The 144,179-nt window shown below is 40.1% G+C and overlaps 2 pseudogenes and 12 gene segments (V, D, J or C); all 14 read left to right on the forward strand.

The window, feature by feature from the left end:
- Nucleotides 1–22,423: 22,423 nt before the first annotated feature.
- Nucleotides 22,424–23,003, forward strand: LOC119807393. The segment is given in 2 exon segments: nucleotides 22,424–22,515; nucleotides 22,618–23,003. Coding segments are annotated over 2 exon segments (465 nt in total).
- A 1,218-nt stretch (nucleotides 23,004–24,221) lies between these two features.
- Nucleotides 24,222–26,393, forward strand: LOC119807392 (annotated as a pseudogene).
- A 14,049-nt stretch (nucleotides 26,394–40,442) lies between these two features.
- Nucleotides 40,443–41,030, forward strand: LOC119807390. The segment is given in 2 exon segments: nucleotides 40,443–40,521; nucleotides 40,624–41,030. Coding segments are annotated over 2 exon segments (486 nt in total).
- A 3,067-nt stretch (nucleotides 41,031–44,097) lies between these two features.
- Nucleotides 44,098–45,356, forward strand: LOC119807389 (annotated as a pseudogene).
- A 3,698-nt stretch (nucleotides 45,357–49,054) lies between these two features.
- LOC119807388 lies at nucleotides 49,055–50,695 on the forward strand. The segment is given in 3 exon segments: nucleotides 49,055–49,146; nucleotides 49,249–49,555; nucleotides 50,508–50,695. Coding segments are annotated over 3 exon segments (574 nt in total).
- A 7,237-nt stretch (nucleotides 50,696–57,932) lies between these two features.
- Nucleotides 57,933–65,469, forward strand: LOC119807387. The segment is given in 2 exon segments: nucleotides 57,933–58,026; nucleotides 65,135–65,469. Coding segments are annotated over 2 exon segments (429 nt in total).
- Nucleotides 65,470–67,234: 1,765 nt separating this feature from the next.
- Nucleotides 67,235–69,148, forward strand: LOC119807386. The segment is given in 3 exon segments: nucleotides 67,235–67,313; nucleotides 67,416–67,720; nucleotides 69,023–69,148. Coding segments are annotated over 3 exon segments (510 nt in total).
- A 522-nt stretch (nucleotides 69,149–69,670) lies between these two features.
- LOC119807385 lies at nucleotides 69,671–70,149 on the forward strand. The segment is given in 2 exon segments: nucleotides 69,671–69,716; nucleotides 69,815–70,149. Coding segments are annotated over 2 exon segments (381 nt in total).
- A 5,222-nt stretch (nucleotides 70,150–75,371) lies between these two features.
- On the forward strand, nucleotides 75,372–75,942 carry LOC119807383. The segment is given in 2 exon segments: nucleotides 75,372–75,463; nucleotides 75,566–75,942. Coding segments are annotated over 2 exon segments (456 nt in total).
- A 541-nt stretch (nucleotides 75,943–76,483) lies between these two features.
- Nucleotides 76,484–88,539, forward strand: LOC119807382. The segment is given in 5 exon segments: nucleotides 76,484–76,507; nucleotides 78,788–78,826; nucleotides 81,148–81,234; nucleotides 81,333–81,663; nucleotides 88,353–88,539. Coding segments are annotated over 4 exon segments (633 nt in total).
- Nucleotides 88,540–88,768: 229 nt separating this feature from the next.
- On the forward strand, nucleotides 88,769–89,380 carry LOC119807381. The segment is given in 2 exon segments: nucleotides 88,769–88,847; nucleotides 88,950–89,380. Coding segments are annotated over 2 exon segments (510 nt in total).
- A 2,130-nt stretch (nucleotides 89,381–91,510) lies between these two features.
- Nucleotides 91,511–92,014, forward strand: LOC119807380. The segment is given in 2 exon segments: nucleotides 91,511–91,581; nucleotides 91,680–92,014. Coding segments are annotated over 2 exon segments (381 nt in total).
- Nucleotides 92,015–114,137: 22,123 nt separating this feature from the next.
- LOC119807379 lies at nucleotides 114,138–114,793 on the forward strand. The segment is given in 2 exon segments: nucleotides 114,138–114,225; nucleotides 114,333–114,793. Coding segments are annotated over 2 exon segments (510 nt in total).
- A 6,829-nt stretch (nucleotides 114,794–121,622) lies between these two features.
- LOC119807378 lies at nucleotides 121,623–126,153 on the forward strand. The segment is given in 3 exon segments: nucleotides 121,623–121,815; nucleotides 121,942–122,212; nucleotides 125,985–126,153. Coding segments are annotated over 3 exon segments (633 nt in total).
- The last annotated feature ends 18,026 nt before the right edge of the window (nucleotides 126,154–144,179 follow it).

Raw genomic sequence — 144,179 nt, forward strand, 5'->3', positions numbered from 1 at the left:
TTTCTTTATGCTTATGTTTTCACAGACCTTGCTAGTGCTGGAGTTTCCCAGTCTCCCTTGTACAGAACTATAAAGAGGGGAAAAGATACAGCCCTTGAGTGTAATCCAGTTTCTGGCCACAGAGGTCTTTACTGGTACCGACAGAACCTGGGGCAAGGTCCAGTGTTCATGGTGTCTTTCCAGGATGAGCTTTTATCAGACAAATCTGGGGTGCCTAACGATCGGTTCTCTGCAGTGAGGCCTGAGGGCTCCGTCTCCACTCTGAAGATCCAGTCTACAGATGAAGAGGACTCAGGCATATACCTCTGTGCCAGCAGCTTAGCCACAGCATGGCACAGGCATTTCCTTCCTGCTCACAAACCTCTGACTTCGTTCTTCTCACAGCGTGTAGAGTTCTTAGGCAGATTCAAGCATCGCTTGTCCTTTATACAAAGTCATCACCAGGAAATTCACTAAACACTGGCTGCTAATATGGCTGAGAGAAATAATTGAGACCTGTTCCATTTTAGAAGTATCCAGAGGCAGCTGGGTGATACAGACCAACGTAGCCAGTCATCCACAGAATCTTGAGGTTGCTACTCATATACAAGCTTGTGTCACATATAGTGTCCATGACTCCTCTCCTGAAGTTGGTTGATTACCGTGGTATCTGAAACTCCTGCAGTCATGTCTTTCTCCAGTTGTATCTTCTTCTTTAGCCACATTAGACACTTTAGGCTATATAGTATGAAATTTGTCTTATGTTTTAATTAAAAATCTTTGCTACATTTAATGGCAGTTACTTGGCAAACACACACACACACACACACACACACACACAAATAGGAATAAGACTTCACTCTGAATATTTTTCAGAATATGTGAAGATGTGTCTCTGTCTTTCCTTACCTGCCTAAGGCACCTTCTGATTGGTTTGATAAAGAGCTGGACAGCCAGTAGCTAGGCAGGAGAGGATAGGTGGGACTTCTGGGCAGAGAGATGAATTCTGGGAAGAATCTGAGGCATGGAGATTTGCCAGTGAGATGTGGAGAAAATCAGACATACTGTATGGAGGAGCTAAGGAGCCATGGGGCTGAACATACATAAATATAAACGGGTTAATTTAAGTTCTAAGAGGTAGTTGGGGGACCAGTCTAAGCTAAGGACAAGCTTTTATTCTGAAAAGAAGTCTCCGTGTCATTATTTGTGAGCTGGCAGTCCAGTGAAAGTCCGACTCCCTCATGTTGTAAGCAATTTGGGTTTTTTTTTTCCCACTTTATTTCCATTTCCCATGACTCTTGCCACGACAGTTACACTATAGCACATTTTTCTCTCACATTTCAGTGCAGTCTTAATACATGAAAGCAATAGCTGGAAATGGAATTTTTTGATTCCTGCCTAAGACTTTCAACTTGAAATAATTTCCTTGAGGTTTCTAACTCCAGAAGGTGGAATTAGAAATTGGTGTCCTTATTTCTTTTGGTTTAGTTAGTATATGCTGCTATCTATTATTTGTTAAAAATACAACTATATTGTAATATGATTATCTGCCCATCTGTAATTGAAGCCAGTTTGAGTTTATGAGACCTAAATGTTAAATGAGAATTGATAATATATCTTGGGTTTCTGCTATTCCTCAGAGACAGTCCAGCACTCTAAGACTGGAACTACCTATTACAGAGCCAGTCACTATAGGGTGCTCTTGCAAGCTGGTTAGCTGGTTAGAAGTAGTCTAGTCCCCCTAAAACTTGTTTATCAGAAATTAGGGTGACTCTGTATGCCAAATGTCTTTCCTTAAGAATGATGATTTTGGCAAGGAATTGCCCATGTCTTACTTTAAAGATGTCACCCTCAAATAGTCCATATTTTGTTTTTCCTGTCTCCTGGGAGCAAACAAAGCTATAATTTGGATGGCAATTGCCTGTTTTGGGGGTAATTCAAGTAATTTTTCTCTTTAGTTTGTTTTGACTTTGCCTACTGAGTCTGGGTAGCAGGTTAATCTCTAATTTATGTTCTGGTTTATACAGAGCACATACCTTGGCTGGATAACATATTTCTACTGCAGACATTGCAGGACATGGGCTCTTTTCACATATTTAATAGAGTTTGCTGTTTTATATTTCATTTGATATTCTCACTGATTAGAAGAAGAATTTCTCAGGTTTGTGCTGCTTACAGCACCGGGGAAGGTTTTTGCACTTTAATTATACCCATACATCATTTCAACTCTTCAGCTCGGTAAGACCTATGACAGCAGAAGAATCAACAGTGAGCACCAGGCTATGTAGATGCTATTCACGTCAAATGATGAAGGCCCCTTTGTAGGTTTATTGTTAGCAACAAATTTTTAGTTGAAATGAAAGGACAAATAACTGAATATGGGACCAGGAACCAGTTCTTATCATGAGTTATGGGATTTGAAAAAGAGGAAGACTTCCATTGGATGCAGTCAGAAAAAAAAAAAAAAAGGAGCCAGGAGCTGGAACTGAGGAAGTCCAACCACTCAGAGCAATTCTAGCTTGGTGGAAGAAGACAGATAGGAACACATTCTGGATATAGAAATGATTCCTGGGGGCTGGCACACAGATAGCAAATAGTCAGCATCCAGCAAGCTCTTCTCACTGCCACTGTAGTACTAATTTGCACCCAAGCAACTTGTTCCCCGCCGTTCTGCTATCTCTTCTCTTCCTGCCCCTCAAATCAGTAGGTGTCCATCGTATAAGTTACCCACAAACCCTCAGATAATTATGCCGAGCCCCGATTCCCCACCACCACTTCACCCAAAGTCAGTTGACTTATAAGATATCCTATATTTTTTTTATATTCCCATTTCTATTTTTCATTTATATTTATTTGTTTGTTTATGTTTTTTTCAAGACAGGGCTTCCATATATAACAATCCTGGTTGTCCTGGAACTCACTTTGTAAACCAGGCTGGCCTTGAACTCACAGAGATCCGCCTGCCTCTGCCTCCCAAGTGCTGGGATTAAAGGTGTGCACCACCGTTGCCTGATCCCATTTTATTTTTTATTCACACATTTGACCTCATCTTGAAGATGATCTCACTTGTTGATGATCAGATTTGTGTGTGTGTGTGTGTGTGTGTGTATGTTGGTTGGGCAATTTTGTTTCTCTTTAACAAGAAACTTACTCTTATGCATCGAATTCTATGTCTTTATTCATAATATTTGTACTAAGCAGCAGTTCTCATGCCTATCCATCTTGTGAAAGACAATTTTAAGAAAATTGTAACAGTTGTGGACCCAATAGTAGAATGAAGGTGGGATAGATGTTAAACATGAACATTCCACGAATTCATGAGAACTACAATTAAAGTTCAGATTAAGGTTTAAAAAAAAAAACTGATGATAAAAAATGTCTTTTAATACCTCTGGAGTTTTGTCCTGCTGGCTGACTGCAGGAAAAAATTCCTGTATTGGCCACAAGATGGCACTGAGCTCCACAGATCTCTAGGGAGACTCAGGGCAAGCGGCCAAGGATGAAAGCTAAGATATTTTGGGTTTCTAGCTTGCACACAGCTATCCAAGTGGTGGGAGGATGTCTCTAAACTTTAAAGGGACTCACAGTTGGAGGTTTTGGGCAGGGCAGCCTTGTTACCAGGACAGGTGCTGACAACGGCCAAACTCGTCAGCGGAGAAAGGGAAACTGCGGGGTTGTGGTTTACCTTCATTTCTAGGTATCTCTGCCAAACTCACTTTTCCTGCTGGCTTTGCTGAGCAAGAGAGCCCTGTTGCAGTGGTGGCAAGAGGGAGGTGACACTGAAGGCCCAGCCATCATTCCCAAGCAGAGGAGGCTCAGAATTCTTGTCCTCAGTCCTAAGACCACAGCATTCAACTGGGGTAATCCCTTCTCACTGTAACCTGCCATGATCCCCACATTGTTTTGTGTGATGCTTTGCCTGCTAAGAGCTGGTGAGTTCTGTGTTTTGTTGGAGAAGTCTACCATCGCTTGCTTCAATTCTTTCTTTTCCCCCACACCACACATGTTATTTCTTATTTTGCCTTATGCTTCTTTCTCCAAACAGACCTAACAGATGTTGGAATCACTCAGATACCTAGATACTGGATCTCGCAGACAGGAAGAAAGATGACCCTGGATTGTTCTCAGACTATGAACCACTATTCGATGTTCTGGTATCGACAAGATGCGGGAGAGGGATTGAAGCTGATCTATTACTCAGGAAGTGTTGGCAGCACTACCGAAGGAGATGTCCCCGAAGGATACAGTGTCTCCAGAAACAAGATCGAGCATTTCCCCCTGACATTAGGCTCAGCCAGGCCCAGCCAGACCTCCACGTACTTCTGTGCCAGTAGCGAACACAGCATTGCACTTCCAGGTGCTGCCAGCACAAGAAGGATAACCACAAAGTTAAGATGGGCCCTCCTTCCTCAGCCCCTACCCCAATCAAAGGAAAGGTCCGATCTTCCTGAACCTCCTCCCAGCAATGGAATTTCAGCCAGAATGACCTTGTACTGCATGAATCTTAGCGAGAGCTGAGGACCGTTTTGTGTGTAAATGCAAATGCTATTGGATCTTACCTTATCTGATGAGGAGTCCTCTAGGAACTTAGTGGAAGGAATAGTAGTTTCCAATGTGACATTTGAATTTTGTTTTCTCTGCCAAAGAGAAAAACAATGAAGGAAGTTTCTGAGCACTCTGAACTTTCCAAACCATCTGGGATTCTCCAGGTTTAACACTAGTGCGTATTGCCACCTTGTCCTTGATTCCTCTGCAGAAAACAGTATTATGATAAGTAAAAAAATATACACATCTACAAACATTAATAGATGTGCCAAACAGCAGTCTTAGATGTGAAGGTGGTCAAGCAGGAAAATTACTGAAGAAAAAATAAACTAGGACCCGTGGAGGCAGGACAATGATTTTAGTCTTAATCCAGTAGATCCAGATAGGAAACTAATGCTTGATTTCCTTCTCTTGGATTAAAATATGTGAAGACTTCTGTTGGAAGAGGCTGCTTGTTGGTTTCCGGCCACCCGACTAGCTTAGACCCGAAATAATTACACAGAAACTGTATTAATTCAATCGCTGCTTGGTCCATTAGCTCTAGCTTCTTATTGGCTAACTCTTATATTAATTTAACCAATTTTTTATTAATATGTATATCGCTAGATATACAATATTAATATTAATAAAATAATACAGATCATTATTTACCAGGTACAATTCCCAGCATCTATCTCTGGAGACTCCATGGTTTCTCTCTGACTCCGCCCTTCTTCCTCCCAGCATTCAGCCTAGCTTTCCCAGCCTAGTTCTGTTCTGCCCTGCCATAGGCTCAAAACGGTTCTTTATTAATCCACGGTAATTATAGCCTGCGGAGGGAAACCCAACATCAGACTTCAATGTTTTTCTTTGTGACTTTTGAGTAAGCGCTCTTCTCCAAGCTTGCATCACTCCTTGGCACCTGCAGGCAGGAGTCAGTCCACACCTGGGGAGCAAGGTCTCTATTTGGAATCTATGTGTTTCAAAGCCATGAGGTCCATAGCTCAACTTTACAGGAAGTGCAAATCCGTGTGTCTGCCCTGTGCCCACATGTGGTGCTGCTCACCAAGGAGCCTGCAGATGAAGAGAGGCTTGGTCTGTTTGCCTGGCGAAACACTCAGTTTTACCACTGGCAGGGTACTGACGGAGGAGTGACGACTCACAGACTTACAGTTATGCCAGTCACAGCCATTTAGGAATAATTCCAGCAACCTGTGGATTGTGTTTACATTTTTGTTTTATTCAGCTTTCATCCAGCAATCAATCCTTAGCTCTTCCTAGCCAAACTTGTCAATCCAGTTGACTTTGATTTCAGGCCTGGTTGTCTTTATTTCAGTCACGAAAACATTTCTCATATTCTCGGAATTTTGTGTAAATATGTGTCCAGGGATTTACTTTTGCCTGATGGATTTGAAATTGCTCTATGCAGAATAAAAGCACATATTTGTATGGGATTCCTATCTTCTATGGAATTTTTAAATTCTCTCTTGAATAATACTTTATTTTATAAAGAATTGGAAATAAAATGTCCAAACTAATCCATGGCTAACTGGTAAAACTCACATACCAGTTTCATTACAACTAAAAAGAAAATGATGATTTGTTCATCCCTTTTCCAACTAAATTTACTTGGAGAGGTGAAGATAATTTGATTTTAATTATCACCACTATTTGATTTTTATCTATTTTTGAAACTCTTAGAAATGAAGTTATATCTATTTTTACTATCAGAACTAAGAGTATCATGTGAGGGAGACATTTAGCCAGACTTGTCTAGGAGGAGCTAAGGATTGATTGCTGGATAAAAGCTGAATACAAACAAAAATGTAAGTACAACTCAAAGATTGCTGAAATCGTTCACAAATTGCTATAAATGGCATGATTTGTAAATCTGTAAGTCATTACTTCTTACATTTCCTCAAAATTAACATTTTTACCTATATTCATTTTGTGTTCATATGTAGTTTATTTGGTCTGATTCTGCATAATACTCCAGTTTGTATTACGTCGTAATGTGTTTACCTTTTATGGAAATATATCCAGCATATCCCAGTTCTCATCTATTTGTGGCACTGCAGCTTCTTAGAACGCTAATGTACCATTCTTTGTGAATATACATCTATTTCACTTGAGTACAGATGTCTGAGTAGGATTATTGACTCATAAGTCATACGCATATTTAAACTGATTAAAAACATGTTAGAAATTTTCAAAGTGTTTTTCTGATTTTTAATTCTAAAATCTTGGCAGTCTCTAGTTCCACATTCTCATCAGTATTTAGTGCTCTGAGTCCTGTTAGCTACCCAGTATCCATGTAAAACCACACATGCCTGTAACCCCCACATTGTAGGGAGGAGAGGCAAGAAGATCATTACTGCTCCCAGCCTAGCCTTATCACACATGGATACTGGGGATTTGATCTCTCTTCTGTTCATAACTTCTTTCTTTATCCTTAGGGCCCAGCTTGGGGCACATCTCTAAAGGTGGGAGGCTGTCCATTTAAGAGGACACTTTTCTTCAGTGTCACGGTTTCCGTTTATAAGAATCAAACATGGTTTCCCCCAGACCTCCCTACTGGGAGAAGACCAGGAAGCATAGCATATTAATGAATCGCTTCGGAGTCTGTGGCCCCCAGCCATAGTGTTTATTTTCACATTGCAGAGTTCTTAGCATTTCATGGCTCACTTGGCAATGCTAATTGTGAACAGCTAGAACTTTGTTTACTGCTAATTGCAGAACAGTAGAAACCTTATTACTTCTAATTGCAGAATGTTAGAGCACTTTCCACTTTTTTCAAAGAGGGAAAAAAACTACATTCTCCAATGATAATCTCGCCCTTTTAGCTAGGGCTTTTAGTCAAGGCGTTGGCATAACTGAGAATGGAGAATGGAGAAGTCGTTTACAAATGCAGGGCAGGGTTACATGAAAATGTGAGGGCAAGGAAAAGCATCAGGACTAGATGGGCGGCTCAAAAGGCAGTGGGTTTCAGACCTCAGAGTATGGCACGTTGGGAGAAGGCTGTATATGATGTATTGTGTCTTCTAAGAGAGAAAAACAGCTACTAAGCAATGTATTCTCCAGGACAGGCTCTAGAAACTACAGGGAAAAACCCTGTCTCGAAAAACCAAAAAAAAAAAAAAAAAAAAAAAAAAAAAAAAAAAAAAAAAAAAGGCGCAAAGGACAGAACTTACAATCTAGGACCATTGGTTGTATTAGCACCCACAATCCCCTTCAGGTCACTGTTGGCCTCTGGAGGCAGGATAGTTCAAGAAGGATAAACTAAACTCATACAGAATGCTATAACTGCAGACTTCAGGGGATAAACCCTGTTTAGCCAGTTCTGAGCAATAAGTTTAGACTGATTTGGGAGAAATCTTACTCCTAGTAATTTATTTATTCATTTATTCATTCATTCATTCATTTGTTTTTTTTTTTTTTTCAAGACAAGGTTTATCAGTAGCTTTGGAGCCTGTCCTGGAACTAGCTCTTATAGACCAGGCTGGCCTTGACTCACAGAGATCTGCTTGCCTCTGCCTCCCGAATGCTGGGATTAAAGGCGTGTGCCACCACCACACGGCTCACTCCTAATAACTTATTACCAACTCAGGTTTCCTTTAGATTTGATCAGAGCAGCATGACTTGCCACGCAAGCCAAAGGTTAAGGACGCTGCTCCAGAAAGGTAAATATATAAAAGACAAAAATAGAGACAAACAAACAAGAACAACATGGTTTGAATCCCAGATCATAAAGCTAATATGTGGATGTCCAGATAGAGCTGGGAGAGTAGACTTCAATCACAACTTGTTTGTTCTTGTTTGTCATCAGCTGATGTGTATGTGTGCAAGCTTCAGCAAAGGACTCAGCACAGGATATGAAGAGAGAGATGGGGACTTGCGTATTCTGGGTGCGGGACCCCAGGAAGCATTCTAACAATGGTATTGTGCTGACATTACCTGATAAGCAGCGAATAAAGGAAAGGAATGCTGGCCAAGAACTCAACTCTTACCCCAGAGCACCAATTCTGTGCACAGAAGTAGCTACCAGTTATAGCTTGGCCATAAATTCTGATTCCATTCCTGTCTGATGTCTGATCTGGGAATAGGTTGGTCACATATGCAAAAAGGGAAACGGCTAAACTTGCTGACGAGATCTCAGGTCAGTCGCTTTGTCCTGGCAATGTACCTTCAGCCTGTTTTCTTTAGCCATCTACTTTTCCCACAGGCCCAAGAGGATGTGGAGCCGTCCAACTCTAAGACAGCTTATCAAAACAAGAGGATGGCATGTGTTGCTGTGATGTTCCCCTATTTCAGGATATTCCTATGTGTCTTGATATTAATAAGCCCCAAGTCAAGTCCTTCCATTCTCCTTTGAGTTTTATAGAAATGTGTGAAGAGGAAAAGGAAATTTCTCTGAGTGACTTGCAGCTCAACTGTTTTCTGACTATAGCTCTGAACTGAATATGAACACTTTGGTACTCAAGGCCTCAGCCCTTTGTCTCTGTGCCAGCATCTTGACACATCCTGAAAAGGCACCTACGTTCTGTGTACAAACCTGCTTTTGCACTTACAGAGAGAACATGGTGGTTTGATTCTTTCAAACGATACTATCAATTGCTTCAAAGACAATTCAATGTCCTGCTAAGCTCAGAGTGGTTCAAAACAACCAAGCAGGTTGTTTGGGAACACCAAGAAGTCCAAGGTCATGTGTGTGTACACCAAAGATTTCCACTACTCTACTAGTATCTTCTTGGAATTTGGTCAACCCTAGTTAACTTCATCTGAACAATGATCTCTCAAGGTGTGTTATGTTCTTAATATACATGTCCTAAAGCTTTGCAACAATCATATAAATCAAATGTTCTACGTCCTCTTTGTAGATAAGGTTCAAGGACAATAAACAAACCTTCAATGCCTCATAGTTTATGAGAACCACAGCTGGAGGAATGTTTCTCATCTAACACAGTCTTTTTTTATTTTCAAGTGTTCCACTACCATCCTCTGTGTCTTGGATGGAGCCTCAGCCTTGCCCTTTTATGTCAACTGGTCAGCAGAAGACAACCCAAGCATTGTCATCAGGCATTAGTGCTAGGTCTTCCTGAGAAATTTTGAGGCATGTATACAGCCACATGAATTCTTAATTATCTTTTTATAATACTTGTGTGTTTAAATACTCTGTAGTTTATGATGTGCAAGAGTTTAACACAACTGAGATTATATTTTCTTTTGTGTGTACATCAATTGACTAATCTCCCTCCTCAAATAAATGCCCAATATTTTATTAACTTATGCTAATAGGATTTAAATTATATGTTGGACAATTAAGAATAGATTTATCTAAAATATGTAAAATATAAAGAGATATGAGAATAGGAAAGAGTAGTACAGTATAGCTACAGCCTTTTTAAAAAGGTCTCTTGGGTTTGAAAATCTGACATGCCTGTACAGAGATAGGGCTTTGAAACCTCAAAGTCACCCCCAGTGACATATATCCTCTGGCGAGGCCACACCTCCTAAACTTATCCAAATAGCATCATCAACTAAAGACCAAGTATTCATATACTTGAGTCTATGGACCATATTCAATTCAAATTACATCAGTCTATGAGTCAAAGGAAAGAAATATGCCTTAGCAAATTTTCTAACTTCCAGGGCTTGGGTCCTTTGCATGCAAAACTGCTCTGTGCCAGGTTCTTCCCTAGCACTGTGATATCAATGAATGCAATCTTTGCTTCTATGCCTCTCTGTGCAGTTTTTTTGTTTGAGCTGTACCTCAACTACAACCTTATACAGCTGTCCAAAGAGCAGAAAGACTTTTTTGAAAATGCATAATACAGACATGAAATCCCTATCCTATTTTTCCATTGGTTCTTTATGATTCCAACATCCACACTTCATATTCATATCAGTCTCAACTTTGCTCAGTTGTGTCTGTGAATCTGTCCTCCCTCAACTCCTTGTACTCTCATTTCAGTTCAAACAGGGATGCTTCTGTTCAGTTCATCATTTTCTAAACTACTCCTTTCCCGCCAAAATCCTGTGCCTCTTCCAATCTGCATTCTCTCTGTCAACAAGTGCCCTCTTAAGGAAATGTTCCTTTAACCATTTGATTAGGCCATGTCCCCTTGTAAGGCAGACTCTCATTGTGACTTAGCACAGTCACTGTTTTACGTGGACTTGTTGACCAACAGAAGTTTTGTTTTGTTCTCTGGTCTGAAAAGTTTTGTAAGAACTGTGCCTTGCTCTATTTTTATTGCCAGTTCCAAGAGCTTTCTAGGTACTAGTGACCAATATTTGAACAAAGAATTATAAAGAAAACATGTTTAGATTCCTGTTTGGCCATTCCAGAAGTTCGGGCATATTACCTTGGAATTTCTATCTTTTTATCTCATGGAATGAGGAGACATCTCTATCGCGGATTATACCTGGATAATACTCCTTTCTGCAAGTCAGAGTTCCGTATCCCCTTTCTACCATTTTGGGCTTGTTTCCTCTTTCAGTCTCTGTTCCCCATGAGCTATCTAGATGTTGGAGTCTTCCAGAGATAGGATAGTAACTGTCTAGTAGGATGAATATTAACACTAGAATTAAAAAAAAAAAAACATTGGAGAAAACAGACAGATTCCCTAATATCACACTATTTTCTTGAGATGATTCCTCTGGATGTCTAAGAAGATGGGAGGCCTGATACTGTCCCTCATGGATGTGCATTTTTGGGTGTTTGGATGCCCAAGACAGGACTGTGTTTCATCTGCTTCCCCATCTCAACTCCTCCCGTGGTACAATGTACTGATCAGAGCTCTGGGCTCATTTCTTCTCCTTTGCAGTTAGGAAGGGCCAGTTATGACAGGAGAGAGTCTACTTATAGGATGGAAGTAGCACATACTCTTGTAAAACCATGAAAACCATTTGGGGTTAAGATGAGTACCTGGTGCAGATCAAGGGTAAATTAAACCACAAGCATTGTCTGAATGATTCATATTCAGTCTCTAAAGTCTCATATAATTGAATGTCCTGAGGCAGAGAAGACCAAAAATAGATGACTTATTTCAGAATCAAACCTTAAATGATTTCTTCCTTGGGGACAATATCTCTTCCCACCCACCTGCTGAAGCCACAGTTGAGAAAGTTGTGGCCTACTGATTAACTCTGGAATAATATTGTGGTTGACCTGACTTGAATTATAAACAAAACTGAATCTAGAACCTGAGCGATGTTTAAAAACAAAATTAATAAAAGATTATATAAAGAACTTGATTTAGATTTAAAACTGTAGGCACTAGGTGGTGCTCATGTACTTTCTCTTTTAAATTCAGAATTATTCAAATTCTTTGAGAATGAGGCATGGGAGCCTGACTTTCTTGTGCTAATCAGCCTTTCAGAGGTTAAAGCCAAATTAGCGATTATTATAATCAGCAAAAATAAACAAACTTATCCAGCATATCAAATTCTTTGCTGATCTGCCCCCAGTCAGAGGCCAACCATGTCAAGAGAAACTTGTGCCCTTTCAAGCATTACAATTAAACCTCAGTTCATTAACAAAATAAGCCTCTTTAGCTGTCCCACATCTAGAGACTTTCTGAGATTTTCTTATTTAGAAATTACAAATTATGCCACCTTATCAAAAATATGAATGTCATGCTTTTATGTTGCTAAAATAAATTTTAATATAAAATTCAATGTGCCACCTTATGAAAAATACAAATTTCATGCTTTTATGTGGCTAAAATAAATTTTAATATAAAATTCAATGATGCATAAATATAATGCTAATATCCTTGTACTTGTTGATCCAACCCTACCTTGTATTAATAAGCAATTTTACCACTTCAGTGTTTTGTAATTATCTCTTTTCTATATAAGCATGTATCTCTGTATACTAGCTACATATGTACATTTTTCCTTATCTATTTTGATATATATAGTCTAATGTATTTCTAATCTTATATATATTAGAAAGAGAGAAAGAAAGTGAGACAGATGGACACACACACATACACCAAGAGAGAGCATTTAATTTATTAACTGTCTCTTCTTCTATAATGGGAAGACATGTATAATTCTGTCATAATTATCTTAGCATCATTGCTAAATGAGTTTTTAAGTCCTGCCAGATTTTTCTTCAACTCTCTGAAGAACTTCTTTGTGCTCGAAGCTTTTCCTGTCTTGAGCATCTAGCTAATGAACTCAGTTCTTCTGTCATTCATAGTTCAAGTGTATCTAAGAGTCCCTATCACACCCTTCCCATCATACGCAGGAAGGGAGGAAAAGGCAGAGTAGCAGCCCTCTGAAACCCAACTTAGTGTCTCAGTTAATGCTCGCAGAGTGTCTTGAAGCTACCTTAGCTTCATGGGAGCTACCTCTGCTTTGTAAAAAGACTGATATCTGTATTCAGACTGAATAAATGATAGCTCCCAATGATCAGTGACAGCCTGGTTACTTCTTCATCTAATGGCACCATGGGAACCACATTGTCACTGGAGTGGAAGAAGGAGAAGCCTGAGAATATTTTGGGTTGTCAGTCTTCAGAACAGGAACTGTAAATAGAGGGCGCCATGTACCCCCTCCATGGGGAGGTAAGCTATCTTGATACTGGCAGTGGGTAGGAAGGGATTGCATGTGTTTTTTCCTCATCCTGCCTAGAGAGCTTATATTTGAAAAAAAAAAAACACTTCTGTTCTTAGATGTAGAAGAGATACAAAGGTGGCCAATCTAAGAAAGGAGCTCTGCTAGGAGTCCTCATTAAAATTAAAAGGGGGAAAGTGGGAATGGAAGCTTGGTAGCTTCTTTCCCCTTCTCTCTCTCTCTCTGTGTGTGTATGTATGTATGTATGTGTGTATGTATGTATGTATTATATATTTGTATAGCTATGTCTACACACATATACATATTTTCCTAGATTGCTTTCTATTTCTGTGATAAAGAACCATGACTAAAGTAATTAGGGGAAGAAAGAATTTATTTGGTTTACAGGTTATAGTCCTGCAAAGGAGAAGAAAAGGTCAGGGCAGGAAGTCAAAGCAGGAACCTAGGGGTAGGAAGCAGAGGCCATAGAAGAACACCGCTCACTGGCTTGTTACCCCTGCCTTTTGTTTCCTCTTCTGTACAATTCAAAGTTACTTGCCCAGGGATGGCACCACCCTCAGTAAGTTGGGCTCTCCAATATTAATCATAATCAAGAAACTGACGAAGAGGTTTGCTTACAGGCTAGTCTGATGGAAACATTTTCTCATTTGAGGTTCCCTCAATCTGGGTAACTTTTGTCAATTTCACAAAAAAACAAAATAAACCAAAACAAAAAAAGAAAGCTAACCAGCACACACACACACACACACACACACACACACACACACACACTCACTCACTCACACACACACATACATACACATACACACACTCACTCTCTCTCACACACACATACACACAAATATCTTCTTTGCATAGGTTGGGAAGGAAGCGCAGTTGAGAACTCAATAAAGAGATCTCAGGACTCCCAAGACCACTACCTAAGTTTGAAGTCTGTGACATAAGCGTCTCTTTTATCCAGCAGTTCAGTTTAATGGCTCAAGCATAGACACATACCTGGGAAAGGGCTTTTTGTGGAAATCCAGGGCAATTAGAACCAGTAAAAGCTAATTAGAAGCTTATTTTCCAAAATGCATCTGGAAATGGAAGTGATATTGTTCCTTAGAACTTTTCAAGTTAATATCTACAGTTTGACACCTTTATAGCAAGGCAGGAGGCTATGGCCTCGGCAGTGGTGGGTGTGAGGCAGAACGTGAAGATGGTTATTTATGCTCTACCATCCTGTTTGTGACATGGAGTTTTCTAAAAACTAGCTCCCACTTTCTTTTACCTTCTGTCATCGAAACACAACTTTTTCATCATTATAGAACTGTGAAGATGAGAATCAGGAGGACTCAAAACCCCCTTCTGCTTCCTCAGTACACAGAGGGACTCAGAGGAATCATCTTGATGATGGAAATAGGGCCCACTGACATCGAAGTGGTGGTGGTAAGCTCAGAAAATAAACACATAGAAAATCCTGGAGAAGACACACCAGTGGAACTTCAAGCTAGTCTCTTCCCAGAAGATGGTGGGAATGGTTCACCTTCAATTTTGATAGGGTGGTACTCTACAGCTAAAATCAATTTAATTCTTGCAAATAATAGTGTTCAGAATAACAGACATTGTGAGTGACCCCTCTAGAGAGTATAGAGTTATTTAACATTGGACTGGTAGGGAATCTCTTCCAGTGACGTTTAAGATTAAGGTTATTCTGTTCACTGAAGACGTAGGATATGTTCCTGAGTACAGAAAGGGAAAAGTCCTAAAGAACAAAATGATAGGAGGTAGGAGGAAACGGTAGGGCCAAGTGATGAATGTTTCAGATATGTTTGTGTCATGAAAGTTTGACGACATCAGAATGAAAGTCTTTTCACATCTAGATAAAATAGGATCCGGGGTGTTAGAAAGGGCGTAGACTCATGCCTGCCTGTCTGAGATAAGCACTTTTCAGAAAAACTTCTGAAGGCTTCAAAGAGAATTCTCTGTCTCCACCCACTCCGTGCTGTACACACCTCCCACATATGCACAGATTTCGATACCAAAGTTTATCTATAGCATTCTGTCAGATGGCAACAATTCAGGCACGATTCTGAACCGAACGCGTGCCCAGCAACGACCCTTACCACTCCGACATTGGGTTTCCAAGATCATTAATCTTTGTAGTAAGGTGGCTAATGTAATTTCCTTCCTTTATGCCTTTGAAAACTTTCCTTCATCTCAACCACCTTAAGTAATACTCGTAATTTATAACAGTTTTACAATCCTCTTTCAACACTCCCATTGGAAGATGAATATATAAACATTCTAACATTATCAGATAAGTGTTATTCTTTTGAGGACGTATTGCTGGCTGTTTAGATTGGCCACATGTTCAGGGTGAAACCACAGGTTAACCTTAGCACCTAGGGAGTGAAAACTGACCTAAAATCCAGGAGACACATGGTATAGAGCAATTGATCAAAGATGCAGAGTTTCCTGGGGGAAAGAGAGGTAACGTATGCCTGCTAGATTCATGCAGCCAGGACATGGTTTGCGACACTGTGTATCTGTGATGCATGTCAACAGTTAAGTCTAAGACTCTCACTACTGAAGGTGATTTGGATCTGTGGATATCTGGAGACAACACGATACCCGGAAGCAAAGGGTTTTGCCATTCACTGGCAATCTCCATCCTTACTCTCTCTCATGTCTACACCTAGAGGCACATACACAACAAAGCTTGGGAAACACTAGCAAAGCTGCATGACTCTCTGAAGTCAGCCTAACTTCACCTTTGACTCTGTTGCTGTGTAGAAAGCAGTGCACACGATGGACTGGGAAGAAGGTCACAAACTGAACCACCCTTAGGAAGACTTGGGAATGGTGTCATGAGCAGGAACAGCATCCCAGATACACATGGACCAGAATCTGAAGCTCAAAGCTCTCAGCTTTGCCCCTGCACCACTGAAACTCTGAGACACCCTCTACTTTTTCAAACCTTCCCCAAGAGCAAGTCTTCCTCTTGGGTATATCTTTGTCTCTTATGGTCATGTGGATATTGGAGGCACTTTTGTAATTTCTTCTCTGAGTGCCCCAAACCTTACAATAGGAGCCTTGTATATCAAAGTCTATGGTTTCTGGACTAAAAACAAGGCTTCTCTGTTTAACTACACTTTTTGTCTTGGGGAGAAATAACAGTAGAAACCCTTGGAAAAAAACCCTTGGAAAACATATAACTGCTGAACTTCCTTTTGTCTCCACGCATGAGTACTCTAGCCAGAATACTGCCACAGTACAGGCCCCTGACACCATTCTTGTTCAGACCTCTTGAAAACAGATGTTAAAGGACAACAGGAATAAACCTTCAAATGGCAGCATGTACGAGCAACAGCACAAACTGGGACCATGAAGGAAATTGACAAGTTAGTTGCAGGGAATGCCTGAAGCTGAAGGCATCTTCAATCTCTAAGATGATCAACCTCTGCAAGCTGATCCTGCTCTGTAAACAGGCCAAGTACTCCCTGATAAAGGGGTTCAGTAGGGTGCCCTTAGAACAGCAGCAGACTGTGCTAGGCTGTCTCTGCTCTTTAAACAGTTGCCAATGGTCCTTTATCATCTTTTCAAACCAAATCTAGCTTGTCTAGAGTGACCAGGGCTGTAATTATTATTCATCATATGAAGGGTTCTATCAATGAAGTTTCATGACATGAGTCAAACTAGCAATAGTAGCAAGCTATATATTATCTATAATTCAGATTGTGAAGAAAATCAACAACGATCCATTTTTATTGTCCTGTTAGAGTGTTAGGGCAGAAGGTTCCGATTCCTCTGTAATTAAGGTGTGTTTTCAGAGCTAATTGCAGGACAGCCAAGGCTACACAAAGAAACCCTTTCTTGGAAAAAAATGGAAAAAAGGTAAAGTGTGTTTTGAAAGCAAAGTTTTGGAGCATCTTTTAAAAACATTGCTGAAAACCAAAACTAAGAGGTACCATACGAAAGGGTTGAGGATCAAAAGTGTCATGGAAGCAAGGAGATTAATTGGTGAAATTTTTAACCCTCTAAAATTAACTGAAGATTGCAAGTTGAGTTGGTGTCTGTCAGGGGCAGAATTCTGTCTCTTGCTGTTCTGAATTAATTCAGTCTGTTTTTGGGATCAGGATTTAGCAATTTTTTTTCATCCAGTCTTGAACAACCAGTGCTCCATCCCAGGCTGAAATAGGGAAAGGTGAATTCAGGAACAAGGCCAAAAATAAGGCATCTCTGATGGAGGATGGAAGGCAGTACTCAGATCTCTGGTGTGAGGTACTGTTGAAATATCCAGGTGACAATAGCCAACTGACTCAGTGAAAAGAACAGAGTGAGCCAAGTAGGATTTGGGGTACTGAGGACAGCCAATTGTGTTCTTAGAATCAGTATGCGTTAAAAGTAAACTGAAAGTTTAGCATTTTTCTTGAAATCCTTACCATTTATTTTCATCTTATAGTGTTTCCTATGATAAATAACAGTACTTACCTTCTAGTCTCCAGGAGAGATTGACACATCTTAGCTTCCCTGGTACCCTATGTTTACTACTAAGTAGTCCTGAGGTTCAGTGATGCTACTGTGAGAACTGTCATGTGGGCACAAGGGATGCCCCTCCTACTCTCTGCTGTTCAGACAGTTGTCATTCTCTGCTGATCCTGCCATGGACTCCAGGCTCTTCTGCTGTCTGGCTCTTTGTGTCCTGGGGACAGGTGAGTCCCCAGCATGCCATGTAATTCCACTCTGTCTGCTTCTCTCTCACTCCGTGTGCGTATGCATGCACATACATCTGTGCTTGACAGAAAAATATATATTTTCTCCATTTCTGTCTCCACAGATCACACCAAAGCTGGAGTCTCCCAGTCTCCCGCTCACAGTATCATCAAAAAGGGACAGAATGTATCTTTCAGGTGTGATCCAATTTCAGGTCACATAGGCCTTTTCTGGTATCAGCAGAAATCGGGGCAAGGCCCGGAGTTTCTGATTTATTTCCAGAATGAAGTCGCACCAGACAAATCAGGGCTGCCTGGTGATCGCTTCTCTGCAGAGAGGCCTGACGGATCCTACTCTGTTCTGAAGATCCAGCCCGTAAAGCAGGAGGACTCGGCGGTGTACCTCTGCGCCAGCAGCTTAGCCACAGCAGAGCACAGTCACCTCCTTCCTGCTCACAAACCTCAGAGGACACTCCCTCTTCACTGCTGTCCTAAGCCCTGCTAAGCCTTGAAAATGACTTGACTCTTCGCTCAAAAAGAGCAAAAGAATGTGGAATTTCAGGGGTTCTTCTGGGGAGGGAGGTCAGGGAATGATCTTTGGGTTGTGAGAGGTGATGCTGAGTCCTGGTGAATTTGGGTTATCACTCCTTAATATTCTTGAGATACCGCAGACCAGTGACTGGGATACAACACCGGAGCCTAGTTTCAAGGAGAGTGACAAGTAGATACAAATAAACCCAAACACTAACTACAAAATTGCATTGTATTTACAAACAATTCCACCCTGAGTGCCACAAGCATAGACCTACACTATACCAAACAGTGGCCTGGCCAGAATAAAGCGGTGTCAAGGCAGTCTTAAAAAGGATTAGGACCTAAATAATTTCTATAAAAGTTAGTGATAAAAAGCAACAGTCTCCCAGAACAACATGAGTTAAACTATACCCATATACAACTTTTTATTTCTTTCAACAACCCAGCACTCATTCCACTTTATTGTTACTGCCAGCTAGCTGTTTCAAAAGTACATCCAATCCTACACGAGCCTGGTAGCCAACGATTCTATTAGTTTAAGATAACGTAATTAAATAGGAAGAGCTGGCTGCAAATAGCTAAAGACTCTTATCTTAGAGTAAGATGTTTTCATTAATTTGCCTCTCCTAAAAAAATACAGATTAACCTGATTGTATCTGTGTTTGCATTTCAAACAGAGATGAATGATGGGTGTTATTTGTGACAAATGTTTCCTACTATCATTAAATTAAGGTAAGAGCTCAATAAAGTCTTAATATCATTGTTTTCAAGGTGCTGTCTCGATCTTTTACCAGTTTGTGATCGACAAGTCATTGAATGCAGTAAGCCTCATTTTCTCATGTATATAAAGAGCAATTGTTATAGCTCATAGATTGCTGAGACATTTATTAGGATAATAATCATGACACCTTTGGAAATTGTAGTTATATGAATGAAGATAGTATCATTACCATCATTAATGAAAAGTAAGAATTCCAACCATTCTAAGAGATTGAGAAAGCTCTATTATGATCCCTTTATGTTTTTTCTCTTAAATCTTCCACGGGCATTTTAGTCTCCTCTTTCATTTCTCAGGATATATGGTGAAATTTTCAACATATGGTCTATGCAAAATGTTAATGGGTTTGATTAATTTAAAGGATCCTCCAGCCAAGCATGTTTGTAAAACTCTGAGTTATGTGTAAATAAATAGATTGCTTTAATGTAGAAAAACAAAGTCAAATTTAGCTTGATTTCATAAAACACAACCACACTTGGAAAGCTGTTAAAGACAACAAATTCAAGATGACCCAAACAGCAGTTGTGAAGTAGTTCCATCAGTCTCCAGGCTCCCCTGAGCCATGGGAGCTTTCATCAGACACTGGTGCTCTCTTTCTCCTTCCAGTTGTTCATCTTTTCGGTCTATGTGTTTGTGTGTGTGTGTATGTTCTTCCATGTTGGTCTGAATATGCATGTGTCTTTGTGTGTGTATGTATATGTTTGTGGTAACATGTGTATTGGTGTGTATGAGTGTGTGTGTGCTTGTGTGTGTGTCATTCTGTCTGTCTGTCTGTCTGTCTGTCTGTCTATGTATTTGTGGAAGCCAAAGGTCAGCCTTATTATTTCTTTGGTGGTATTTTTTTCTGAGACAAGTTCTCTTCAATGAGACTTGGATGTTCTAGTAGGCTAGGCTGGCCAGCCAGCCATAGATTTGTTTGACTTTGCCACCTGAGCACTTAGATTATAAGCCTGTCATTGAGATGATAAACTAAACTTCATTTTTAAACATTAGTATTTTAATTACATATATTTATGAAATACAGTGTACATATATGGTGTAACGATAAAATAAGTTAATATTTTCATCTCCTTAAGCATTTTAAAAATGACTTCTGGTGATGTATATATCCTGAGTTGATTAACATATTTATGCACAATACACATATCATACACACATATATATGTATGTATATATATATGACTTTCAAAACAGACTTCTTTATGCAGTTATGGCTGTTCTGTAACTCACTGTGTAGACCAGACTAACCTCAAACTCACATAGATTCATCTGCCTCTGCCTCCTGAGTGCTGGGATTAAAGGCATATGTCAACACTGCCCAGTTAACAGGGTATATTTTGACGAACAAAAGTTAATTCAAAGTTATTCAATTGTTCCTTTTTTGGTTTTTATTGTATATTTTTATCTGCTATACAAAGCAATCATTCTTTCATATATATCTTTTTATAAAATTTCACACTTTTACATTTTAATTTGCAATGCAGCTACAATTACTCTATATAAGAAAGGTCACTGTATAATTTTCTACATAGTTATGCAATTTATCCTGTGGTATTTGCTAAGGGATAACATTTACTTACTTCACTGGTGAAGAAAATCACATTTATCATAAGGCAATAGTTTCATATGCTTTAATAATTTTTCTGGGTCTGTATTCTGTTATATTGCTCTGTCGCCAGATCCTTCAAGTATACACTGTTTCATTTATTACAATATTATAATAGACCTTTTATCTGTTAGTCTACTTCCCCAAGCTTTTTTAAAATCATAGGTTACTAATCACTCTAGACAGAATTTTCATATATGTTATATTTGCAAAAATGTTTATATGTACATCACAAATATGACAATATTTTATATATATTCTTATACACATATCTCTGCAAGGAGCAATAACTATCTATTGGGAATTTCCTTGATATTTGTCTCTCAGTGATGTAAGAAATTGTATAATAAATCTATGAGTGTAATAAGAAGTAGCATCCTCAAACATCAAATATACAGTTTGGCATCTAATAAAAGGTTATAACTTTGCAAAGAGGGAATAAAATGGGACTAATCACTAGGAGAGAAACCATGCACTAGAAACCAAACTATTTCTGACAAATTGGATGACTTTGACATTAGACAGTACAACTGCAGCAATACCTTAACCAGTTTATAGAGACGAGGGAGGCGTGCAAAGACCGAAGTAAAAGTTGGCAGTGTCTGTGATAAGAAACAGCTGACTGTAATTACCAGGAGACTGAGTGTCCCAGAAAAAAGGATTGATAAATGTGAAGATAATATTCTTAAGAAACATAAAGAAAATAAGCGTAAGGTGTAAGTAAGCTGTAAGGTGTAAGAGTAGAACCTCAAATGGTGAAAGATGTAACTGGGAATTCCATTGTAAATGTTTAATATGTAAACTTCTTTAAAGACTAGCTAGACGTCTACAACAACAATTCCACCATTCTACCCTTCTCAGCTTTCTCTTCCTTGGATTGGTCTATTTTCCCAAGCGCTCACTAGGCTCCTCCACTGATAGTCTCCCCAGTCAGCCCTCTATAAAAATTCCTCTGAACTAAAGAGTATTTTGTCCAGGTCACTTCTTCCAAGGTCACCTGGCATCTAATGACTAGTGAACGTCTACAGTGTGATATGACTTAGAATTTATTCTTTTTTGAATGATTTCCCTCACCGGCTCAGATAAAACTTGGTGTTTCCCTGGGTAAATTAAAACTGCAACTACTCTTGAACTCGTGATGTTTTCTAGCCTAACCCTGAGGCCTGATTTTGGGAGCTCCCAGCGTCCCCTACAACCAGTAGAGGTACATCTCATTGACTGAGCACCAGGTCACTAGAGGGCACTGCAGAGCTCACCAAGTGAGCTGTGAACAGTGCTTCAGAGGGTGACGCCGAGGTGTAAGATGGAGCCCACAGTAGGGTGTTGGCTGTGGAACCAGAAACAGTGCAGGCTCAGTAGGTACAGGGTGAGGGTCAGGTAATCAATCATCTTTGCTCACTGGGAAACATCACAGGAAGCAATGCCCTCCAGTCTTCGCAATCCAGAACACCTGGAGCTAGGAAAAGAAAAGGAAACAACAGCCTCAGAGAAAGGAGGAAAGGGATTTTCCTACACCCAGACATTGTTTCCTCAGCACAGTCAACACCCCCATTCCACTATGCAGGCTGAGCCAAACGGGGGAAGAACTAAACCAGCAGATTATGCCCAAGGGCACAGAGAGCCTATGGGAGCCAACAAGATCTCTGACCTCAGAACCTGACATCACAGGCAATGAGCTGAAAGGAGGAGCTGACTCCTGCTCTCCCCAGGGAGAGCAAGCAGCATGCTGAGGAGAAGGATGTGGGGCACTGCCCTCCCTGGCTCTGCCTGGGGCCCCAGCCTGCTCTGCTGTGTCACTGTCTTTCTCCTGGGAACAAGTGAGTCCTGAGCTCTGGGGGGACTGCTCCTGAGCTCCTCTACTGCTGCTGCACCCTTGCTCTCTTCCTCTAGATGCTCACTCCTGTCTCCTGCCTCCCCAGGTTCAGCAGATCCTGGGGTCATCCAGTCTCCAAGACACATAATCAAAGCAAAGGGAGGAAGGTCCATTCTCAAATGTACTCCCATCTCTGGACATGCCAGTGTGGGCTGGTACCAGCAAACTCAGGTGAAGGAACTGAAGTTCCTCATTCAGCATTATGAAAAAATGGAGGGAGACAAAGGAAACATCCCCAACCGATTCTCAGTCCAGCAGTTCAGTGACTATCACTCTGAGATGAACATGAGCGCCTTGCAGCTGGAGGACTCAGCTGTGTACTTCTGTGCCAGCTCACCACAGCCTCACAGAGTCACAGGTTTTCTGTCCCTTAATCTTCCTGCTCTTGCTAGTTTCATACTAGAGAGGGGCAGAGATGATACAAAGCCTTAGCCAAGGCCCAGAAATGCTTCTAGATCTTTATTAAACCCCTCATTATTTACCTGATCCCATACAGAGTGGTCTTAAAACTGGGGTGGGTCCCAAGACTCCAGGTGTTTTCACATCTCTACAAGTCCCTTCCAGCTCCTAGACAGTGTTAGGAAACCCTACTCTGTGCTTGGGTGTGGTCATAACCAATATATTTTGAGACAAGTGTAGGCATTAATATATGCATTTTGTAGATGAAGAGTTCTATACATCAATAGGAATCAATAACATAAAATTCCCAATATTTCATGTTTGAGAATATCAACCCAAGGATTAAAATTTGCACCTCCTTGACTTCTAACTCAAAGTTCTTAATTTCCTTGGTGCTTCCCATTTTGGGTCAAAAATGTAACAGCTCACTGTCTCTTATGTTGTAAAACTAGCTGGAGTTAGTGTGTATGTCTGGGGAGATGCTGCAGGTTATACATGAGTAATATTGAGCCAGATAAAGTTTGTATTGTCATAGGGTCAAAATTTGATTTACATTTTTTAATAATCCTAACCCCAGCCCTGACTAAAATCAGAGAAAGAGCACATGCATCTAAAAAGAAAAAACAAGCAGCATATTCTTTCTGACTTCTGTAGTGGGGGGAGCTGCGGGCCGGCTTCTCGCCGCCCAGCTCCTGGCCACCCAGCTAGCTTTACCCAAAATAATTACACGGAAACTGTATTCTTTTAAACACTGCCTCGCCCTTAGTTTCAGCCTCTTCCTCACATCTTGACTAACCCATATCTAATAATCTGTGTAGCACCACAAAGTGGTGCCTTACCAGGTAGATTCTAGCGTGCGTCCATCTTGGGCTGGAGCTTCATCGCATCTGGCATCTCTCTCTGAGGAGAGGCACGGCAGTCTGTCTAACTTAGGAGAGGTGTAGCATCTGACTGATCCTTCTACCTCACTTCCTCTTCCTGTTCTGTCTACTCCACCCACCTTAGGGGCGGTCTATCAAATGGGCCAGGCAGTTTCTTTATTAGCCAATGAAATCAACTCAAACAGAAGACTCTCCCACAGACTTCTGTTAGTAATATTTGTATATCCATTATAAATATTGTTGCATAAAGTAATTAGGAGACTGTGCTTTAAAATCAACTTGTTACTGTAGGGAAGGGGTGTGGCATGTTAACTGTGCAGTTCAAGCATTTGTTGGAGACAGTGACATCACTAAGTCACTGAGAGTCACAGCTCTGGTTTCCAGAAACAGGGCTGGAAGACATCAGATCTTGCCTTGGTCCTGAGATGAACTTCAGGCTCCTCTGTGTGACCTTGAGTCTCCTGTGTGCAAGTGAGTGCTGGACAAGACACAGGTGTGCTGTCCTTAATGGAATTCCCCAGTCTTTTAACTAAGATGACATCATCAGGCTCTGTCTTCCTCTATTACAGAACACATGGAGGCTGCAGTCACCCAAAGCCCAAGAAGCAAGGTGACAGTAACAGGAGGAAAAGTGGAACTAAGCTGTAACCAGACGGATAACCACAATTATATGTACTGGTACCGGCAGGACCTGGGTCATGGACTGAGGCTGATCTATTACTCATTTCGTGATGGCAGCACAGAGAACGGAGATGTCCCTGATGGGTACAAGGTCATCAGATCAAGGACAGAGGACTTCTCTCTCATTCTGGAGAAGGCTTCCCTCTCTCAGACATCTGTGTACTTCTGTGCCAGCAGTGATACACATCAGTGTGTGGCTGCCTCCCCTCTGCACAGAAAGTAAACTAGGAAGTCAAGGTGCCTGTGTGCCCCAGGAAGTCTGTGCCTCTGTAGGAGTCCCTGGGCTCTGACAAACTAGGACATTTTTTCACCATGGATCTCAGCCTCACTGATGTCCACTCTACCAGCTTTTCACGGCTGCTTGTTTCATCCCCACCCCTTGTTCTCCTTTCAGAGAGGAAGCTCAATCTTTAATTGAAGTCACAGTGACTCTTTGATACTCTCACAGCCATTATTTTCTTCCCTGCGGCCTCAGTGAGCTCCTCAGTCACTTTACTATGCAACCCAGTCACTTATCTGCTTTCCAGGCTGTGTTTACTCTGCAGGTCAGTAGTCCCTTTGTTCTATAGGACAATAGCCCATAAGGTCTCATGCCATTTTCTTCTCTCTTATCTCTCATTTGTCTTTACCCAGCCATCCAGGTTCTTTCCTCTCTAGCTAAACTTGTCTACATTCCGTTACTTCTTCATTTATGCTGTGCTGTTTTCAACTCTGGGGATATTCATCCTAGGACATTTCTTCTGCACTAAAAACATGCCTTTGCCTCTTCAAGATGTCAGGAAAATGTACTGGATCATTTTTCATTTACCCTTTTAAGGTTTTAATTTAATTATATACTTTCTTCTCTTATTTCTTCTTCTAACTCCTCACACGATTCTCTCCTCTTTCATTGCCTCATATTTTTAATTAATATTATTTTGTTTGTTTTTTGTGTATATGATTCTTATAAAAATAAATTCAATAAAAATAAAAATAAAATTAAATTAAATAAAAATAAATTCAACCTGTTGAGTCTATTTATTGTTACTTACATTTACACTTTTAGGGATGCCTGCTTGTGATTGGCTAACAATGTAGGAGACTCATCCTTAAGAAGACTAAGTCCCCTCTCTCTGCAGTCCTTAATTGCAAGAAGGAAAAAGCTGGAGAATTATCATGCCAGATTTCAAGACCCATTACTCTTTTTTATATCTTGATAAATTTACAAATAAAAAGAAGAGATTAACTTGCCTCTGTGGGTGGTAATTGGGTCGACAATTGCAAAAAGTCACTCATGCAATAAAGCCAAGCTTGGATCAGCATTGAGTTTGGATATTCCTGTCATAGTCATTTTTCTGGTCTCATGACAGGTCTAAAATGCTGAAAGAAGAAGGTGTATTTTACCTCAATACTTCAGAGTTTTGTTCTATGATCAATTGGACCTGTGTTTTGCGGTCCTGTGTTGTGGCAGAACAAACTGTCAGGAAGAAAATAGCAGAGCTGTGTTGCCTATCTCTTGACAGCCAAGAAGGAAAATAAAGAAGAGAAGAAAAGAGAAGAGAGGAGAAGATAAGAAAAAAGAAAAGAAGAGAAGATGAGAAGCTAGAAGAGGAGAGGGAGAGGAAGAAGAGGAGGGGGAGGAGAGAGAGGGTGTCCGTGAGAGAGATCTTTTAACTGCATTCCTCTGATGACCTACTACTAGGTTCTGCTTTCCATCATAAATTTATCAATTGATTAGTCAATGTTGAAATAAAAGCCTTTACGTTCTAATTTTCCTCAAAGCTCTTCCTTTGAACACTGTGTAGACAAATAAGCCTTTAATACATTAATCTTTGGGGAATGTTTCTCACTTCAACCAAATAAGCACTATTTTGCTTTGTAATATTGCAAACCCTGTCTAATATAATTATTCAAAATAGAAAAAGTATATTTTATTTATTTGTTTATTTTAATTGAAAATAGATTCTTCTTTCGTATAGTACATTTCCACCACAGTTACCCCTCCCTCCACTCCTCCTAGCTCCCCCTCCCAGATCCACTCCCTCTCCATTTCAGAGCAGGCTTTCAAGAAAAACAGCCAAATAGCATAAAACAAAGAGAAGTGGAGGTAGGGGAAGCTGCAGTTGAAGGTACTGTATTAGAGAAGGAGAAGAGAGAAGAAGGGGAAGGAGGAGGAGGAGGAGGAGGAAGAGGAGGAGGAAGAGGAGGAGGAGGAGGGAGGGAGGAAAAGGAGGAGGAGAAGGAGGAAAAGGAGGAGGAAGAGGAAGAGGAGAAGGAGGAAGAGGAGGAGGAAGAGGAGGAGGAGGAGGGAGAGGAGGAAGAGGAGGAGGAGAAGGAGGAAAAGGAGGAGGAAGAGGAAGAGGAGAAGGAGGAAAAGGAGGAGGAAGAGGAAGAGGAGGAGGAGGGAGAGGAGGAAGAGGAGGAGGAGAAGGAGGAAAAGGAGGAGGAAGAGGAGGAGGGGAAGGATGAGGGGGAGGAGGAGGAGGGGAGACAAGGCAAAAGCCCTCATATTGAGGTTGGACAAAGCAATGCAATAGGAGGAAAAGAGTCTCAATAACAGACTAAGGAGAGTCAGAGTTATACCCACTCCCACTTTTAGGAGTACTACATACTAATACTCACAGGGTACCTAGTACAGACCCATGCAGGTCCTTTGCTTGCCATTTCAATCTCTGTGAGCCCGTATGAGTCCTGCTTAGTTGATTTGGTGGGATATGTTCTCCCGGTGTTGTCTGTCTCACTGACTTCTTCAGTTTGCCCCTCCCTTCTGAACAGATCCCAGATCTCAAATGGGAGGGACCCTATGGAGAACTCCAGTGTAGACTCTCCAAATAATGTCTGGCTGTGGGGTCTGCACCCACTCCCGTCTACTGCCTGAGGAAGCTTCTGTGAGATTACTGCACAAGGCTCCCGTCTATGAATATAGCAGAATCCCACTAGTAATCAGTTCATTGAGTTTTATTAATAAAGAAGACTACCAAATATATGTTCAGTAATATTCTGTATGTGTTATCAGGTCACAAAGGAATAAATAGGAATTACAAAAAACATTAACTTTTTTCATTGTCACTTGTCAAAAACCCATCAACAGCTGAAGTGATGAGTCTTGAACTCAAACTTACCAGGTAAGAAGCATTTTCTGAAGAATCACAAAATAGAATGTGTATGGAGGTGTGAACTACTAGGAACTGTAGTAATCTACAGAAGAAAATTACAGCCACATCAGAAAACTTTCCACGGGATGCTCGCTAACAAACACCATTTCATTAGTTACCAGTGCATTTGAGTTACTTGGCTTCTTTCCCTTCAGTACATCCGTATAGAATTCAGCTATTAATATGTACTTTTCTTTTCTTTGCCATGTTGAGGACAGTCCTTTGCAATTTTTATGATTGAAATGATATTCATAGTAACAACAAAGTTAACTTTGATGATTAAGTAAGGTATATTTGTTTACTCTCTGCATTGTGCCTAGGAAATAAATTCACTGATTAAGAAGCAAAAACACCTGCAAGTTAATTGCATGCCTAAGGATATGAAATGAGAGGACATGAATATTTAAATACCTATTGGCATCTAGAAACTTCTATTCCCTCTTCACTGGCTGATGTGTAGGTGATGCAGGAAGGTTGGGGAAGAATAAATATTTGGAGGAAAACCGACAATGTCCTTAGGAGAAGGGATGATAGACTCTGGGAAGTCTGTCTGGTGTGGTATGGGCTTCCAGTGTCTCCTCCTGTGATAACATAATCCTGCCCGGTTGGCTAAACTCCCAGAGACAGGCTCCCATGTTTCTTTCGGAGAATCTGTGTTTTGTCTACCAGGAGAAACTAAGAGAAAGATTTTTTTCATACTGTTTTCCCCAAGCACCTTTAGGTCAGAAGAAGCAGAAACCAAGGAAGCATACCGGACAGCCTTTTCCTGAACTGCATCTCTGTCTCATTATAGATAAGCTCATGGTATTTTACGCATACTTATTGTGATGTCAACTCGTCATTACTATTTCCCCCCAAATTTTCATCTCTACATCTGTTAAGCAGTGACTATTGTTCCTTTTGTGCCCTGATCTCGCCTATTTTAGGAAGTCTATGTTTAGAATTATATTTTTTCTCTTTGTGTCTGATTTCTTCCACTTTACATAATATGTGATACATTTTAATGTGTATAAGAACCTGACTTTTTTCACTTATTCATTGTATGAAATTTTTACATTTTACCACCTACCCATCAATTTATGGATTTTTGAGTTGTGTCCATCTCTATGTTTTTTAGATACCTTTGCCAGAGCCTAAAATGAACAATAATAATCTTCTTGGAATTTCCTTGGTTTTTGTTTATCAGGGACATAAGCACATTGCATAATAAAGCTGTGGTGTGAGAAAACCACGGTATCTAACACTGTCGAATGTAGGATGTACAGTTTGGCATCTAAGAGAAGAGTGCAGTTTCTCAAAGAAGGAAGAAAACAGGACTCATCACTACAGGAAAGATCAGTCACGAGAAACCAACTTATTTTTGACAAATTGACTAACAATGGCGTTAAACAATGTAGCTGCAGCACACGCCTTGATGGGTTGGCAGAAATGAGGGAGACATGCACAGCTCCCAGTCAAATTTCTAGAAACAAAATTGTGTGTCTGCTTTGAGAAATAGCTGGCTGTTAGTAGCAGAAGATTGGATGCTCCAGAAGGAAGGATTAATGAATTCGAAGGTGATATTCATAAGGAAACCCAGAGAAAATGAGAACAAGATATATGTGAGCTGAGGATACTCAAATGGTCAAATAAGGAACGTGGGGATTACAACATAAAATTTTAATATTTACATTTCTGCAAAGGCAAGCTAGCTGTCTGTAACAATAATTCTAACAATCTGCCTTTATTGGCCTTTTCTTCCTTAGACTGGTTCTCAGAAACTTCTCTACTGATGGCATCTGCAGTCAGGCCTTCTAGTAATTTCCTATGGCCAAAGACTGTTTTCCACAAGCCTTGCCCCTTCCAAGGGCAGCTGACATCTAATGATTGGTGTATGTCTTCCTGAAACACGGTGTTAAGTCTTAAATTTATTCTGTTGTGGCTTCCTTTGGTTTTGGGTTATTTGCTTTTCTGTTTCATTCTTTTTGAAAAATGAAGTTCCTTTAATGTATCTCTCATTACCACAGCCACAACTTGAGATTTTGGTAAGCAACGGGTACAGCGAAAAACTCTGATGTTTTCTAGTCCACCACAGGTGCCTGATTTTGAGAGCTCACAGCCTCAACAGCCAGAAATACAGCCCTGTGACTACACAGCTTGCCACTAGGGGGCGCTGCGGATCCATGGACTGAGCTGCTGGGATCTCTGGCAATAGACGCAGGCAGAGCTCAAGAATAAGCTAAGGAACGGAATCAGTGCAGTATCAGGAGCCAAAGGTTTGGGGACAGCTGGTCAGTTATCTTTGCACACGCACTGGGTATCAACAAAGGGAGCCATGAACTGTAGACTTTGCCATCCAAAATCCCTTGGAGATAATAAAAAGAAGAAAGCTAAGAAGAAATCATGAATAGGACTTCCTAACAGCCAGTCATGTTTATTCAGTACAGATATCACCCCTCCTCTTGAGCAGGCTAAGACTAAAGGTGGAAGGGCTGAGCTAGCAGATTATGCCCAAGGGTACAGAGAGCCTATGGGAGCCAAGAAGATCACTGACCTCAGAACCTGACATCACAGACAATGAGCTGAAAGGAGGAGCTGACTCCTGCTCTCACCAGGGAGAGCAGCATGCTGAGGAGAAGGATGTGGGGCACTGCCCTCCCTAGCTCTGCCTGGGGCCCCAGCCTGCTCTGCTGTGTCACTGTCTTTCTCCTGGGAACAAGTGAGTCCTGAGCTCTGGGGGGACTGCTCCTGAGCTCCTCTACTGCTGCTGCACCCATGCTCTCTTCCTCTAGATGCTCACTCCTGTCTCCTGCCTCCCCAGGTTCAGCAAATCCCAGGGTCATCCAGTCTCCAAGACACATAATCAAAGCAAAGGGAGGAAGGTCCATTCTCAAATGTACTCCCATCTCTGGACATGCCAGTGTGGGCTGGTACCAGCAAACTATGGGGCAGGAACTGACGTTCCTCATTCAGCATTATGAAAAAATGGAAAGAGAGAAAGGAAACATACCCAACCGATTTTCAGTCCAGCAGTTCAATGACTATCACTCTGAGATGAACATGAGCGCCTTGCAGCTGGAGGACTCTGCTTTGTACTTTTGTGCCAGCTCATCACAGCCTCGCAGAGTCACAGGCTTTCTGTCTCTTAACCTTCCTGTCCCTGTCAGTGATATACTAGTTAGGGATGGGGAGATGCCTCACAGCCTTTGTCAATGCCAAGAAATGCTTATAGCTCTTTATAAATTTCTCATTGTGCTCACACAGATAGTTCTAAACATAGGGGTAGGCTCCAAGATACCCAGTTGTTTTTCTGTCTCTGCTGGCACCTCTCAGCTCCTAGCCAGTGGTAGGAATCCTACTCTGTGCTGGATGCTAGGGAGTGGGCTTAAACTGCATGCTTTAAGACAGGGGTATACAGTAGTGTATCCATTTGTAGATGGAGATTTCTATACATAATAGGAATCATTAGTTTATGAAATTTCCCAACATTTCATGTTTAAGAATATCAGCATTAGAATTGAAACCTTTATCTCTTTGCATTCTAAGTTAAAGTTCTGAATTTTCTGTTTCCCATTTTTAACCAATAAATAAATAAATAAATAAATAAATAAATAAATAAATAAATGGAGTAGCTCACTGTCTCTTTTGTTATAAACAGCTGAGCTTTGTGGGAATGTATTGACTACTGCCATGTTATTGATGTATAATATTAAGCCAGATGATATTTGTATTGTCATAGTGTCAAGATGAACTTTACATTTTCAACAAAAGAGAATTTGTTACTCAATAATCAAGCAATCAATTTAAAAGACATATGAAGAGATATTTATGACAGAGGCTTCTTTCTCCAACAAAAGCAGAGTATTGTTGTTCAGCAGACTAACATTACTGGTAGATCAGATATTATTTCTGAAATGAGCCTCAGAGCTATGAAATTCCATGTTCCCCACTCCAAACATTCAAGAGTAAAGTAGAAAGTGCCTCTTTCTTGGACAGACACAGCCATGGGTAGTTGACTTTCTTCTTGTGGTTCTTAGTCTCTGGGGATCAGCCATGTTTTGAGCATTTCTTTTCTGGCATGGCCAGATTCTGTCCCCAGCTTCTTCATATTGTCTCTGCTTATGTTTCCGAGACCTGCTTCATCAGAGTAGGATTATACAAACTCTCCATCAAGATCCCACCAGGATATATGTTCAGAGAAGGAGGTTTTATACTTTGATATTATCTATGTTGTCATTAACTGAGCTCTGCTTTACTTAGGAAGGAACCTACAATGCCTTTGAATGAAGGTTAGTGTTTCATGTTAGGAAACTTAAGACATGAACTTTTGAATGAAGTACTTATATTTTCCTGGGAACTGAGACAAACCAGACCTGCACATTATGAGGCAAACAGCTCACCCACATTGCTGAAGTAGACTTCCTTTTGACAGGAATCACAGTGAGAAAAGCTTATGCCGACCCTCCAGAGCATCTCCTGAAACAAGAGGAAATTTATTTTGTCAAAGAGAGCACACTGTCTAGCTTAGAGTGTAGAGCTGGTGTCCCTGAAAGGGTATGAGATAGCTTGTAAGAATTACTCAAGTTGTAATGACCTCAACTTTGATGTTTTAAAAGCTTTCTTTTTTTTCATGTTCACATCTCTCTTTTTATTGAAAATATTACTTTTTGCTATTTGGTAAAATTTTCTTGAATAATTCTAAAAATTTATATACATGCACAAACACATTAAAATCCCAGAAAGACTTCTCTTTGATTTATTAGCCAGAACAGTCACACAACCAACTGAAGATTGAAATTGACATAATGAAAGATGGCTTTCTTGGTGTCAAGCAGTCTTTGTAGCCAAGATGGCACTGAAGGTTTATCTTCAAGTATTCAGGCAAATAAAGTATTAGTAGAAACCTCATAGAATATGGCATGTCATAACAATTCAACAGAGATTATAGAAGTAGTAAAAATCAAAACAATACAAAATACAGAATAGTGTCATAGTAGGAATAAAATAAGCCTAATATGTTAGGAAAGACCAAAGAAAGAGTACATGCATGTATAAATACAAAACAAATTCAATTTTTCCCATCTGTGCTGTTAATATGTGAGTATATATTGCAAATATTGTTGCATATTCCAACTATGTGATTATAAATGAAAGTTGACTTATTTCTGTAGGAGGGGGTGTGGCATGTTAACTCTGCAATTTAAGCATTTGTTGGAGACAGTGACATCACCAAGTCACTGAGAGCCCCAGCTCTAGTTTCCAAAAACAGGGCTGGAAGACATCAGATCTTGCCTTGGTCCTGAGATGAACTTCAGGCTTCTCTGTGTGACCTTGAGTGTCCTATGTACAAGTGAGTGCTGGACAGGACAGAGGTGTGCTGCTCTTAACTGAATTCCTAGGTCTTTTAGCTAAGATGACATCATCAGGATCTGTCTTCCTCTATTACAGAACACATGGAGGCTGCAGTCACCCAAAGCCCAAGAAGCAAGGTGACAGTAACAGGAGGAAAAGTAGAACTAAGCTGTAACCAGACGGATAACCATGGCAACATGTACTGGTACCGGCAGGACCTGGGTCATGGACTGAGGCTGATCCATTACTCATATGGTGCTGGCAGCACTGAGATAGGAGATGTCCCTGATGGGTACAAGGTCATCAGACCAAGGATAGAGGACTTCTCTCTCATTCTGGAGAAGGCTTCCCCCTCTCAGACATCTGTGTACTTCTGTGCCAGCAGTGATACACATCAGTGTGTGGCTGCCTCCCCTCTGCACAGAAAGTAAACTAGGAAGTCAAGGTGCCTGTGTGCCCCAGGAAGTCTGTGCCTCTGTAGGAGTCCCTGGGCTCTGACAAACTAGGACATTTCAGCTTGGATCTCAGCCTCACTGATGTCCATTCTACCAGCTTTTCACGGCTGCTTGTTTCATCCCCACCCTTTGTTCCCCTTTCTGAGAGGAAGGTAAATCTTTCTGTTTCGTTTTTTAGTGACAGTTTCTCTGTGTAATAGTCTTGGAACTCAAATTGTAAACCAGGCTGGCCAGAAATTTGCAGAGATCTGCCTGCCTCCTCCTCCCTAGTGCTAGGATTGAATGCTTGTGCTATCAATACTAGCCCAGCTGAAAACGAATCATTAAATGTAGTTCCTTATGACCCATTTGATAAGGTCACAGCCACCATCTCCCTCCCTGTACCTTCAGTGAACTTGTCAGCCGCTCTACCATCCAACTGAATCTCTTATATGATCTCTAACCAGGCTGTGTTTGCTCCATAGATCAGTAGCGAATAGCCCATAAGGTCTTACGTCATTTTCTTTACTCATCTCTATTATCAACTTTTACCTAGCTCCGTAGGTTCTTTCTCTCCAGTTGAACATGACTACATTCCATTATTTCCTCATGTGTACTATACTGTTTGCAACCCTAGAGATGTTCTTCTAGTACATTCCTCCTAGACTGAAGACACAGTTTTCCCTTTTATTCTGGATCTCTTCTTCCCATGAAAATATCTTTTAGGTTGGATTATTTTTCTTTCATTTTTTAAAGATTTTATTTTAATTATATTATTTCTCCTTTCTTTCTTCTTCTAGTTTCTCACATGATTCCCTCCTCTTTCAAATTCATAGCCTCATATTTTTTAATTATTATTTTTTGTTTGCCTTTTGTGTGGTATGCTTCAATAAATTAATTTGACCTGCTGAATCTATTTAGTGTCTCTAATATTTATACTTTTAGGAATGCCTGCCTGTGGTTGGTTAACCATGTAGGAGTCTGTGGTAGTCTGAGTGTAATTTCCCCTATAAGCTCATAGGAAGTTGTACTATTAGGAGTTGTCATCGTTGTTGATGTAGATGTGTCCTTAAGGGACTATCTCTCATTGTGGGGGTGGACTTTGAGGTGTTTACTGTTGAAGCTTCCCTCAGTGTGAGAGTCAATTCATTTCCTGTTGTCTTCAGACCAAGACGTAACCAGCACCATGTCTGACTGCATGCCACCATGCTGTACCACGGTTGTAATGGACTGAACCTCTGAAAATGTAGACCACCCCAATTAAGTGTTTTTTCTTTGTAAGAGTTGCCATGGTCATGTTGGCTCCTTACAACAACAGAAAACCTTACTAAGGCAGAAGGTGATACCAGCAGTAGAATATTGCTGATATGATGGTTCTGTTCAAAGGAATATGAGAAGCAGAATTATGGATTAGAAAGGTATTTTAATGCTTTAAGCAATGCTTAATGGGCCATACTAGTAGAAACATGGAAGACAGTGGTGGTAAAGTGTGATTTGAACTGTGGAGGTGCCGCCTCAAAAAGTTTCATAGCAAAAGAATTTTAGTATATTGCCAAGAGATCATTCTTGTGATATTTTGGTGAAGAATGTGACTGCTTTTTCCCCTTATCAAAAGATTCTAATTGAGGTCAAAGTGAAGATTTTGGATTAATTCCCTCAACCGAGGAAGTCTCAACACAGCTTAGTAGAGATTCTGTCCTGTGCTTATTAATGATAACTCTACTGAAGGTTTATAATGAAAAGGAGCAATCTGAGCAAAGAAAAAAAATACAAAATGTAATGTTTGAGGAGCAAAGAAGCATGAAAAAGTGGAATGGAGCTAAGTCCTGTGGTCAAAGACATAAACAGATTAAGAAATTGAATAAAGGGTATGGGACCTCAGGAAAGATATCATCCAGCCATGTTTCCAACTTGTGAAAAGCAATTAAAGAAGCTTAGAGCCTGGTTTGGTGGTGCATGTCTTTATTCCCAATACTCAGAACATAGAAGCTGTGGATCTCTAAGTTTGAGGACAACCTGGTCTACATAGCAAATTCCAGAATATCCCTGCTTAGGCAGTGAACGAAACCATGGAAAACAAGAAATTTGCGGAAGAGACAATTGAATGATCTCTGAGTTCAAGGTCAGCCTGGTCTATAAAGCAAGTTCCAGAACAGCCAAGCTAGGTAGTGAAGAAAATCACACAAAACAGAAAGCTGGTGAAGATGTAAGTAAATGAGGGGTACATGTTCCAGTCCTAGTAAACAGCAGCTTTGGCCACGTGGCTCTGGCATTAAAATAGAAAAAAGGGGTTATGAAATTTGCCTCAGTAATTAAGGAAAGCTGCTGAGGCCAGGCATGAGTCAAGGGTATCCCTGAATGGAGACCTAAAGAGGCCATTCCGTGAAACTGTTAAGTTGAAGCCTGAATGGTCTTGGAGACCCCAAGATGTTGGAGAAGCCAGAGCTGTGGGACACCTGTCAAAGAAACCTGCTAGCAGAAAGTGGAACCAGCCGACAAAAGAAGTATGCTGTAGTAAAAAAAAAAATATATGAAAAAAGTTAGAGTTCTAAAAAGTGCTTTGATATCAGATATGGAGAGGCAATGTTTGGACTTTGCTCAGCTGGTTTTCAGTCTTGCTCAAATCTACCACTTTCTTACTATGTTCCCTTCTTTTTGTCTTGCAGCAGCAATGTGTATCCTGTGTCATTTTGTTTTGAAAGTATGTTACCTGAGTTCTTTATTTTGATTTTAAGGGGACTAGAGTGAAGAGATTGCATGAATCTCAGGATATACTTTGAACTTTAGATTTTTGAACATTATTAAGACTGTGATAGACTATGAGGACTTTGGAAGTTGAACTACATGTATTTTGAATTATGACATTTTCACAGGCTTATGGGGACCAGGGTGTCAAATGTTGCAATTTGAATGTAATTTATCCCCCCCCAACACACACAATTTACCACATAAGGGAGTGGTATTAATGTTTGGAGGTGTGGCTTTGTTGGAGTAGCTGTGGGCTTACTGGAGGAAATGTATCACTGTGTGGGTGGGTTTTCAGGTCTCCTTTGTTCAACCTTTACTCAGTGTGGAACTCAATTCATTTCCTGTTGCCTTCATATCAAGATGTAGCCATCACCATGTCTGCTGGCATGCCACCATGTTGTACCATGATGATAATGGACTAAACCTCTGAAAATGTAAGCCAATCCAATTAAATGTTTTTCCTTTTTTAAGAGTTGCCGTGTTCATGGTGTCTCTTCACAGCAATAGAAACCCTAACTAATTTAGAACTCATCCTGGGGAAAACAAACTCTTCCTCTCTCAGGAGGATTAAATTGACAAAAATGTTGGAGGAATTATCATACCAGATTTCAGGATCTATTATTCTTTTTCCATATCTTGATGACTTTACAAATGAAAGTATCAGATTCTCCTGTTGCAATATGTCACTAACATGGAGCAGTGGGTAGAAAATAGTAGGAAGCTGCTCATGCCACACTGCACTTTACAGAATGGGCAGTAAAGCTGAGTCAGCATTGTGTTTGGAGATTCATGTCATAGTCACATTTATGACGTCATGACGTCTGAGAAAATAAAGGAAGGAGGTATAATTTGATTTTGGCTCAGTGTTTCAAAGGTTTTGGCCTGTGATTATTTGGATTTCCTGGTTTGGGGCCTGTATTGTAGAAGAACAGCATGGCATGAAGAATATGTCAGAACATATTCTGGTTTCATGACAGCCAAGAAGGAAGAGAAGAGAAGAGAAGGGAGGGGAGGGGAGAAGAGGAGAGGGGAGGGGAGGGGAGGGGAGAAGAGAAGAGAAGAGAAGAGAAGAGAGGGGAGGGGAGGGGAGGGGAGGGGAGGGGAGGGGAGAGGAGAGGAGAAGAGAAGAGAAGAGAAGAGAAGAGAAGAGAAGAGAAGAGAAGAGAAGAGAAGAGAAGAGAAGAGAAGAGAAGAGAAGAGAAGGAAGATCTTTTAATTGCATGTCACATGCCTGGTGAGCTATATCCTCCTGTGAGATGCTGCTTTCAAAAGTTGGTCTCCATCACTCAAAGTCCTTGCTAAAATAAACCAGTCCACGTATTAGCCATTAGTACATTCAAAATCTTCATCAGTTAATATATCTCAAAGTTCTTTCTCTGAACACAGTGTAGACAACTAAGTCCTTAGTATGTGAATCTTTGGAGAAATACTTCTCATCTAAACCAAATAAGCTCTATTTTGCTTTGCAATAGAGCCAAACTTGCCTAATGTAATTGCTACCCCCAAATAGAAAAGGAATATTTTGTAATAAAAAAGATAACCTAATAAATAAATACTCCATGTAAATTTTCAAATCACAGAAGACTAAATAGTAATTACCACATTAACATTTTTTTTTCACTTTTACTCAGAAATAAAGATTTAGCAGCTGAAGTGAGGAGACTTGAATTCAAACTTACCAGATAGGAATATTTCATAAAGAATTGAAAAACAGAATACACAGAGCTGTGGACTACTAGGAGCTGTGTTATACCACAGAAGAAAATTATAGCCACATAAGAAAACACTCCATGGGATGCTCTAACAAATCTAATTTATGTTAGTTACTAATATATGTGAATTATTTGGGTTCTTTTCCTTTGACTACCTCCATGGAGGACTGAGCTATTAATATGTACTTTAATTCAGTGTTGTCATTTTGAGAATGTTCTCTGATTTTTACTTCTTAAGGGTAAAATACTTGGCAACATAAAATTACACTTAGACAGCTGTACAGGGAGTTTATTTCTCTATTCTTTGCATTGTGTCTGTGAAACAAATTAAAAATGAGCAGGTGAAAAGCTATGCAAGCTCACTGCATTCCTAGGGACATGCGAGGAAAAGGAAAGAAATATCTAGCCACCTAATGGTGTCTAGAAACTTCTATTCCCTCTTCCCAGGGTGAGGAAGGAAGGTTGGGAAAGAACAGACTTTTTGGGAGATGATAAAAATGTTCTTTTTGGATGACAATAGACCTGTGAATTCTGTCTGCCCATGCTACGGGCCTCCAGTGACTCCTCCTGTGATAACTTAATTTTTCCTGGTTGGCTGAACTCCCAGGGAGAGGCTTTTGGAGAATCTGTGTTTTGTCTAGCAGGGGAAGCTGAGAGAGATTTTTTTTTTCTTTCTTGTTTTTGACTCAAGCCCCTACAGGTCAGAAGGAGAAGAAACCAAAGTAGCATAATGGATAGTTATTTTTTGAACTCCATCACTGTTTTCATATATGTAATTGACTTAGTTAGAATGTCTATTGATGTGAAGAGATACCATGACCATAGTAAGACTTATCAAGGAACAGCATTTAATTGGGGTAGCTTACATTTTAAGAGGTTTAATCCATTATTGTCATAGTGCTGACTACATAGTGACAGGCAGTCAGACATGGTGCTTGCTACACCTTGATTCCACGGTAACAGGAAGTGAACTGAGTGTCACACTGAGCAAAGCAGACCTCAAAACATATTCTCACAGTGTCATCCTTCCTCTAACAAGAGCAAACTTGCTCCAATAAAAGCCACATTTCCTATGAGCCTATGGGGCAGGGGGCAATTACGTTCAAATCACCACAATCACCCCCTGGTATTTTATACATATTCACTGTGTAGTAGAAGTGAATGTCCCAATGTGTTCTCCTATATTAACCCTTTAAGTACTAACTAGTCTTCCCTTAAACCCAAGATGTTACCTACTTTCAGAAGTCAAAATTTCGAGTTATATTTGTTCTCTCTGTATCATTTCTTTTACTTCACATAATATTTGATGCCTTTTCAATGTGTATATCAGGTATTCTTTCAATACTTCATTGCATTAAAATAGTACATTTTTTACATAGTCATCACTTTATGGATTTTTAAGTTGTGTCTGTCTGTTTTATATATTACCTTTGCCAAAGCTTACAAAGACCAAAGGTGCTGTGACAGGAATTTCCCTGATTCTTCTTTCTCAGTGACTTAAGCACACTGTAAAATAAAGCTTAGAGTGTACTTATCAGTAAGCCACAGTATCTGACACTGTCAAACATAAAACATACAGTTCGGCACCTAATAAAAGATTACAGCTTTGCAAAGAGGGAAGAAAATAGGATCACCACTAGGGGAAAAAAATCAATCACTAGAAAACAACTTATTTCTGACAAATTGGCTGACAATGACATTAAACAGTGTAGCTGCAGCACATGCCTTAACAGGTTCATAGAAATGAGGGAGATGTGCCAAGTTCCAAATCAAGATAATAGATCAAGATTAAGATTGAAATAAAATAAGATTAAGATTAGAATAAAAATTGTAATATCTGTTTTAAGAACTACCTGGCTGTTAGTAGCAGGAGATTGGATGCTCCAGAAGAAAGGATTAATGAATTTGAAGATGATAATCATCAGGAAACACAGAGAAAATGGGAACAAGGTATAAGCAAGCAGAGGATACTCAAATGGTCAAATAGCAAACAGGGATTATAATGCAAAATTTTAGTATTTAAAATTCTTCAAAGGTAAATTAGCTGTCTACAACAATAATTTAAAAATTCTACTCTTCTCAGCTTAGACTGCTTTGTTTTCCAACTGCTCAGAGGTTTTTCCACTCAGCATCTGCAGTTCAGCCTTGGAGGTATTCCTGATGACCAAAGACGGTTTTCCTCAAGTCTATCCCCTTCCCAAGACAGCTGATATCTAATGACTAGTCTGAAAATATTTAGAGTTTAGTCCTTTGTGGTTTTTTTCTGGGGGGGGGGTAGTTTGTTTGCTTGCTTGCTTTTTATTAAAGAAATTTCCTTTATGCTTCTCTTGCTACCACTGGCAATATTTATTCAGCATAACCATCTCCCTTTTCAGTAAGCAGACTGAGCCTAAAGGTGGAAGGGCTGAGCTAGCAGAGTATGCCTAAGGGTACAGAGAGCCTATGGGAGTCAGCGAGATCTCTGACCTCAGAACCTGACATCACAGCAATGAGCTGAAAGGAGGAGCTGACTCCTGCTCTCACCAGGGAGAGCAGCATGCTGAGGAGAAGGATGTGGGGCACTGCCCTCCCTGGCTCTGCCTGGGGCCCCAGCCTGCTCTGCTGTGTCACTGTCTTTCTCCTGGGAACAAGTGAGTCCTGAGCTCTGGGGGGACTGCTCCTGAGCTCCTCTACTGCTGCTGTACCCATGCTCTCTTCCTCTAGATGCTCACTCCTGTCTCCTGCCTCCCCAGGTTCAGCAAATTCCGGGGTCATCCAGTTTCCAAGACACATAATCAAAGCAAAGGGAGGAAGGTCCTTTGTGAAATGTACTCCCATCTCTGGACATGACACTGTGTTCTGGTACCAACAGACTCTAGGGCAGGAACTGAAGTTCCTCATTCAGCATTTTGAAAAAATGGAAAGAGCAAAAGGAAACATACCCAACCGATTCTCAGTCCAGCAGTTCAGTGACTATCACTCTGAGATGAACATGAGCGCCTTGCAGCTGGAGGACTCAGCTGTGTACTTCTGTGCCAGCTCACCACAGCCTCACAGAGTCACAGGCTTTCTGTCCCTTAATCTTCCTGCTCTTGTTGATGATGTACTAAAGAGGGTGGAGAAATACTACATAGCTTCCTTAGCCAAGGCACAAGAGTGAATTAGTTCTGTACTAACCCCCTCTGTCTAGATGAGCTCACACAGAATCCTAAACACATGGGTGGGCTCCAAGACTCCAAATGTCCTCACATATCTTCCAGTACTTTCCAGCTCCTAGTCAGTAGTTGGAACCTTACTCTGTGTTGGGTACTTGAGAGTTGGCATAAGCTAGATTTTTCATCACAAAGGGATACATTAGTGATCCATTTGCTGATGAAAAGTTCTATGTGATAACATGAAATTATCCAACACTTCTTGTTTAAGAATATCAGTTCTAGGATTGAAACCTACATCTCTTTGCCTTTGAAATCAATATATGACTTTCCATGGATTCTCTGCACTGGTCAAAAATCTAGCATCTCTTCTTGTATTTTAAGAACAGTTGAGCTTCCTTAATTAAGATATATACTTCCCTGCTCCCATATCCACTCCTCCTCCATACCAACTGTCCCATTCCCCCAAGTTCTCCCCATCCTCCCCTTCTCATTTCTCTCTCCCCATCTCCCCTTACCCCCATCCTACCCCACCCCCAAGCTCTCCATTTTTGCCTGGAAATCTTGTCTAATTCCAATATCCAGGAGGATACCTACATGTTTTTAGAGGGGTTCCCAGGTGTCCAAGAAGATGTCCCCAGCTTGTTCCTTGAGCAGCTGAGGAGAGGGCGCCTGAACTCGCCCTATACTATAGCCACTCTGATGAATGTCTTGTATACCACCATAGAACCTTCATCTGGCGATGGATGGAGATAGAGATAGAGACCCACATTGGAGCACTGGACTGAGCTCCCAAGGTCCAAATGAGGATCAGAAGGAGAAAGAACCTGAGCAAGGAAGTCAGGGCCGCGAGGGGTGCGCCCACCCACTGTGACAGTGGGGGCGATCTAATGGGAACTCACCAAGGCCAGCTGGACTGGGTCTGATGGAGCATGTGATCAAACCAGACTCTCTGAATGTGGCTTACATGGAGGGCTGACTGAGAAGCCAAGGACAATGGCACTGGGTTTTGATTCTACTCCATGTACTGGCTTTGTGGGAACCTAGTCTGTTTGGATCCTCACCTTCCTAGACCTGGATGGATGGGGGAGAACCTTGGACTTCCCACAGGGCAGGGAACCCTGACTGCTCTTTGGACTGGAGAGGGATGGAGAGGGGGAATGAGGGGAGGGGGAAGAAAATGGGAGGAGGTGAAAATTTATAATAATAATAATAATAATAATAATAATAATAAAAGAAAGAAAAAAGAAAAGTTGAGCTTATTGTGTTTATTTGGAGTGCTAATAGGTTATGATGTATAATATTAAGTCAGATCATGTATTCTTCTTATAGTTTCAAGATGTAACTTTCATTTTCAACAAAAGAAAATTTGTTACTCAATAATCAAGCAACCAATTTGCAAGAGATATTTATGGCAGACTTTTCTCCATCCAATGAAATCAGCACATTGTTCAGAACACTAACACTACTGGGAGATCAGACCTTAGTTTGGAAATAAAAGTTATGAGCCTAAGAGCTATGAATTTTTATGTTCCCCACTCCAAATATCCATGTCTTAAATAGAAAGTGACTCTTTCTTAGACAGACTCAACCATGAGCAATTGTCTCGTTTTTGGTGGCTGCTTGTCTCTGGGGACCAGGTGAACTCAGGGCATAGATGAGAATATAGTTTCTGGACTGTCCATACCCTGTACCCAGATTCTTCATATGGATGCTATGCTGATCCTCTTTGTCTCTACTTCACTTTTGAGTTCTTCCTCACCAGGGTAGGATTATAGAAAGTATCCATAGGGATCCCACCAGGGTGTGTGGTCACAAAAAGAAGATATTATCTGCAAAGGCACTAACTGAGATATCTTTTATTGTAAGGAAACTATGCTCTATTGGAGTATTGGTAGGTATTTTATGTTAGCAAACTAAGGACAAAGGCGATACAAGAACTTTTGAATGAATTTCATACTTCTCTCTGGGATCCTGTAGTAACCAGACTGGCACATTACTAGGCATCCACATTGCTCAATGAGGTTTCCTCTTGACAGGTAGCATAATAACAAACTCATCCACATTGCTCAATGAGGTTTCCTCTTGACAGGTAGCATAATAACAAAGAGTTAATCCTCCCCCAACAGCCTCAACTAAAACAAAGGCAGAATTCCTATCAATGAGGACTCACTCTGGACTGGGCCTAGAATGTAGAGCTTGTGTCCCTGAATTGGCATGAAATAACTTAAAAGAATTGTTCAAACTGTAATGTCCTTCATCTTTGTGTTTTTTTAAGACTTCTGGGTGTCAAGCAGTTTTTATAGCCATTGAAGGTTTTCTTCGAGTATTTAGGCAAAGTAAATAATAGAAAACTCATAGAATACATAATGCAGTGTAAAAAAAGGAATGGTATCATAGTAGGAATAATACAAGCCTGATAAATTGACTAAAATCAGAGAAAGAGTACATGCTTCTAGAAATAAAACCCAAACCAGCAAATTTATTTTCTGGTCAGAACTAGAAATCTGAGAATATACTCTTCAAATATTGTTGTGTAATCCAGTATGTGACTATAAAGCTGACTTGCTTTTGAAGAAAGGGTGTGATGTGGGATTCCCCTCCGTATGCTGTGATTACCATTGGTGAATAAAGAAACTGCCTTGGCCTGTTGATAGAGCGGAAATTAGATAGGTAGGGAAAACTAAACTGAATGCTGGGAAGAAGGTGGCATCAGAGAGGAAGAAGACATGCAGCCCCGCCTGACACAGACACCAGAATTTTAGCCAGTAAGCCACGATACACACATTAATGGAGATGGTTTAAATTAAGATGTAAGAGTTAGCCAATAAGAAACTAGAGCTAATAGGCCAAGCAGCCAAGCAGTGATTTAAATAATATGGTTTTTGTGTGATTATTTTGGGGCTGAGCAGCTGGGAACCAGCAAGCGTCCTCTCCTTTCAACAAGGATGTGGCCTCTTAACCGTTCAGCTCAAGCATTTGTTGGAGACAGTGGCATCACTCAGCCAACAAGAGCCACAGCTCTAGTTTCTGCAAACAGGGCTGGAAGATATCAGATCTTGCCTTGGTCTTGAGATGGATTTCAGGCTCTTCTGTGTGGCCTTGAGTCTCCTGTGTGCAAGTGAGTGCTGGACAGGACACAGGTGTGCTGTTCTTAACAGAATTCCCAAGTCTTTTATCAAGATGTTCTTCATTACAGAACACATGGAGGCTGAAATCACCCAAAGTCCAAGAAACAAGTAACAGGAGAAGTGACACTGAACTGTCACCAGACTGATAACCATGACCACATGTATTGGTATCAGCAGGACCTGGGTCATGGACTGAGGTTGACTCATTACTCATATGGTGTTGGCGACACAGAGAAAGATGTCCCTGATAGGTACAAAGCAATCAGACCAAGAAAAGAAAACTTCTCCTTCATTCTGGAGATGGTTTCCCCTTCTCAGACAGATGTGTACTTCTGTGCCAGCAATAATACACAGCAATGCATGGCTGCATTCTCTCTACACATAAAGTAAATTAGAAATCATTATGCCGGTGTGCCCCAGGAATCCCTGACTCTGTAACTATGATCTTTTTCCAAGCTGTTTACGCTATAGGTCAGTGGCCCCTTCGCTCATTAGGACAATAGTCTGTAAAGTCCTACATCATTTCTCTCTCATCAGTCTTTACTCAGCCTTCCCCTTTTCTTTCCTTGCCAGCTAAATATGTCTTCATTCAATTTCTTCTTCATATATGCTGTGTTGATTTAAACTATGGAGAGATTTTCTAAGGACATTTATTCTGCACTGAAAACATACCTTTTCCCTGCTTCTGTATCTCTCCTTCCCATCAAAATATATTTCAAGTAGGATTATTTTTCTTTTACTTTTTAAGATTTTAATTTAATTACTTAATTTTCTCCCTTTCTTTTCTCTGTAACTGTTCATATTTCCCCTGCTTTAAAATTCATGATCTCTCAATGTTTAATTATTATTTTTGTGATTATTTTTAGGGTGGTATGAATAAAAACATATAAATGCAGCCTGATGTCTATTTTGTGTTGCCTGTAAATATATATGTTTTGACAGGCCACACGTGCTTGGAAAATGTAAGACCAATTCCTCATTCTTCCAGAAAAAGAAATGATAGAGGGAGTAGCATTCCAGATATCAAGGTACATAGTTGTTTTCTAGGTCTTGATGAATTTAAAAATATAAATATCATATGCTCTTGTTACAATGTGCAGGCCACTTGGCTCAGTGGGTGGTAATTGCATGGACAATTGCAGGAAGCTGCTCATGCTGCACTTGCGTGTTGCAAAGTGGGCAATAAAGTTGAGTCAGCACTGAGTTTGGAGATTTGTGTTATAGTCACTTCTCTTCCATCATGTCAGTTCTAAGAAAATTAAGGAAGAAGGTCTATTTTGCCTCTGAATTTCAATGTTTTGGTCTATGATTAATTGGACTGTGGTTTGGGGGCCTGGAATGTGGCAGAACAACCTGGCAAGAAGAATATGGCAGAGTTGAGGTACCCATCTCATGACAGCCAAGAAGAAAGGAGAGAAAGAGATGAAGAGAGGGAGAGGTCTTTCTTTTTCTTTTTTTATTATGAACTTTTAAAATACAATCTTTTCTCATTTTGCATAACAATCTCTGCTTCACACTCCCTCCATTCTTCCTGCTTCCTTGACCTTCCTCCCACCCAACTACCCATCTACTCCTCAGAAAGGGTAAGGCTTCCAAAGTCTGACACTTCACTTCAAGGCAAGTGGGACCAGGATTTATCCCTAGTGTTTGAGCTAGTATCTAGGAGCACATTCTCTTTGGAGGGATACCTTGCTCAGATTAGATATAGGGGAAGGGCATTGGTCTTGCCTTGAAGAGAGATCTTTTAGTGCATGCCTCCAGTGTCTCCATGCTCCAACTGGTTGCTTCTTTCTGAAGTTGTCCCAATGACTCAATGCCCTTATTGTTATAAACCTATCCACAGATTAGCCATGTTGAACCCTAAGCCTCCCACATCAATCTAGTCTTCCTCAAATCTCTTTCTTTGAACACTGGGTAGAACAGTAAGCTATTAATAACTGAATCCTTGAGGAACAGTTAACATCTAAACCAAACAAACTCTATTTTACTTTGTAATATAGCACAACTTGCCTATAGAACTCTTACCCCCTAAAGATAAAGAATACTATTATTAATAAAGAGATAACCCAGGAAATACAGAATGTTCCGCCTAAATTGTCAAGTCAGGAAAGAGGAAATAGAATTAACATAAAACATTAAGTTCTTTTGTTCTCACTTATCAACCACCCATCAGCAGCTGAAGCGATGAATCTTGATTTCAAACTTAACAGGTAGAAACATCGTGTGTGGAGCCATGAACTACCAGGAGCTATGCTATACCACAAAAGACAGTTACAGCCACATCAGAAAACATTCCATGGGGCGCTGGCTAACAAATACCATTTCATTAGTTACCAGTGCATCTGAAATACTTGGGTTCTTTTCCTCTAAGTACCTCCATGGATGATTCAGCTATTAATATTTGCTTTTATTCTCTTTGCCATTTTGAAGATAGTCTCTCTTTCTCTCCTTTTAAAGTTTTATAATCATAATGAAATACATGGTAACAACAAAGTTCACTTTGATGCTGATGGAGAAAGGTATATTTGCTTACTCTCTGCATTGTGTTTAGGAAATAAGTTCACAAATCAACAGGGAAAAAAGCTATACAAGCTAATTGTGTGCCTTGGGATGTGAAATGAAAGGAGAATAAATATCTAAACACCTGCCGTCATCTAGAAATTTCCATTCCATCTTCATGGGCTGAGGTGTACGATGATTCAGGAAGTATGGGGAAGATGTTTGGTGGAAAACTGAAAATACCCTTAAGAAATAGATGTTAGACTCTAATCAGGCTGTCTGGGTGTGGGCCTCTAGTATCTTTTTCTGTGATAACTTAATCCTCCCAAGTTGGCTGGCTCCCAGAGAGAGGCTCACATGCTTCTTTTAGAGAATCTGTGTTTTGTCTACCAGGGAAAGCTGAGAGATTTTTTTCCCACAGTTGTTTCTCCCCAAGCACCTTTAATTCAGAAGAAGCAGAAACCAATATAGCAACTGCACTGCTGGTTTCTCAACTCCATCACTGGTTTAATATTTATAACCTCCTGATATTTTATACATATTCATTGTGCTATAGAACCAACATCACTAGGTATTTGCCAAGAACTTTTCTTCTTTAAACCAATTAAGCAATAACTATTCTTCCCCCAAGACCCCCATCTTTCCTATTTTAGGAAGTTTATGTTCAGAAGTGTATATTTTCTATTTGTGACTGGTTTCTTCCACTTCACATAATGTTTGTTACACTTAACATAATATTTGTTGCATTTGTAATCTCTATACAAATGACTTATTTCAATACTTCACTGTATTAAAACTATACATTTTTCTACCTGTCCATCACTTTATGGATTTCTGAGTTGTGTCCATCTCTACGTGTTATATACACATTTACAAAGACAACAAAGTGCAACCACGATTTGCTAGGAATTTCCCTGATCTTTGTTTCTCAGTGACACGAGAACATTCCAGAACAAAGCTCTGAGTGGACTAGCAAGAAAAGCATAGTATCTAACACTGTCAAATATAAAATATATGGTTTGGGATTTAATAAACAATTACAACTTCACAAAAAAGGAAGAAAAGAAGACTCACCATTATGGAAAAATCAGTCACTGGAACGCAATTGGCTGACAATGGCATTATACAGTGTCAATGCAGCTCATACTTTGACAGGTTCATAGAAATAACGGAGACATGCTAAGTTTCCAATCAAAATTATAGAGGTAAAAATTTTAGTGTCTGTCATGAGAAATAGATGGCTGTGAGTAGCAGAAGATTGGATGCTCCGGAAGGAAGGATTAATGAATTTGAAGATGATATTTATAAGGAAACACAGAAAAATTAAGAACAAGGTGTGAGTGGGTTGAGAATAAACTCAAATGGTTAAATATGGGGTTCCAATGTAAATTTTTAATATTTAAATTTCGTCAAGGCAAGTTAGTTCTTTACAATAAATCCAACATTCTACTCTTCTTGGCTTTCCCTTCCTTAGACTGGATTGTATTTTCAAGTGCTCACTAGGCTTCTCCATTGACAGCATCCGACATTAGCCTGTCATAAAAATTCTCTTAGACTGAAGGCGTTTTGCCCATGTCCACTCTATTTCAAAGGCATCTGGCATCTAATATCTAGAGTACGTCTCCATAAAACACTATGATACAACTTACAAATTACTGTTTTCCTCTCTTTCTCTCTCCCTCTCTCTGTCTCTCTCTCTCTCTGTGTCTCTGTCTCTCTCTCTCTCTCTCTCTCTCTCTCTCTCTCATGAGTTTCCTTTATTCCTCTCTCACTAGCACAGACAATATTTGAGATTTTGGTGGATAGATTGGAACTGGCAACAATCTGTAAAATTTTCTGGTCCAACAGTGATGTCTGATTTCGAGTTTCCAGCCTCAACCATAGCCCGTTGAACTACGGTACAGTGACTGCGCAGCTGGTCACTAGGGGACAGGGGGTACTGTGGATCTAGAGAGTGAGCTGCTGCACAGATTTGGTTTGGAGCCCCCAGTAGGGCATTAGCACTGGAACCAGGAGTGCTGTCTTAGGAGGATCAGGTGAACAACAGGTGGTCAGTCATCTTTGCACACCCATTGGGCATCACTATAGGGAACCACGAACTGTAGCTTTGTATTGTATCCTTGGCAATCTTAAACCTCCTGGAGCTAGAAGAAAAGGAAACAGCCGCCTCAGAGGAAAGCATCAAAAGGACTTCTCCACAGCCATCAATATTTATTCAGCACAGCCATCTTCCCTTCTACTAAGCAGGTTGAGACTACAGGGGGAAGGGTTGAGACAGAAAGTATGCCAGACAGTATAGACAGCCTATGGGAGCCAAAAAGATCACTGACCTCAGAATCTGACATCACAGGAATGAGCTGAAAGGAGGAGCTGACTCCTGCTCTCACCAGGGAGAGCAGCATGCTGAGGAGAAGGATGTGGGGCACTGCCCTCCCTGGCTCTGCCTGGGGCCCCAGCCTGCTCTGCTGTGTCACTGTCTTTCTCCTGGGAACAAGTGAGTCCTGAGCTCTGGGGGGACTGCTCCTGAGCTCCTCTACTGCTGCTGCACCCATGCTCTCTTCCTCTAGATGCTCACTCCTGTCTCCTGCCTCCCCAGGTTCAGCAGATCCTGGGGTCATCCAGTCTCCAAGACACATAATCAAAGCAAAGGGAGGAAGGTCCATTCTCAAATGTACTCCCATCTCTGGACATGCCAGTGTGTTCTGGTACCAGCAAACTCTGCAGCAGGAACTGACGTTCCTCATTCAGCATTATGAAAAAAATGGAAAGAGAGAAAGGAAACATACCCAACCGATTCTCAGTCCAGCAGTTCCGTGACTTTCACTCTGAGATGAACATGAGCGCCTTGCAGCTGGAGGACTCAGCTGTGTACTTCTGTGCCTGCTCACCACAGCCTCTTGGAGGTACTAGTTTTCTATCCCTTCATTTTCCTGTCCTGGCCGATGATGTACTAGAGAGGGGTAGGGAGATGCCACAAAGCCATAGCCAAGGCCCAGAAATACTTCTAGATCTTTACCAATTTCCTCACTGCCCTGCTGAGCTTATACTAGTGCTCCTAAACACTGGGTTTTCCCTCCAAGACTTCAGATGTTCTTGCATCTATTTCAGTACCTTTTAGATACTAGACAGTAGTAAGAAAACCTAGTCTGTGTTGGGGTTTGGCCATAGTCAATATATTTTAAGACAAGGGAAGACATTAACATATCCATTTTGTAGATAAAGGTTTCTACACATCAATAGGAATCAGTAGTTTATGCAATTTCCCAACATTTCATGTTTAAAAACATTAACACAAGGATTAAAACTTGTAACTCTTTGACTTCTAAGTAAACGTTCTGAATTTCCTTGGTGTTTCTCAGTTTGGTTAAAAGAAAGTTGCAGCTCAATGTCTCTTGTGTTTTAAGATGAGATGGGGTTAGTGTATCTGTGTGGGGAGGGGCTACCAGGTAATACATGTATAATATTAAGCCAGATAAAGTTTGTTTTGCTGTAGTGTCAGGATCTGATTTACATTTTCAACAACCCTAACCTCAATCCTCCCTAAAATCAAAGAAAGAGCACATGTATTGAGAAATGAAAAGCAAGCCACACATTCTTTCTGATATCTGTTAGTAATATTTGTATATTTGCTATAAATATTGTTGTATAAAGTAACTAGTGAATCATACTTTTCAAATTGACTTGCTGCTTTAGGAAGGATGTAGAACATTAACTGTGCAGTTCAGCATTTGTTGGAGAAAGTGACATCGCTAAGTACTGAGATCCCTAACTCTAGTTTTCATAAACAGGGCTGGAAGACATCAGATCTTGACTTGCTCCTGAGAAGGACATAAGGCTCTTCTGTGTGACTTTAAGGCTCCTGTATACAAGTGAGTCCTGGAAAGGCCACAGGTGTGCTGTTCTCAACAGAATTCCCAAGTCCTTTAGCTAAGATGACATCATCAGGCTCTGTCTTTCTCTATTACAGAACATATGTAATCACCCAAAGCCCAAGAAGCAAGATGGCAGTAACAAGAAGAAAGGTGGAACTGACCTGTTTTTAGATTGATAATCACAACAATATGTACTGGTATCAACATGGCCTGGGTCATGGACTGAGGCTGATTCATTACTCATATGATGTTGACAACATGGAGAAAGGAGATGTCCCTGATGCGTACAAAGTCAACAGGCCAAACCAAGAAAACTTCTCATTCTGGAGATGTCTTCCCCTTTTCAAACAGCTGTGTAGTGCTGTGCACAGTAACACACATCAATGTGTGGCTGCCTCTCCTCTGCACAGAAAGTATACTAGGAAGTCAAGATGCCTGTGTGCCCCAGGAAGTCGCTGCCTCTGTAGGAGTCACATAGCTCTGACAAAGTAGGGACATTTCAGCTTGGGTCTCACCCTCACTGAAATCCACTCTAACAGCTTTTCATGGCTGTTATCCCTTATTTCTGCTTTCAGAGAGGAAGCTGAATCTTTAATCGAAATTCCTCCCTGTGGCCTCAGTGAACTCTTCCACCATTTTGCTCTCAGCCTGAGTCACTTAATATAGTCTCTTTCCAGGCACTGCTTACTCTATAGATCAGCAGTCCCTTTGTACTATAGGGGGGTCAAGGACTGGAATGTCCCAGTTTGAATGTAATTGGCCCCCATAAGCTCATAGAAAGTGGCATTATGTTTTGGTGGTGTAGCTTATTAGTAGTTGTAGCCTTATTGGTGGAAGCATGTCACTGTTGGGGTGGGCTTTATATTAATCTTTGCTCAAGTTTCACTGAGTAGGGAACTCTGTTCACTTATTCTTGATTTTGGATGTAGTCAACACCATATCTGCCTGCACTCCACCATGCCACACCACAGTGATAATGGACTAAACCTCTGAAAATGTCAGTTAACCCAATTAAATATTTTTCCTTCATAAGTGTTGCAGGAGTCATGGTGTCACATCAGAGCAACAAAAACCCTAACTAATATAGGACTCATACTGAAGAAGAAAAACACCCCCTCTCTTAGTAGTCTTAAAATGCCCAAAATGCTAGAGGAATCATCATGTCAGATTTCAGGATCTATTTTGCTTTTTTCATATCTTGATGAATTTACAGATAAAAGTATGTTTCTCCTTTTATAATGTGTCAGAAACATGGATCGTTGGGTAGAAAACTGTAAAGTTACTCAAGGCACAGTGAATTTTACAGAATGGGCACTACAACTGAGCAAGGCCTGAGTTTGGAGTTTCAGGTCATAGTTACCTTTCTGGCATCATAACAGGTCTCAGAAAATGCAGGAAGAAGTAATTTAGATTTGGGGTCAGTGTTTCACCATCTCATGAAAGCTAAGAAGGAAATGAAGAGAAAAGAAAAAAGAGGAGAGAAGAGAAGAGGAGCAATAGAGATTGATCTTTAATTCCATGCCTCTAGTGGTCTATATAATCTTATGATACCCTGCTTTCAGAAACTGTCTCCATCACCCTTTCTAATATTAACCATTTCGTGGATTACCCATTGGTGACATCAAAAGCCTCATGATCTAATATTTCCCAAAGTTCTTCCTCTGAACACAGTGTAGACAATTGAGTATCTAATAAGTGAATCTTTGAAGGAATATTTCTCATATGAACCAAATAAGCAGCATTTTGCTTTGTAATATAGCCAACCTTGTCTAATGTAGTTACTAAGCAAATTAGAAAAAAGAATGTTTTGTAATGAAGAAGATTACCAAATAAATACAATACTCTACATAAATTGTTAAATCACCAAAGAGTAAATAGTAATTACCACAAAACATTAACTTTATTTTCACTTTTACTCAGAAATAAAGCATCAGCAGCTGAAGTGAGGAGTCTTGAGTTCAAACTTACCAGATAGAAACATTTTCTAAAGATTTACAAAACAGAATGCATATGGGGCTACCAGGAGCTGTGTTATACCACAAAAGATAATCACAGTCGCATCAGAAAACATTCCATGAAATAGTCTCTAAAAACCACCATTTTTATTAATTACCAGTGCATCTGAGTTACTCAGGTTCTTTTCATTTAGGTAAATCCATGGAGGATTTAGCTATAAATATTTACTTTTATTCTCTTTGTCATTTTTAAGATAGTATCTGATTTATACTTTTTAATGGAAAATATGTGGTAAAGTGCTCCTATCTCATCACCTGTTGGGGCTGTTGACAGTCAGCAGATAAAACTGCTATAGGCAAACTGTTTCACCACACATGCCTTCGGTTGAACCCTGTAACTTGCAAGTCCCACTCTGCCCCACAACTCCACAGAACCCATCATAATCCCTCCCTCAACTGCCAACCATTCCGTGGCATCAGTCATCCACAGAGGCACAGGCACATGCACTAATTGTATCAATTTGAGAAATAATCAACACTTGTACCTATAATTACCCCAAACCCAGATGGATAGATGACAGAGAAGGTAGGTAACAAGGAGAACCCTAAGAGGGACACCTGAATAGCCCTGGGAAGGGTAAATAGATAATATCTCTGGGTAATCTGGGGGGGATTTGTAGGGGAATGAGGGAGGAGAACATGAGACTATGAGACTGTCAAATTGGGGTTGGGATGGAAATGAAATGGTCAAATTGGGGTAGGGATGGAGAGGGAAAGCTTTGAAAGAAGTATCGTAATAGAGGGAACCATTACAGGGTTAGGGAGAAACCTGGTGCTAGGGAAATTCCAAGGAATCCACAAAGATGATCCCAGCTAATATTCTTAGTAATAGAGGAGAGGGTACCTGAACTGACCCTCTCCTATAATCAGATTTGTGACTGCCCTAATTGCTATCATAGAATCTTCATCCAGTAACTGATGGAAACAGATTTAGAGCTCCACAGCCAATCACATGGCAAAGCTCAGAGAGTTCAGTTGAAGAGAGGGAGGATTCATTAATGGTGATGAGAGCATACAGAGGGGACTCTCACATTACAGAAAGATGGGGTTGTCAAGATCATGATAGGGAAACCCACAGAGACAGCTCATGAAAGTTCATGGACTCTGGACTGACAACCGGCAAGCCTGTATGGTACCAAATCAGACCCTCTGCATGTGGTGACAGTTCTTTGGCTTGGTCTGTTTGTTGGGCCCCTGGCATTAGGACCAGGATCTATCCCTGGTACATGAGCTGGTTTTTGGAGCCCATTCCCCATGGTGGGATGCCTTACTCAGCCTTGATGCAGGGGGAAGGTTTTGTTCCGACGTTGGCTTGATGTGCCAGACTGTGTTGACTCCCATGGGAGGCCTTACTCTTTCTGAGGAGTAGATGGGGACTGGAATGTGAGGGGGGAAGGTTTGTGGGGGAAAGAGAGAGAAGGGGAGGAAGGGGAAGTGTGGATGGTATGTAAAATGGATAAAAATCTCAAATTAAAAAAATCACGGTAACATGACATTTCACTTTGCTGTAGAGGAGATTTTATTTCATTTTTGTCTGCATTGTGTCTATGAAACAAATTCAAAATTTAACAGGAAAAAGCTATGCAAAGTAATTTCCTGGCTAATGACATGAAATGAAAGGAAAACAAATATCTAAACTCCCACTAGTATCTAGAAATTTCTATTCCCCCTTCACGGGATGATGCAAGATGGATGGGAATGAATAAGTTATTTGGATCAAAGTTGAAAATGTCCTTATAAAATGGATTATAGACTCTGAGAGGTCTGTCTGGGCATGGAATGGGCCTCCAGAGTCTCCTCTTGTGATAAATTAATCCTCCCTAGTTGACTGGACTCCCAGGGAGAGGCTCAGCCAGGGAGAATTGGCACAGCCATATCTGATGGAAATGGCAAAAATCATAATGCCAACACAGCTCTTTGGCAAAGATCCAGCAAAGCTGAGCCACATGATGGCTGCCATGCCACCCCCGTTTTTAATCTCCACCTCTTGCATACTTGGGAGATTTTTAATATTTGTAAAATTTGGGGATATTGGACTGATGGAAAATTTCTTATGAATCATTTATGCCTTCTCCCAGGAATGATATTTCTAAGCTTCCCCAGGCCAGCCCTGAACATACCATTCCTTTAGTTTTATGAGACATCCTTATCTACTTGAAGGTCCTTTTTATGCCTCAGAGGTTGTAGCACACATAAAGAAGCCAGAGATCTCTTTATGAGACTGTGAGACATTTGGAAACATCTGTCCCTGTTATTACTCAGGAACAAGGTAAACTTTAAAAGGTCATCAAGATTTGGTGGGCTAGAGGAGTTAGTCACAGTTCAGATGGCAAACCTCTTCCCACTATAAACTCAAGCCATTATGTGTCATAAACAGCAACATTGTTAGATGAGCTGCAGTTACCTCTCTGTCCTACACAGAGGCTTATACTGATTGGCAGAGAAAGATGTAGAAAGATGGTTTAAAAATATTCTATAGAGATATAAAATATAAACACTGTATTATCCCAGAATTTGAAGAATAACTGCACCAGCTTTGGCGTGAGGCCATTTCTTGGGCACTCTGACCATTAAGAGTTAATAATACACTGCTTGGGAGGTGGCAGTATGCCTGGGATGGCTTGAAGCTTGTCTTGGTTTAATGTCCTTGTAACCACAAAAACAAGTAGTCTGAGATCATCCTGTCATAGGCCTCTAGATTCTTAAAAATTAGGTTATAGGGTTAATGAGTAAGAATGATTAAAAATGAAAACTCTGTTTATCACTGATATCAAAACTTAAGGAAAAAATGATTGGAAATGATAATTCTGTTCTGTTACACCCTATCAATGATGACTAAAAGATGAACAAGAGGAAGTGAAACACATGTCCAAAACCAAAAATGATATGGTCTGTGTTTTGGAATAACATGAATGTATCCCTACTTACCAAATTTTAGGCAGTCAGGGTAGTCAGTAACATTCTCCCGACCACCCCGGCCTGTCTCACTTTCTTCCCTTACCAACTCCTTTAATCCTCTGCTGGCACATGTTCAGAGCCAGGGGTGACTCCCAGCAGAGAATCTGTGTTTTGTCTACCAAGAGATGCTGAGAGAGTGTTTTTTTCTTGTATTTGTTTTTCCCCAAGCACCTTTAGGTCAGAAGAAGAAGAAACCAAAGTAGAATAATGGACAGTCATTTTCTGAACTCCATCACTGTTTCTAGATCTTTACCTATCGTAGTTAGGTTTTCTATTACAGTGAGTAGACACCATGACCACATCTACTCTTACAAAGGACAGACATTTAATTGGGCTGGCTTACATTTTTCAGACGTTTAGTCCATTAGCATCATGGCACAACATGGCAGCATGCAGGCAGACATGATACTGGCTACATCTTGATCCGACAGCAGCAGCAAGTGAACTGAGTGTCACACTGAGCAAAACTTGAACAAAAGAGATCTCAATGTCCACCCCTACAGTGACACATAATGTTCACCAAGGTCGCACCCACTCCAACAAAAGCCACACCTCTTAATAGTGCTATTTCCTCCTAGTCTAGGAGGGAGCAGAAATTATATTTAAACTACCACAGTAACTCCCTGGTATGGTATAAATATTCAGTGTATTGTAGAACCATCATCACTGTGTATTTCCCAATTCTCTCTCCTCTATATACTATTTAAGCTTTATTTTTCTCTTAAACTAGGATTTTGCCTATTTTTAGAAGCCCAAATTTTGAATTATAATTTCTTTTCTTTTGTGTATTATTTTTTCTTCATATAATATTCATGCTTTTTAATATGAATAAAAACTTGACTTATTTCAATAATTCATGGTATTAAAATTGTGCATTTTTATACCTACCCACAACTTTATGTTTTTTAAGTTGTTTCCATCTTTATGTTATACACCCATCTTTGTCAAAGTCCACGAGGAGCAATGATCTCCTAGGAATTTCACTGACGTTGTTTCTCAGTGACTTAAGCACATTGCAGAATAAAGCTATGAATGTATTAATAAGAAAATCATGGTATTTAACACCACCAAACATAATATATACAATGTGGCATCTAATAAAAGATTATAGTGTCACAAATAAGGAAGAAAATAGGACTCATCACTAGGGGAAAAATTAATCACTGGAAGCCAACTTATTTCTGATAAATTAGCTGACAGTGGCATTAAACAGTAAAAATGAAGCTCATGCCTTGACAGGTTGGCAAAAAGGAGGGAGACATTCAAGTTCCCAGGCAAAATTACAGAAATAAAATTTGTAGTGTCTGTAACAAGAAATAGGCGACTGGAAGCACGAGCAGACTGGATGCTGCATAAGTAAAGATCGATGAATTTGAAGATGATATTCATAAGGAAACACAAAGAAAATGAGAACAAGGTGTAAGTGAGCTGAATATAACTTCAAATGGTCAAATATGCAATCATAGATTCAGACATAAAATCCTGATATTTAAATTTCTTCAAAGACAAGCAGGCTGTCTACAACAATAATTCCAACCTTCTACCCTCCTCAGCTTTCCATTCCTTAGGCAGGTTGATTTTCCACTGCTTAGCGATTTCTACACTAATGGCAGGCACAGTCAGGCCTTCTAGGTATTTCCTTTGATCAAAGACTGTTTTTGCCCTGACCAGCCCCTTCCAAGAGAGCCAGACATATAATGACTAGTATGAAGTAACTTAGGTTTTATTCTGTTGTTTGATTTGGGGGGGGAGGGGACTTGTTTTCTTTGTTTCATTTTGAAAAATGAAGTTTTCTTCATGCACCTCGCTACCACAGAAAATATTTGAGATTATAGTAGGTAAAGGGTACTGGTAGCAATTGTGTGATATTTTCTGTCCTACCTCTGATGCTTGATTTTGGGAGGTCCAAACCTCTTTCAAAGCTGGTAGAGGTGCAGCTGCACAGCTGGTCACTAGAGGGCACTACAGAAGCACCGACACAGCTGTGGGCAGTACTTCAGAAGGTGGATGCAGAGTTGTAATATGCAGCACACAGTAGGGTAGCTGTTTAACCAGAAACAGTGCTGGCACAGGAGGTAGAAGGCAGGGGATAGCTAGTCAATCATCTTTGCACACCCATTGAGCATCACCACAGCAAGCAATGAGCTGTAACCTCTTCAATCCGAAACACCCTGGAGATAGCAAAAGAGAAGGGAGCAACTGCTTGAGAGGAAAGAAAGAGAATACTTCCCACCACCCAGCCATATTTATTCAGCACAGTTATCTCCCCTTCCACAAAGCAGGCTGAATTTTAAGGGGGAAGGGCTGAGCCAGCCGAGTATCCTAAGGACACAGACAGCCTATGGGAACCAACAAAATCACTGACCTCAGAACCTGACATCACAGGAATGAGCTGAAAGGAGGAGCTGACTCCTGCTTTCACCAGGGAGAGCAGCATGCTGAGGAGAAGGATGTGGGGCACTGCCCTCCCTGGCTCTGCCTGGGGCCCCAGCCTGCTCTGCTGTGTCACTGTCTTTCTCCTGGGAACAAGTGAGTCCTGAGCTCTGGGGGGACTGCTCCTGAGCTCCTCTACTGCTGCTGCACCCATGCTCTCTTCCTCTAGATGCTCACTCCTGTCTCCTGCCTCCCCAGGTTCAGCAAATCCCGGGGTCATCCAGTCTCCAAGACACATAATCAAAGCAAAGGGAGGAAAGTCCATTCTCAAATGTACTCCCATCTCTGGACATGCCAGTGTGTTTTGGTACCAGCAAACTCTGGGGAAGGAACTGACGTTCCTCGTTCAGCATTATGAAAAAAACAGAAAGAGAGAAAGGAAACATACCCAACCGATTCTCAGTTCAGCAGTTCCATGACTATCACTCTGAGATGAACATGAGCACCTTGCAGCTGGAGGACTCAGCTGTGTACTTCTGTGCCAGCTCACCACAGCCTCACAGAGTCACTGGCTTTCTGTCCTTTAATCTTTCTCCTCCCATTGGTGATGTACTAGAGAGGGCTGGGGAGGGAATACTGCACACTGTTCCTTGCTAAGACACAAGAATGCATTCATTCTCTACTAACCTCCTCTGCCTAGCTGAACTCATAGAGTTCTAAACCCTGCTGTGGGCTCCAAGACTCCAGAAGTTCTCATTTGTCTTCTAGTATTTTCCAGCTTCTAGTCAGTAGTAGAATGCTAATTCTATGTTGGGTGCTTGTGTGTTGGCATCAGCTAGATGCTTCATTACAAAGGCATATATTAGTGATCCATGTGTCAGTGAAGATTTCTACAAGTCAATTTACCGATAGAAATGGCAGCTTATGAAATTATCCAACTTTTCATGTATGAGATTATCAATACTAAGTTTGAATCCTATAACTCTTTGCTTTCAATATCAAAGTATGACTTTCCATGATATTCTCTGCTTTGGTGAAAAATACAGCAGCTTGTGAATGGATAACCTTAGGAAGACTAATTCCCTGCTCTCTGCAGTTTTTAATTGCAAAAACTAAAAAAAAACAAAGGAATTACCATGCCAGATTTCAATACATATTACTCTTTTTTATGTTATGGCTAGTTTACAAATAAATTATCAGAATATCTTGTTATAATGTATCAGTATCTTGGCTCAGCAATAAAACTGAGTTTGAATCAGCATTGAATCTGGATATTCATGTCATAGTCATCTTTTTGGCCTCTTTACATGTCTAAAATAGCAAAAGAAGAAGGTGTATTTTGCCTCAGTACTTCAAAGTTTTGGTTTATGATTCATGGTTTCCTGTGTTGTGGCAGAACAGGCCACCAGGAAGAATAGCAGAGTTGTGTTGCCCATCCCTTGACGGCCAAGAAGGAAAAGAAAGAAGAGAAGAGGAGAAGATAGAAGAGGAAAAGGAGGAAGAGCAGAGGACAAATGAGAAAGTGTGTGTGTGAGAGAGAGATCTTTTAACTTCCTTCCCCTGGTGACCTATATCCTCTTACAAGGCTCTGCTTTCCATAATAAATCTATGTATAGATTAGTTAATGGTGAAATAAAAGCCTCCGTGATCTAACCTTTCTCAAAGCCCTGCCTCTGAACATTGTGTAGACAAGTGATCCTTTAATGCATAAATCTTTGTGGAGTGCTTATCATCTAAACCAAATAAGCACTAGTTTTGCTTTGTAATATTGCAAACCTTACCTAATATAATTAACCATAGTAGATAAAGAACATTTTATTTATTTATTTTTATTGAAAATAGACTCTTTTTTCATATAGTACATCCCAACCACAGTTACCTCTCCCTCCAATTCTCCAAGCTTTCCCCTTCTCCAGATCTTTTCCCATGCCATTTAAGAGCAGGCTTCCAAGAGAAAACAATCAAACAGCACAAACAAGAGGAATAGAGGGAGGCGAAGCTGTAATTGGATTACTGTCTTAGAGAAAAATTATAATAATAATGATAATGATAATAATAATAATAAGAAGAAGAAGAAGAAGAGGGGGAGGGGAGGAAGGGGAGGAGAAGGAGGAGAAGGAAAAGGAGAAGGAGCATGAGGAGGAGTAAGAAAAGATAAGGCAGAAGTCCTCATATTAAGGTTGGACAAAGTAACACAATAGGAGGAAAAGAGTCTCAAGGGCAGACTAGAGTCCGACTGTGGAGGGTGGAGGCTGACTGAGAAGCCAAGGACAATGGCGCTGGGCTTTGATTCTTCTGCATGGATGGGCTCTGTGGGAGCCTTCTCAGCTTGGTTGATCACCTTCCTGGACCTGGGGGGGTCGGGAGGACCTTGGTTTTAACATAGAGTAGGGAACCCCGATGGCTCCTTGGCCTGGAGAGGAAGGGAGGGGGGTATGGGTGGAGGGGAGGGGAGAGAAGGGGAAGGAGGAGGGGTGGAGATGGAAATTTTTAAATATAAAAAAAAAAATAAACCAAAAAAGAGTCAGACAAACTCTCACTCCCACTGTTAGTAGACCACAAAACGTACTCACAAGGTACCTAGAACAGACCCATGCAGTCCCTTTGCTATTTCAGTCTCTGTGAGCTCATATGATTCCTGCTTAGTTGATTAGGTAGAATATGTTCTTCTGGTGTTCTCTATCTCTTTGACTTCTACAATGTTCCCTTACTATTTTCTGCACAGAGCTCAGATCACAAAGTGATGGAGGAGTGTCTATGTGTTACTTTCATTGTTAATAAAGAAAACTGCCTTGGCCCTTTAAGAGACAGAAAATTAGGTAGGTGGAGTAGACAGAACAGAATTGTGGGAACAAGGAAGTAGAGTTGGGGAGACGCTTCAGGCAGTCGCCATAGTGAGTCTCCATGCTGCTCCTCTCCGAGATGGACGCAGGTTAAGATCTCTCCTGGTAAGCCACATCTCGTGGTGCTACCCAGATTACTAAATATGGGTTAAAGGAAGATGTGAGAACTAACCAATAAGAGGCTGAAACTATGGGCCAGGCAGTGTTTAAAAGAATACAGTTTCCTTGTAATTATTTCGGGTAAAGCTAGCCGGTGGCCGGGTGGCGGGATGCAGCCCCGCCGTTCCTACTACAACAAAGAGGAGGAACCCTATGGAGAGCTCCAATTTAGTCTTTCCAAATAATGTCTGGCAATGGGTCAGCAACCACTCCCATCTACTGCCTGAGCAAACTTTCGTAATGACAAGGCTCCCATCTTTGAATATAGCAGAATATCACTTAGGAATCAGTTCCTCAATTTTTTTTATTAATGAAGAAGACTACCTAATATATAGAGCCATATTCAGTATATGTTATCAAATCATACAAGAATAAACAGGAATTACCACAAATGTCAACTTTTTTCATTGTCACTCAAAACAACCCATCAGCAGCTGAAGCGATGAGTCTTGAATTCAAACTTATCAGATAGGAAGATTTTTCTGAGGAATTACAAAGCAGAATGTGTGTGGAGCCTTGAACTTCCAGGAACTGTGTCAAACTACAGAAGAAAACTACGCCATATCAGAAAACCTTCCATGGGATTCACTCTAACAAATACCATTTCATTTGTTACCAGTGCATCTGAATTACTTGGGTTCTCTGCCGTTAAGTATGTCTATGGAGGATTCAGTTATTAATATTTACTTTTCTTCTCTTTGTCTTTTTGAAGATAGTCTTTCTCTCCTTTTTAGTTTTTATGATTTTAAGAAAATTTATGGTAACAACAAATTTACTTTGATGCTTATGGTAATGTATATTTGTTTACTCTCTGCATTGTGTTTATTTAATGAATTCACTGATTAACTTACAAAAAAGCTATGCAAGCTAATTGCATGCCTCTGGATATGAAATGAATGGACAGTGGATATCTAAAGTCCTACTGGTATCTAGAATCTTCTCTTTATTCTTACAGGCAGGGTTGTAGGGAGATGCAGGATGAGTAAGGAAGAATAAATGTTTAGAGTAAAACAGAAAATGTCCTTAGAAGATAGATGTTAACCACTGACAATTCTGTTTGAGTATAGGTCTTCAGTGTCATCTCCCTTGATACAACTTAATCCTCTCTGGTTGGCTGAACTTACAGGAAGAGGCTCACATGCCTTTTTTTTTTTTTTTTTTTTTGGAGATTCTGTCTTTTGTTGTTGACTGAGTCTTCTGTATCAACTGGTCCTTCAGCCATTCAGTCGCAAAGAGACATACAGAGGTCTACATTAATTATAAAGTGGTTGTTCTATTAGCTTAGACTTATTAACTCTTATAACTTACACCAACCCATAATTCTAGTCTGTATTAGCCACATGGCTTGGTATCTTTTATCAGCAAGGTATTTTCATCTTGCTTCCTCTGTGTCTGGGTGTTGAATGCAGACTGACCTCTTTTTCTTCCCAGAATTCTCTCGTTCTGATCGCCCCACCTATATTTCCTGTCTGGTCACGCTGCCTTTACTTCCTGCCTGACTACTGGCCAATCAGTGTTTTATTAAAATATACAAGTGACAGGATACAGACCATTGTCCCACAATACTTTGTCTACCAGGGAAGCTGAGAGGAAGATTTTTATTCACACTTATTTTTCACAAAGCACCTTTAATTCAGAAGAAGCAGAAACCAAATTAGCATACTGGACTGCTGTTTTCTGAATTCTATCACTGTTTTTATAGCTATAATCCTGTGGTATTTTATGCATATTCATTATGATATAGAACCATCATTACTATTTCCCCCAAATTTTTCACCTCTAAACACATTAAACAGTAGCTTTTTTTCCTTCTATACCCTATTCTGTATATTTTAGGAAGTCTATGCTTAAAATTATAATTTTCTCTTTGTATCTGATTTCTCTCACTTCACATAATATTTGGAACATTTTAATGTGTATAAGAACTTGACTTATTTAAATATTTCTTTGCATTAAAATTGTTCATTGTTTACCTTCCCATAAGTTTATGGATCTTTAAGTTGTGTCCACCTGTATATTTTATATATATCTTTGCAAAAGTCTGTAAAAAGCAACAGTGATTTGCTAGAAATGTACCTAGTTTTTATTTCTCGGTGACTTAGGTACATGGGAGAATAAAGCTATGAATGTATGAATTAGAAAACCACAGAATCTAAGACTGCCAAACATGAAGTATACAGTTTGGCATCTAATAAAAGATTACAGGTTTGCAAAGAAGGAAGAAAATAGGATTTGTCAGTAGGAGAAATCAATCACCAGAAAGCTACCTATTTCTGACAAATTTGCTGACAATGTCATTAAACAGTGTAACTGCAGCACATACCTTGACAGGTTGGTAGAAATGTGGGAGAAATGCCAAGTTTTCAAATAAAATTATAGAAATAAAATTGTAATATATGTTATAAGAAATAAGTGACTGCAAGTACCAGAAGATTGGATTTTAATGAATTTGAAGATGATGTTCATAAGGAAACACAGAGAAATGAGAACAAGGTATAATTGAGCTGAGGATATTGAAATGGTCAAAAGGCAAGCAGGATTCCAATGTAAAATTTTTATATTTACATAATTTCAAGATAAGCTAACTGTCTACAACAATATTTACAATGTTCTACCCTCCTCGGCATTCTCTTCATAAGACTGGTTTATGTTCTAACTGTTCAGGGGCTTCTTCATTGCTGGTGTCTGCAATCTGGCCTTCTAGGAATTTCCTTTGACCACAGACTGTTCTCCTCAAGTATAGTACTTTCCAAGGGTAGCTAACATCTAATGATGTACATCTCCCAGAAACACTGTGATGAGACTCGAATATATTATGTTGTGATTTTATTAGGTTTTTGGTTCTTTGTTTTTCTGCTTGTTTCTTCTTTTAAAAATTAGTTCCATGAATGCCTCTCTCACAACCATAGGAAAATTTGGGATTTTGGTAAGTAGCTGTATGAACAATTTGATGATGTTCTGGACCACAACAGGCAACTGATTTTGAGAGCTCCCACCCAGCCTCTACCAGAGTCAGTAGAGGTACAGACCATTAACCGCACAGCCATGTTTAGGACCTAGATGAGAATATCCTTTCTGGGATGGCCACGCCCTGTCCCCAGATTCTTCATATGGATGCTGTGCTGATCCTCTTTGTCTCTGCTTATGCTTTTGAGACCTTCCTTACCAGGGTAGGATTATAGAAGTTCTCCATCAAGATCTGACCAGGATGTGTGGCAACAGAAAGAAGGCTTTCAACTTCAATTTTATCTGTGTTGTCAGTAACTTAGATATGCTTTATAGGAAGGAACCTATACTACCTTTGAGTGAAGGTAAGTATTTCATGTCAGGAAACTTGTGACATGAGGTTCTGAATGAAGTACTTACATTTCCCTGGAAGCAAAACAAACCAGACCTGCACATTGTAAGGCAAGCAGCTCACCCACATTGCTGAAAGAGATTTTCTTTTGACAGGAATCACAGTGTGAGAATCTTAGGTTGTCCTCTAGAGTGTCTCCTGAAACAAAGGAAGATTATTTTTTTATATTGGTGAGGAAACACTGCGGCTCAAATCTAGATGTAGAACTTATGTCCCTGAATTGGTATGAGATAGCTCAAAACAATTGTTCAAATTGTAATGACCTCACATTGGTATTTTATAATCTTCCTGGGTGTCACACTGTCCTTGGAGCCAGAGATGACACTGAAGACTTATCTCAAATATTTAAGGCAAGGTAAAGAATTAGTAGAAACGTCACAGAATACTGCATGTTGCCAGCATGCAACTGAGACTGTATGAATAGTGAATAATAAAACAATGTAAAATAAGGAGTTTTATCATAGTAGAAAAAAAAGAAAACTAATATGTTAACTAAAAAAGAAAACATGTAAGTATAAATACAAAACAAAACTCAAATTCCTCAAATCTGAGTCGTAAATTTTAAAATATTGCTGTGTAATCCAACTATCCAATTATACTTGAAATTTGCTTGCTTCTGAAGGAAAGGGGTGTGGCATGCTAACTGTGCAGTTCAACATTTTCTGGAGAAACTGATATCACTAAGCCTCTGAGATCTGAGAGCCCCAGCTCTAGTTTCCATAAACATAACTGGAAGACATCAGTTCTTGCTTGGTCATGAAATGGACTTCAGGCTCCTCTGTGTAGCCTTGAGTCTCCCGTGTGCAAGTGAGTGCTGGACAGGACACAGGTGTGCTGTCCTGATCTGAATTCCTAGGCCTTCAGCTAAGATGACATCATCAGGCTCTGTCTTCTTCTATTACAGAACACATGGAGGCTGCAGTCACCCAAAGTCCAAGAAGCAAGGTGACAGTAACAGGAGGAAAGGTGGAACTAAGCTGTAACCAGACGGATAACCATGGCAACATGTACTGGTACCAGCAGGACTTGAGTCATGGACTGAGGCTGATCTATTACTCATATGGCGCTGGCAGCACTGAGATAGGAGATGTCCCTGATGGGTACAAGGTCACCAGACCAAGGACAGAGGACTTCTCTCTCATTCTGGAGAAGGCTTCCCCCTCTCAGACATCTGTGTACTTCTGTGCCAGCAGTGATACACATCAGTGTGTGGCTGCCTCCCCTCTGCACAGAAAGTAAACTAGGAAGTCAAGGTGCCCGTGTGCCCCAGGAAGTCTGTGCCTCTGTAGGAGTCCCTGGGCTCTGACAAACTAGGACATTTCAGCTTGGATCTCAGCCTCACTGATGTCCACTCTACCAGCTTTTCACGGCTGCTTGTTTCATCCCCACCCCTTGTTCTCCTTTCAGAGAGGAAGCTCAATCTTTAATTCAAGTCACAGTGACTCTTTCAACAATTTATGGTATTAAAATTGTACATTTTTCTACTTCTCCATCACTTTGTGAACATTCAAGTTGTGTCCATCTCTATGTTATATATGTATTTTTGCTAAAGTCTATGAGGATCAATGATCTGGTAGGAATTTCCAAGATATTTGTTTCTCAGTGACTTAAGCACATTGCAGAATAAAGCTAGGAATGTATTAATAAGAAAACCACAGATTCTACCGCTATCAAACATAAAATGTACAGTTTGGCATTTAATAAAATATTACAGCTTTGAAAGGAGGAAGGAAATAGGACTCGCCACTATGGGAAAAATCAGTCACTAGAAACCAAACCATTTCTGCCAAACTGGCTGAGAATGACATTAAACAGTGTAACTGCAGCACATACCGTAACAGGTTGGTCAGAATGGGGGAGACATGCAATGTTCCAAATCAAAATTATAGAGGTAAAAATTGTAGTATTTGTTATGAGAAGTAGCTGGCTGTTAGTATAAGTAGATAGGATGCTTCAGAAGGAAGGATGAATAAATTTGAAGATGATATTCATAAGGAAACACAGAAAAAAATGAGAACAGGATGTAAGTGAGCTGAGGATAACTTGAAATATTTTACAAGTGAGGATGCTGGTGTAAAATTTTAATTTCTTCAAAGTTAAGCTTTCTATAACAATAATCCCAGCATTCAACCCCTGTTGACTTTCTCTTCCTTATACTGTTCCCTCCCCGCCCCAAGTTCTCAGATGCTTCTCCACTGGCAGCATCCACAGTCAGCCTGTCATAAAAATTCTCTTAAAGTCAAAATATTTTGCCCAGATTCACTTCCTTCCAAAAGTTCTGACATCTAATGACTAGTGTATGTCTCCCTGAAACAGTATGATATGACTTAGACTTTTTCTCATTTTTTAGCAAGATGCCTTAATGCCTCTGTCACTGGCACAGACAATGTTTGAGATTTTGGTGGGTAAACCAGAAATGGCAACAACTCTCAATGTTTTCTGGTTGACAACTGAAGCCTGATGTTGAGCACCCAACCTCTCTCATAACCAGTGCAGGTAGAGCACAAACATTGCACACTTTGTCACTAGGGGGCACTGTGGATCCACCGAGTGAGCTGCTGCAGAGCTCTGGTGTGGAGGCCACAGCAGAATATATTAGCTGTGGAACCAGAAATAGTGTTGTCTCAGGAGGCACAGGGCAGGGGACAGGGGTTCAGTTATCTTTGCATACCTACTAAGCATCACACAGGTCCCCATGAGCTATCGCCTGGGAAATGCAAAACCTCCTGAAACTAGAAGAGAAGGAAGCAACTGCCTCAGAGGCGATCATGTAAAGGACTTCTCCAAGCTAGCCATATTTATTCAGCACAGACATTTCCCCTTACACTAAGCAGGCTGAGCCTAAAAGGGAAAGGGATGAGCCAACAGAGTATACCCAAGGGTACAGAGAGCCAATAGGAGCCAACGAGATCACTGACCTCAGAACCTGACATCACAGACAATGAGCTGAAAGGAGGAGCTGACTCCTGCTCTCACCAGGGAGAGCAGCATGCTGAGGAGAAGGATGTGGGGCACTGCCCTCCCTGGCTCTGCCTGGGGCCCCAGCCTGCTCTGCTGTGTCACTGTCTTTCTCCTGGGAACAAGTGAGTCCTGAGCTCTGGGGGGACTGCTCCTGAGCCCCTCTACTGCTGCTGCACCCTTGCTCTCTTCCTCTAGATGCTCACTCCTGTCTCCTGCCTCCCCAGGTTCAGCAAATCCCGGGGTCATCCAGTCTCCAAGACACGTAATCAAAGCAAAGGGAGGAAGGTCCATTCTCAAATGTATTCCCATCTCTGGACATGACAGTGTGGGCTGGTACCAGCAATCTCAGGTGAAGGAACTGAAGTTCCTCATTCAGTATTATGAAAAAATGGAAAGAGAGAAAGGAAACATCCCCAACCGATTCTCAGTCCAGCAGTTCGGTGACTATCACTCTGAGATGAACATGAGCTCCTTGCAGCTGGAGGACTCAGCTGTGTACTTCTGTGCCAGCTCACTACAGCCTTACAGAGTGACTGTCTTTCTGTCCCTTAATCTTCTTGTCCTGACTGATGATGTACTACCGAGGGATGGGGATATGCCACTCAGCCTTAGTCAAGGCCCAGAAATGTTTCTCGATCTTTACTAATCCTCTCACTGAGGATCTCCTGCTGAACTCATACAGAGATATCTAAACACTGGGGGTCTCAGTTCTCCAGATGCTCTCACATCTTTGCCTTCCAGCTCCTATAATACCTTCTAGCTCTTATCCAGTGGTAAGAACCTTACTCTCTGGTGGGGTGTGGCTATAGGGAATATGTTGTAAGACAAGGATAGACATTAACATATCCATTTTGTAGATGAAGATTTGTATATATCACTTCAATAGAAATCAATAGCTCATGAAATTTCCAACACTTGATGTTTATGAATATCAGCACAAGGATTGAAACTTGCATCTCTTTTCCTTCTGTGTCAAAGTTCTGACTTTCCTTGGTTTCTTCCATTTTTGGTGAAAATGTAGCAACTCACTATCTCTTTTGTAAAAAGACAAGCTAGGGTTAGTATGTGTATCTGTGGATGGGTATTTGTGACAGGTTACGATGTATATTATTAGCTATATAATATGTATTGTCTTCATTTAAAGAAGGGGTTACATTTTAAACAACAGAAAATTCATTATCCAACAATTCACTAATCAATTTTAAAGGAATATAAGGAGATATTTATATCTCTTCAATGAAATTGTAGTATTGGTAAGAGGACTAACGTTGCGGGTAGATTAGACCTTATTTCTGAAATGAACAAATTTCAAGTTCCCCACTCTTAATATCTAAGTCTATAGTAGAAAACATCTTTGTCTTGGACAGAGTCAATCATGGACAATGGCCTCCTTTGTTGGGAGCTGCTGGTCTCTGGAAACTAGTCAAGTTTTGGGCCCAGGTGAGAATATCCTCTCTGGGATGGTCATACCCTGTCCCATCTTCTTCATATGGATGCTGTGATGATCCCCTTTGTCTCTGCTTATGCTTTTGAGACTTTCCTTACCAGGGTAGGATTATAGAAATTCTCCATTAAGGTTCCACCAGGATGTGTGGCCATACAAATAAGGCTTTTACTTCAATATTATCTGTGGCGGCAGTAACTGAGATATACTTTGGAGGAAAGAATGTATACTCTCTTTGAATGAAGGTTAGTATTTCATGTTAGGAAACTAATGACATGAACTTTTGAATGAAGTACTTACATTTCCCTGGGAATCATGACAACCAGACTTGCACATTATGAGGCAAACATCTCACCCACATTGCTGAAGGGGACTTTGTTTTGACAGGAATCACAGCCAGAAAAGCTTAGGTCTCCTGAAGAAAAGGAGATTTGTTCTAATAGTGAGGACACACTGATGGACCAAGCACAGAATGTAGAACTTGTGTCTCTGAATTGGTATGAGATAGTTTAAAACAATTGTTCAAATTGTAATGACCTAAATTTTGGTGTTTTATAATCTCCCTGAGTGTCACACCGTCCTTGAAGCCATAGAGGGTACTGAAGATTTATTTTCAGTATTGAAGGCAATGTAAAGAATTTGTAGAAACTTCACAGAATATATCATGTTGCCAGCATACAACTGAGACTTTACAAACAGTAAATAATCAAGCAATGTAAGATATTTTAGCATAGTAGGAATAAAAAAAACCTAATATGTTAACTAAAATCAGAGAAAGAATTCATGTACATATAAATACAAAAAGCACAAATTCTTTAAATCTGAGCTGTAAGCTTTTGTATATCTTCTCTAAATACTGCTATCAAATTCATTTATTCTTGAAAGCTGCTTGCTTCTGGAGGAAAAGGGTGTGGGCTGTTAACTGTGCAGTTCAAGCATTTGTTGGAGACAGTGACATCACTAAGCCACTGAGAGCCCCAGCTCTAGATTTCACAAACAGGGCTGGAAGACATCAGATCTTGCTTTGGTCCTGAAATGGACTTCAGGCTCCTCTGTGTGACCTTGAGTCTCCTGTGTGCAAGTGAGTTCTGGACAGGACACAGGTGTGCTGTCCTTAACAGAATTCCCCAGTCTTTTAGCTAAGATGACATCATCAGGCTCTGTCTTCCTCTATTACAGAACACATGGAGGCTGCAGTCACCCAAAGTCCAAGAAGCAAGGTGACAGTAACAGGAGGAAAAGTGGAACTAACCTGTAACCAGACGGATAACCACAATTATATGTACTGGTACCGGCAGGACCTGGGTCATGGACTGAGGCTGATCCATTACTCATATGGTGCTGGCAGCACAGAGAACGGAGATGTCCCTGATGGGTACAAGGTCATCAGACCAAGGATAGAGGACTTCTCTCTCATTCTAGAGAAGGCTTCTCTGTCTCAGACAGCTGTGTACTTCTGTGCCAGCAGTGATACACATCAGTGTGCGGCTGCCTCCCCTCTGCACAGAAAGTAAACTAGGAAGTCAAGATGCCCGTGTGCCCCAGGAAGTCAGTGCCTCTGTAGGAGTCCCTGGGCTCTGACAAACTAGGGACATTTTTTCACCATGGGTCTCAGCCTCACTGATGTCCATTCTACCAGCTTTTCACGGCTGTTTGGCTCATCCCCACCCTTTGTTCTCCTTTCAGAGAGGAAAATGAATCTTTCTGTTTTGTGTTGCTCTAGTTTTTTTTTTTTGTCATAATTTTTCTGTGTAACTGTCTTGCCTCTCCTGGAACTCACTTTAAGACCAGATAGGCCAAAACCTCAAAGATATCTCTGCCCCTCTACTGCTAGGAATAAATGCCTGTGCTATTAATTCTATGACCAGGTGAAAAGGAATCGTTAATTGACGTCCTCATGACCCATTTGATAAGGTCATAGCTACCATCTCCTTCCCCGTGGCCTTTAGTGAACTCGTCAGCCATTTTACCAATCTATTATGTGATCTCTGTCCAGGCTGTGTCAACTCCATATGTCAGTAGCCAATAGCCCATTAGGTCCAATGTCATTCTCTTCACTTATCTCTATTACCATCCTTTATTCAGCCTTCCCAGGTTTTCCTCTCCAGATAAACATGTCTACCTTCCATTACTTCCTCATATGTACTTTGATATTTTCATCCCTAAAGATGCTCTCCTAGTACATTTCTTCTACTGTCAGGAGACACTTTGGAGTGGCTTCTGCCACAATCTTAACTTCAGCAGGTTCATATGGACTAGAATAGTTGCATGAGGATTAGACAAGTTGGGTAGAAGAAACAGAGATATGAAAGAGATACAGAGATATAGGGTAGTAAGGGGAGGGCAACTCAGTGAATACTGAATGCTGTGTTCACCAGGTTTGTTCATACACTTTCATACCCCAGAACAAAAGGGAGGAAGAAGGAAAAGACTGCTTTAACATGGTACAAAGGACAATCGGTGCATCCATTTACTCCAATACTTGAGACATCAAGCCATTAATTCTTGAGAAAAGTATTTGGTGCTTGGGGCAGTAAAAATACTCGAGACCAAGTATCCTGCAGGCTGCTACTCCCTAAGTCAAACCTCCTATTTCAAAAGAAGGAGAAGTATGCTTGAATTCTCTGATCTTTGGTCAGAGTGGAGAGGATCTATCTCTATGGACCATCTTAAAGTCTGAACACCAACTAAGCACAGCCTAGGTCAGACTGTGCAGCCACACTTTGTTGTCAACAGCTTTAAGCAAGTAAAATAAACTCAAACTCTCTGACCATTAGACAGGGTGCTCATATTTTTGGGCCTGCTCATTCTACTCTGAGGACACACCTTTTCCTCTTGTCCTGGATCTTGTCTTCCCATGAAAATCTACTTCAGGTTAGATTATTTTCTTTACCTTTGGAAGATGTTAACTTTATTACATTATTTCTTCCATTACACCTTTCTCTAGCTCCTCACATAATTTTCTCCTCTTTCTAGTTCTTGCCTTCTTATTCTGTTATTATTATTATTTTTACTTTTAGGAATGTCTGCTTGTGTTTGGTTAGCAGTTGTAGTACTTTAAATGTAGTTTCCCCTAGAAGCTCATAGGAAATTCTACTATTAGGAGGTATGGCTTTGTTGAAGTAGTATTAAATTGCCAAAAATCCTGGAGGAATTGTCATACCATTTTTCAGGCTCTATTATTCTTTTTCCATATCTTGATGAAATTACAAATGAAAGTATCAGATTCTCCGGTTGCAATATGTCACTAACATAGATCAGTGAGTAGAAAGCTGCAGGAAGCTGCCCATGCCACGTTGCATTTTACAAAATGGGCAGTAAAACTGAGTCAGCATTGTGTTTGGAGATTCATGTCATATAGTTACATTTATGATGTCATGACATGTCTGAGAAAATGAAGGAGTTAGAATTTGGATTTTGGCTCAATATTTCAAAGGTTTTTGTGGATGATTAATTGGACTTTCTGTTTGGGGGCCTGTAGTGTGGCAGAACAGAATGGCTGAGCTTCCTATCTCATGACAGCCTAGAAGGAAGAGAAGAGAGATCTTTAAATGCATGCCTCTATTGACCTATATCCCCCTATGAAATGCTGTTTTCAAAAATGGAAATTTCAAAAAGTATCACTCAATGTCCATTATAATACAAACCAGTTCATGTATTAAACATTGGTGGTATCAAAACCTTCATAATCTAATATATCTCAAAGTTCTTCCTCTGAACACAGTGTAGACAACTAAATCTTTAATATGTGAATTGTAGAAGAAATGCGTCTCATCTAAACTGAACAAGCACCATTTTGCTTTATATTATAGCCAACTTGCCTAATATAATTATTATCTAAGGTGGAAAAATATTTTGCAATAAAGGTTACCTGATAAATACAGTAACACTCTACCTAAATTTTCAAGTTACAGAGGAGTAAATAGCAATTTCCACAAACCATGACCTTTTTCACTTTTAACCAGAAATAAAGCATCAGCAGTTGAAGTGAAGAATCTTGAACTCAAACTTACCAGATAGCAACATTTTATAAAGAATTACCAAACAGAATGTGCACAGAGCTGTGTGCTACCAGGAACTGTGTTATATTAGATAAGAAAATTGCAACCACATGTAACAAACATAATTTATGCTAGTTGCTAATATATCGCAATTACTAGGGTTCTTTCCCTTTAAGTACCTTCATGGAGTATTGTTTACTTTAATTCAGTTGTGTAATTTTGAAGATATTCTCTGATTTTTCCTTTTTAATGAAAAATACCTGGTAATATAAAATTTTACTTTGACAGCTGGACAGGAGTGTATTTTTCTCTACTCTCTGCGCTGGGCCTATGAAATAAATTAAAAAAAATAAACAGGGGGAAAGCTATGGAAGCTAATTGCATTCTGCAGGAAAGGAAAATGCATATCTAAACACCTATTGGTATCTAGAAACTTCTCTTCCCTCTTTACAGGGTGATGCAGGCAAGTTGGGGACAAACAATTTGTTTTGAGAAAGTTGAAAATATCCTTACAAGATGGAAGACAGACTCTGAGAAGTCTGTCTGGGCCTGGTAAGGGCCTCCAGTGTCTCCTCCTGTGATAACTTAAATCCTTCCTGGTTGTCTGGTTCTCAGGGAGAGGTGCACATGCTTCTTTTGAAGAATCTATGTTTCGTCTACCAGGTGACGCTGAGAGAAACATTTTTCCATACTTGTTTTTTTTTTTTTCCCAAGCACCCATAGGTCAGAAGAAGCAGAAACGGAAGTAGCAAAATGGTCAGTTTTTAAAAATTCCGTCACTGTTTGTCTATCTGTAACTGTCTTAGTTAGGATTTCTACTGTTGTGAAGAGACAAAGGAACAGTATTTAATTGGGGTGCTTACATTTTCAGAGGTTTAGTCCATTGTTGCCATGGTGCTATGCTACCCAGTGACATGCAGTCAGACTAGGTGCTGGCTACACCTTGATCCAAAGACAACAGGAAGTGAACTGCCTGTCACACTGGGCCAAGCTTGAGCAAAGAAGACCTCAACCCTCACTCCCACAGTGACACACTTCCTCCAACAAGACCACACCTACTCCAATAAAAGCCACACTTCTTAATAGTACCACTTCCTATGAGTCCATGGGGCAGGGGGAATTACATTCAAGCCAACACAATAAGTCCCTGATATTTTATACATATTCACTGTGTTGTAAGAGCATCATCACTGTGAATTTCTCAGTGCGCTCTCCTATATTAACCCTTTATATATAACCCTTTAGACTTCCCCTAAACTCAGGATGTTGCCTACTTTTGGAAGTCAAATTTTCGAGTTATAATTTCTTTCTCTTCTGTGGATCATTTCTTTTCTTCACATAATATTTCATGTCTTTTTAAATGTGTATGTGAACTTGACTTAACTCAATAATTCATGATATTAAAATTGTACATTTTTCTTTCTACCTATTCATAACTTTATAGATTTTTAAGTTGTGACCATATCTGTGTTATATATATATATATATATATATATATATATATATATATATACTTTTGCCAAAGCCTACAAAGAGCAGCAATGATCTGCTATGAATTTCCTGATTCTTCCTTCTCAGTAACAAAAGCACATTGCAAAATAAAGCTATGAGAATACTCATAAGTAAGTCACATATCTAACACCGTCAAACATAAAATAAAATACAGTTTGACATCTAACAAAAGGTTATAGCTTTGCAAAGAAGAAAGAAAATAGGACTTATCACTAGGGGAACAATCAGTCCCTAGAAAGCAACCTGCAACCTGTTTCTGACGAATTGGGTGGCATTGACATTAAACAGTGTAAATGCAGCACGTAACTTAACAGGTCTGTAGAAATGAGGGAGACATTGAAAGTTCCCAATCAAAATTAAAGGTAAAAATTGTAGTGTCTGTGATGAAAAATAGCTGACTCTAATTAACAGAAGATCGGATGCTCCAGAAGGAAGGACTAATGGATTGTAAGATGATCTTCATAGGGAAACAGAGAAAATGAAAACATGGTATAAATTTAACTCCAGTCTAGGCCCCTCTCCAGGGCAGCTGACGTCAAACAACTAATCTGAAAAGATTTAGATTATAGTCTGTTGTGGATTATTTTTTTTTGTATGTTTTTCTTCATGCTTCTCTTGCTACCACAGGCAATACTTGAGATTTTGGCTGGTAAATAGGTGCTGGCAACAAACAATTCTATGTTTTCTGACATATTCCTGATGGCTGATTTTGCGAGTTTCTAGCCATAGCCAGTAGAGGTCTAATTCACTGACTGCACACTTGGTCACTAGAGGGCACTGTAGATCCACTGAGTGACATATGGCAGTGCTTCAGAAGGTGGATGCAGAGCTATAATAAGGAATCCACAGTAGGGTATTAATTGTGGAACAAGAAACAGTGCTAGCTCAGGAGGCAGAGCTCAGAGAACAGGGGATCAATCATCTTTGCACATAAATGGGCATCACCACAGGGAGCCATAAACTGTAGCCTTGGCAATCCAAAATACACTGGAGATAGGAAAACAGAAGGAAGCAACTGCCTCTGAAAAAGAATAAAAAGAACTTCCGCATATCCAATCGTAATTATTCAACACAGCTCTCTCCCCTTCCACTAAGCAGGCTGAGCCGAAAGGGGAAGAGCTGAGCCTATGGGAGCCAACAAGATCACTGACCTCAGAACCTGACATCACAGGAATGAGCTGAAAGGAGGAGCTGACTCCTGCTCTCACCAGGGAGAGCAGCATGCTGAGGAGAAGGATGTGGGGCACTGCCCTCCCTGGCTCTGCCTGGGGCCCCAGCCTGCTCTGCTGTGTCACTGTCTTTCTCCTGGGAACAAGTGAGTCCTGAGCTCTGGGGGGACTGCTCCTGAGCTCCTCTACTGCTGCTGCACCCATGCTCTCTTCCTCTAGATGCTCACTCCTGTCTCCTGCCTCCCCAGGTTCAGCAGATCCTGGGGTCATCCAGTCTCCAAGACACATAATCAAAGCAAAGGGAGGAAGGTCCATTCTCAAATGTACTCCCATCTCTGGACATGACGCTGTGTTCTGGTACCAGCAATCTCAGGGGAAGGAACTCAAGTTCCTCATTCGGCATTATCGAGAAATGGAGGGAGAGAAAGGAAACATCCCCAACCGATTCTCAGTCCAGCAGTTCAGTGACTATCACTCTGAGATGAACATGAGCGCCTTGCAGCTGGAGGACTCTGCTGTGTACTTGTGTGCCAGCTCCTCACAGCCTCACAGAGTCACAGACTTTCTGTCTCTTAATCTTCCTGTTCCACCTGGAGATGTAGTAGAGAGGGTTGGGTTGCCCTAGCCAAGGCACAAGGATATATTAATTCTTTACTAAGTCCCTCTGCCTAGCTGACCTCACACAGAGACATAAACCCCGTTGTGGGTTCCAAGTCTCCAAATGTTCTGGCATGTCTGCCAGTAGCTTCCCACTCCTAGCTAGTGGTAGGAAACTTACTCTGTGTTGGGTGCTTCTGTGTTGACATAAGGTACAAATCTCATTACAAAAGTATACTTTAGTGATCCATTTGTTATTGGAGATTTCTACAAGTCACTTTATAGGCAGAAATTGATAACTTATAAAATTATACAACTTTTCATGTTTGAGAATATCAATACTAGGATTGAAAACTACATCTCTTCGCCTTCAAAATCAAAGTATGACTTGATGGAGGAGTGTCTATGTGTTACTTTCATTATTAATAAAGATACTGCCTTGGCCCTTTAAGAGAACAGAAAATTAGGTAGGCGGGGTAGACAGAACAGAATGCTGGGTAGTAGGCAGAGTTGGGGAGACCCTTCAGGCAATCACCATAGTGAGTCACCATGGTTCTCCTCTTTGAGATGGACGCAGGTTAAGATCTCTCCTGGTAAGCCACCACCTCGTGGTGCTACACAGATTACTAAATATGGGTTAAAGGAAGATGTGAGAATTAACCAATAAGAGGCTGAAACTATGGGCCAGGCAGTGCTTTAAAAGAATACAGTTTCCGTGTAATTATTTTGGGTAAAGCTAGCCGGGTGGCGGGACACAGCCCTCCGCTCCTTCAACAATGACTTTCCATGATATTCTCTGCTTTGGTAAAAAAATGAAGCAGTTCACTGTCTCTTGTATTATAAGACCAGCTGAACTTAGTCTGTGTATGTGGGAGTGGGGTTAACAGACTATAGTATATGTATAGTATTAAACCAGGTAATGTTTTTCTTCTCATAGTTTCAAGATGAAACTTTCATTTTCAACAAAAGAAAATCTGATACTCAATAACCAAGCAAATCTAGTTGAAAGAAATATAAAGAGATATTTATGGCAGAGGCTTCTTTCTCCAATGAAATTGGATTATTGTAGTGAAGACTAACATTCTTGGTAGGCCAGATCTGATTTTGAAAATGAGTCTAAGAACTATGAAATTTCATGTTCCCCACTCCAAACTTATAGGACTTAAATAGAAACTGACTCTTTTCTTAAATAGACTGACTCAACCATGAGCATTTGTCTTTTTGTTGTTGTTGTTGATGTTGGTCCCTGGGAACCAGGGGGAGATGAGAATATATTTTCGGAAAGCCAGATCCTGTACCCAGATTCTTCATATGGATGATGTGCTGACCCTCTTTGTCTCCACATCTGCTTTTGAGTCCTTCCTCTCCAGGGCAGGGTTCTAGAAAACATCCATCAAAATCCAACTAGAGTTCGTGGCTTCAGAAAGGAAGTTTCATACTTTGATATTATCTTTGGAGGCAGTAACTGAGTTATGCTTTATAGGAAGGAACTTATACTGCCTTTGAGTACAAGTAAGTGTTTTATATTAACAAATTAAGGGAAAAGGTGATACAAAAGCTTTTGAATGATTTTCGTACTTTTCTCTGGGATCCTACAATCACCAAACCTCTTATAGTACCAGTCAGACAGCTCATCTACTATGCTTAAGGGAGTTTCCTTTTGACAGGAAGCATAATGACAAAGACTTAAATGTACCTCTAATAGTCTCAACTGAAACAAAGGCAGAGTTCCTATCAATGAGGATACATTCTGGGCTCAGGAACTTGTGTCCCTGAGTTGGTATGAGATAGCTTAAAACAATTATTCAAATTCTAATATTCTTAATTTTGGTATTTTATAAGCTTTCCAGTTGTCAAGTAGTTATTGTAGCCATAGATGACACTGAGGTTTTCTTCAAGTGTTTAGACAAAGTAAATAATTAGTAGAACCCTCATAGGATACAGCATGTTGTACTGAGATCGTACAACTGAAACTATTCAAATAGTAAAAATAAAGCCATTTAAAATAGGGAATTGTATATTGCCTTTATTATGTTTAGGTATGTTTCTTGTATCCCTGCTCTCTCCAAGACCTTTATCATGAAGGGATGTTGTATTTTGTTGATGGTTTCTTCAGCAACTAATGAGATGATCATATGGTTTTCTTTTTTATTTTCAGTTTGTTTATATGGTGGATTGCATTGACAGATTATTGTATGTTGAACCATCCCTGTTGACCTACTTGATCATAGTGGATGATTTTTCTGATGTGTTCTTGGATTCAGTTGGCCAGTATTTTATTGAGTATTTTTAAATCAATGTTCATGAGTGAGATTTGTCTGTAATTCTCTTTCTTAGTAATGTCTTTGTGTGATTTGTGTATCAGGGTAATTGTAGCCTCATAAAAAAGTTTGGCAATGTTCCTTCTGTTTCTATTGTGTGGAATAATTTGAGGAGAATTGGTATTCTTTTTTGAAAACTTTGTATAATTCTGCACTGAAACCATCTGGTCTTGGGCTTTTGTTGATTGGGAGACACTTGATGATAGTTTCTATTTTTTAAAAAAATTGTTATAGTTCTATTTAATTTGCTTATCTGGTCTTGATTTAGTTTTGGAAATGCTATTTATCCAGAAAATTGTCCATTTACTTTAAGTTTTCAAATTTTGTGGAGTACAGTTTTTCGAAGTATGACTTGATGATTCTTAGGATTTCCCCATTGTTTGCTGTTATGTCTGCTTTTCGTTTCTGATTTTGTTAATTTGGATAATTGCTCTCTGCCTTTTAGTTATTTGGATAAAGGCTTGTCTATTTTGTTGATTTTCTCACAGAACCAACTTTCTGTTTCATTGATTCTTTGTATTGTTTTCTTTATTTCTATTTTCTTTATTTCAGCTCTCAATTTGATGATTTTCTGTGGTCTAGTCCATCTCGGTGAGTTTCTTTTGTTTTGTTCTACATTTTCAGGTGTTCTGTTAACTCAATAGTGTGATATTTTTCCAGCTTCTTTACGTAGGCATTTAGTGTTATTAACTTTCCTCTTAACAGTTTTCAATGTGTTCCATAAATTTGGGTATGTTGTGTGGTCATTTTCACTGAATTTTAGAAAGACTTCAATTTCCTCCTTTATTTTTTCCTTGAGCCATTGGTGATTTTGATGAGCACTGTTTAATTTCCATGGGCTTTCTGAAATTAGTATGGCTGTTGAATTCTAATTTTCAGACATGGTGATCTGATAAGATACATTGAGTTATTCCATTTTTGTGTTTGTGTGTCTCTTGAGGTTTGCTTTGTTACCTAGCATGTGGTCACTTTTTGAGAAGGTTCCATGAGGTGCCGAGAAGAAGGTTTATTCTTTATGTTTAAATGGAATGTTGTATATATGTCTGTTAAGTTCATTTGAGTCATAACATCTGTTAGTTCCCTTATTTGTATGTTGAGTTTCTGTCTGACAGACCTGTCCAGTGGTGAAAGTGGCATGTTGAAGTCTCCCAATATTGGTGTATGGGGTTTACACTAATAGTCCTTAAAACAGCCTGATGTTGTCATAAAAAACAGACAGGAGGACCAACAGAACAGAATCAAATACCTGGATATTAATCTACATGCCTACAAATACCTGATTTTTGACAAAGAAGCAAAAAAAAATATAAAATGGAAAAAGGAAAGCATATTCAACAAATGGTGCAGGCATTACTGGATATCAACATGTAGAAGAATGAAAATAGATCCTTATATATCACCATTCACAAAATTCAAGTTCAAATAGATTAAAGACCTCAATATAATTCTGACCACACTGAACCTAATAGAAGAGAAAGTGAAAAATAACCTTCAATGCATGGGCACAGGAGACAACTTCCTAAATATAACTCCCATAGCATAGACACTGGGAGCAACAATTAATTAATGAAACCTCCTGAAACTGAGAAGCTTCTGTAAAGCAGAGAACATGGTCAATAAGACTAAACAGCAGCCTACAGAATGCGAAAAGATCTTCACCAACCTCACATCTGACAGAGGACTGATCTCCAAAATATACAAAAACCTCAAGAAACTTGACATCAAAAGAACAAACAATCCAATAAAAAATGGGATACAGACCTAAACGGAATTCTCAACAGATGAATCTAAAATGACTGAAAGACACTTAAGAAAATGCTCAGCTTCCTTAACCATTAGAGAAATGCAAATCAAAACAACTCCATATTCCATGGAGATTCCATATTCCATCTCTGAGAATGGCCAAGATCAATAACACTGATGACAACTTATGATGGATAGGACATAAGGTAAAGGAAACACTCCTCCATTGCTGGTGGGAGTGCAAAATGGTATAGCCGCTTTGGAAATCAATATGACAATTTCTCCGAAAATTAGGAAACGATCTATGTCAAGACCCAGCAATACCACTTTTGGGTATATTCCCAAAGGATGCTAAGTCATACCCCAAGACATGTGCTCAAATATGTTCGTAGCAGTATTATTCTTCATAACCAGAACCTGGAAACAACCTAAATGCCCCTTGACTGATGAATGAATAAAGAAAATGTGGTACACATGGAGTAGTAAACAGCTGGGAAAAATAATGACATCTTAAATTTGTGGGCAAATGGATAAATCTAGAAAACATCATATTGAGTGAGGTAATCCAGAGACAGAAAGACAACATAATGTGTACTCATTCATAAGTGACTTTTAGACATAAAGCAAAGAAAAATCAGCCTATACTTCACAACCTCAGAGAACCTAGACAACAAAGAGAGACATACATGGATCTAATCTACCTGGGAAGTTGAAAAAGATAAGATCTCCTGAGTTAATTTGGAGTATGGGGACCATGGGTGATGGTAGAAGGCAAGGGAGAGAAGGGAGTGAAGAAAAATATATAGCTCAATAAAAGCAACAAAAATATATTAAAAATAAATAAATACCCTTTATACAAAAAATAAAATAGGAAATTGTATAATAGTGGGAATAATATAACCCTAATATGTTAACTAAAATCAAAGAAAGACTACATGCTTCTAGAAACAAACAAACAAACAAAAAACACCCCACAAATCCTTTCTGATTTGAAGTGGAAATTTGTAAGTATAGACTCCAAATATTGTTTTGTACCCCAACTATGTGATTATAATTGAAAGTTGACTTGCTTCTGTAGGAAAGGGGTGTGGCATGTTAACTGTGCTGCTCAGCATTTGTTGAAGACAGTGATATCAAAAGCAACTGAGAGTCACAACTCTGGTTTCCAGAAACAGGGCTGGAAGACATCAGATCTTGCCTTGGTCCTGAGATGATCTTCAGGCTCCTCTGTGTGACCTTGAGTCTCCTGTGTGCAAGTGAGTGCTGGACAGGACACGGGTGTGCTGTCCTTAATGGAATTCCCCAGTCTTTTAGCTAAGATGACATCATCAGGCTCTGTTTTCCTCTATTACAGAACACATGGAGGCTGCAGTCACCCAAAGCCCAAGAAGCAAGGTGACAGTAATAGGAGAAAAAGTGGAACTAAGCTGTAACCAGACTGATGGCCATGACTATATGTACTGGTATCGGCAGGACCTGGGTCATGGACTGAGGCTGATCTATTACTCATATGTTGCTGGCAGCACTGAGAAAGGAGATGTCCCTGATGGGTACAAGGTCACGAGACTAAGGACAGAGGACTTCTCTCTCATTCTGGAGAAGGCTTCTCTGTCTCAGACAGCTGTGTACTTCTGTGCCAGCAGTGATACACAGCAGTGTGTGGCTGCCTCCCCTCTGCACAGAAAGTAAATTAGGAAGTCAAGATGCCTGTGTGCCGCAGGAAGTCCCTGCCTCTGTAAGGAAGATATCCTTCCAGGCTGTGTTTACTGTATAGGTCAGCAGCTCCCTTGTTCTTTAGAACAATAACACATAAGGGTTTATGTCTGTTTCTTCACTCAGCTCTTTACTCAGTCTTCCCAAGTTCTTTCCTCTCCTGCTAAACTTGTCTACATTCCAGGACTTCCCCATGTGTATTGTTCTGCTTTCAACTATGGAGATATTTTCTAAGGATATTTCTTCTGCACGGAACACACACCTTTCCCTTATTTCTGTATATCTTCTTCCCATAAAATATATGTTAAGGTAGGGCTATTTTTCTTTTTCTTTTTACAACTGTAATTTAATTACTTTGTTTTTTCCTCTTCTTCCTCTAATTGTTCACACTTACCCTGTTCAAAATTAATTATCTCTCAATTTTTAACAATTATTTTGGTGTTTTTTCTGTGTGGTGAGAATAAATATATAAATGTAACCTAATATCTATTTTTTGTTGCCTACCAGTATATATACCCATGTTTGTAAAATGGAGAACTAAACCCCATCTTCCAGAAAAAGAAATAGTGTGATTAGCATTCCAGAAATTAAGCTATATGCCTTGTTTTCCAGTTCTTGATGAATTTAGAAATATAAATATCATATTCCCTTCTTACAATGGGTAAGTAACTTGGCTCAGTGGGTGGTAATTGGACAGACAATTAAAGAAAACTGTTTATGCTTACACTGCAGTTTACAGAATGGGCAATAAAGTTGAATTGGCTTTGAGTTTGGAGATTCGTGCTATAATCACTTTTCTGCTGTCATGACAGTTTCAAGAAAATAAAGGAAGGTCTATTTTGCCTCTGTATTTCAATGGTCTATGATTAATTGAAATAAATAAATAGCCATTTGGGAGCCTGTGTTGTGGTGGAACAGCCTTGTAAGAAGATTATGGCAGAGCTGAGGTACCCATTTCATGACAGTCAAAAGGAAGGATAGAGAAAGGGAGAAGGAGAGAAAGAGGGAGTGGAAGAGAGAGAGAGAGAGAGAGAGAGAGAGAGAGAGAGAGAGAGATCTTTTAGATATGCTTCTACTGGACTATGTTATTCTACCTTCCCCTTCTTTCTAAAATTGTCTTCATAACTCAATGCCCTTTCTATTTTAAACCATTGGTGAAACCTAAGCCTCCATGACCTTCCTTTGACACTGGGTAGACCAGTAAGTCTTTAATACCTGAATCTTTGAGTAACAGTTAACATCTAAACAAAACAATCATTATTTTGCTCTGTAATATAGCATACCTGGCCTATAGAACTCTTATCCCCAAAAGATAAAGAATACTGTTTTTAATAAAGAGATAAGCCAGGAAATATAGAATGTTCCTCCAGAATTGTCAAGTCAAGAAAGAGTAAATAGAATTAGCATAAAACATTAACATTTTTCATTGTCACCCATCAGCAGCTGATGCTACGAGTCTTGAATTCAAATTTACCAGGAAGAAACATTTTCTAAAGAATTACAAAGCAGAATGTCTGTGGAGGTGTGAACAGGAGAAAATTACAGCCACATCAGAAACATTCCATGGGACATTTTCTTTAAAAATCCCATTTTATTAGTAACCAGTTTATCTGATTTACTTAAATTCTTTTCTTTTAAGTACATTCATAGAGAATTAAGCTATTAATATTTATTTTATTTTCTTTGTCATTTTGAAGATAGTCTTTCCTCTCTTTTTTAATCTTTAGAATCACTCTAAAATACATGATAATAACAAAGTTCATTTTAATGTTAATAGGAGAAGATATATTTGTTTACTCTGCATTGTGTCTAGAAATAAATTCACAGATTTAAAAACAAAAATCTATACATGCTAATTGCCTGGGGACATTAATTTAAAGGAAAATGAATAAAAACCTACTGATATCTAGAAACTTCTATTCCCTCTTCACAGGCTGTGGTGTAGGATGATGCAGGAAGGGGAAGAATAAATGTTTGGGAGAAAATGGAAAATGACCCGAAGAGATGGATCTTAGCTGCTGACAAGTCTATCTGGGCATAGTATGGACCTCCAGTGTCTCTTCCTGTGGTGACTTAATACTCCCTGTACTCCCAAGCAGAGGTTCATATGCTTATTTTGGAGAATCTGAGAGAAAGATTTAATCCATACTTTAATCCATAGGTCCGATCTTGCCTATTTTAGGAAGTCTATGTTCAGGAGTATATTTTTTTTCTCTTTGTGACTAGTTTCTTTTGTTTCACATAATATTTGTTACATTTGTAATCTGCATAAAAAACTTGACTGATTTTAATACTTCATTATATTAAAATTGTACATTTTCTACCTACCCATTGCTTTATGAATTTTTAAGTTGAGTCCATCTCTATGTTTTATATACTTTGGCAAAGACTGAAGAAGAACTCTTAAAAGAAATCCCACACTAGCTCAGAATTTAGTATAATAGAGGGTCATTTATTTAGGGGTAGACCCACAAATCAATATCCTTTGCTGGAACGGAGAACAGCAACTGAATCCTGCAGCAGGAAAAAAGAGGTCCTTGCATGCTTTACATTGGCATAAACTGTATAAGAGGTCACGCCCAAGTGTGCTGGTAACTTAAAGCCTATTGGTGGTAGGAATTCCTACAGCACCTCCCCTTTCATTTAAATAAGAAAGTTCTATGTCTAATGTAAAGTTATATACAATAAGAACAAATATCAGGTATAAAAATTAGGATTACAACCAGCATAAACAATATCAAGCAAGAAACATATGATAAATGTTTCAATAATTATCCTATCCTAATGAGTTTAAGTCTTATATATAAATAACTTGCTAAGTCATGAGAAGAAAGTAACTACAACTATCTAGTCTTCAACTCCAATGAAGACCTGAGAAGGGAAGTAATATTACTTGAGTAAACAGGAAGTACAATCAAGCAACTTCCAAAATTTGCAACAAATAACAGAGACAACTGGTTACCTGAACAATCACCACAAGTCTCATTTGTAACATTGAAGCAACCAACTTTGGCTAAGGCCTAGAGTAACTGACAGACCATTTTCAGAGGCAGGAAAAATTTTCAAAACCACTTACCCTGTCTTGGCAAGATTTGACAGTCTTTTTTCCTGCATCCTGCTTGTTCTGTCTGGACATCGTGCATTTGTCAATGATCAATGCATGTGCAGTTCCTTGCCCAAAGGCCAGCTTTGCCAAGAACCAAACAAGCTCTAAGTGGAGTGTCTTGGGTACTCAACATTCTCTAGGAATAGATTGGTGCTGCCAGGAGCAATCGTGTTTCATGTCAACAGAAACCTAAATTATTTAAATGCCATATACTACAGCTCTTTGAAGTGGTTGAAGACTACCTATCTATGTAGAATGCAATCTCTATGTATCTAAAGAACATGATTAGTCTAACTGTAAGTATGACAAACATAGATGACTATTGTTCTATAATTCTTAATACCTATGTAACTTAAAGACTAAGATTTCATATTAGAATATTATATAATAAACAGCTGTGCAACAAATGAGGACAATGACATCAAAATGTAAACGATGTATAAGTATCTTGATCGGAGGTAGAAATGTATGTTGCAATATAAATATATCCTAAAATTTTATCAATAAATAAAATGTCTTAAGCAGAGGTGGAAGCATGCATGCATACAATATTACAAAATAACTTTGCCTAGGTATACAAATATTGTGGATAAAAATAGGAGCATATTCAATATAATTTAAGCTTGTATTAATATACAAGAATCTATACCAATGTAAATTACCTATAAATAATAGCTCACAAGTATTCACTTTATTACTCACTATTATTATTAGTGTGAGTAAGCTCACACTAATCTATTATCCCATAAAATTTTCTTTTTTTTTCCAAAAGAAATCCCTGAGTCTACATAATTTCCTCCAACCCCCAACCCTATACAAATTATAATTAAGCCCTAAATGATGCATCATCCCTGAGGACAAACTTTGTTGGGAGAGGGGAAGGTCATCTTCTAGAATTACTTCCAGCTGTCATGGGTGATGTTCTTTCTATGGAATCCTGTGAAGGTAAAATGATGCTTAAGTTCCAAGATTATTGTCTGGTATAATTGCAAATAGTCTCTGAGTATTTTGTAGGGTTTTTCTGAGGTTCTTATTTGGAGTTCTTGACAGAAGGTTGTAAAAAAGTACACCCCACGTTGGGTGGCAGATGAAGAAGGATGCTTAAAAGAAATCCCACACTAGCTCAGAATTGAGTATAATAGAGGGTTATTTGTTTAAGGGTAGACTCATAAATCATAATCCTCTGCTGGAACGGGGAACAGCAACCGAATCCCACAGCCAGAAAAAAGAGGCTGGATGTGTACTTTACATTGGCATAAATTGTATAAGAGGCCACGCCCAAGTGTGTGGGTAACTTAAAAGCTACTGGTGGTAGGAATTCCTACAGCAAAAGACTGCCTACAAAGACTAGGAATGATCTGCTATCTATTTCCCTCATTTTAATTTCTCAGTGACATCAGCATATTGCAGAATAAAGCTATGAATTTGTTAATTAGAAAACCATAATATCTAAAAGTGTCTAAGATAAACTATACCATCTGTCAGCTAATAAAAGATTACAGCTTTACAAAAAGGGAAGAAAATAGGAATCACCATTATGGGTCAAATAAATCACTAGAAAACAACCTATTTCTGACAAATTGGCTGACAATGACATTAAACAGTGCATTTTCAGCACATACCTTAACAGGTTGGTAGACATGAGGGAGATATGCCAAGTTCCCAGTCAAAATTCTAAAATCTGTAGTGTCTATGATAAGAAATAACTGACTGCAAGTAACATAGATGGATGCTCTGTAAAGAAAGATTAATGAATCTGGAGATAACATTCTTAAAAAAAAAACAGAGAGAGTGGTAACAAGGTGTAAGTGAGCCGAGGGTAACTTCTAATTGTCAAATTTTGCAAGTGGGAATTTGAAAGTAAAATTTTAATATTGAAATTTCTTCAAACACAAGCTAGCTGTCTACAATAATTGCAACATTCTACCCCTTTTGGCTTTCCCTTCCTCAGACTGATTTAGTTTTCCAAGTGTTCACTTGGCCTCTCCACTGACAGCATCTGCTGTCAGCCTATTATAAAAAAAAAAATCACTTTGATTGACGTTAGTCCTTCATTGCTGGCGAGAGTGCAAATTGATCCTGTAGACAGGGCCATTTTGTGGTGATGACAGCGGGCAGGCCTGCTATTCGTCCCGCCTGACTCCTGGAAGGCTAGCTTTACACCCAAAATAACAACACATAAATTGTATTCATTTAAACACTGCCTGGCCCGTTATCTGTAGTCTCTTATTGGCTAACTCTCACATCTTGCTTAACCTGTTTCTAATAATCTGTGTAGCACCACGAGGTGGCGGCTTACCGGGAAGGATTCTAGCCTACATCCTTCTTGTGTTGGAGAATCATGGCAACTGCCTCATTGCCTTCTTCCCAGCATTCTGTTCTGTCTACTCCACCTATCTAAATCCTGCCCTATCAAAAAGCCAAGGCAGTTTCTTTATTAACCAATGAGAGTAACACATAGACAGATGACCCTCTTCCATCATTTCATTTGTGTGTTGTTATTTTGGGTGTAAAGCTAGCTGTGCAGGAGTCGGGCAGGACAAAAAGCAGGCCTGCCCGCTGTCATCACTACATGGTCCAGCCCCTTTGGATGTCAGTGTGGCCATTTCACAGAAAATTAGGAAACTACCTTCCTCAAGACCCAGCAATACCGCTTTTGGGTATATACCCAAAGGATGCTTAATCATACCACAAGGACATGTGCTCAACTATGTTCATAGCAGCATTGTTTGTCATAGCCAGAACCTGGAAACAACCTAAATGCTCCTTAACTGAAGAATGAATAAGGAAAAATGTGGTACATTTACAAAATGGAATATTACAGAGTGGAAAAAAATAATGAAATCTTGAAATTCGCAAGCAAATGGATGGAACTAGAAAATATCATTTTGAGTGAGATACCCAGACCCAGAAAGACAAATATCATATGTACTCACTCATAAGTGGCTTTTAGTCATAAATCAAAGAAAACCAGCCCACAAACCACAATCCAAGAGCACTTAGACAACAATGAGGACCGTAAGAGAGATATACATGGATCTAATCTACATGGGAAGTAGAAAAAGACAAGATCTCTCCTGAGTAAATTGGGAGCATGGGGACCGTGGGAGAGGGCTGAAGAGGAGGGGAGATAAAGAGAGGGGAGTAGAGAAAAATGTGTAGCTCAATAAAATCAATAAAAAAATCTTTTAATTAAAGTTGTTTTGCCAAGGTCCATCCCCCTTCCATCGGCATCTGGCATCTAATGACTGGAATATGTTTCCCTGCAACACTGTGATACAACATAGAAATTACTGTGTATTCTTCTTCTTTTTTTAAATGAGTTCGCTTTATGTCTTTCTCACTAGCACAAACAATATTTGAGATTTTATTGAGTAAACTGGAAATGTCAACAACTCTGCTGTGTTTTCTGGTTGACACCCCATACCCGATTTTGAGTTCTGAGCCCTCAATCACAGCCAGTAAAGATAGTCTAGTGACTGCAGAGAGGGCCACTAGGGGGCACTTTGAATCCACGGAGTGAACTGCTTCAGAGATCTGGTTTGACACCTGCAGGACGGTATTAGCTGAGGAACCGGAAACAGTGCTGTCTCAGGAGGTACAAGGCAGGGTCCAGGGGATCAGTCATCTTTGTACACCCACTGGGCATCACCACAGGGAGTCATGGACTGTAGCCTGGGCAATCCAGAACCTCCTGAAACTAGAAGAGAAGGAAGCAACTGCCTCAGAGGGAAACATGTAAAGGAATACTCCAAACCAGCCATAGTTATTCAGCACAGCGATTCCCCTTACCATTAAGCAGGCTGAGGCTAAAGGGAAAGGAGCTGAGCCAGCAGAGTATACCCAAGGGTACAGAGAGCCTATGGGAGTCAGCAAGATCACTGACCTCAGAACCTGACATCACAGCAATGAGCTGAAAGGAGGAGCTGACTCCTGCTCTCACCAGGGAGAGCAGCATGCTGAGGAGAAGGATGTGGGGCACTGCCCTCCCTGGCTCTGCCTGGGGCCCCAGCCTGCTCTGCTGTGTCACTGTCTTTCTTCTGGGAACAAGTGAGTCCTGAGCTCTGGGGGGACTGCTCCTGAGCTCCTCTACTGCTGCTGCACCCATGCTCTCTTCCTCTAGATGCTCACTCCTGTCTCCTGCCTCCCCAGGTTCATCAGATCCCGGGGTCATCCAGTCTCCAAGACACATAATCAAAGCAAAGGGAGGAAGGTCCATTCTCAAATGTACTCCCATCTCTGGACATGACACTGTACTCTGGTACCAGCAAACTCTGGGCCAGGAACTGAAGTTCCTCATTCAGCATTATCGAGAAATGGAGGGAGAGAAAGGAAACATCCCCAACCGATTCTCAGTCCAGCAGTTCAGTGACTATCACTCTGAGATGAACGTGAGCGCCTTGCAGCTGGAGGACTCTGCTGTGTACTTCTGTGCCAGCTCATCACAGCCTTACAGAGTGACAGGCTTTCTGTCCCTTAACCTTCCTGTCCCTGCTGATGATATACTAGTGAGCAGTGGGGAGATGCCACTCAGCCTTAGTCAAGTCCCAGAAATGCTTGCAGCTCTTTACAAATCTCTTTAGTGCTCGGCTGAGCTCATATATTAAGGTCTAAACACTGGAGTGTGGCCCAAGTCATCCAGATATATATAAGTCTCTGCCAGCACCTCTCAGCTCCTAGTCACTGCTAGGAACCCTGCTGTGAGCTGGGTGCTGAGGGGTGGGCGTAAACCGTATGTTTTAAAAAGAGGGTATATATTAATGTATCCATTTGCTGATGAAAATTTCTTCCTTCCTCCCTCCCTCCCTCCCTCCCTCCCTCCCTCCCTCCTTCCTTCCTTCCTTCCTTCCTTCCTTCCTTCCTTCTTTGCTTCCCTCCTTCCTTCCTTCTTTCCTTCCTTCCTTTTTATCTTTTTTTCCCCATTTTTCTGAGACGGAGTTTCTTTGTAACCTTGTCTGTCCTGGAACTCACAGTATAGATCAGGCTGGATTCAAATTCACAGAGATCTGCTTGCCTCTGTCTCTGGAATCCTTGAATTAAAGGTGTTCTCCACCATGTTGTTTCTGTAGAAGACTATTTCTACATGCCACTTTATACATAGGAATTGATAGCTCATAAAATTTTCCAACATTTCATGTCTAAAAATATCAACACTAAGATTGAAATCTATGTATTTTTTGTCTTCAAAAATCAACATATGATTTTCCAAGGTGTTCTCAACTTTGGCCTAAAACTTAGTAGCTCACTGGCTCTTGTGTTATAAAACCAGGTGTAATTAGTGTTTGTGTCTCTGAATGGGGTATGTGACAGGTTATTGATGTCTAATATTAAGCTATTTAACATGTGTATTGTCATAATTTCTAGAAGGAGGTTATATTTTAACCAACATAAAATTCATTACCTCATAATTCATCAATTAAAAGGAATATAAAGAAATATTTATGGCAGATACTTCTCATTTGAATGATATCAGAATATTGTTCAGCAGATTAACATTACTGATTGATGAGACTTTATTTCTGAAATGAACCTCAGAGAAATGAACTTTCTTGTTCCTCACTCCAAACATCTAAGTGTAAAGTAGAAAGTGCCACTTTGGACAGACCCAACCATTGGCAGTAGCCGGTTTTGTTGGTGGTTGCTGGTCTCTGGAAACCAACCAAGAACTGGGCATAGCTGGGAATGTAAGTTTTGGGATGGACAGATTCAGTCTGCAGCTTCTTTATATGAATGCTGTACTGATGCTCTTTGTCTCTGCTTCTGCTTTTGAGTCCTTTCTCACCAGGACAGGATTATAGAAGCTTACCATCAAGATCCCACCAGGATGTGTGGCCACAGAAATGAGGTTTCAGACTTCGATATTATCTGTGTAGGCAGTAACTGAGATATGCCTTATACAAAGAAACCTATACTGCCTTTGAGTACAGGCAAGTATTTCATGTTAGAAAATCTATAACAGAGGTGATACAAGAGATTTTGGATGATTTTGGTACATTTCTCTGGGACTCTAGAGTCACTAGTCCTGCACATTTCCATGCAAACAGCTCGTCCACATTGCTGAAGGGGGCTTCCTCTTGACATGATGCACAGTGACCAAGTCTTAGGTCCACAATCACAGTGTCACCTGAAACAAAGGCAAAATTCTGTTGAATGAAGACACACTCTGGGCTTAGCCTAGAAGTTAGTGCCTTTGTCTCTGAGTTGGTATGAAATAGCTTAAAACAATGGTTTAAACTGTAAATATGTCAACCTTGGTGTTTTATAACCTTGCTGGATGCCAAGCAGTCCATGTAGGCATAGAGAGCCCTGGCGGGTTTATCTGCAAGTATTTAGGCAAAGTGAAAAACTAATAGAAACTTCATAGAATACAGCATGCATAAGGCTATAAAAGCAGTAAAAATTAAAACAGTATAAAATAAGGAATAGGTCATAGTAGAAATAAAATAAGATTAATATGTTAACTAATTCAGAGAAACAGTAATGCATGTTAAATACAATATAAACAACAAAGTTTTTCTTATATGTACTCTCATAAATATAATAGAAAATATTGTTGTATATTCCAATTATGGGATTATAATTGAAAGTTGACTTGCTTCTGTAGGGAAGGGGTGTGGCATGTTAACTGTTCAGCTCAAGCATTTGTTGGAGACAGTGACATCACCAAGTCACTGAGAGCCCCAGCTCTAGTTTCCAGAAACAGGGCTGGAAGACATCAGATCTTGCCTTGGCCCTGAGATGATCTTCAGGCTCCTCTGTGTGACCTTGAGTCTCCTGTGTGCAAGTGAGTGCTGGACAGGACACAGGTGTGCTGTTCTCAACTTAATTCAGAAGACTTTTAGCTAAGATGACATCATCAGGCTCCGTTTTCCTCTATTACAGAACACATGGAGGCTGCAGTCACCCAAAGTCCAAGAAGCAAGGTGGCAATAACAGGAGGAAAAGTAGAACTGAGCTGTAACCAGACTTTCAACCATGACAATATGTACTGGTATCGGCAGGACCTGAGTCATGGACTGAGGCTGATCTATTACTCATATGGCGCTGGCAGCACTGAGAAAGGAGATGTCCCTGATGGGTACAAGGTCACCAGACCAAAGAAAGAGGACTTCTCTCTCATTCTGGAGAAGGCTTCCCCCTCTCAGACATCTGTATACTTCTGTGCCAGCAGTGATACACATCAGTGTGTGGCTGCCTCCCCTCTGCACAGAAAATAAACTAGGAAGTCAAGGTGCCTGTGTGCCTCAGGAAGTCAGTGCCTCTGTAGGAGTCCCTGAGCTCTGACAAACTAGGACATTTTTTTCACCATGGGTCTCAGCCTCACTGAAATCCACTCTTAACAGCTTTTCATGGCTGCTTGTTTCATCCCCACCCCTTGTTTCTCCTTTCAGAGAGGAAGCTCAATCTTTAATTGAAGTCACAGTGACTCTTTGATACTCTCACAGCCATTATTTTCTTCCCTGCGACCTCAGTGAGCTCCTCAGTCACTTTACTATGCAACAGAGTCACTTATCTGCTCTTCCCAGGCTGTGTTTACTCTGCAGGTCAGTAGTCCCTTTGTTCTATAGGAAAATAGCCCATTAGGTCCCATGCCGTTTTCTTCTCTCTTCTCTCTCATCAGTCTTTACCCAGCATTCCCCAGTTCTTTCCTCTCTAGCTAAACTTGTCTACATTCCGTTACTTCTTCATATATGCTGTGCTGTTTTCAACTCTGGAGATATTTTCCTAGGACATTTCTTCTGCACTAAAGGCATGCCTTTGCATCTTCTTTTTCCCATGAAAATCTACTTCAGTTTGGATTATTTTTCTTTTACCTTCTTAAGATTTTAATTTACTTATATTATTACTTCCCTTATTTCCTCCTCTAGCTTCCCACATGATTCTCTTCACTTTCTATTTCATTCCTCTCATTATTTAGTTAACTATTTTTTGTTTGTTTGGATTTTTTTGTATGTGCTATGAATAAACAAATAAATTCAACTTGTTGAGTCTATTAAGTATTCCTTATATTCAGGTTTTAAGGATGCCTGATTGTGATTGGAATAGTAGTAGTCGTGGAGAAGACTACTTCTCTCTCTCAACAGTCTTTAATTTCTAGAAGAAAAATCTGGAGGAATTAACATGCCAGATTCCAAGACTTACTTCTGTTTTCGTATGTCTTGGTGAATTTATGATTAAAAAGTCAGATTCTCTTGTATAATGTACCAGAGACTTGGCTTATTGGACAGTAACTGGGTAGACAACCACAGAAAGCTGCTCATGCCCCACTGCATTTTACATAATGGGCAGTAAAACTGAACCGTTGTTGAGTTAGGAGACTCTTCTCATAGTCACATTTCTGGCATCGTAAGAGGTCTGAGAAAATAAAAAAGGAAGAAGGAGTGTTTAACCTCAGTGTTTCAAACGCTTGAGTCTGAGATTAATTGGACCTATTATTTTGGGACATGAGGTGTGGTAGAACAACTGGCGGAAAGACTATGGCAGAGCCTTGCTGTCCATCTCATGACAGCGAAGAAAGATGAGGCAAGGAGAGGAAAAGAGAGAGAGAGAGAGAGAGAGAGAGAGAGAGAGAGAGAGAGAGAGAGAGAGATTCTATATCATTCAACTGGTTGTTGCTCTTTGAAACTGTCTCCATGAGTAAATGACCTTTCTAATATAAACCTATCCATTGATTAGCCATTGGTGAAATAAAAGCCTTTATGATCTAATCTCCTCAAAGCTCCTCCTCTGAATGCTCTCTAGACAACCAAGTCTTTTTTTATTTAAAATAATTTCCTTATTGAATCTTTTGGAATTTCCCATCATGAAGCCCAATTCTGCTCACCTCCCAGACCTTTCATATCCTCCCCTTATGCCTGCAGTACTTCCCAAATGGAAATTAAATCAAACCAAGCAAACAATAACAAGAAAAACAAAAACCAATAAAACCAAAACCAAACCAAACCAAACCAAACAAAACATCCTCTTAGCTCCTCCATCTTCCCTGTCTCTCCAACATTTCTTCATTTGTCTTGGTGGCCCTAGGAGCTGAGGTGTGTCACACAGGATACCCCTTTGTCCAATCAGCTTTCCTTGCAAATGCTTATTGCACTGAGTCACTGGTCTGGTTCAAGGCCTCTGGTTCCTGGTACACCATCATCACTGGATGTTCACTGGCACTCCCCTTGGCTTTCTCACAGTTGCCCTGAGTCTTGGAGATCCTGTGGGTATTGTTTCACAGGACCAGTCCCTTTACGAGCTTTAGCAGGTCCTAGTGAGGGTAATTGTTACAGTGGAGCAACACCCAGTTGTGTGCCCTGGTGGGAGTTGTGCTGTTCAGTCCAGGCCAGAGGGGCCCTGCTCTCAGGCATGGGTGGAGATACTTCCCCTATGCCTATTCCATCAGCATTGGACCTCCCTCTCTCATAGTTAGGGGTGGGAATGTTTTTCCCAAGTTGTAGATAAGACAACTCTTCTGTGAGAGTCAGGGTGTAGTGTGGAGCTGCGGGCAGGCCTGCTTTTCATCCCACCCGGCTCCTGCATGGTTAGCTTTACACCCGAAATAACAACACACAAATTGTATTCTTTTAAATACTGCCTGGCCCATTATTTTCAGCCTCTTACTCACATCTTGACTAACCCATATCTAATAATCTGTGTAGCACCACAAAGTGGTGCCTTACCAGGTAGATTCTATCGTATGTCCATCTTGGGCTGGAGCTTCATCGCGTCTGGCTTCTCTCTGAGGAGAGGCACGGTGGTCTGTCTAACTTAGGAGAGGCGTAGCATCTGACTGATCCTTCTACCTCACTTCCTCTTCCTGTTCTGTCTACTCCACCCACCTAAGGGGCGGTCTATCAAATGGGCCAGGCAGTTTCTTTATTAGCCAATGAAATCAACTCAAACAGAAGACTCTCCCACATCATCAGGGCCAGCAAGCTCTCTTATTGCAGTAACCGATGAGGTGCATTGGCTCACTCTAGCCTTCTGATCTAATCACACATGGTTCTTATGGCTCTCTGAAGTGACATGAGTCACAGACATCAACACAGACCCCACAGCATGGTCACAAACCTAGACATGGCCCTTATGAGCAGCTTGGGCTCCAATGACATCCTGGCTCCAGGTAGAAGCACAAGTCACTCAGATCAGGATGGACGCTGGGAGCAGCATGGCTCCAGGCACTAAGCAGGCCACAGGTTGTGGCCCATAATCTTTTGGTGGCAACACAGGCCTCAGATTTCAATGCATACCTTGGCTGTGGTAGGGCCACAAATTCACACATGGTCCTCGGCATGCTGCCAGGTCTGGATGTCACCATTGTTCCAGATGGCAATGCAGGCCACTCAGATTGGCAGGCATCCAATGAAAGTACAGCCCTTGGACACTAACATGGCCCCAGATCTCGGGCATCCACATGGCCTTTGATGGAAGTAGGAATCCCAGATATCAACACAGACACAGCCTGCAGTAGAACCATGGATCCAGACATGCTCCTCAGCAGCAGTGCAGGTATGCACATGACATGGCCCTTGACAGTAGCTTGAGCCTCGATGCCACCATGGTCCCCAGTGGCAAACAGGCCTCTAAGATTAGCCTAATCTGTACAGCCTTCATTTCTTCCATTCTGTCTCTTTCCACAGCATATGAACCATTCTGCTTCTCTTTCTCTCCTTTTTGTCCACCACGTACTTGCTCATGGAGCCAGGTGGGCCTGGAGATGTCATCCCACCATCCTGTCTTGAAGATGCAGGCTGGCCTGTGGGTACTTGTAACCACTGACACCTAAGTGTTTGGAATCACTAATTTGTTTTGTAATATGGCACACCTTGATTATTATAATTCATACCCAAAGTAGATCAATAATATTATTATTAATACATAAAACAACTTATTAAATATAACAATACTTCAATAGTGTCAAGTCACAATAAATAGAAATTACCACAAAACCTTAACTTTTTTTCATTGTTACTTGTAAATAAATCAGCAGCAGTTGGTGTTGAGACTTGATTTCAAACTTCTCAGATAGAGACATTTTATAAAGTATTGCAATGCAGAACAGGCGAGAAGCTGTGGGCTACCAGGATCTCTATTATTCTACAGAAGAAAATTACAGATACTCTGGAAAACATTGCATGGGATGCTCTCTCTCTCTCTCTCTCTCTCTCTCTCTCTCTCTCTCTCTCTCTCTCTGATGCTTGCATGCGTGCACACAGACACATTTTATTTTGATGATTGTGCATGGGAGTTTATTTGTTTACTCTCTGATATAAGTTGATGAAATAAATTCACAAATGAACAGGCAAAAAGTTATGCAAGCTAAACGCATGTTGAGGACATCAAATGAAAAGAAAATGAATATCTAAACACGTACCGGCACCTAGAAGCTTCTATTCCTTATTCACAGATTGAGATGTAGGGTAATGCACACAAGTTGGGAAGAGTAAATTATTTGGGGAAATCTGAACATGTCCTTTTGAGACAAAGGGTAGACTCTAAGAAGTCTGTCTGGGCATGGTATGGGCCTCCAGTGTCTTCTCCTGTGGTAACTTAATCCTCCCTGGTTGGCTGGACTCCCAGGGAGAGCCTCACATACTACCTTAGGAGAATCTGTGCAGGGGAAGTTGAGAGAAAGGTTTTTTCCTTCACTGCTTATTCCCATATTCAGAGGAAGCAGAAGCCAAAGTAGCATACTGGTCTGCCATTTTCTGAACTCTGTAAGTGTTTTTATGTCTGTAACTTTGTTATTTGACACATAGTCACTGTGTTGTGAATATGTATGTGCTTCCCAGAAGGTTTTCGTCTATCAGCCCATTAAGCAGTAACAATTCTTCCCTCAAACTCATTTTTGAGTCATAGAAATTGTGTCTGTTACAAGAAGTATATGTTTAGAATTAGAATTTTTTTCTCTTTGGATTGGATTTCTTTTACTTCACACAATATTTGTCACTTTGTTATGTATATTAGAACTTGCCTTTTTTCAATACTCCACTGTTTTTAAATTGTACATTTTTCTATATAGCCATCACTTTATGGGCTTTCAAGTTGTTTTCACATCTTAGTTCTTGTGACTAATACTCAATTGACATTGACATTTAACTTCAATTATCTGTTTACCTCCTACTCTTCAGCTGTTTTGAATGTTTGTACATGATTGTACATGACTGTACATGATTGTAGAGTCATGCTATAATTCTCCTTGATATCTTCAGTAACCGTCAAACTTTTGTTAAGGCAGATGTACTATTTTTACCTTCCCAGTGTTGATGTGTGAGGGTTCCAGTTTCTCCACAGCTTTGCCGGTGTCTTCATTTGTTCCATTAATGCTGTTGTTGTGACTGTCTCTGTGTGAAGTGTCAGCACACTGTGCAGTTTTGAGTTTCTTGGGGACCAATGAGATCAAGTATCTACTCACATGTTCGTTCATGGCATATTTGTACCTCTTCTTGGGGGAAAGCCTTTTATTTTTCACATGTACTTTAGATATTATTGCAGCCCTTAGATTTTTAAAAGTTTTCTGTGATGAGGTAGAAGTTAAAATATAGTTTTTTCTGATTTTAGACAAAATCTCTCCATTATTTTGGCTGAGACCAGCCTTTCTTATGGGAAGGAACAATAATCGCATACATGTATGATTCTCCCAGAGCCTGGAGCTATATTTGTCTTATAGCATTTGAGCCTGTCATCAATGTCCTGATTTAACACTACGTAGTACTCTACGCCCAGGTTTGCAGTGATTCTGCTTTATACTTAGAGACATCGAAAATAGCAGCTTGGTGGGGAGGGAGCTGGTAACTTAAAGCATGCAGCTGTCCTATGTACATGTTCTTAGGACTAACTACTTGAGATTGGGTAACCTATTATCAAGAAGTTCCTCCCTTCTTCAGAAGCCTGTAGTTCTTCTCGTGTGTGTGAAATATAATAACAAAAGAATAATAATTGTGTATCTATATAACCACAATAATTATAAAGATGTCATGAATTCAGGAAGGATTTAAAGGAAATAGAAAAAGTTGGAGGGGTCTAGGGAGGTGAGGAAATGATGTAGGTATGGAAATAGAAATTTCCATAAGAAATTCTCAAAAAAGTAAAGAAATTAAAGATGCAACTATCAGTAGAAGCTTACCGCTTTCTCTGGAATTTCACAAAACTCATTTTATTCATTATGATAAATTTTGATGAGCCACTCTTTGGCCTCTTGGAGCTATATGTGTCTGGAGATAGATGTAAATTCTTCATCTCCGCAGTGGTTATCAACCCTAACTTGGAGAAGCTGATTAAGTGTAAACAGGAGTAGAGTGGTTCTTTCCCCAAATTGTGGCCTGACAAAATGAGCAGTAGAAGCAGGCCCAGCACATGACTGATTCCAGCCTAGCTCTGACTTTAACGTGTGCGGAGCAGAAGTGGCACCATTGTCCCTGAACCATAGCGAGAAAATCTCTGAGCCTGCAGCCATCAAGAGGCACTGGAGTTTGGTGAAGACACACGTGGTCTGCCAGTGAGCATGAATGTGGAGTGTGGCTTAATAAATATCGTTGTCTAGTGGTTTGGAGATGCCATGAATAGTCAGTAATACATGAAGTCCTACACAGAGGTTTTCCTTCTTCCACTGACATAGGTGGATGCTTCTAAGTGGGAAGAGAGAGCTGAAGCAAAATCATTAGGTAGAGAATATTTTCATCCTGTCCAGTACATGGATGCTGGACCACAAGTCAGGCTGAGCACTCGGAGACCCCTTTACAAAGAGAGGAAATACTCAGAAGCACATCAGAGTAATGTTAACCCTGCACCTATCCCCTTCATTTAACCACATTGGCCAATGCATAGAGTGGCATAGAATGTGTGTATGTCAGAAGGATAAAGGTAAATATTTCTAGATATTTCTCGCTGGACTTGTTTGAAATTTGGGCAACAACACTGCAAGAATCCTTAACATGAATTGGTTTTCTCAGAATCACAAATTATTTTACTCTGAACCTTACATGGGTTCTGTATTCTATTTCTTTTATCGTCTTTCTTGGGAAGTAGGGGATGTCATGGAACACACAGGAAATTTCATCCCTGATCTTGAAATGCTTCAATTTCTGTGACACTTCAAAAACTATCTGAGGAGCACAATCTTTAACACTGACTTATGAGCAATCTCTCCAGTGTCTAGGAGCACAGTCTCTAATACTGTCTGAGGAGTACAGTTTCTAATGTTGTCTGAGGAGCACAGTCTCTAACATTGACTGAGGAGCACAGTCTCTAACATGAGTAGCACAGTCTCTAACATTGTCCGAGGAGCACAGTCTCTAACACTATTACATGCTACTGTCACTCAGCATGCTGGTAAGAGAAAGAAACATACACTGTCCTTTTTCTATGAAGAGACCTTGTATCACTGAGTTATTAGCAGACACAGCTTAAGCTGACCTCACACCAGAAGTTCCCCTACGCTGTTGATGGAGACCAAATGAACAAAAACTTGTTGCTCTGGTAATGAACTTTATACCTCAGATCTTCACCTGGTGGCATAGGCATGTGTTTCCTAAACGTTGGAGACTGCCAGCTTATCTTTGACCACTGAGCTACACCATTCCATGTCTCTGAGCACAAATCTTTGCTTTGTTTCTCCTGCCAACTCCTAAAGGGTCTCAACTTCCTCTCCCACCCCACCCCACCACTCAGGCAAGAAGTATATGTCTTTGTACCCAGTCTTTCTCCCAATATGGAATAAAAACAGTCAAATGCTAAATAGTGCAGTTTGTTTGTAAATTGTATCTGAGGTGTCAATTTTTTAACATTCGTAAACCTTAAAAATATATTTAAATTTGCTTTCATTATTACAATATCCACAATCATGATTTCTAGGCCAAGAAAGATCTCTGTATTAGAGAAGATACGTAAATTCTAACATTTATTCATTGGTATTCTAGAAATGCAGGCTGTACGACAGTGAAGGCTTTGGAATGTAAAACACAGTGAAGGCCAGTGAAAGTTCACTAACTGGAACTTCAGATGAAGGAAAACCTACCTGTGCTAAGGGCATCACTTTACCCCTCTTGGAATGTATCAGCTAGTTTAATGTGGTGCCTGGATTATACTGTGCCAGAACCTGATAAAGAGACATGCCCAAAGTGAGGGAGAGATAATGACAAAGACAAAGAGGTCACCAGCTGATAATGTTGTCTTTGAGTTGCCTTTGTGATACTCAGGTAAAAAACATCAATCAGACCTTAGAAGGAGGATGTCAAGACGTTGAGGAAGGCCAGAGCTGCCTGTGAGGACACTGGATGAATCTGCATGCTGTCTGTGGTTATGCTAGCCATTCCCATTCACAGTCGCTGCTCTAAGACTGTGATTCGTAGGGACAGGAACGTCATTGCGGGAACTGTCATGTGGTAACAAGTAGTGCAGCTCACACACCCTTGATGTCTTGGTGAGCTTTCTTCTCTCTTGACCCAGCCATGGGCACCAGGCTCCTCTGCTGGGCAGTGCTCTGTCTCCTGGGGGCAGGTGAGTTTTTATAAAAGCAGCGACTTCATTTCTGCATTTCTCTGGGGATTTTTCTAATCATTTCCAGTTTGAAACCACCATATTCTTTTTCCACAGTAATGTCTGAAGCTGGAGTCACTCAGTTTCCCAGATACGTGATCATACGGTGTAGTGTGGGGTTGCGGGCCGGCTTCCGGCCGCCCTGCTCCCGCATGCTTAGCTTTACACGCGAAATATCAACACACAAACTGTATTCATTTAAACACTGCCTGGCTCATTAGTTCCAGCCTCTTACTCACATCTTGACTAACCCATATCTAATTATCTTTGTAACACCACGAGTGGTGTCTTACCAGGAAAGATTCAGCATGTCTGTCCTGGTGGCTGGCTTCATGGCATCTCTCTCCCTGAGGAGAGGCACGGCAGTCTGTCTAACTTAGGAGAGGCGTAGCATCTGACTGAGCCATCTACCTCACTTCCTTCTTCCTGTTCTGTCTACTCTGCCCACCTAAGTGCTGGCCAATCAAATGGGCCAGGCAGTTTCTTTATTAGCCAATGGGAATCCTCCATCAATACGGGAAAGGCAGGAAGTTTCCTTTCAGTGTGACCCTATTTCTGGACATAATACCCTTTACTGGTATCTGCAGCCCAGAGACCAGGGCCTCCAGTTTCTAGTTTACTTTCAGAATGAGGCTGTTATGGATGATTCACAATTGCCCAAGGATCGTTTTTCTGCAGTGCGGCCTAAAGGAGTCAACTCCATTCTGAAGATCCAGTCTGCAAAGCTGGGGGACTCAGCCACATATCTCTGTGCCAGCAGTCTAGCCATAGCAGTGCAGAGGCACCTCCCTGCTGTGCACAAAACTGATGGCTTTCCTCAAGCCAGCATTCAGCAGAGACCTCTGCTTGCATCTCACACCCCGTAGACGGAATGGGTCCTTGAACATAGGCTATGCTGCATATAACCTGAGGTCACAAATTCTTTCCTGAAACACGAGGACTGCAAATGTTTGAAAATAATATCCCAGAGACTTGAAATACTTCTCAGTGACAGTTCAAGAACCCCAAACTGAGAGTGACTTCTCACAGACGCAATCCTTCGAATTTGGAGACACCTGTTTGTAAAATATGCAGTCAGGAAACCCATCAAAAATAGTAATAGAGATGAAAGCTATCTGTGAGCAACAGGCAACGGACATTTCCCCTGGAGCAGGAACATCAGAAAGTTTAAAATGCTACCCTTGGTGACAACTTAATATGATATTTCTACTATTTCTTTATACCAGAACTTTCTACGGAACAAGTTCTCTGCACTATAAGTTTGTTTGTTGGGAGGAATTCTTTCTACTCTTCCCTATGTGGAAATATACTACTTCTACTACTAATATTGTTGATAATTTGTGTGTGTGTGTGTGTGTGTGGGTGTGTGTGTGTGTGTGTAATTTTAACTCATTTAAAGCAATGTTTTAACTTCACAGAAATGCACAAAAGGGATAATTTAGCAAGGGTTCCAGAATTTTTTTTCAGAATATGTTTGAATTCCCATGAATTTTTTGTTCTCTAGCCCATAGCTTCCAAGCTATGAGTTACAGGCATCTGACAGCATGCCCATCCCAAATCTCTGCTCAAACCAAGCACTACTTTCCACAGAGTGCTGTAACTTTCCAATATCAGAGACACATCCTCAAACTACTGCAGGATTGATCCAGGTAGTTCAGAGGCCGTCAGACACATTTCATCTGTCTACTTTTATCTATTAAAATAGTACCTTAACATGCTAAAAATACCCCTTCTAAGAGCTTCTGAAGCCACCCAGAGCCCCCATGTTACCCCCGATGATACCTTCTTTATGTATGTCTTTATATCTCTATTAATTTCCTCTTGATCCTCCAAGATAAGAAGAGAGATCAGGCTGACCTGTTGGGAGTGCTTAAGGAAGAGCGCAGTGGGGAAGCTCTGCCTGCACCTCCACTTGCAGGCCCTCTTGTTGTTCCTGCTGTCCTTACAGAATCTCACGGCAGGCAGTTCACAGCTTCTGCTAATTTTCATTCACTTCAGATCATCCCATCTATTTGGCCACAAGTTGCGTGGTAGGTGACGACCATCCATTGTCTCTTTGTCAGAATCTAAAAATTAGACTAAAATAGTACCAATACTGACTATTTATTCTCTAATGCTAACACATTATAAAATCTCACATCTCTTATACTAAATGTAGGAAGTCAAAACTTCCCTGTGTTTGTGTTGCTGCATGTCACTGGCCACTAGAATACACTGTGGCTTCTCTGTCACCTAGAAATTGTGTAGGGCTTAGAAAAATATAGTTAGATGCCATTCACCCTGGATTTTTTGTTTTTGTTTTTGTTTTGTGACAGAGTTTCTTGATGGCCTGGAGCTTTCAAAGCAGTCTAGGCTGGCCAGTCAGGGAGCTCTAGTGGTCTGCTTGTCCCGTCTCTCCAATATAGAGAAACAAGCTCACATAATGGCCAGCTTTTAAAGTGTAGTTTCTAAGAACTAAATTCAGGTATTTATTTTTTCTTTTTGAAATTTTCCTCCTTTAATTAAAAATAAGTTACTTTCTTATACACCATGCCCTGATTACAGTTTCCTCTCCTTTTTCTCTTCCCAGATCCTCAGCACCTCTCCTCACCTCCAGATCAACTCCTTTCTGTCTCTCATGAGTAAAAGAACAGATTAACAACTAAACATTTAAAAATAAAATATAATGAGATAAAAAAAAATAGCCATTACATCAAGGCTGGACAAGAAAACCTAACAGAAGGAAAGGAGACCCTGAGAGAAGGCACAGAACCAGAGAGTCATTTGTTCAACAAACTCAGGAGTCCAATAAAAATACTCAGCTGAAAGCTGTAAAAAATACACAGAAGACCTGGTGTGGGTGAAAGTAGGCTCATGCTTGCTGTTTTAGTCTCTGTGCGCTCACAGGAGCCTTGCTTAACTGTCTTAACTGCTTAACAGAGGGCCTTGTCCTTCTGCCATCCTCTATTTCTTCTGACTCTTGTGCGCCCTTCACTTTCTCCTCTGTGGGGTTCTTTGAGCTCTTGGGGGGACGGATTTGAGGGGAACTTCTCATATAGACTTATGAGTTCCAAGGTCTGTCTCTCTACATGATGTCTGGCTGTGGATTTCTGCTTCTCTGTTGATGTCTGAATCTATGAGGATAGCAAAATGTCACTAGGGGTTATTTCATTGATTTTTTTGAAGACCTGTAGTATTTAGTTTTACCCTAGGTCTCTAGGTTATCTAGTCTCTGGTTCCTGGTAACTCAAGCAGTATTGGGTAGGTGTGAGTCCAATCTCATTGAGTGGGCCTTAAGTCAAATTAGACATCATACTCCCACCACTTTGTGCCAATATTGCCCAAGCATATTTTCCAGGCAGGACTGGTTGTGGATCAAAGGATTTTTGGGTAGGCTGGAGTTTACTTTTCTCTTTGATAGCCTTGGAATACCTTCCAGCACCCAAGACATTAGAATGTAGGGGTGAAGGTTCTATTTAGGCGCCAGATAAGAATACGTGGTAAATAAAGTTTGCAACATTTTATTTGCAAATCTTTAAGAACAAGGCAATCTTTGCTTGCTTCCTTTTAGGGATATATGGGAGATTGTTGCATTCAGGTATTTGATATAGTTCAAGAATAATGTATCATAGAGGTCTTTTAGCACACAGAACTTTTCAGCTTAACCAGTTATCAGGGAATCAACTTCTGTCCTGTAATTTCTAACAGAGCTGATGTCGTTCCTGTAACATTTAAAGGAGAGTTCTTAAATGACCAATGGGAGATCTGAGTGTGAGTGTGTCAGCGGGAGGACTATGCCGCCATGAGGAAATATGGCAGTTTGCAGAGAAGCTGGCTTGTGAGAAGACGGTGAATTCGTTTTTAAATAGTGAGGGTTTGGAGTGCAAAAGGAAATAAGAGCTTCTTATAAGAGGAAAGGTATAGATAAGTCATCAAGACTTGACAAAGCCAAACAAAGCTATCGGGAGCCCCCAAACACGCCAGTCTTCACCTTAGTTCAGTTGTAGTTGCATAGAGCCCTCTTTGATTCCTCTCCAGAACTGCAGCCTTCCCTTAAAGAAGCTTTCAGGCTGGGACTGGGGTAGGAGGTGTTTGTGGCTGATTTGATGATGTCACAGACCAATAGAGACACTTATGAGAATGCAGTTTCCTCAAAGTCACTTCTCTGCTCATGTAAAGCCCTGGTTTGGATGTTCTTCACCTGGAGTCATCCTGCTATGGGCATCCAGACCCTCTGCTATGTCGTCTTCTGTATTCTGGTAGCAAGTAAGTCCTGAGGATACTTAAACATCATCACACTGGCTTTCCTTATTCAGGTCTCCCCAGAGTTTTCTTATCCTCTCTTCCACTTTGTCTTTTTAAATATAGATCGCGCAGATGCTGGAGTCACCCAGTCACCCAGACATGAGGTGGCAGAGAGAGGACAAACAGTAACTCTGACGTGTAAACCAGTTTCAGGTCACAATGATCTTTACTGGTACAGACAGACCAAGGCCCAGGGACTAGAGTTGCTGAGATACTTTCGCAGCAAGTCCCTTATGGAGGATGACAAGACAGGAAAGGACAGATTCACAGCTGAGATGCTAGATTCATCTGTCTCCACTCTGAAGATCCAGCCCACAGAACCCCAGGATTCAGCTGTGTATCTATGTGCCAGCAGCTTAGCCACAGAGCTACACAAGGATGCTCTGCCAGTGCAGAAACCTTAGGTGCCTCTCTCCCTCCATCCCCTATCTCTTCTGAATGAAGTTTTCTGTGCTCCTTCATATTAAAAACCAAGTGGAACTGGGGCATTGCAAAGACAGGAAATAATACTGCATCAAAAAAGCAGAGCTAGGGTAGGAAATGATCTTGAAGGGAGTTCAGGGACTTCTCACATATTGTTTGTGGACTGAAAGCTCAAATGCCATGTAAATATAAGCACCTGTGCTATAGAGTCTATGTTTTCTGTCTCTATCTAAGTTTGGCAGTTCTGATAAGGTCAATGTCCTGTGAACTATTCTGTTCATTCATTCTCTTTCCACTCTGATTTGCAAAGACAGTGTTTTAATGTTAATTTCAACTTAGCATTTCCATAGCATTTTATTTTTATCATACGTATGTGCAAAGCCTGGTCCCAACGGCAGTCTCCAGTAGTATCAGAATGCTTATGGTTACGGCGATGATCTTTATGTCCTGGTTGGTCCCAATATGGAGACATCCCAAAACAAAAGAGTCTTTCCTGTCTTGTTTGTCCTCTGCTTCACAACCCCATCCCCTTAACTCTTATCTATAGTTCCTTCTGATCTGTGTTATGCACTCTGCCCGGGAAATGTGTTTTACCAGTTTTATCAAGCGCTTCTACTATCTTCTTCCACATTGATGAGTTCCTATCAAGATGAAATCATGCAAAAGATGCCTATATTTGAGTCACCAAGGCAATTAGGTTGACCCACGTTCTGCCATATAGACAAAGTCCTTCTCTCCTTGAGCTAATTGTATCACTTGAGTGCTGACATTTGAATGGAAAAAATACAGAATAGCATGCAGGTGTTCTTACGTTCACCAAGAGACACACTCTACATCTCTCTACATAGCTTATCCTGGCTCCTTGTTCCCTCCTGATTATTTCCTCCTCCTACCGTAAGCCCAACTCATTTTCACAGGGCATCTTGTCTTATTTGGTCCTTCTGTGCGGCATTTACCTTGATGTCACCATCACATGAAAAATTTACTCCTTGTTTTATTTCTCCATTTTGTGACCTTATTACTCTGGAGGATTTTGTTTTCCTCCAAATATTTTCATACTCGGTTTTGTGACTATAGTATATGCAAGTTGAACAGAAGAACTTTTTTTTCTTTCAATCTTAAACATCCAGAGAGGTGAGACATTGTCTGATATTTTCTCCACAAACCCTAACACTAAAGAAGGTTAAAAATGAATAAATTTTGAATAACTCAATGAATTTGAACTGAAAATGCCAGAGAAAGTTGTTTAGAGTTGCTGTTCTGTAGCACACAATGTGCTCGGCATTCCCATAACCAGGCTGCTTAATGAGACACCAGTGTTTTCAGTAGAAACATGTGCAGATGCTCTGACTTCTTTTTGGTTTTCCAGCATCCCACAGGGCTACTTTGCCTTTGTGCATACTTCAAAAAGCCTCAGTATTCTACAGTGTGACCCAGTGGTCTGGAGACACACTTCCCAACTCTTCTATGTTCATTGTTTGTCCATTGAGAAGAGGATCACCACAGCCCCATTGAGAACGGCAGCTGATGCTTCAGATGGTTAAGTAATCAGATGTTCATAATCTTCTTGCAAAACATTCTTACACAATCTATCATCTCTCTGTGGATTTGCTTTTGCAGATTCCGCCACCATCAACACACTTTTCAGCTCTCTAACCTCTCTTGGATGATGACTTGTGAAGCAGAAACAGCTGTACTTACTCTTTCCACCAGAGGATACAACAAGGCTCATTTGCTGGATGAAGAACATAGAAGTAGGGCAAGATCGTTTTCTCTGGTAACACTATAATAACTGGGGACTTCATGAGCATCACTCAGGTCTCTTGTGCTTCTATTTAAGTGCACAATGCTCACCATTTAGCATCATCTAAGACATCATTTCTTCACTAACTTTTTTCTTTAAAAGACCCTGTTAAGAATATCAAAACAAAAGCTGCAAAATAGAGAAAGTGTTTACAAATCATCCCTTTAATAAAGTAGCTAACATTAAAAATATTGAGTCAAGATTCACAAAAGCAACCCTCTAACCCATAAATTCAAGAGTGTAAACAAATGAGTTTTGCTCTAAACTAGTGAATTTTGAGGATGCTTTGTCTCACAGCTTTACTTGCTGAGTATCACACATTAGAAAACATCTCTGCTGTCTCTGAGTGATTCCAGACTGGTCATAGCATTTATTGAGGCCAGTACTCCAGCCTTTATTGTTCTTATACACATAAAAGCAAATTCAATATTGTTTCCTCTAAAAAATATAGTACAGGAGGCTGGAGAAATGGCTCAGCACCTAAGAATACTCACTGCAGTTGGGCAGTGGTGGTGCACACCTTTAATCCAAGCACTTTGGAGACAGAGGCAGGTAGATCTCAATGAGTTCAAGGCCAGCATGGTATACAAAGTCATTACCCTGAAAGTCAGGACTATGCAGAGAAACTCTGTGTCAAAAATCAACAACAAAACAAAAACAAACAGATAAGCATAAAATAAAGAATAATTCCTGCTTTTCAAGAAAACCTGAGCTCACTTCCTAGTATCTTACCAAGGGTAGGGCCCCTCATAACTTCATGTAACTCTTGCTCTTGGGGATCTAACGCCTTCTTATGGTCTCCACAAGAACCTGAACACACTTAGGGTATGTGTGCACGCACATGTAAAAGTACATCTTAAAATGTCCAAATACTTCACCTACAAGGACAGATTCTATTTATCTTTGCACTGGGTTACTGTACGTGATGGTAAAACACAAAAGATGTAATTGGGATTAATAATGGGGATATTAACATCTCCAATTGTGCATTTCAGATGCAAAATATATATTTGAACGTTGCTGCTGCAGGCTTTGGGTTGTCTACAACATACAGAACTATCCAATTCTATTCTATTTTCTAGAATGATGGATGATTACAAATTCTCTGTTCAATGCTAAGAGATTAAGAAAAAAAACCTAAAGCCTTATCTGATATTCAGTCTTTCAGACAGTGAAAAATTGCTCATTGAAATGGGCTCATCAGGTAGATTATCATTGAATTTCTGTTTTAAAAAGTCTCTACAAAGTCAAGAAGATAAACTATTCATAACAGTGAGCTCCCAGGCAGAAATAATTTAGAGTCTGTGATAGTCAGCACAACTGGTCAGGCTCTTCTGATGAAGAAAATGTGCTTAAGAGGACTCTCAAAATAAAGGAAATTAGACTATGTATACATGAAAATCCAAAATCAATCAACACAATTATTACAACAGCTCAATGGATGATTATTAGGAACACCTGTGGTTGATGCAGTGTGCCAAAGGGAATTCAAATCTCCTGAGAAAATATATAAGATTATACTGTGGTTTGAATTTTGTTTCCTCCTTATCATCAAGGCAATGAAAGGATTCTTTTTTAAAATTTATTTATTTTTAATTAAAATTTTTCACCTCCTCCCCTCCTCCCATTTTCTTCCCCCTCCCCCACTCCGTCTCCCTCCCTCTCAAGTCCAAATAGCAGTCAAGGTTCCTTGCCCTGTGGGAAGTCCAAGATCCTCCCTTCTCCATCCAGGTCTAGGAAGGTGAGCATCCAAACAGACTAGGCTCCCACAAAGCCAGTACATGAAGTAGGATCAAAACCCAGTGCCATTGTCCTTGGCTTCTCAGTCAGCCCTCCTTGTCAGCCACATTCAGAGAGTCCAGTTTGATCACATGCTATATCAGTCCAGATGGAACTCCTCAGCACTGAAACAGGGATGCCTGGTAGCCCAAGGACACCGTGAACAAAAGGGCGAACGTGGAGGCAGGGTGGGGTTGAGTAGAACACAGCAGACCCTGCAGCACAAGCTGAAGGTGCCTGCACTCCCTGTGGAGACCTTCAAGCCTGCCTGGCAGGCAGACACTCAACCCTCCAACGAAAGGATTCTTACAACTGAGAGATGCCATAGGTACCTACTACATACATCTTGAAGAAAGTGCTAGAAACACTGTGCTAATTTCCATCCTTGAAAAGTAGGAAACAAAAAGGCAATGTATATTAATTAGGTTGCACCTAATAAACTGTGGATAAACAAACTCACATAAATCATAATGTTAAGAACCTAAATTCAAAAAAAAAATCTACAAATTGCTACAAAGAAAATAAAAACATGGATTCTTATAGAAAATGATTTCTGTATGTGAAAAGCAGCATCTTTGAACACACACACCATTATGTGGAAGAAAGGAGGGTCTAATTGGACTTAGGTTTCATGTCTCTCAGGGGAGACAGGAGAGAAGTTTATTTTTGGTTTTACTAAATCTGGAAAACCAATAAGATAACCAGAAAAAATACCATTAGAGGGAAAAAACAAGCTCTTGGAAGCAAACTGGAATGGCTCCCCAGGAGATGACAGGATCCAGGAGACTGTCAAATAATAGCTCTGAAAATCACAAACATGGGGAGTTTTGACAGAGATGTCTGAGGAGATTAAGGAAAATATTTAAGTTATATGATCTTCAGCTATTTGACAAGGGAACCTACTGAGTTAATTATTAAAATTACAGCTCTCAGAAAAGTGTGGTGTATATGAAAAGCAAAGCAGGCAAAAAGTAAGGAGAAAAATATAACTATAAATTTGTGTGACAGACAAAATAGGAGGAATTAAATATTTATTTTAATAGTTTTGTTTAAGAGATTTCAGAGTTTATAAATTTTATCTCTCTCACCAGGGAAGATCATAGAGATAAAGTCTAGCAGAATATATTTGAAAGACTAATGCTGTGGGCCTGGATGCAGACATAAAATTAATGAAGTTAGGATATGCCAGTGAATACTGTTTGTTGGATTAGAATTTTAAAATAAACCACTTTGAACATTGACAAATTCAATTTAATTTTCCTTAAAAGATTGGGCAATAGCACATTGAGAGAAAAAATGATAAAATGTGTGTTATAGTGGTGGAGATAAAAATATTGTAATGGAAAAATCTATTAAAGCCGGGAACAGAGCAGAACTGAGAAAAGTTACTGAAATGATAATTAAAAAGACATATTCGTTTTTCCTAGGGCATTACAAAGATTTTTTTCCTTTTTTATACTTATTTGTTTATTTACTTTTATTTGCACACACATGCACCTGTATAGGTTTATGTGTACCACATGCACACAGGTGCCCATGGAAGTCAGAGGGTATTGGATTTCCCCCGGACAAGAGTTACAGGTATTTGTTAGCCTCCTGATTTATGTTCTGAGAATGAACCCCGAGTCCTCTACAAGGGAATATATACTCTTAACTCTTGAGATATCTGTCTAATTCATGAAAGAAATTTTGAAGAAAAGTAGTTCATATCGTATCCAAATTTAGGGCATCTGTGAGTATTGCTATCATGCTATTGGTGGTTCATTCTGATACTGCTGAAGCTTGTCATTGGGTGCTTTTCTTCATACTAGGAGATAAAGCAGTACAGACTGTCAAAGTAATACCATCTGGCAGTTGGTATCAGACCTGGAAGCTCCTTACGATAATATTGACAATTATTATGTGTGTCTGAGGCTCAGCTTAACTGTCCAACAGTGATGCCAAGTATCTACTATAGAGGTTACTGAAGGGTATCCCTCAAGACTGCTGGAATAGGTAGATCCTCACAGAGTAAGTCTGAGGTGTCTGGGCAAATCTTGTGGACCTCATAGGGGCTGGGTATGCTAAACAATATCTCTAGTCAGTCTCTGCTCTTCCTACCCTTCTACGTGGTAGGAGAACTGAGTCTAATTACATGAAAGAAGAAACTGGGCATGTTAAACCCAAGTCCTCTACGTTCTTCTTTGTGTTTGTTTGCCTAAGAGAACATGAAAGTATTGTCTATTCTCCTGCCTCAGAATTACTAAAAAAATAGTTATCAGAGGCTTCATTCGGTTGGAGAGGCTGACCTAGAGAAAACCAGTCAACTTTTTCTGTACTCTATTCAGAATGAGGCAAGCTGGGCAATTTTATCAAGTAGGTTATTCCTTCCATCACCAAGATGAACATTGATGCTTTGACATTTGCTTTGCAGACTTTGTTATCCCATTTCTAAGTCTTTTCCATGTCAGGTGAGAAAGAGTTATATCATTTTTGAACCCATACAATTCTAACAACTGTAATTTGCATTACTGCAGCATCATCCACACTGACCAGAGAGCTTTTTCTAGAGCACCTGCCCCAGTAGCCACCAGCAAGCACTGTGGGGACTCTACAGAGACTAGATGAGAGGACTGTGTGTCAGTGGGGATGCTGAAGAAGATGCTCAGGCTCAGGCTTTGAATCATCAGTCCTTACTACCAGGTAGATAATGGAAAAATGAAAAAAGTTGGGTCCAACCTTCTCTTGTGTAAATTTGTTAACCAACAATCGTGAGCATGTGATTCTAGAAAAGTCTGGATGTTTCTCTGACAAAGCAGCAACTAACTCACCATGACTACTAATTTCCAAATTGAAAAAAAAGTATTTAATGAAGGGATTTGGTGAGAAAAATTGCAAACAAACAAACAAAAAGAACGAGTGTTCTGTTCCCTCATACCCTCCTTCAGAAGGCTCCCTCCCACAGAGATGTTCTCTAAGGTTGAACTGAGACAGACTGCAAAGACTGAAGTCAGTGCTGCACTTCTGTGATGGAGAAAGCCTCTGCCTTGGGCCACTCAGATGGGGCACCAGGATGTATCTTTATGACCTTGTCATTGCTCCTGCTATGGAATATATTCTTGATGAAAACAAACAAGACAGTTGTGAGCTGCCGTGCGGGTGCTGGGAGTCAAATCTGGCTCCTCCAGAGCAGCCAGTGCTCTTAACCACTGAACCATCCCTTAAGTCCATAAATTTATTTTATTTTTAGATAAAATATAGTTACATCATTTCCCTGCTCTGTCCCCTCCTTCCAACTCATACCAGACCCCTTAACTCCCTCTCAAATTTGTGGCCTCTTTTTTCTTTAATTATTGTTCTTATATATAAATATGCAACCTTCTGGATCCCCTTAGTTTTGCATATGCATATAAAATGTTCTTGGTATTGGAAAGCCAACGGGGGTCATGTCTGGGGAAGACTAATTGCCCTTCTCTCAGCAGTTATGAATTCCTTGCAGTACTTTATCTAGTAGTGGGGGCCCTTGAGATAAATTTCCTCATCTCCGTTGGGGAGTAAACTAGTGTTGCCATTGTTGAGATCTTTTTTATTCAGTCATATTTTTGATATTTCGTGGGTGTAGCTCTCATCTCACCTAGAAATCGCAAACTTGCTGTTGACTTCCTGGTTTTCTGCAGACTTCCTGGTTTTCTGCTGACTTCCTGGTTTTATCATCATTCTGCTCGCTCTTCCACAGTGTTCCTGAGTCTTAGGTGTAGGGATTACATTGTAGATCTATTAATTGGGCATGATCAGCCACCTGCCAGTTGTTCTCTGAAGTTTGACCAGTTGTGGCTTTCTGTAAAGTTCTCCATCTGCTTCAAAAAAGAGGTTTCTTTGATTAGAGATGAGATCTACACTTATCAGTGCGCGCAAGGATAAGCGTTTTGAATGCGGGTAGCAATTACACTGGTTCAGGAAAGTGGTGGGAACATATTCTCTTCTATGATCCATGTTCTCAGCAGCCATCCGTAGTTGGCTGTGTTTCCAGTCGTATGGATGACTTCCCTCCTCCTAAGTGGTCCTAAGTGGTTCAATTAGACAGCTGGTGGTTACTGCCAGGATGAATGTGCTACTTTTGTATCATTAGGGCTATCTTGCCGTACTTAACATTGTTGTGGTTTTTACGTTTAATAACCACGTAATATTAACTGCCCTTCCCTTTTAGCAGCTTTCAATGAGCTTTTTGGTACTGTGAAAGCTAGTCCTTTCAGGTCAGATCTGGTTAGATTTTATTGTGTCCAAAGTTTCAAGTGTGTGGTTTCTTTGGTGATGAGGGCTTGCTTTCAACTTCTGGGAGAAAACCAAGGGCAACAACAGTAGCCTATAATGTTTTAGGAGTATCTTAGATTCTGCTAATACTTGCAAAAAAATTTCTCACACCTGGTATTGGAGTTTTATTAGATACTTTATGGCTGTTGGGGAGATCATTATTACCCCAAATGACGTAAATTCATTTTAAGGACAGACAGACAGACACACACACACACACACACACACACACACACACACACACACACAATTTTAAGTAAATATAAAATAATATGATTTCCTTTGGCTTTTCAAACATTCTCAATGTTATTTATCCTTTATCTCTCTTTATCTTTATCCCTGCTCACTCTTGCAGCCAGCACATGCCTTCAGTGTGTGTGTGGGTGCCAGGTTGCTTCAGAGCCACAAGATACATCATTAGAAAGGGAGTATAAAAGGGACTCAAGGCATACACACATACATGCATGCTTATACACAATCACACAATCACATAAAACACACAGATATACATATACACACAGAAAAACACACATATGCACACATAGGCTGACACCCATGCATATGCTTGCATACACACAGATGCATAATGGCAGCAATACTAGAGAAGGCGTGGGCATTGCTGAACTTCCAAAATTAAGAATATTTCCATAATACCTTCCAAACCTACCTGTAATTTGCTTCTCTCTGTTGCCTTGACATATCAGAAATCGTATTATTCTCCTCTGCTCCCCCACAGATGGTCAGCACTAATTTAACTCAGTGAAATAATAATAGCAACAATAATAATAGTACTGCTGACAGCAAAAGAGAACTTGACATTGGGGGGAAGAAGATGGAACTTAGAGAAGGTTAGATTAATTGGGAGTGTGGATCTGACTCGAACACATTAAACACAAATATTTTCCAAATTCTCAAAGAATAAGAATTACAACTAAAGGAAGAAGTGTCCAGTAGGTCAGTAGGTAATTTGATATGTGATGTATCAGGGAAAGTGGAGTGAGGGTGGGGGGTGGGACAGTCATGGCACAAAGGCTTTAGGAGATAACTCTCGGCTGGGGTGCTTTGTGTCTTTGGAAGAACTACCCTCCCATGTGTCAGAGCAAGTGTTTATTTCAGTTTTTCTCCTGCAGAGGATCGGTGCTCACTTTTGAAAGGAGGTTCTCTGATGTCACCACGAGGCCATGCTCCACTCTGGGGAGAGAGAGGTTCTAGATACTTCAGCTCTCACTGATCATTCTCACGTGAGGTTTCTATGGTTGAAGGCACTGCCTCGTCTTTCTATGGCCACCAGGCTCCTTTCGTGCATGGTCCTTTGTTTCTTGAGAGCAGGTGAGTTTCCTGAAAATAAAGAATCTGCAGTTTTGGACATCGCTTGTTACGTTTGTAATTGATTTTTTTTTTTTTTATCTCTACTCCTTTCTGTTTTTTTTTCCCAGAATCAACAAATGCTGGGGTGACCCAAACACCCAGGCATAAGGTGACAAAGATGGGACAAGATGCCACTCTGAGATGTGAACCGATTTCAGGACACAGTGGTGTTTTCTGGTACAGGCAGACCACTGTGCGGGAACTGGAATTCCTGATTTTCTTTCGCAACCAGGCTCCTATTGATGATACAGGGATGCCCAATGAACGATTCTCAGCTCAGATGCCTAATGCGAAGCTCTCCACTCTGAAGGTTCAGACCACACAACCCCAAGACTCAGCTCTGTATCTCTGTGCCAGCAGCGTAGACACAGAGCTACAGAATCATATCCGTCTGGGTCAGAAACCATGCTTCCCCTTCCCTGTCTGTCTCCCAGAAACAGGTTTCAGCAGCGATCCTGGGCTCTTCTCAGAACAGGAAGGATGTGGGTTTCATGTCTTCTCTGTGCCTAGAGAAGACATTCTCCTGTAGGAACGTATGTATGTGGAGAAAGGTATATGTGTGGGGGAGTAGTGAGCAGGCAGAGCTGGTTCTTGGGGTTCTTCATTTTCCATAGGGATGAGTGAGTCTAAGATTAAGCGTATGTGTCCTTCATTGGATCCTTCATATGATTAGGACACTGAAGACTGAGTAGTCAGGCAGGCACAGGAGGAATGATCATCCCTTGTCATTTTTCATTATAGCTTTACCACCATTTTTGTCCCCTCTCCTTAAAAGCACCCAGTTTCCTTAACGGCTTCCAGTGTTGATGGGATACTTTCACTCGGTATCATGTCCTTACCTGTTCACCTCCACTGATGTCCTTCAAATCATCTCAGGTATTTATTTCCATCCTCACATTGTATGGCTTCAATGGCACCTGGCTCGAGTCCCTATAAAATAGTTAAATATCATATATAAATGATATATAATTATACATTGCATGTTTAATTTTTTTATAATTGTCAAAAGTTTATGATATATGAATGCATCCAACAAACTCAACCAAAATAGAAAATATTTTGACAAAAGTAACATATACAACTTCCTATGCATGCATGACTTTCCGTACTTCGACACATCCTCCACAGCTACAGTGCTGACGGACAAGAGTTAAGGACCTAATAGGGTATTTGTGTCATGCAAAGAAGGTGCAGAAGAGGCACTTTTTCTTTCTAGTTAAGAAACAAATGACAGAAAATGGTGTTCCTTGAGTATATGTATGAAAACGCACATACTTGTCTTAGACTGTGGAGTTTATAGGGAAAGGGAGGAATCCTATCTAGAGACGGCAGTTTCCTGATGAGACGAGGAACGGCTGCAGCCACAGCATCAGAGAAATGGACAATAAAAGAAAGGAACGTGGTAGGACAATAGAAGAAATGCAAAGCAAAATGGTCACATTTACTATTTCACTGGGAGAGATAAGCAAGATAAGCTGTCAAAAGATAATCCTCTGCAAAAATGATTTGCAAAATAATATAAAAGGAATATGCTCTTATTTAATAAAAGAACAAATTCCCATCATGGTCTTGACCTCTTTGCTCATATTCTCTCTCCTTACACTCTTCGACTGGACTTTGGGAACTCAGCCCAGTGTTCCACTGTGGATCTCTGCCTCTGCTTCCATCAGTTGCTGGATGAAGGTTCTATGATGATATTTAAAATTGTCATCAATCTGACTACAGGGCAAGGCCAGTTCAGGCACCCTCTCCACGATTTCTTAGAGTCTTAGTTGGGATCATCCTTGTGGATTTTTGGCAATTTCTCTAGTGCCAAGTTTCTTGCTAGCCCCATAACTACTCCCTCAATAAAGATATCTCTTTTCTTCCTCTCCATCTCTGCAGTTTGCCTGAGCTAATGGTAGTCTACAACTCCAGGATGATAGGGAAAGAACCAGCATAGGACCAAACTAGGTCCTCTGAATGACAGTTATATGACTGAGGCAGACTGTGGGGACTCGCAGTAGGACCAGAATTTAGTCCTACTGTTTGTACTGGCTTTTTGGAACACATTTTCTTTGAAAGAATACCTTGCTCAGCCTAGATATAGTTGGGAGCCTTGGTCCTTCCTCAAAGCAATGCGCTAAATTTTGTTGACTTTCAATGAAAAAGCTTACCCTCTCTGAGGAGTGAATGGGGGGTATGTTGGGGGAAAGTAGAGGGAATGGGAGGAGGGAAGGGAGCGGGAACTGGGATTGGTATATAAAATGAGAAAAAAATAGTTTTTAAAAAAATAAAGAAAAAATTAAAAAATGTAAAAAAAGAAAACAGCAAATCAATAAATCAGTATAGGCACTAGTTGAAGTTTACACTCACTTTCTTAAGGAAAAGAGAAAATTGCACAAAACATTTCGAGTTAGCATAAGAATGCGAAAAAACAGGCAGGGCAAAGAAACCATCAGTCTTCCCTTAATCTATTTGCTTTTCTCCCTAAGTTTGAAGCACTGTTTACTACCACATTTAATGTAGAAGTAACAAAGTATTCATGCAGTCTAAAAGGAAAAACAATTTTACTTTTTAGAGAGCAGTAATTGGTAAACCAATATGTTGGAAAAGCTAAAATTCTAATAATGTACATGTTTTTGAGCCAAACGTGGGCATCACAGCGAGAACTGAAAGTTTAATGACCATTTAAAGAGATAGTACTAAAGAGTTCTAGAGTTACATCTCCTTCATTAGTTTCAGATCCTCAAAACGGTCCCATTCTTCATGAACAAAAACATTACAATTGAAAAATCCAGATATTAAGTTAGAATATTAAATGCTTGATCAGAGCTTTGGGTGAAAGGTTAAAAACACATATATTTACAGAGATAAACAAAGCCTTTTTGCTGTGCCTTCTATGCTTGTGAAATGCCACTGTATAGAAGGAAACTCGCATCCCTGGGACCTGGGAAGCTGGCTCAGCAGTGAATAAGATGCATTGTTCTTCCAGAGGATCCAAATTTTGTTCTGAGCATCGATGCCCTGCAGCTCATGACTGTCTATAATTTCAACTCTAGGGGATCTGGAGCCATTTTATGGCCTCCATGGGCATTCACACATTAGTTTACACACACACACACACACACACACACACACACACACTATTTTAAGTTCAAAATAAATCTTTGAAAAGAAAGACAAAAAAACACATGCTAAGAAACTGATCAAAATTATCCACAATCATTGAAATATTTGGGAGAATTTATTATTTTTCTGGAAGAATCTTTTTTTCTTACTGGGGTATATTAACAGGAGTCAAAGTTAATCTCCCATCGAAATGGCTTTTGCAAAAAAAAAAAGCTAAAAAATGGGTGAAACAAGAATAGCTGAGACTTTGTTATAAATCATACAGAAAAAGACAGAGGTATTTAGAAGACGGAGCACATTGTAGGAAGCATGATAACCACCCGACACCCTACTCTAATGCCAAGATGCTTCTAAGGCTATGGGTTATGTGGGACCTGGGGCTGAATTGGAGGATCTCCTTGTGTTCAGAGCCAGACATACTAGGAGACGTGCTGTAAGCAGCCAGAGGAAATCTAATATATCCCAGTATGTCCCATCAAATTAACAGTGGACTAAGCTCATGTTGTGGTATTACTGTTTGCAAATCCAATCTTCATGCTTTTATCTAACACCCTTCTCAAACTTCAGCAATCTGATGACTGTGAGACTCTGAGGTCCCATCTCATATATGCCTTACATGGGCCCCAGCAAAGCTCAAATCCTCTGTCAAGAGTCAATTATAGCACCACCTCCCCTCCAAAACTTTCTGTCATTGTTTGTAATTAGTGCACTCTTGTTTTTAACAAAATACCAATTGTTCAATTTTACTAATAAAGACTTGGGAGCCAGATGCTGGGGTGAAAACCTGATAAATCAGAGAAGCAGAGAAAGTACCCATCTGACCTGCTTCCTCCACATGTGCCTGGAAAAAGCTTTCTCCTATGCTATCTCAAACAAAACTTCTCAAATTGAATGTCCCTCCATTCTACTTCCTGTGCATCTATCTGTCCTCCCTGTACCCTCTTACACTCTTTTGTTTTGTCCTGTCAACTTCTTGCTTGCTCCATCTCTTGACCTATGGTTGACTTTATTTAATCCTGTTTACAACATTCAAGCAGAAAGTGCTTGAATTTGTGGTGTGTGTTAGAGCTGAGCCCTACTACAACTAGAAACATGGTTTTCCAGGAAATAATGCAATCTTGGGGTTCACAGTGTGATCAAATTCCCTCCAGCATTGCACATTAATAACATGAAAAAGGTCTCATGTCTTCTTGATGTGAATATTATATTGGCTGGGAAGTACAAAAAAATAGCAGGAATAAATAAATGAAGTAAATAGTATGTTCAAATACGCCACCTACTACAGACAAAAGAGTGGGATTGGAGTTGTCCGAGGAGAGTCTTGAAACTATAAATTAGTTGTTCAGAGAAGAACTCAACAATGAAGTGGTCTTTCCAACTGCAATACTTCAACACCAAGAGACTTGCAGAGATCAGGGGGAATAGAATTGAAGCCAGAGGTAAAAGTGGAGACTATCAACTCTTGGATGAGAGCCTGGGAGATGTGTCCACATTGAAGGCCTGTCAGACTTAGAGGACACCGGTGCTTATTTCTTTGCTTGATGCTAAAACACTGTGGCTATTCACGTTCTTCAAATGTAGGTAACATCCCTCTGTCCTCCCAACTCCAGAAACATTCGCAGAACCCTGTCTCCATGCTGCCTTTACTAAAACGTTGGAAATCTCTTGACTTCATTCTTGAAATGCATAAGTACCAAAGAAAATGTGGATGATCACATTTAGGTTTTGAGAGACTCCTCAGTTTCCTAACGTCAGAGACAAATTTGCATTTCTGATATTTTATTTTGTTTTTGAGTTTATGGTACCCTGCTGGACTGAAAGGAAAGGTTTATGACACTGAGTGTCAACCTACATCTTTAAATCCCTCTCATAATCACATTGGGGATACTTCATGATGGAAGTAAAAACAGTGAATCATAAACTATTCACTGTTGGTTCATAGCGTTCTCAGTGAGGAGGACAGAAATGGGGTCAACAGGTACTCCAGGTTACATTTGTATAGCTTGTGTAAATTTCCAAATATCTTAGTAATTCCCATGTTGACTGGATTAACCAGGTTCTTCCTACCTAGAACAGGTATGAATTTTTAAATTTGAAGCTTGACTAATAGTATCTCCAGGTGCATTTCAGCCAATCCAGAGCATTTTTAGAGCAACCTCAGTTACAGAAATATAGCTATGAAATTAACTGTGTGGCTAATGAGTAAAAAGGCATTAGCCTGGATCCAATAGTTCTTTGTAAATGTTTAGACTCAAAAATTCCCTCCCTTCTGTTGTCCATGTTTTGAAAATTACCCTGAAATTCATTAAAATAATTTTTATTTTCCTTAGCTTCATCAGATTTAGTACTTCAAATTACCATCCAACTTATTTCCTACTTTTTTTTTTAGATAAAATGGAAAATGTATAGTGACCTCAACTTCCAATTTTTCCAAACTTTTCAGATCTCATTTTCCTATTCCAATTGTGAAGGTTTGAAATTTTAGACCGTCTGCACTCTATTTTTCTTTTTCTTCGTATATGTGGGGATATTCAATTTTTCTCACAAAACCATGAACACATTTCTTACCTATAACTTGCCATTACCTTCTTTAGAGTAATAAGCACAATGGGAAATTGATTTCTCAAATACTTATATTTTGAGCATAAGTTTTCACTTAAAATTACAGGCAGAGGACACATGCAGAGTGTTCTTTCTTTTGTTACGCTGTGTAAGTCCTGACCATAATGTGTAGCAAGTTGTCCATTTATTCCTCCACTTTTTAATCTTGCAATAACAACTGAAAATAGCAGCTACTTAGCAAGCCAGGCTCTCGATGTGTGAATTGTTTGACTCCAAAGCACAGTCAGTGAGAGTTTAATTAAGTACTTTGACATTTGAGAATATGAACACTCGGTATTACCTCCTACCACATAGCACCGTTCCTTTTATAGTCTTGCTACCTTGGACATCTTATTTTTCTTCTTTCATTTATTCAGTTGTCTAGGCATTAGGAGATATGATTGACAGATAAAAATGATACATGTTTGATGTTTTCAGGGAATGCCTTGATGTATGCACATTTATGTTGCTACTTAAAGCTAAATAACATATGCATCATTTAGTTCCACTTTTCTTCCTTTCATTTATTTGTGTGAGAACAGTTAAGACCAGTGTGATTCATCGCAGTCACCATGTTATACAACAGATTTCCAGAGCTTTCAAGCACACTCCAATCACCATTTTCTCTTTTGATTAAGTCTAAAATATGTCTCAGTGTTCCAAATAATAGGTATTATTAGACAGTTAAATGACAGGGAGGACTATGACAAAAGGCAGCTTCTTGGAGGAAGTAGTAACAAGAGTTTTCAGGTCTTTTCATTCTCCATAATATATAAAAGCTACAATTTGAATTCAATATGAATAAATCAAAGATGACTATTCCTTTAAACAGCTGGCTCGTCCTGATGTCTAGGATTTATATGTCTAACATGGCAGAGGAAATTCTATACCAATCTGGAGAAAATATAGCTCTGGAAATGGAAAGTAGCTGGGTACTGAAAGCTAGAAGAACCACAGGGTCCTTTGTGGGATGAAGAGGATGAGGGGCCAGTGCCTTATTTCCTCATACTGACATTGGACTTTGTATATTGCTTCTAATTAATAAATTTCCCTCCTCAAAATAATTATGATGTGAAACACATCTTTAAAACCAGAACCCAAGACCTATGTCAACTATGAAGGTATCTCCTAGAAAATACCACCACTCACTGCCGCATCTAGAACAGATTTAAGAATGATTCACCTGTGCCGGGCAGTGGTGGCGCACGCCTTTAATCCCAGCACTCAGGAGGCAGAGGCAGGCGGATCTCTGTGAGTTCGAGACCAGCCTGGTCTACAAGAGCTAGCTCCAGGACAGGCTCTAAAGCCGCAGAGAAACCCTGTCTCGAAAAAACAAAAAAAACAAAAAAACAAAAAAAAAAAAGAATGATTCACCTGTGAATAACACAATTTCTAGAAAGTTTTTTCATATATGGCTGTAAGTGCCTACAACCAGGAATATAGAACATAATGACTAATGAGCTCTGAGCTACCATGCGAGAAACTAGAAAGCAAGATAGAAAGTCCTGGATAAATACAAGACAGACAAACCGTGAAATCGCACCCAGAAGCAGTAAACGACACAGAGGGTAAATTTCTGCTTCACATCTGGTATATCTGAGACAGACTTCCCCACCAGCAGGAAGCTGAGCACACACACTGTTGCAATGAGCAGTGATCCTGTCCTAGTGAGTCACAGGCAGGTCTTCCTATATGGGACCAGGGACTCTCAGAACTCCTACCTCTCAAGGAGCAGAGGTAGGCTTAAAACTTTGAACAGAGAAATGCCTTCTTCCTGTTCTGGCCCTTCCATGGTTCTTAGACTCCTTCACTGTGTGATCTTCTGTCTTCTTGGAGCAGGTAAGTCCCGACAGGAAGGAAATCATTGAATAAGACTGTCATGTACTCAGTTCCGTGCCATTCATTTCATGATGTCTAATTGGTGTCCACCTTAACTCACTTAAGGCTTTACTTTTTTCTCTGCAGCTTGTGTGGATGCGATGGTCATGCAGAACCCAAGATACAAGGTTGCTAGGGTTGGAAAACCAGTGGATCTGAGCTGCTATCAGAGTCTGAATCATGATGCCATGTACTGGTACCAACAGAAACCAAACCAAGCACCAAAGCTTCTGCTCTACTACTATGATACAACATTGAACAGGGAGGCAGACACTTCTGAAAACTTCCAATCCAACCGGCCTAACACTTCTTTCTGCTCTCTTGGCATCCGCTCTGCAGGCCAAGGGGATTCTTCCATGTACCTCTGTGCTAGCAGCAGAGACACAGGGCTACAACATCACCGGCCCTCTGTGCATAAACCTTTCTCTTTCCCAGACCCAAGCTTTTCATTTAGAACAACCCCTCCCTTCTTACAACAGTAGGAAGTGGGTTTATGGCTGTCATTTCTCATCTACAGATAGTAGTTGACTATAAACCAACAAAACCATTGGCAGTTATGTCAAGAGGGGAATAGTGGTTACATGTGCCCAATATTCAGCTTGTGATATTTTCTTATGATCTCCAATTCTTTCTTCTTCAGTGGAAAAATAGAAAATAGCCCAACTATTTTCTTTAAATCTAAGTTGGATTCTTAGCATGATCCTGTTATATGAGGGATGATAAAGAGTTAATGCTATAAACAGACATTTAGAGAAATTTTGTTGTATATTGTATTCTATAAGAATTCATACAATTTTCAGTCCAGTTACCAAATAACTACTTGTCTAATAGGAAAGGGAAATTAACAGTTCTTCAAGATGAAACTCTCTCAGAAAAAAATCATCTCAGGGAAAATATCCATATATTGATCTGTTCATACTTGGATAAGAGGTACTGTTGACTAAATGGAAACCATTAGTAGGTTAAGAAATTATACCGAGAGAAGAATGTGTTTGTGGCCAAACCCCTTACAGTTATCTGTATATAATTAGATGATCATACCACCAAAGAAGATAAAAGCTCAGGAGACTGTTCCCAAGAAAAATTACAGAGTAAGGACAACTATAGATGAGAGACCCTTAATCACTTGTTCAAGCAGAACAAGATATGACAGTAAATATTGTAATTTGCATATAAGCATATATTTTATATTATCTTATAATTAACATCATTGCTGGTAACAGTGTTCTGAAGACAAATAGAAACTATAAAGTAATAGGCTAATCATAAAACATCCACTCCCTGGTCACCTCTGTGCTTGATTTAAAATTGCCTTTTGTTCATTGAAAGTTCAGAAATGTTTCACTGTTTCCATTTTTTGGTATGATTTCTCACATTCTATTACCTCATGTGGGCTTGCAACTCATAGCTAAAAAAATCTATGTCCTATAGGAGTATATGATACAATAAAAGGGCCAAGGATTTCATGTAAAAGGGGCACTAGAATTTAGGAAGTATGCTTTATGCTTCACACAATATTCTCTTTGGTTTTCTGCTGCATCCAAAAAAGAAGAAGAAGGAATACGAGGAGGAGGAAGAGGAGGAGGAGGAGGAGGAAGAGGAGGGGAAGGAAGAGGAGAAGGGGAAGGAGAAGGAGAAGATCAATCTGAAATTTCTCTCCTACTAATTGAAGTTCAAAGAGAGTCAGTATGATTTACAATAAGTTGATCACTAGTCTGACGTTTGAAATAGTGTTTTCATTGGATTCAATTCACTGTTATTATCATGTTTAATTAAAAGTGGCAAAGGAGTTAGACAAGCAGATAAAGAAATCTCAAGGGTGCCGACAGCTAAGGGCTGGCTATTAGAGATAGAAAAGCAGAAAGTCAGATGGTGCAGATGATACCAGGAAAATAAAAAGATAAGGCTCAGTGTATTTCCCAGTGTGGGGCAGAGGTCTGAGCTCTGATGATTCTTCCTGTCCTGTGACTACAAAACTTGTGAGCAGTTTTGGAAAACTCTGGTATCATTTTCTTCATTGTCAATTTGACTGGATTAGGAAATATCTAGGTGAATTAGAAATAGCCGGGTGATTAAGACATACCTGGGTGTGACTGCGGTGTTTCTATAGATGATTTGGCTATACAGGCTCTGACTCAGTCAGTGACTGGGTTAAGTCAGGGATGGATTCAAATCCTGAACCAAATGTGTGGAATGGTGAGCTGTGAGAGACAGGTCTGGTGGGAGGAGCTGGGTTAAAGGAGGTGTGTCCTTGGGGGTGTGTCTGACTGTGGCCCCTCTAATGACTCCCTTCTGATTCCTGTCCATCAGGATGGAATATCCCCTCTGTCTACTTCCTGGATATTGAGGTTTAAGCTGCACTTGTCCTGGGCTGGTTCTTTTCTAACTGTGAGCTAAATAAAGAATTCCTCCCTTACACTCTTTATGACAGATAAGTTGGTCTCAGTTAGCAGAAGCAACTAATGCATGTTGCTTGAGAAAAGTAGGAATTTTTACCATTGAGAAGGCTGGCATGGGATCGAGTGGCTGTCAATATAATATTTTGGCTACAGTTTTTTTTTTCTTTTTGTTTTATTTTTTTATTGGGCTTTAAAAAATCTTTATTGAAAATGGATTTTTTTCATATAGTATATTCTGACGATAGCTTCCCATCTCCCTATGCCTCTCAGTTTCTCCCTACATCTTTAGAAAAGAAACAGCCATTGAAAAAATAGTAATAAAATATAAATATAAAACAAATCAGAATGCGACAAAACAACCAATCCAAAGAAGAAAACAAAGGAAAAGCACAAAAAGTTCATAATACATATAGATGTGGAGACACAGATATTTGCATGCAAAGAATATCATAAAATCCCAAACTGGAAGACATAATATTTATGCAAAGATCTTGCAAGGTTGAAAAACAACAATAGAAAGAAAATTTAAAAAAAAGAAAAGAAAGAGAAAAATAACCATAACAAAACACCACCAAAGCTGGGCTTAATGTTATTTGTTATTTGATGATAACTTTCAAAGATGCCACTGAATTAGTTTTATGTTAGCTGTCTACTACTGTGTGTGGTACCTGCCCTTAAGAGTGATTTCCCCTGTGAGACTCCCTTAGAGGAAACTAATTTTTCTTTTGCAAGCCGTTATCAATTGGAGATAACTCCTGTGTAAGGAAGGGGGTGTATATCCACTTCCCTTTTCAGCTCTAGGGCCCCGTCTGGTACAGACAAGTCAGGCCCTGTATATGCTGCCACATTCTTTGAGTTCTTAACTGTTCTTAACCGCCTGCCCTGTGACACGTAGAAGGCCTTCTTTCCCCGTTATCCTTCATCTTCTCAGGCTTTTACACTCTCTCAGCTTCCTCTTTTTCAGAGTTCCCTGAGCTCTGAGAGGAGGTATTTGATAGACATATCCCTTTTAAGGCTGGTTGTTCCGCTCTCTACCTACTTTCTGACTGTGGGTCTTTGTTCCTATCCATTGAAAGATAAACATGGCATGTATTAGCTTATATGTGGATGTTAGCTGCTAAGTCATTGATAAGCAGGCTAGGTTAGGTAGAGAGTAAGGGACCAAGGGTGGGGACTGGATCTTTCTAGAAAAAAAGAAATAGAATGGATAGTTATGGATGGATGGGGGTGAGACGACTAGAGTAGGAAGGATCAAACATGGAGGAGGATAGAGGGGAGTGAGGGAGGGACAAGAAAAAACTAAGGGCCATTAGAGGAGTCATGGAAGCTAATATAGCTTCCTATAATATGCACATATATGAACAAGATCTAAGTGAAATCACCAAATAATGTTTTATTTTAAATAAATGGAGATAACAGAAAATTCCAGTGCTGAATTTCAGTGGGTATGAGGTCGGCCAATGCTCGAGTACACAGGTGGCTGCGATGATTATTCCAGCCTCTGCCTCAGCTTCTGTGAAGGGTGTAGGGTCTATTAACCGAAGAGCTGAATCAGCAAATTCCTAGGTGCCCCGGAGCAGCCCAATGGAGTTTGAGCAGGGGAGAGGGAGAGGGATAAATGTGAGCTCTCATGCCCAGCATTGTGGTACTGAGATACCCAGAGAGAACGAGACTCTCCATTCTCCATTTCCATTGTCCAGGCCGTAGATTGATTGACATGTTTCTTTCCAGGACCCTGGCTCTAAGTGCTGTCCTGGCAGTTTCATTAGTAAACTCCCTCTTCTGCCCACTTCACTGGTTCTGCCTCTTTGCCCTTCAGCCATCAGAGGTGACTATATCCGGTGAGATGCACACTTTTGGACAGGCCAGTGAAGAGCCTGAGGGCTATCTTGTAGTCTAGCATGCACTTCCGTGTCGAGGGATGGAGGAATAGCATGCTTGTTTGTTCTTCTTGCAACAGAGAGATTTGTGAAGAAGTCACCCCTAAGGATTTGTATTCAATCTTTTTCACTATAAATCCTTTATCTTTTCCCACTGCTGTGATAAAAAAAAGTAGATCGAAACAAAAACACAGAAAAGAAAAAGAAAGAAAAACTGAGAAAAACAGCTTAAGAAACAAAGGGTTTGTTTGGCTCACAATCCAAGATCTTCATGGTTGGGAAATACCCGTGACAGGAATTTAAAGCATCTGGTGACGTTGAATCCACCACCAGGAAGCAGAGGGAGATAAATGCTGGTTGAGTGGGAGACTGTCTTAGCATCAAGTTACACAGCTGAACAAATGGATGTCGGTCTCTGAATCTTAGAGAAGATCAGTGAGCCCAGACCTAACAAAACTCAGTAACTCATGAAATTATAAGCAAACCAGTGATTCCCAGTGAAGGAGAATGACAAGGCCAAAAGAAAAATTAATAATTTAGACTTTCTCAGTGTAAATTGTTTAGGTTTCTCATCGAAGACAAATTCATCTTTTTTAAAAATGAACTTTGCTTTATCATTTTCCTATTTCATTTCATTGAATATTATCATCCTTCATTTGCATGGTTTCGTGAACTGACTTTGTTTAGTTCTTTATTTACTTCTTTATTTTACATCCTGGCTGTAGTTTCCCCTCACGCCTATCTTCCCAGTCCCTCCCCCTCCTCACTCTGCCCTCTCCCTCTGCCCCATCCACTCCTCCCCTATTTCTATTCAGAAAATGAAAGTCTTCCCATGTACACTGATAAGACATGGAATATCATGTTGCTATAAGGCTAAGCACCTCCCTTTGTATTAAGGCCAGACAACGCAGCCGAGTTTGAGGAATATGGTTGCAAGAGCCAATAAAGGAGTCAGGGACAGCCCCTGCTCCTGAAGTTACAAGTCCCATAAGAAACCAAGCTCGGCAGCTGTCACATCCACCCCGAATGCATCTGATCTCATCTGGTAAATCCATCTCAACTCAGGGAAATCTCTAAGAGTTGTTGAAGAAAATTTGAAAGAGAGAAATGTTTTTGTTTTGTTCTCAGGTATAGATTGACAGACTTTTAATACTTATTTAATGTTAGAAGTAGCAAAGGCTAGGTTGAGATGGTCCTAAGATTCCAAGAATAGCAGTACAACCAACAAACTACAGTATGCAAACAAGAATATTTAAGAAATGAGAGCTATGTATTCAAACTCAGCTATATCTAAGGCATATCTATACTAAAGATCAAAGGAAAACCAATTTTCCCTTTTCATGAAGACTGGGTCTTCACAGATTTCTGCACCACATGCCAGGACATGTGTACACATGCACACTACATGTACACACATGTGTACATTTATACACACACACATCAATATACTCACCTTAGCCTTCTTTCTACCCTCACTCCCATCTCTTCCAGCAGATGGCAGTATTAGATTCACAAAGTCATCTATTTTAACATTTAAATAAATTTTATTGCATATACTTAAAATAGGATGCATTTAGGTAGTGAAATGGTTGATTAGGCACAAACATTTACCCGTCATCTTACATAACTACTTTATTTTTGTGACCATGGCATTGAGAAAATGATTCAATAAGAATTTTAAATGTGATGTGATATTAACTACAGTGCTACAGACTCTAGGCTCATGCATCCTAGAAATCTGTAATTTATATGCTTTGAAGTACATTTCCCCACTGCTCAGTAGCACTGACTTTATCTTTCCAAATATAAGTAAGATCATGCACTATTCTTTCATGTGTCTGGCTAATTTCCCCTGGTATAATGTCTTTCATATTAAATTATTCTGTGGAAAATTTCAAGATGTCTTTTTTAAGGTTAAATAACTTTGTGTTGTATTTCTGTACCACAGTTCCACAGTTCCCTGTCTATTTGTACATCCATGGACATTGAGTTATTTACTCTCCTGTCTATTGTGATGAATTCCCTGATGAGCCAGAAAGCTCAAATATTTTTATGAGATGCTCAGCTTATTTTTTCATGCATGTGTTTAGGTGAGTATCTGTTGGGTCTTCTGGTAGTCATATTTTTAATTTCTTTGGGAACATTCATAATGTTTCTGGTATTGACTACATTAATCTATATTCCACAGACAGAAGAGGAGGTGCTCCTTGCTCAGACTTCAGTAAGACACTTGTCATGTCTTGTCTTTTGACAACAGTTTTCCTGATGGGTATGAGGTAATATCTCATAACAGGTTTGACTTAGATTTCTCTGATGGTGAGTCATCTGAAGCACCTTAGCTACCCATTGGCAAGGGTTATCTATATTCTTTGAAAATTTTGCCACTAGAAGAAAAAAAAATCTCACTCCTGGTGGAATATCAGGATAGAGAGGGGAACTTTGCTTTCCATCAGAGCTGGAGGATCTGAGTTTGAAGGTTGGACCAGGCAAACTCCAAGAGCAAAGATACCGATGTCCATCGTACTAGTGCCTTTAAAGCCAAGAGAGTCTAGCTGGATGTGAGAGTGACTTTTTTAAAAAAAAATCCTCTATTTTAGTACCTGGAAAATAGAGTAAATATTGACATAATTTTTATTAAAGGAGGCAAAATATAAGAAAGGAAGATCTCTCATACCTAGGCATGTATCCATAGTTACAGAGAATAATCAAAAATAGGTGTATAGATCCAGGGGACATGGGCCACTGGAAGAATTCATATTTATCGAATGTTTGTGTTTAAGTTATTTATATAAAATTCAAGTGGAATGACATAAGAAGAGAAATATGCATATCAAAATGTAAAATAAATTTACTCCAATATTATCGAAGCCTTGCTGAGCCGAGATGAGAGCAGGGAAGAAAAGTGAGAAAGGAGAAAGGTGGAACCATTTCACCCCCCGTGATGTTCATTTTTACTTCTCTATCTCTTAATGTGTATAGCTAGATGCGACCTTTGGTAAATACCTCTATCTAGCAGCAGCCAGAAAAATGGAAATAAGCTTAAAGATGGTGAAACAAAGATAACGGAATAAAAAGCATGCTTGAGCATTTCAAAGGCGAACAATAACGAAGTTAGAATGAAACTCTTTGTCCTGAACTCTCTCTACTCCAAAAAACATTCTGAGCCACATTATATATAATTAAGACTAAAGTATTTACCATTTCAACTGAAATACAGGATTAGTTCTAGAATGCTATCCACTGGGTAATGGAGACCTCACAGGACACCCACCTTACAAGAAGTAGCTGTGAGTTCTAGCCTCCTGACCTGAGGCTGAAAAAACCCACCCTTGGTCTGTTTCCAGCTCACTTCATGCCTGTGTCTACAGTGGGCACTTAACTTCTCTCCTATGTTGCCCATTGGACTCCTTGGAATAGGTGAATTCTGAGCTAATGAATCGGCACCACTGGGTCTGTGGCTCTGTTTCTCTCTGTCTCTGTCTCAAAAGTGTATCCTGGGCCTAAATGCTACCTACAGATTTTCTGGAAGATACCAATACCTACGAAAATAAGTAATGGCATTGTGGAATAGAAAGGAAAGTTCAAGTTTCATGGGAATATAAGGGACTGCAAAGTCATTAACATCACAGTGGTCTACTCCATTAAGACATCCAGTAGAGCTCTTCTCATGAACTCTCTTCTTCCCTAATGTCTCATGAATGTTGATGTCACCCTGAACCCAGCATACATGGTGAGGAAGAGAGGACAGTGTATACCAATGAAAAAGTGTCATAGGCAGTTCAGGAATGCTGGAGAAATAGTTCTCTGATAAACGTCCCAAAGAGAATCCCAGTATCATAAATATGGAGCCAACAGAGATGGAAGATCCGGTGGTGTAATTCTGGCCACCTCATTACCCACATCAACACAAACTCAAGTGGTTGCAGGGTAGAAATATCCATCTGACTCCATCTGGAAGCAGCATGGCTGAGGAATACACATCTGGGTTATGAACATACCAACTACAACACACTTTGCAGGTTGTTGATGAAAGTAGGGGACTAGTAGAGGACATGGAACATCTCATCCCACTATGCCCAGGAAGTAAAATTTTACTTAAAAAGCATTAAGGATTAAAATGATCATAATTGTTAAGTTAGGCATGTATTGATCAACACAGTTCTCCTCTTTCTCCACGCTGCATATGAAGTCACATATCTTGTTTCATGTATAATTTTATTTTAGGAGAGTTAGGAAAGGAAAGTCTTTTATTAATTTTATCACAAGGAAATTTGCTTCTACCAGTTAGTTATTATTTCTAAAAATGAAAAAAATAAATGAAGGGAAGAAAAGCAAAGATTAATAAGTTACTAGGACAGGATTCAAATACAAGTATGCCTTGAATAAAAGCTATGTGCTCTTAAATCACATCATACTGTCTGGTATTTATTGCGTAATCCTTGCTTTGTTCTTTAAGTAGTTCCTGTACAGGCTTGACTAGATGCCAGGATACATAACTTCTGCTACAAGATAAAAATGTCTACGAGATGGGCTGGATATGTAGCTCAGTGGGAACAGTGCTTAGTTAGCACACATGGACTCCTGGGTTACATTCCCAGTTCTGTAAACCTGGTAAGGTGGCTCTTGCCAATAATCACGGCCTTTATTCTCAACAGTTGAGAGATAGAAACAGGAGTATCAGAAGTTCAAGGTCATCCTTAGTCACACAATTAATTTAATACCAACCTGTTTCAAAGATAAGACAAATCACAAAAGTAGAGTATCTGACACATGTTAGACAGAGAACTGGATAAATACTGCAACCCAAGAGAATGCTCTAGCCCACAGGCCTTGAGTATTGAACTGTGTCACCTATACTTTTTGCTATCTCAATGAATGTGTATTTGTTTATTGTCTTGATTTGACCAGTATTGGGCCAGTATTTCTATATGCTTGTATAAAATAATTTTTGAATCTCTAAAGGCAGACAAGTGCAGGGCCGTTGAAGAAGACCAGACATGTGACAAGTCCAGCATCACCAGGTGGGGAGAGAAACCGTGGCACTGCTCTGCATGTTGTATACATCTTGATTTCCTTGAACTATTTCAGGTGGCTTTGGTTTTTGCCTCACCTACAATAGAAAGAAATAAAGAAAACAAATAATCAAACGGAAAAATTCCCTGCTGGCCGGAGACAGTTCTAGAAGGAAAAGATACCTTTGATGACCTAAGAAGAATAGATGCGGTGAAAGAGAAAGTGAAAGACCCATCTATTCACAGAACAAGGCGCATGGTTTATTTATCCTATATTTTTATTTATTATTACTATTGCGTATTTGCACGATTGATGTATACGTATGAATGTTTGCGCACATATGCCATGTGCTTATGTGGGTCAAAGGACACTTGTGGGAGTTCATTCCTATGATCTGGGGATTGAAATCAGGGAGTCAGACTTATACAGATAACACTTTAACCAATTGAGTCATTTTGCCCACCCATGGCTTATCACTTATAAGGGGAGTTTTCTAAAAGCATTACTTCTAAGGGAGACCAAAGAAATTATGCTGCTGCTGCTTATAACAATAATAAATATTAGTAACAATAATAACAAATGACCCAAGGAAGGTGGAGAGTTCTAAGACAGAATTTAAGGAAGAGAAGAGGAAAATGGGGAAAAATCAGAACTCTACAAAATGGAAGAGAAACATAAAGAGGACTCATAACCAACAAACAAAAGACTCCATACACAAAACGTAGGAAGATTTAGCTAGGATGATAGTAAAGAACACTTTCTTCTTTTTTTATTGTTTTTATTGAGCTATACATTTTCTCCACTTCATTCCCTTCATCTCCTTTTCCTTCTACCCTCTCCTGTGAGCCCCACATCCCCAATTTACTCAGGAGATTTTTTTCTTTTTCATCTTCCTATGAATATCTATGTATGTTGCTCTTAGGGTCCTCTTTGTTGTCTAAGTTTTCTGAGGTTGTGGATTATAGGTTAGTTTTTCTTTGCTTTATGTCTAAAAGTTACTTATGAGTGACTACATACTATATTTGCCTTTCTGGGTCTGGGTTACCTCACTCAATATGTTTTTTTTTTAGATTCATTTATTTGGCTGCAAATTTCAAGATGCCATTATTTTTTTACCTCTGTGTAGGGATCCATTATGTAAATGTACCACATTTTCTTTATACAGTCTTCAGTTGAGGGGCATCTGTGTTGTTTCCAGGTTCTGGCTATTACCAATTATGCTGCTATGAACACATTAGAACAAATGTCTTATAGCATGATTGAGCATCTTTTGGGTATATGCCCAAGAGTGGTATTGCTGGATGCTGATATCCAAAGCAGCTGTTCCTGTTTTGTACTCCCGCCAGCAATGGAGGAGTGTTCCCCTTACTTCACATCTTCTCCAGCATAAGTTGTAATCAGTGTTTTTGACCTTGGAATCTCAGACCTGTTTTGATTTGCTTTTCTCTGATGCCTAGTGATGTTGAGCATTTCCTTAAGTGTCTTTCAGTCATTTGAGATTCATCTGTTGAGAGTTCTCTGTTTAGGTCTATACCCCATTTTTATTGGATTATTTTTTATGTCAATTTTCTTGAATTTTTTGTATATTTTGGAGATCAGAGCTCTGTCTGATGTGGGGTTGGTGAAGAACATTTTCCATTCTGTAGAATAGAATAAAATTTTTCCAACCCAATGAAGGATATGCCTATGAAGGTACAAGAAGCTTGCGGAGCACCAATTAGACTGCACCAAAAAAAAGTCCCCTCACCACATAATAATTAAAACATTGAACATACAGAATAAACAAAGAATATTAAGAGCTGCAAAGGAAAAAGACCACGTAACATTTAAAGGCACACCTATTAGATTTACACCTAACTTCTCAATGGAAACAATGAAAGCCAAAAGGACCTGGTCAAGCCTTATGTAAGCATTAAGAGAACACAGATGCCAGCCCAGACTACTATATCTAAGAAAACTTTCATTACCATAGATGGACAAAACAATATATTCCATGACAAAACCAGATTTAAACAAAACTTAGCCACAAAACCAGCACTACACAAAATACTAGAAGGAAAACTCCAACCAAGGAAATCAGGTACAACCACAAAGAACATTTTTAAAGAGTGTCCCCAAAACACAAGCAGACAAAAAAAGAGGTCTATCAATAAAAGTAAAAAAGAAAAGCAGCAAAACCAAAAGAAACAAAAGAAGAAATTGACTGAACTCAAGAAATATATGAATGAAAAAAACATCAAAATAGATTTTACAAAAACATGTGGAAGAAAAGAACTATTGCAAATGAAAATTTATTAAGGAGCATTTAAGAAAGGCAGCAAAACATATGTGGGGATGATACGGTCTTAAAGAGGTAGAAACAACCAGAGGGATGAGGGTGAGGAAATGCCAAAAGTGAGCATGGAGATGAAATGGATTCAGAACATCACTGGCGTTAGATGTGTCTGGCCCCTGGGCCCCACTACCCCCAACTTCCACCACAGACACTGCACAGACTCGGGGAAAATTGAAGGCATTGAAAACAAACCCTACAGCTATGATAAGCAAAGGTCTATAATTCTCCCAAGGTAGTCAAAACAACATAATCCCAAAGATAAAAACCAGAGGGCTGGTCTGAGTAAGAACAGCCCCTCCTCCCAGAACTGGTGCACATGCCTATAACCAGTTCCTTGCTCTCTATTCTCTCTCCCCTTCTAGCCCACTTTGAACATCTTAAGACTCTTCCTTCCACTCTAGTCTCTGTATTTACCCAGGTGGATCCACTAGCCAACGAAATTTACTTGTTTCTCTTCCAACTAAAGCTCGGAGTCAAAGAAAACTCCTTCCCCACTATGAGCAAGCAGGCACTCTGCTGGGTAGCCTTTTGTCTCCTTGCAGTAGGTGAGTCCTGGGCTCTGCGGTAAGTTCCCATCCCAGCTGCACATCTTAAAGCCCCTGCTCTGGACAGCAGCATCAATTCCCTCCATGCCTATTTTCTGACTCACTCTTTTACTTCCCCCAGGAACCACACACGGTGCCATCACTCAGACACCCAAATTCCTGATCAGACTGCAAGGGCAGAGACTGACGATGGAATGCCAACAGCATTTTAATCACGATACCATGTACTGGTACCGGCAGGATCCAGGGAAAGGGTTGAGACTGATCTATTATTCATTAACTGAAAAAGATATCCAGAAAGGGGAACTATCTGAAGGCTATAGCGTCTCTCGTGAGAAAAAGCCATTTTTCCCTCTTACTGTGACATCTGCCCAGAAGAACCAGATGGCTGTCTACCTCTGTGCCAGCAGCATTACACAGTAGATCACAGCCACCTCCTCTCTATGCATAAATGTGCCCAACTCCTGCTCCCCCTACCAGGTGGCTCTCAGGTCCTCCCCCAGCCCCTGCCCTTTCAGTTTAGCGAGACAATTGAAACAAAGTAGTCACCTCCTGCCTTCTGTACTTAACGTGTAATGGTGTAAAACTCAACCCATTCATTAAATTGGCTTCTAAAATTGCACACATATTCATAATACATAAATATACATTGATTGTTATTCATGAAAGAAGGAGTCAGAAAGACATGGAGAAAGGAGAAGAGAGAGGTTGATTTTTATCGCATAGAGCTTTAAGATAATTTTACTGAGCATTAAAAAGAGAAAATTGTTCCTTCCCTTGAAAAACACTAAAAATGCAGTGGACGAGGAAAAATATGTGTAAATTAACCTTGCAGTGATAGTGTTATGTGTGTGCTTCAATCAAAGGTGCTGGAGTGCAGGGGCTGCTGCAGCCAGTTTGGCTTGGTAACATCAAGAAGGGCTTCAGAAGGAGTAACTTTTGTGGTTAAAAGAAACCCCCCCCCCACACACACACAAGACAACCACCACACAAACAACAACAACAACAACAACAGCAGCAAAACTGAGGAACAAACAGGACAAGAGTGAAACCTGTGAAGGAAGAGAGATGAGAAGAGATCGGCAAAGCCGGCCGGCAGGTCCATCCTACTCTAGATGTGATAAGAAGAAGGACTCGGAATAATAAAGCTATTGAAGAACATATAAGTGGCCTTTATTGAGTTTCTGTGTAGGAGGCATATGTAAATCTATGTCTGGTGGTTATAAAAGAGATTGGGACTGGAGAGGAGTTTCCGAGTCACTGCTGAGCAGACCGGTGGTAGGTAAAACGATGCAGATGACCTCGATGGTGTCTGTAAGTGTTCTTCCTCTGTATGCTGTCCTCTTCGATTGAATGAGAAACGTAGTGTTAATTCTTAGGACTATGTTGTTTATAAATACTTATATGATCACATAGCTCTCTTCCTCAAAAGATGTAAGTCTCCACAGCATAGAACTAGGATCGCTTATTGAAATGGGTTTAAAAATACTCTCAGTAGAAATGCCAAAGAACTCTAGTTTTTCTGATGTGTGGTTTTTTTTTAAATCTATGGAATAACTGAATTAACTTGAGGTTCCTGGAGTATCTTTGCAGAGTACACAGTCTTGACTCTAAACATTATCTTTGAATTTCTACTTCGATACTGGGTTTAGCTTTGAGTTTTCCTCACAACCGTGGAAGTTTAACTCAGACAGTCACACAAAGACCAAAAATCCCAAAGGTCTGGTATGCTGTTTTTCTTGTTGCTCCAACAAGATGCCAAACAGAAGTGATTTAAGGAAGAGAGGCGGTCCCGAAAATCTGGTATGTTGCCTTTCTTGCTGCTCCAATTGTATGCCAGCCGGGAGCAATTGAAGGAAGAGAAGTATTTACAGCTTAGTGTTTCAGATGGTTCTGTTAAGGTGGAGAAGGCCAGACGGATGGAGAATGTTGGTCTATGGTCTATAGCGGGGGGAGGGGTTATAGCATCAGATGTTTTGCTTTTTTTCTTTTTTATTGATTTTTATTGATCTACATACATCAGCTTTTTTTTTCACCAAACAGAAAGTAGAGAGCTGAGGCAAGAACTAGAAACACTGATGCTCGCCCCAGTAACTTGACTTCTACTAGCGAGGCCATATTTCCCAAGATTCCACAATCTCCGCAAACAGAACTACCACCAGGCAACCAAAGGTTTAAGCACATGAGCCTACTGTAGGGCACATTCACATTTAAACCTTAAAATGCCACTCTTGACCTCAATTAGCTGCTTTTCTCATAATGCAAAATCTATTAGATGCTCCTTCAGCAATCTATGTAGTCTTCCAAGTCTCACTCTCCAAAGATCCAAAATCCAACATATCCTCTGAAGCCAAGGCTTTGGTTTACCTGTGACCCCTTTCTCAAACCAAAACAAAACTGGTTACACACATCTGCTTTGCAATGGCACAGAATAAATACTCCCATTCACAAAAGACTAATGGAGAAAAAAAGTAAGCAAAGGCCAGACCAGAGCAGGAACCTGCAATACAATGCAGTTTGGTAGTCTACCATGACAAAGTAGTACCTTTTTCTTCATGATGACTTCAAACTTGGAAAATAGCCCTGTAGCCATCAACAATGGAATTAGTAAGTCAAAAGAGTTATACTTGGTGACATGATGAAATTCATTTTTTGAAAAGATTGGATATGGCTTGAAACAAGATGGATGATGCTGAAGGAAAGAATACAGACGGACAAATGCTTCTGTGAAGGTCAGAACCCTGCTTTCCTTGGGCTATGGCATTTGTTTGTCTTAGAGCAGATAAGAGGCTTTGGAACTCTAAAAATGCATTATACTTTGATATAGGTATGGCTACATGAATACATTGACTTGGGTGAGTTTGATTTATCACGTAAGAACTAGTGGCCTTCCTTCAGTCCTCTAGAATAACGGGTATTGTGGAAGAAGGAATGTGCACAAACAAAAACAGAAACAAAACAAAAAAAGAAGTGGGAGCTATGATATCCATTCTGGAACATCAAAAATTAAAGAGATGGGTTATTCAAGAATAGGTAGGTAAAATAAAATGATGATATAGAAACACTGAGCAGTGAATCACAAGTCTGATGTATACTCTATTATTTTTTCCAGGTATATAAAATATGCTATTATTTTTCAGATGTATGAAATATGCTTCTACTACAATCTTAAGATGAGTACACTTTCCACGTATGTCCTCATTAGAAAAGATTGTCCTTAATTTCCAAGCTGGACTTGGAGTCCTGGCCAATATGTTTCTCCTTGTTTCCTATACTTTCATAATCTTAAGCCACAGACCTAAGCCCACGGACATGATCCACATAGTGCTGGTCCTCACTGGAGCGAATATTTGGCTTAAAGAGATAGTTGAGTCATTGAACATTTAAAATGATTTCAAATGTAAGACAACTTATTACATACACAGAATGATGAGAGGCCTCTCCATCTGTGTCACCTGCCTCCTGAGTGTGTCCCAGGCTGTTACTATCAGTCCCAGTACCTCTTTGTTGAATAAATTTAAACATAAGCTAAAAAAAAGAACTATATGGTTGATGATATATGTTCTTTACCTCATGTGGAAATCTTAGATAATTCAAAGTCTCAGGAACTATCTTGGAATATGGGGCAGAAAGCTTGTAAGAGCAGAAGTTGTGCAGGACCAAAGAGACGTATTGTCTTCTGGGCATGACTGAACCACGGCACTCATGAACTCACAGCAACCATGGTTGCCTAGGCAAGAGTTTTACAAGAGCAAATCTATCAACATTACAGCTTGGAGCAGGGAGGGATTCTTGAGCTTCCTCATGGCTTGACCATGCTGCAGTTAATGACCACATACCACACATAAGTGTTTAATGCAAATTAAATTCACTGTGTTATTAAAAAAAGGAATGGAATTTAAAAAGAGGCTATAAAATTGGGAGTAGTGAGGAATAGAAGGTAGATCTGAGGTGGACTTAGAAGAGCTAGGGGAAACAGTAAGGCGTGGCTATGATCAAAATATACTGTATGAATGTATGAAATGCCCATTCTCAAAGAATTAATAAAACTGTGACTTCAAAAAGGGAGAGCTCTTGACATAAATGTGAGTGCTAGAAGGTGACATTGGTCATGTGGCAAGGCACCCTTAAAGGCTAGATGTCACAGCTACCTGAACCTTTTGTAATTACTTTGTAAGCTTCTATTAATACTTTTTCTTTAAATACAGCATTTATTTAGTATGTATTTACTACATTTAGTTTTGTTGTCTTTGCAATTTTTAAGTGAAATTTGTTTTAATATATATGTAAATGCAAAGTTATACATGTTGATGGAATTCTGCTTGGTGCATCAACACATGCATGTATTTGTGATGTTTTAATCACTATAATTAGTATTTTTGTTTTATAGATTTTTCTGTATAAACTAACTCAGATCAGAAAGTTTCACCATGTTCTAACTTTTCCTCTTTCTACATAGTGCTTTGTTACTTGCCTTTAATTACTGATGGCATACACATCCTACAGTAAAGCTGTAGAGCCCCAGTCAGCTCTCAGACGCCAGTACCGAGGGTTTGTTGTTGTTGTTTGTTCTACAGTTCAGTGATCTGTGGACTTTGACTCTGTCTTCTTTATCAGTGATTTTTACAGATATTAAGATACTAATAGATAATGAAAATGACACTGAAATATTCTAGAAAAATAAGGAAATACAGCATGTGTTGACTATTGAAAAAGCACACCTTCGGCCATGGTTAATCCATAACTGTATGACAGCATCAATGATGACACAAATATTATGTTAGTCTTAACTACATACAACTGGAGGAGAAACACTGCCACTATTCAGGAACAAATAGTTTTTTATTGAAATCAGGCCATATACAAGCAGAGAATAATTTAGATTTTAAAAAATGAGTTGAAAATTCTTCTACCTACTTATGGGGAGGTGAAGGGATATATAAGGTTGCTGACTCTGAGTCCCGATTGTCCCTTAAGTTCTTAGGAATGCACCTGGAGGTAGCCTGCAGGTAACTATGGATTAACAAGGTGGTTACAGGTCCCTGGTAATCAGTGACGTGGGCTGAAGATTCCTATGGGTCAGTGAGGTGGGCGTAGGTGCCTGTGGATCAGCATGCAAGACCGTTGGCATGGAGAACAGGCTATCAAATAGGGGGAAACCTGAGTAGTTAGTACCTCATGGCTAACTCTTCTCTCCTTCAGTGCTGGAGAGTGAAGTTGACCAGTGTCCTACAACTGAGTCGTAAACACAGCTTAGTGTAACATGAGGGTGGCCGGCTGTGTTCCCACCCAGATCCTGGCTTCCTGGCTAGCTTATGCCCCAAAATAACAGCACACAAATTGTATTCATTTAAACACTGCCTGGCCCATTATATCCATCCTCTTATTGGCTAATTCTCACATCTTGATTAATCCATTTCTAATAATCTGTGTAGCACCACAAAGTGATGGCTTACCGGGAAGATTCTAACCTATGTCTGTCTTGGGTCGGAGAATCATGGCATCTGCCTGACTCTGCTTTCTTTCTCCCAGCATTCTGTTCAGTCTACTCCACCTATCTAAGCTGCTGTCCTATCAAAATTCCAAGGCAGTTTCTTTATTAACAAATAAAATTAACACCATAGACAGAAGACCCTCCCACATCAGCTTAGCACTTTGAATCTTGTTTGTCATGGTTTCAGACAAATAGTGACATTCAGTAAAATTTTGACAGCCATTTTCCCTTGCTTTTTCCACTCTGTGAATAGCTCCAATCCAGAATTGTATCAGAATAGAACTTCATGGCAGGAACACACTGATGGCAAGTGTCATTCCAAGAAAGGAGGAAGGATTTGTTATGATTCCAGAGGTATCTTCACTAAGATGTCCTTGTTCATTGCAGAAAAAGAGCAATTTCCCTGAGGTAGCCCCATACTAATCAGACCCAAATCAGCCAGGAACAAAAGTGCATCCCAGCATCAGGCAACTGGCCTTCAGCAGCATTAATATAAATGTGGCTCTAACTATATTTCTAGTAAGAGCTGTTTCAGTCCACACAAACAACATCTATGGGTCAGTTTCTAACTTCACCTTTTTAATGACTCAGCCCCAGAAACACAAATGTACAAATCGAACGAAAGCATAGTGAGAAGTCAAAGCAGAGTGCTTTAGGAAAAAAAAAAAAACAACAAAACAGGAAACCATGAAGCTCATAGCAACTCCTGTGCATTTTGGATACTTATCCATTAAAAAGATGAACCCAGCATGTGCAAAACAGTTTCCTAATCATCATAAACTGGTGATTGGCCAGTAGTTAGTATGTCTGTCACTGCAGTAAAATCACTATAAATAATTATAAATATCATGCTAATGTAAAGACATAGATCACAATTACGTATTGTTATAATTATGTCTACTGATATTCAGAGAACATTATGTCATGTCTTCATGTTATAATCATGATGTCATGTTTAGGAGATAGGAAGTCTTCAGTACCATTGTGAAGAAGCACTGAACTTGCAGCCTAGGCTCTGCCTGGCCCCTGTGGACCCGTAGGACAGTTCCAACCTGCAGTTCTAGTGGTTAGCAACAATCCAAAAGTCTTGGTGTGAGAACTTTGACGTTATGTCACAGAAGCAAAGGGTGGATTCTAATGCTGTTTATCGTCCGAATACACACCCGTTTCCATTTAGTAAACACACTGAGCCATTTCACTGGTGTTTAGGAATAAATCAGGATGTTTCTGAAGCTTCTTTAGGAATATATGTTAGATCATCAGAGATGGAGATCTGTATCGCTGACAGGGACTACCACCAGGGGGCAGACTCCAGTGTTCCCAGGATTAAGTGATCAAGCATCCATCTCCCTAGAGCATGGCCAGACCTCTCTTCAGAGAAGGTGGTGCGAGGCGAAAGAGAAGATGCTGCTGCTTATGTTACTTCTGGGGCCAGGTATGTGCTTTGTTGTACCTTAGAGCTTGTGTGCGGTGTGTGTGTGTGTGTGTGTGTGTGCATGTGTGCATGTATATGTATTAACCTGAGTGAACTACTGAAAAGTTTTTATAAATTGTTTGTGCTGATCACATAAGGAAATAAATACATCTAAGGTGCCTAAAAATATATGAGTATATATATATATATATATATATATATATATATATATATATATATGGTGCCTATAATATATGAGTCACCATCCCAGGAAAGTGGGGGGTTGTGTCTCAGATATCTCAGAAGATGCTTGTCTAAGTCCAAAGGAAAACTTCTCAGGAGCTTAAAGAAAGATGATGAAATGAGCCAGAGTTTTGTGGGGGTATATCTGACTCAAGTTCTATCTGATTCTGGGGCTTCTGATGTCTTTCTTCACCTTGACCTCTGTTTTGGCAGGCTGCGGACTTGGTGCTCTTGTCGATCAATATCCCAGAAGGAGCATCTGTAGGAGTGGAACTTCCATGAAGATTGAGTGTCACTCTGTGGGTGTTCAGGCGACTACTGTGGCTTGGTATCGCCAGTTCCCTCAAAGTGCCTTTGAACTGATGGCAATTTCTACTGTGAGCTCTACAGTCAAGTATGAACAAAATTTCCCCGAGGACAAGTTTCCCATCAGTCATCCGAACTTAACCTTTTCATCTCTGACTGTTTCAAATGCATATCCTGAAGACGGGGGCCTCTACATCTGTGGTGCTAGGGACACAGTGCTGGGCAGGAACATGACACCACAGCAAGAACCTTTGCAACAGCCTTCCTTCCCCAGTACTCAGAAACTGCATGAGGTGTTAGAGAGTAAAAACCACAGCTCATCTGGTTGAGATCTCTCTCTCTCTCTCTCTCTCTCTCTCTCTCTCTCTGTGTGTGTGTGTGAGAGAGAGAGAGAGAGAGAGAGAAGAAATGGGGAGGGAAGGGAAGAGGAGGGAGAGCCTTAGAAATGATGCCTTTTTATATTCAGGGTGTGGATTCTCACGTCAGTAAGGAAAAATTGCAGGCATGTCAGCAGGTCAACCTGATCTAGACAATCCTCAAAAGCAGTGGTTTTCTCAACCTTCCTAATGCTTTGACGTTTTATTAGAGTTCCTCATGTTGTAGTGACCCCCAACCACTAAATTATTTTCATTGCTACCATAGAATCCAGGCGGTAGTGGTGCATGCCTTTAATCCCAGAACTAGAAAGGATTATGAAACAGGAGGAGACAGCTCTTAGGCTCAGTTTCATTCTGAGATTTGTGGAGGCAGGAAGAGGTTTAGACCGGAGTCATTTGAATAGGATACTCTCTATTCTGTTGCACTGCACGCAGACTGTGCAGTGTGCTCCGGGTTTCTCAGCCCTGTGAGCTGTCACCCGTACTGGGGAGCGATTTGGTGATGCAACTGTCTCTGAGTCATTTCTGATCCTTTAAGTAACTTCTCACCTATGTTGCAGGGTCACCATTTTTTTTGGACTAAGGTCGAGCAGGTGGCTGACTGCTTTGTTTTTCTGGTCTTTAGGTTGAACCCCAACTTCTATTTCTGAGTTTTTATTAATCATACTTCATATAGCCATTCATGCTGGTTCAAGTGTGGATTCGTTTCCCTAAGAAATTAGAGTTGTTCAAGCCACGGATGCCTAATGTTTTTGCAAAGTCACCATTGTGAACAGACCAATTCTGTATGGAGTCACTTACGTTCACACACTGGCTCTGTTTTGCCACTGTTGCTGCTGCTGCTCAGATGAGCCACCGGGGTGCAATCATTTCAGACTGTGCCTGTTCATTCTGGAACGAAGAACTCAGAGCTGCAGCCTCCCACTATACCAATGGCTTCAGCCTAGAGGAGAGAAATAGTGAACTACTTCTCGGGACTTCAACATCACCAATACAGACTCCATCAATGGCATGAATGCTAAGAAAATGTAAGTTTGATCTGTGTGAGAACCTGGTAACATGGCTATTGCCTGGAGCCATTTGTTCCCCTCCACACAGCGAGCTGAAGGATATCTAAGTCCATCTTCACAGACAGCTTCTGTGTTCAGACCCGACCCCAGCTGGCTCAGGGACACAGTTAGCTGTTCATGTGTGCTGCTTTTAGGGAGTAGGACAATAGCGTTGAACACAACATGGTGTTCAAGTCTTTTCTAAAGGAGGGTCATGGAAATAAAGTCTTAATAACCTGCTCCCTAAACATCTGATGGTATAAACAAAGCAACTCTTTTTTAAGTGCGTACTTCCCATACTTTTATTCTATGTTTTGGGTTATATTTCATTAAAACAAAGTTCTCCTCTGAGATATACTCTTAACTACCTTCTAGAAAACATAAACATAGACAAACATGTACACATCTACACACACACACACACACACACACACAAACACACTGAAACACTGAGCTGTACTATAATGGAGATGCCATAGGGGAAGTTTAAGAGATGCTATGCCCTTTAAGATCTTCGTTTCTGCCCAATTTATTTTCTGTCGCTTTGATAAAGTACTAACCAAAATCAACCGGGGGTGTGGGGAAGGGTTTGCTTGGCTAACACTTACAGAGAGAGTCCATCTTTGCAGGAAGTCAGGACAGGAGCTCATGAAGGAACCTGAAGGCAGAAACTTAAGCAGAGACCATGGAGGGGCACTGTTTACTAGTTTTCCCAGTTTATTTTCTTAAACAATCCAGGACCACCTGCCCATGAATAGCACCACCCTCCAAAATCAGCTTCAAAACATCCTATATAAATGTCCACATTTATAGGCCAGTCTGATGGAGGAATTCCTCAGCTGACGTTTCTTCTTCTCAGGTAACTTATTTATACCGAGCTCATAAAAATTAACAACAACAATCCCATTGGACAGGAAGAACACACCCTTATCTGATTTCTTACACAATTGCCTAGCTGGTGCAAATGAAGTTAAGTGGCTCTGCAATTCAGTACTACACAGACATAAACATTTCCCGTCACTAGGTTACGGATCTTTCACCTGGTCGCTACAGGTCTCAGACTTCAGGTGTCTGAGTGTGATCATATGATTAGCTATTTCACAACTTCTAACTGTAGATGCCAGCCTCCCCCACTGGAATATGGAAAGAGTTTTTTGATAGACTAATATCAGTTCCAAATATCCATGAATATCTAATGTTTTTTATCAGTAATATACTCACTGGTTCCATTTTAAGATGTTTTCAAAAAAAATTGATATGATTACTTTAT

This window comes from Arvicola amphibius, chromosome 2, assembly GCF_903992535.2.
Source record: "Arvicola amphibius chromosome 2, mArvAmp1.2, whole genome shotgun sequence".
NCBI classification, from domain to species: domain Eukaryota; kingdom Metazoa; phylum Chordata; class Mammalia; order Rodentia; family Cricetidae; genus Arvicola; species Arvicola amphibius.